Genomic DNA, 121,896 nt, shown 5'->3' with positions numbered 1-121,896 from the left:
TTTTGAAACTCGTTAGCGCCCTCACATGGAACTTCAACCAGTTCAGAACCCAGACGTTTCCCGAGAGTGGCAGTTCTCTCTATATTAGACATTCTCTGCCATTAGGTACTGCAAGTTAGCAAGGGCTACAGAAAACGTAAAATTACAGGTAGAGGGACCATTTTTTAGCTTTGTTATCTAGTTTTTGAAGTTAGTCAGGGTTATCATAATGCTGCGAGTCCAGGAAAACCCTAACCATCTCAATTCATTCTCCGTTCTTGCGTCCTTGCAAGACCATTCTCGCAAGGACGCTTGCAAGAACGTTCTTCAAATGAATGTAGCCTACTTGCGTTCTCAGCGTTCTTCGGATTGATAAACAGCCATTAGGTGTGTTCGACTTCATGCAGCACCGGCGGCGCCTTCAGCCGGCTGCCTTGAAGCTGAGAATGCCATTGGCTGCTTCAGTCAGCCGAGCTGCAGGCGGCTGCAGGTGACACCGGCGCTGCAGTAAGTCGAACGCACCTATTCTCTGATAGAAGTCTATGAAAAAATCATTTCGAGAGGATGTTTACGTAATATCCGTTGGTTCATACCGGGGAAGTTGTTTCCTGAAGTTGACCTGGAGATATAATTTGCCTGAAACTAGTTTGCAAAGATACATTTTAATTCGTCATCAAACTCTTTGGAAACAAATGATTTGTGTTAAATGGATTCGTCAGAGAAAGCAAAATCTCAAAATGAAGACATTGGTAAGTAGCCTACAGTACATCAGCTCGCTAGCGCTAGATAAAAGGTATTACTCTAGTCTTAGCTTGCTCCATGCAACAAGTGTTTGATCTTTCTTTCACGACTGTCATTTAAAAAAAATTATACTGTCAAAATGACAGAGAATATCAAAATGATATTAGTTGGATGTGAAGCAATCAGTGTCAGGTAATATTTATTTTTGACGGGAAACACGTAACACTTGAAGTTAGCTAACTCGCCGTATGCATCCTCACGGAAAACACAGCTTGATTTTAGCCCTAGATTGACGACAAACTGTTTTGTCACGGGGTTCATGCGAGTTATGATTGTCTCTTCTATATAATCCAAAACTGAAAAGTTTGACTAACAACAGGTGGTTGAAGGTGCCACACAATGAGAAGCCTGCCAGTTTATCGTAGACTTACTAGGGCACACTTGTGTTACAGCAATGAGTAATTTGTTGGCAGTTGTTGAGAACAATTTAACGCTTACATGGCACTCCCAGTCTGAAGACTTTCCTAAACCTGGTCTCACTCACAGTGACTTTTGGTTTTACTTTCTAACTGTCTAATGGTCACCTTTCAAATAAAATGTCATCACCTAAATGAAAGGTTATATATATTTATATTGGAAGCAAAATCAGCAAGACTTGTTTTCAGACACAGTGGAGAGCCTGCAGTTCCAATTAGCCGATTGCAGAGCTCAACTGGAGCACTGGCAGGGTGTGGCAACAATTTGTGAGCTGAGCAAACAGGAGGAGCTGGGTGAGCTACAGAGACAGTGTGACCAGGAGATCCAGTCTCTCCAAGAGGCTCTCAGAGGTATTTGTCTGAGAAGAGTTTTACAGTGGTCAACAGGAGATGTCTCCTCAAAAAGTATCAACCATTGAAACTTGCTCCTGTTATAGAGACAGCGTCACAGTATGAGGCCAGAATATCTACACTCCAGTCTGAGCGTGCCCAGTGGAGGAAAAACGGTGGAACCACAGATAAGGTGTGTTTGTTTATGTTTTCAGAAAGTGTGATACTTCCAAGTCATTATATATGTACGCATATACACATGCACATTTTGCTAATAATTTTTCCTTTTATATTTGTTGTTTTGGCCTCCTCTCTTTCTGTTTTACAGAGCAGTGTGAAGAAGGGTAGGGGAAATGCAGGAACCTGCGCATCAGAGAGCCAGACATCAGAATCACCCACCAATAGCTTCCAAGAACCAGAAGCCAGAATTCAGAGTGACAGACCATACAGCCTTTCAGCAGAACTTGAGTCTGAAGGGACAGGGCTTCTAATGGAAGGCTATTTCTCCCATCACTGCGACAGTGCCTCTCTCTCCTCCTTCTCGCTGGACACACCCTCTCTGCCCAGGCGCCCTCCCCCTCAGGACGATACTGCATCTCTGGTCTCCACGGGAACACTCGTGCCCGAGGCTATCTACTTACCACCCCCAGGTCACCGGCTGGTAACACACAGTGACTGGGATGCACTGAACGCGCAGGTAAATAAACCTGAATAGCCTGAAATCCTCATACACTTCCACAGAATTTACAAAGAGGGCTTGAATGCTAGACAAACTCCCCCATAAACAGCTTTAAATTAACCTTTTTACCTGGTAGCACTGGTGCTCCCAATTTAGGAGCACCAGCATAAATTTAGGAGCATCCACCTAAAATATTCATATTGTCTTTTCAGCTCTTCAAATTTTGAGCACTAGTTAGCTCTGTGTCTCATGACAACGGAGTGCGGAGTGACATTAAGTGATTGATGGCTAATTTTAAACCAATCTAAAATCTGCATTAATGTTAAGAACGTAAAGATTAAGTTTAACTAATAGGATAGAATGGTAGATCGGTCAGGGAGCATTTTGTAAATAAATTAAAACAGGTCGCACCCATAATGATTATTTGCATATGCAACCAAAATGGTCGCAATTTCAAGCCCTGATAGGGCTGTGCAATATAACCAAAATCTCATATCCTGATATAGATCCTTTCACATCCCAATTACGATCCATATCCCAATATGGCACATTTTCTGTAAATTCAATGAATAAATACTAGGGCTGTGAAATGATAAAAAAAAAAATCAAATCAATCACAGGTTTCTGTGGATTAATCATGATTAATTACATATTACCAATTTTCCGAATGTTTGTCATTTGTGTGCGTCTTTGATTTTGCGCTTTTGAACTTGCGGTACCTTGATGTTCGAGTCACCCGTTGCCACTCGCAAAACTTTGGTGAACCCCTCGTCCTCAACAATATCAATCGGTCTACAGCTTTTTGCAATACATTTGACAACTGTGCTAGTCACCTTGTCACAGGCAGACTTAGTGAGGGCCCTACGCTGTTCAGTGAGGGTGGTTTGGCGCATTCTACTTGAACTCCCCTCGCCGACCAATGCATGCTTTGCATTGAGGTGGTATAGGTTACTTTTAGGCTGGTATTGCTTCAGTGAAACAATAACATTTAGTCATTTAGCATTCAGTCATTTAGCAGACGCTCTTATCCAGAGCGATAACGTCTTCCCGCAGACTCAGTGTGCATATCACCTTGGTTTTATTGGATGTTCCATCTTAGTTTTTTTGGAACACGAACTTCTCATCCAGAAGTTGCAGATTGGGTGGAATTGTGGTTATATTATGTTAAATGCGTTAAACAAAAATAACGAATTAATCCTGTAATTTAATCATAATGCGTTATTTTTCACAGCCCTAATAAATAGTTTATATAAAATGACCACATAGAGAGGCTAGTTGGGGGCCAAGCAGCGAAGCTGCTAGGGCACCTATTGTTTTTGTTAGTTTTATTAGGATTTGGAACCCCTCTTGAAATTGTTGGTATTATTAATAGGGTTCCTCCGGTAGGAGGGAACCTATTGTTTTTGTTAGTATTCCTATTATGATTATGAAAGCCTCAAGGACCCATGAGGTCCGCCATGATGGATTTTCCTGTACAGTCATAGTTTTGGAAAACCTTTTTGCACCTAATTGACTTGACATTTTGTACAGATATGTATCATTGAGGTATTTTAAAACGTTACTTCAGACAATTGAATCAAGTACAAAATGGCTGAAAGGGCTGTATTTATGTAAATGTCCACATTGCCTCAATATGTTTGTGTCACTAAATCAAATGTATTTTTGAAGGATGGTTCAAACCTAATAAGCTTTAAGGTGACATGCCTCTGAAGTACCATGCAAAGGTTCACCTTGATATGTCAAAATATGACTGAATTACAGCTGTTTGAACTTGGACCAAATCTGACAATGCTTGCCATTGGAGAAACAGCTTTTTTTATTATCCAGTTATTGAACTTTGTGTAAACCATGCCTGGTAATGGCTGAATTGGCTGAGATGTTGAGCTGGTAAGCAAAGGGTTACAGGTTCAAAACCAGTCAGAGGTATAGTAAAAAAAAAAAAATTCTGTCAAAATGGTTTCGAGTCTTCCGATAAATCCTCCGGTTGTAAAACATAGCAATGCGTGTTTATTTGAGCCCATCACAACACTCCAATCATCTGTTTAGCGAGACTGTGTAAACCACTGCAAAACAAGCCAGGTTCACCACAGTAGCTAGCTACTTGTAGTCTACGCATGGTAGAGATAACGCTAATGGTTATCTGTAATGAAGTAAATTCATTGTTCAGGTGGATCCCTTGTCTGTTGCACAAATTCATTTCAGTAACCTAAGCCAGGACACATCCCCACTGATGCTAGGCATGATTTGAAATTCCCTTCCATGACAAGTTATGGCACTCCAAACAACCTTTTAAAAAAACTATAAGTAAGTTATTCTTTACAGCAGCAACCGAGTCATCCCATTGTCCCATTTTCATAGGAAATGTACAAGCAGTTTGAACTTTGGCTGAATCTAACAGCGCTTACCACAGGAGAAATTAATTCAGTTACTGAACATGACACTATTCAACACTGAGAATAGCTCAATGGGCTGGGATGGTGACCTGTAAAGTATAAGGTAGTTGGTTGGAATCCAGCCATTATCTTTTGGCCTGTCATCAATTTTGATTATCTGTTTAGTTAAACAGGATGATATCAATCTGAAATACCATGCACAATTTCATGCAATTTCAACTTGAAATGTCAACCGTTTCTTAACCTTTGTCCCAAAGCTGACCAAAAACGAATACTCATATCACGCAGTCGGAGCACAGATAAATAATCAGCGTCAGCCACTTGGGTACCCAGGATGCAGTGCGGCATGTCCAAAAACACAAAGACTTGTGGAAAATAGTTTTCCACAAGTAGGCTGCTAAACCGGCTGCTAAACCGTCACAGGCTATTCTTGCAAGGAGCTGAATATGAACGCTGCCCTAGCCCAGTTGCCCACATGACTTTAGTTAGTTGTGCATTGACTGAGAGTCTGGAATTGTTTTTGGCCAAACGTAAAGTCGTTTTGCTCTCTTGTCCAAGTTGTCCAAGTCTCGATCTTCTGGAGTGTACATGTTTATAATATTTTGCCATTTTGCGGAGGAACCCGCATCGCTGCTTGCAGCTATATTTAGGGGCCAAGCAGCAGCGAAGTTGCTGTGGCACCTATTGTTTTTGTTAGTATTATTATTATTATTATTATGTATAGCGATTAGTGCGAAGTTTAGAAATTTGGCACACTGATTTGGAACAGTCTCCTGATTATCCTCAGCAAAGTTTCATGTCGATCCCTGAAGCTCTATAGCGCCACCAAGGCGTCAAAGTTGGAGATGCGTTTACGCCCACAACTTTTGAACTGTGAGAACGTTTTTCGTAATTGAGGTATCATTGGATTCCTTGGAGGCAGACGATTCAATTGAACCCTATGACGTAATTGTCGTCATGATGGTTTTTCCGTCATTTGTATTTTAAGAAATGCCAACTTTTTCGAACTCCTCCTAGGCCGTTGCTCTGATTTTCATGAAAATTGCAACAGATCATCTTTAGACCGTGCCGACAAAAAGTTATCAAAATTTTAGCAATGAGTCAAACCGTTCACGAATAACGCGCAAATGATTTTGACAAAGAGGACGCCAAAGCGGACGTGAGGCCTTGACTCTGCGACGGTTTACCGTATGGAGTCGAAACTTTGGAAATGTCATCACGAGCATGCAATCTAATCATCTTCTTACCACAATAACCTTGATATGTCAAAATATGACTGAATTACAGCTGTTTATACTTGGGTCAAATCTGACAAAGCTCGCCACGGGAGAAACAGCTTCCATTTTTTAAATAATGTAACCGAACACAGCATTTTTCAGCAGCGAGAATAGCTCACTGGGATAAGACGGGCTGCTTTGGAACGCAAGGTCGTAGAATCGAATCCAGCCACAGTCGTCAAACATGTCGTGACACTGGATTATTTGTTTAGCGAAACCAGGTATGCCACAGTAGCTGTCGAGCAGTATAATCATAATGCTAACGATAACGTTTCATTGTCAGGGGATTTATAGTCAAGAAGAAGCGGAGTTATTGTGCTTTGTAGATATAACGCTGCTACATGTAGCCAGCGCATTTTGTCTCAAAATGATATTAATGTTTTTTATGAAAAGTTTTGCTTTGCTGCTTTAGCTACTGAATTTCCATATTGAATGATGCTTGGCCCCTTTGATTGCTGCTTGCAGCTATATTTATTATTACACTTCTTCTGCCATTGGAGTCTGGCAGCCCCTAGAACCGTATGGTAAAAAAGTTGTGAAATTTGGCACACTATTTCAGGACGGTCCCCTCTTTATGTCTCCCATTCGAGCACTCTAGCGCCACCATTGGGTCAAAGTTGGACTTGTGAAACACACGTAACTTTGAACTGTATGACCGTTTTTCACAAAAGAGGTACCTTTGGATTCCCTGGATCAAGACGAGTTCAACACACCCTATGACGTCAATTTCTGGTTATGAAGATTTTCCACCATTTTGAATGTTAAGGAAAAGCGTTTTTTCGCTACTCCTCCTACAATTCTTCTAGAATCCTATCCTATTGCCACAGATGATCTTCAGACCAAGCCACACAAAAGTTATCCCATGGCGTTTTAATTTTCGCAACCGTTTGTTACAGCCAAGCAAATTTGATGTGGCCAAATTGACGTGACCGCCATTTTGAATGAATGAATATAAAGTTTTTTGGGGACCCTGTTCTAAAGAGGTCCAAAATATGTCGTGACATTCCACCTCTCCCATTCGAGCACTCTAGCGCCACCATTGGGTCAAAGTTGGACTTGTGAAACACACGTAACTTTGAACTGTATGACCGTTTTTCACAAAAGAGGTACCTTTGGATTCCCTGGATCAAGACGAGTTCAACACACCCTATGACGTCAATTTCTGGTTATGAAGATTTTCCACCATTTTGAATGTTAAGGAAAAGCGTTTTTTCGCTACTCCTCCTACAATTCTTCTAGAATCCTATCCTATTGCCACAGATGATCTTCAGACCAAGCCACACAAAATTATCCCATGGCGTTTTAATTTTCGCAACCGTTTGTTACAGCCAAGCAAATTTGATGTGGCCAAATTGACGTGACCGCCATTTTGAATGAATGAATATAAAGTTTTTTGGGGACCCTGTTCTAAAGAGGTCCAAAATATGTCGTGACATTCCACCTCTAGGTGGCGCTACAATAAGCAAAAATTGTGCACCAATTATCTTCAGATCAAGCCTCACAAACCTTTTCACATGGTTTTTGATTTTGAAAACTGCTTTTCTGGTAAAGCTGATCAAAATTGGAGATGAAGCCGCTAAAACAGGAAGTGACGTCATATCTCAGGAAACATTTGCTAAATTGATATAAAACGTGGTACAGGTGCTGGGGACCCTGTTCCAAAGAGATCCACAAAAGTTGTCATCCAACCACTAGGGGGCAATCCCGTGTCTGACACACGTTAACTTGTGATACCAGCTGAATTGATGCGGCTGCCATTTTGAACGAATTTAAAAATTTTCCCTACTCCTACAAAATGTATCCAATATTCACCAAATTTGGAACAGATTATCTTCAGACCACAATCACATTAATGTCAAAATAGGACTGAATTACAGCTGTTTTAATTTAGGCCAAATCTGACAACTGCGTGCCACACGAAAAACTGCTAATATTTTTTGGTTAATTGAAATTACTTTATTGAGTGTTAATATTAACCAATCACTCCTATTTCACTGTGCTTCATATATACCTAAATATTGCCGTAACGAGTGGGATTTGACGATATTAATGATCAATGTTTTTCTATCCTCAAATAATATATCGCCCAGCCCTACTCCCACACATAACACTAAATGTTTTACCTCATGACCCCAAAGGTCCAAAGTACCTAACCATGTCGAGTAGTTGTCCAAACAATAAATTATATCCACACATAGCCACGATCTTGTTACTTCATTCTGCATTCGCATTTTTTCCAGTCTCTCACGCACTATTATAGACACAAGCTGTGTTTCTTGTGCGCCAATCCTGGGATCAAATAAAGCACTCCAATGTGTTCATGCTTCAGTTTTTGTGTTTCAGCAATACTAATGGGGGATATAGCTATTATATATGATAGTTCTAAGTACCACCTTTCATTAGAGATAACAATTAAGACAAATAATACCTTTTTATCTGAAGTATTTGACCTTGGTCAAAAAGAGTCATTTTTGAGTCTCCAGAAGGCCCTTTTACAAAACGCCTGGATGTACTCTTATAAAAACGTGTCAAATATTAATATATTGTGGTCTTATGTTTGACTTTTGACTTTAATTGGGTAAGGCTTCAAGCTGTGGTCCAATTTTGTCTTCCAGCTAATACCTACCACCTCTTGGCCTCTTCAGGCTTCTGTTTTCAAAACAAAATCTAGGCAGAGATAGAAACTTTCAATTTCCTTGTGTTCAAGCTTCTATTACACAACACCAGTAGGACTTACAGGGGTCCTGACAACAGGGGTAATAACTTCAGAGTGTCACCTTTCAAAAGAGACCATTTATATGCATGTACTCCAAATGGTTCAAGAACAGCTTTCAATTTACTTTGGGTGTGCTGTTTTGGCGTTTTCAGGCAAATTTAACAGGATTCTTAAGAGGTTTAAGATGGTGCAGTGACCCAGGCCGGGGGTGTGGCAGTTGTACGCAAAAACAGTCATTGACCGTGTCGGCGGGTCCCACGTGAGACGGGGCACGTTATGTCTCCCGTGTTAAGACAGAACAAAGAACTATAGATTAGAACGGACTCCTCTGTAAGTTAAATAAGTTTTGTTTGTTTAATTCGTTCCATAAATCCATTCATGAGAAGGAAAATAAATAACTAGTTTCATTATCTTATTAAATACACACGTCAGACCACAGCACCAGTCACTCCAAGGAAGTAAACGGAGAAGGGCAAAGTTGAATGGACTCAGAGAAACGAAAACTTAACCCGTTTCTACACTACACTGACTTTTACACTGACATGACTTTCTTCACACTAGGTCCTGCTGTTCACATTGGGTCTGATGTAGGTTTGTGCTCTCTCCTGGACGACAGGTGGTGGAGCAACAGGGAGAGCTGAGTCGACTGAGAGAGGAGAGGGAGCAGTTGGAGAGAGAACTAGAAACCCAGACAGCTGAGACACAGAAGCAGGTGAAATGAACACACACATAAACACACATTTATTAAAGATATTGGCCCCTGAGAGATGAATGAGGACATTTCTTCAAAACCAAGGTGTGTGTGTTTGCAGGTTTCAGTTCTCCAGTTTCAGGTTCAGACCTCCGAAGGCCTGCTCCTGGAGTTGCAGAAATCTTTTAGCCAATCACAGAATGCCGTACAGAGCCGTCTGGTGAGTAGCAAGGAAGCATTTCATTTACACTCACCGGCCACTTTATTAGGTACGCCTGTTCAATTGCTTATTAGCACAAATAGCTAATCAGCCAATCACATGGGTTAGAATAGGTTATAGGGTTGTAATAGGTTTTGTGTATTTAGGGTTAGTATAGTGTATAATTTATTGTTATCTGTATATTTAGGAAGTTTATTATTGGGGTGTGCTTGCCTTCGGCGGGCACAAACCATTGTTATCTCACATATATTTTTATTATTATTTATTATTTTCGCGCCCCTAAGGCTCAGGCAATATTTGGACTACATAGACAACGTCGATGTCAAAAGGTTCGTCTTGGTCTCGATTGCTTCTATTTGGATTTGCGTTCCATTGCACAGTTTAGGAGGTTACAACGTTTTTGTGGGGACAAAGGGCCTTTTGTCGACGATGGGTAACATGTGCAAGCTACGTCACCACGTCAACAAACGTTAGCAACGACGCATGGATACAACGTGATAGAGACTTTCTAGCTCGCAAATTGGAGCTTGGATTACGAGTGAAAAATACCACCCCAAAAAAATCACAACTATTTGGCTCTGTAGAGAAAGCGATTTCGAGTGGAACTGCATTCTCGCATTTTTTATTTAGGTTGTGACAGTCATTGAAATTTGAGCGAGTGCAGGTCGCCCGTGAGACCGCCTCGTCTTTTAGGCGACAGCCATGCAAGAAAGCATCATAGTAGTATTTTTTGTGCCTAATTTTATAGTTAAATTTTACATGAAAAAACTGACAGAGGGAAATGTTATGACGATATGACTTTTGTGAAAACAGCCAGGTGGTGAGATTTTAATATAGATTGCTGTAAAAACGTTGATTTGTTTGCTACGTGAGAGCCTGTCAGCCTCCATTAACGATAGCGGCAGCGACAACAGTGTTGTCAACAGTGTTGACACTCAGTCAACTGTCAATCTGCGTCTGGTGAGTATTTTCTTAATTTCGTACCAGGGTAAATTCTACAACTAAATGGACAGCAGTGTTAGATATGGCGATTGCGAAGACAGCCAGCGGGTCAGCATAGTTTGTTATTTGTGTAAAACTTGGAATTTGAGTGAGACTGCGTCTTGTTTTGACGTTAGCCACAGTGTCACAGACTCTGCTCGCCGACTGGCAGTGTAGTAGGCTACAGTACTGTCTTCAATGCCACAGCTATGGCTAAACTTTTATGTCTTATTACACAGCTGTTCTTAATGCTGTAGAATGCTCCATTCACTTGAATGGGGCTTCCCAATGTTCTGCGGTGAACAATGTTTTTATATTTGACCGTTGCTATGCATAATTGACCGCTGTTCCGGGGAAGTGGCTTTTTTGCCTCGGATTCACGTCTTTCGTAGCACTCCGCAAGTAGTCCGGTAACTTTTCAACCCCAGCGTACTCTGTTGCTTAGCGACGTCAGCTGATTTGAATCTTAAAGAACATTCAAAGACTATGAAGTTCAACGTCTTTGGCGAACCATTTCTCTGTCTCTGCTGATCAACAATTTGAATGGTAACAAATACATTGTAAAAAGACACACTGTTACGTTATTTTTGTTGGCAAGTAGCCGGGTAATAAGCGGGATAATGTATAGAACGCCGGTAATTATCGGGGAAATAAGCCCCTTCATGGCGAAACAAAACTGGCGAAAACTCTGCTTTGCGTCGTGCCTAACAACTCCCCTTACCTGTTCTAAAATCAGCGCAAACCACGGCCTCTTGGGGCTTATTGCTTAATTATCCCTTACAAAAGAAACGTTCTAATTTCCTGCACTTTCAAACAATCAGTGGAGTGTGGATAGCAACGGCAGCTACCTTTCCTCTAGCAAACTGCTTTTGAATTAACCATGTCCCCCTACATTAATATCAAACTTATTTACGTTTTGGTGGGCTTATTTTCAGTTAGCAGACGGTACTATTTGAATTGCAATTCCATCTGAAATACTGCCAGTGACAACGTTGTTACAGTAGCTTGTTTCAAAGGGGGTTCCTTGTATCAAAGGGTGTTCTTAATGAATTATGCAATATGAGTAGGCTAAATGCTTGAAAATATCACTAGAAGGGAAAACGGACCCACCTGCATCTGAAGCAAGCAAGCAAGCACACCCTACAATTTCCCCAGAAATTGTACCCTCTCTAGTTTAGGGTTAGTATAGTGTATTATTTATTGTTATCTGTATATTTAGGAAGTTGTACTTATTTAAACTCAGCATAGATGTAAATTATGTTCTGTGTATTTATTTGTTATGTTATTTAATGCCAGGTGCTTGCATTGTCTTGTCTTAAGAATTTTAGTGCCCAGTCTGACCTTGTGTTGTTCTGTGTACCTGACAATAAAATACTTAAACATGGCAGCAACTCAATGTATTTAGGCATGTAGACGTGGTCAAGACAACTTGCTGAAGTTCAAACCGAGCATCAGAATTAGGAAGAAAGTGACTGTGAACGTGGCATGGTTGTTGGTGCCAGACTGGCTGGTCTGAGTTTTTCAGAAACTGCTGATCTACAGGGATTTTCACGCACAACAGTCTTTAGGGTTTACAGAGAATGGTCAGAAAAAAAAAATCCAACAGACGAAAATACCTTGCTGATGTCAGAGGAGAATGGACGGACTGGTTCGAGATGATAGAAAGGCAACAGTAACTCAAATGACCACTCGTTTCAACCAAGGTATGCAGAATACCATCTCTGAACACACAACACGTTGAACCTTGAAGCAGATGGGCTACAGCAATAGAAGGGTGCCACTCCTGTCAGCTAAGAACAGGAAACCAGGGCTACAATAGCACAGGATCACCCAAATTGTACAATAGAAGATTGGAAAAACCTGCCTGGTCTGATGAGTCTCGATTTCAGCATTAACATTCAGATGGTAGGGTCAGAATTTGGCGTAAACAACATGAAAGCATGGATCCATCCTGCCTTGTATCATTCAGGCTCCTGGTGGTGGTGGTGTAATGGTGTGGGGGATATTTTTTTGGCACACTTTGGGCCCCTTAGTACTTATTAAGCATTGTTTAAACGCAACAGCCTACCTGAGTATTGTTGCTGACCATGTCCATCCCTTTATGACCACATTGTACACATCTTCTGATGGCTACTTCCAGCAGGATAATGCACCATGTCACAAAGCTCAAATCATCTCACACTGGTTTCTTGAACATTACAATGAGTTCACTGTACTCCAATGGCCTCCACAGTCACCAGATCTCAGTCCAATAGAGCACTTTTGGAATGTGGTGGAACGGGGATTTGCATAATGGATGTGCAGCCGACAAATCTGCAGCAACTGTGTGATGCTATCATGTCAATATGGACCACAATCTCAGAGGAATGTTTCCCACACTTTGTTGAAAGTATGCCACAAAGAATTAAGGCAGTTCTGAAGTCAAAAAGTGGTCCAACCTGGTATCAGCAAGGTGTACCTAATAGTGTCCAGTGAGTGTATATTTCAAGTGTAAATGTGTGTTGAGGAAAACATTTTGCTTTCTGTATTGATGCATGTGTTTGTTCAGATTTGGCTTTTCAATGTTTTTTTGTGTTTTCCCAGTCAGCGTTGTCTCTCTCTCAGAGGCGAATGTGTATGGAGCTGTCCAGACTGAAGGGACAGGAGACAGTGGAGACAGATGAGGGAGGAGACACCAACACATGTTTTAGTCCAGCATTACAGGTATCTACAGTGTGTGTGGCTCCCTTGTTTATCAAACGTCAGTGCTCACTTGTTGTAAGTCCACAAGAATCAAGTCCTTCTGTTTTAAATAAGCGATTGAAATGTACAGTGAGTGAAAAAAATATTTGATCCCCTGCTGATTTTGTACGTTAGCCCACTGACAAAGAAATTATTAGTCTATAGTTTTAATGGTAGGTTTATTTGAACAGTGAGAGACAGAATTATAACAACAACACAATCCAGAAAAACGCATGTCAAAATTGTTAAAAATTGATTTGCATTTGAATGAGTGAAATAAGTATTTGACCCCCTCAATCAGAAAGATTTCTGGCTCCCAGCTGTCTTTTATATAGGTAACAAGTTCTTAAAGGTGACATGACATGCTGTTTTTGGATGCTTTTATATAGGCCTTAGTGGTCCCCTAATACTGTATCTGAAGTCTCTTTCCCGAAATTCAGCCATGGTGCAGTATTATAGCCACTACAAGTAGTCCCACAATCAGCTTTCCTCAGAACGCGCTGTTTCTGTGTCTGTAGCTTTAAATGCTAATGAGGAGGAGAGGGGCGGCAACATGCGCTAATGTTTACAACGGATGTATCGCAATGGCTCGTAGCCCCCGTTGCTGTAAGATGCCTCGAATTTAGCCATTCTCTTCTGATCACCCTGGTTTGCAGAGGTGCACACATTCATTTCAATGTGGAGAAAGGCAGATATTTAATTTAATTTCAGCAAGGCCAGCTTTGTGTTGGCTCAAGTTGAGGAAACAGTAGTGGCTGAAATGTTTGGCGCAGACATGCAAAACTTTGGGAAGTTGTGTCGGCGCATTTCCAGCGAAAATAAAATTGAGATATTGGTTGCGCAGAGGCTCGGATGAAGGAATTAAATAAAGACTTGTGCTTGGATTTGTACATCCAAGCACTGAGCAACTGTTGTGCTTCGTTTGTTTGCTCGCCATGATGTCTCTCCAGGAAAAACCGATATCGCACTTGCCATTGCACGGTGGTAGCTCAGTTTCTCATGGGCGGGCCAGATGATCTGGACGGGCAAAGCAGAGAGAGGGGAGGTAACCTTTCTCGTATCTACGTCACTTGTAGGAGATTTTCAAACAGAGCGTTTAAGCCTTCATTTTGTCAAAGGCGGAGAAGAACACCCAGGGCTTTGTTTAGACCTATCGAAAATTCTAGCCACTGGGGGACCAAAGGCAGGCTAGGGGAACTCATATTAATGTTAAATAACCTCATAAAATGAAGTTTTCGTGTCATGTCACCTTTTAAAGGGAGTGCTCCTCTTCCTAGGCCTTAGTTGTCCCCTAATACTGTATCTGAAGTCTCTTTCATGAAATTCAGCCATGGTGCAGAATTATAGCCACTACAAGTGGTCCCACAATCAACTTTCCTCAGAACGCGCTGTTTCTGTGTCTGTAGCTTTAAATGCTAATGAGGAGGAGAGGGGCGGCAACATGCGCTAATGTTTACAGGATGTATCGCAATGGCTCGTTGCCCCCGTTGCTGTAAGATGCCTCGAATTTAGCCATTCTCTTCTGATCACCCTGATTTGCAGAGGTGCACACATTCATTTCAATGTGGAGAAAGGCGGATATCGCGAGCCATAACACCAACAGCAGAACGGTTATCCAAATAACAAAGAAGTGTACAACACTCGCGTTACAGCGTTTGTATTCACACACACACTTGATGCCATTTATCTTTACGTTAGCAACAGTAACTCAGCTGCAGAGCTAATGTTAAAGCCACATTCTAAGGGTAGCAAGCTAGGTAACCATATACAGTAAAGCAACAAAATTATATAGCGTTAGTTAACTTACTTGTCCAAGGTTTGTAGCTTGACCAAGGAGATTTAGTAATGATCCAGAATTTAATTTCAGCAAGGCCAGCTTGGAGTTGGCTCAAGTTGAGGAAATGTTTGGCGCAGACATACAACACTTTGGGAAGTTGTGTCGGCGCATTTCCAGCGAAAATACAATTAAGATACGGGTTGTGCAGAGGCTCGGATGAAGGAACAAAAAAAAAGATGTGTGCTTGCATTTGTATATCCAAGCACTGAGCAACTGTTATGCTTCGTTTGTTTGCTCGCCATGATGTCTCTCCAGGAAAAAACGACATTGCACTCGCCCTTGCACGGGGGTAGCTCAGTTTCTCATGGGCGGGCCAGATGATCTGGTCGGGCAAAGCAGAGAGAGGGGAGGTAACCTTCCCCCTATATACGTCACTAGGGGGAGATTTTCAAACAGCGCAATTGAGCCTTCATTTTGTCAAAGGCGGAGAAGAACACCCAGGGCTTGGTTTACACTACAATTCTAGCCACTGGGGGACCAAAGGCAGGCTAGGGGAACTCATATTAATGTTAAATAACCTCATAATATGAAGTTTTCATGTCATGTCACCTTTAAGGTCCTGGAGTGGCCTAGCCTATCCCATAGAAAATCTGTGGAGGGAGCTGAAGATTTGAGTTGCCAAACATCAGCCTCAAAACCTTAATGACTTGAAGAAGAGGAATGGGACAAAATCCCTTGTGAGATGTGTGCAAACCTGGTGGCCAACTACAAAAAACGTCTGACCTCTGTGATTGCCAACAAGGGTTTTACCACCAAGTACTAAGTCATGCTTTGCAGAGGGGTCAAATACTTATTTCACTCATTAAAATGCAAATCAATTTATAACAATTGACATGCGTTTTTCTGGATTTCGTTGTTGTTATTCTGTGTCTCACTGTTCAAATAAACCTACCAGTAAACTTATAGACTGATCATTTCTTTGTCAGTGGGCAAACGTACAAAATCAGCAGGGGATCAAAAAAATACATAATCTCACTGTATTTTATCACTGTATATTTTGTTTTGATAAATGCATTATTTATGTGTCTCTCCAGGGGGCACATTGTGAGGAACGTCTGCGCATTGAGATTGTAAACTTAAAAGAGCAGCTGGACACGAGGGCAGAGGAGAGTGGTTGGTTCTCATCCTTCCTTCGCCTACATAAATGGAGAACATTTTGATAGCCTGTACTTGATAATTGTTAGTATTGATTGTCTTCTCTCTGTCTCTCCTCCCTGCTTCAATAGAAGTTTTAGAAGGTGAGTTTTTTTTGTTTTTGGAAGTCTGAGGTTTAATTTACCAAGTCTGCTTTTACTGTTCCACTGACTATCTGTTAAACTAACTGGGGATTTCCACAATGCTTGTTAGGTTAGCTTAATCTTTTTGTTTGATTGTGTAGGGATTTAGGTTTTTTTAATATATGAAAAAGGGTAAAATATTCTTTGAAAAGTTGCCTTAGGATTGGCCCTCTCGTTGTCATGTTTGAACCCTCCAGTGCAGCTGTCCAGCCTGAAGACGGAGACGGAGCACATCCAGTACCAGAAGGAGAGGCTGCAGGTGGAACTCCAGGCCTGCCGCACCGAGCTGCAGGGCCTCCAGGTGGTGCTTTCACACCTGCAGGGAGACAGCAAAGCCCTCAGCAATGACAAGGTAGCACTTGAATAGCTTTTGGGCTAAAATACCTTATGCTTGAGTTGTTTTCGGAGATCCTGCTGGGGTAGTTGGTTGTGTTGTAGAGAAACAAACTGTAGTGGAACTGTTTTTCTTAACTGTGGAATTAGCAGTGACTTGGAGTGATAGAACAATGTTTTCTTTCCTCCCCTTTCTTTCTCTCCAACATCGCTTTCACCACTCTTATTCTCTCTCCACTTCTTTCTCTCTTCCTCTATACCTCTCTTTCTCCCCCTTCACCTCTCATTCCCTCTACCTCTCTCCCCCACCCTCTCTGTTTTCTCTCTTAGGCGGCCATGCACCAGCAGTGTCTGGAGCTGCGTAGTCAGGTCATCAGCCTCCGCACACAGGTGGACACCAGCCAGACGGTGCAGAGGGACTTTGTTCAGCTCTCGCAGTCACTACAGGTGCCCCTTTCTTGCTAAATGTTGAAACGCTGAGACCTGCAGCCTAATTGAGCCTAGATGAAACGGCACCAATGAATATGGTTGGTTATCTTGTCCAGGCACACATGTGCGGGACAAGATAACTGGGAAGGATGGGAGGAAAACCGACCCCCACTGCATCATGTTATTTTATACTAGTTGGCTACTTATCTCTACTTTATGTTCAAGTTACAGTGCACCTGGAAAGTATTCACAGTGCTTCACTTTTTCCACATGTTGTAATGTTACAGCTGTATTCCAAAATGTATTAAATTCAAATGTTTTCTCCACATGATTCTACACACAATACCCCATAATAATAATGCGATGGCTGAGCGGTTAGGGAATAAGGCTATTAATCAGAAGGTTGCTGGTTCGATTCCCAACCGTGAAAAATGACGTTGTGTTCTTGGGCAAAGCACTTCACCCTACTTGCCTCAGTGGAATGTCCCTGTACTTACTGTAAGTCGCTCTGGAAAAGAGTGTCTGCTAAATGACTAAATGTTGAAATAAAACAGTATTTCCTCCCTTGTTGACTTACTTCTAACCTCGCCAACCACTTCAGTGGCAGACACATACACGCTGAGTACATAAAACAGGTTAGCAAATGACCTAGCTGGCTAGCCAGCTGGTAGGATGGTGAAATACGTAGCCAATGTCAGGCCTACCCTACTGTATCATAAATAGCATGATAAGCAAGCATATTATGAAAAATGAGTCCCAAAATGACAAATATATTAAGCTACAGTTATTTGTGGGTCTAATATTGGTGCTTTTTAAAAGTCACTAGCTAACTAGCATAGTAGAACTAAGAGCTAGCTACATGTAAGGTGACTCAGACAGAAAGGACAATTTAAAAAGACACTTGCATCGTAAATTTAGGGAACATAGCGTTGTATAGTTAACATAATGGCAAATGGGTTGGTGGAGAAACGTTTAAGTGTAAATGGCCTGTTGGTAGAATCATTGTCATTTTGGCTGATAATTAAAAAATATGATCAACCCTTGTGGACTGTCTGTTTGTGATCTATTAAGTATCATGTATCGAACAAGTATTGTTTTGGTGTCGAGTATCGTGATGCTAAACTTGGTATTGGTATCAAAGTCAAAATGTTGGTATCGTGACAACACAAACCTGGAGTTTGCCAAAAGGGACCTGAAGGACTCTTAGACCATGAGAATTCTAATTCTCTGGTGTAGTCTTCTTTTCGTTTCGCTTGTGTGATATTATATGGCAGTTTCCCATTGCTTTACACAGTCCTTTGCATTTTTGTTGAACACTGCAAGGTCTTTTGAGCTGCAAGGGTTGGGTAGTAGAGGGCAGACAAGGCAGTGCTCCATAGTCTGGTCTTCTTCTCCCCATTCACAAGTGGTTGGGGCAGTCTTGCTGCCCCATCTGACCAGAGCATCTTTAGATTGTCCTATTCTCATTCTGAGGCGATTGAGCGTTTTCCATTGAGCCCATAATGTTTCTGAGCCAGGGGGTAGGTTTTCAGTTGGGGCTATTCCCATGCCAGTTGAAAGAGGGTCATTCTTAAGCTTATCCATCCAGGGTTGGATTCTGGTTTCATCCCGAGACTTTGTTAGGGGTTGGACATGGCTGAGAAAGCTCTTTATTGACTAGCCGTTGGGCCGAACGGTGACATCCATGGAGGGGATGGCGTTCATTGCTAGTAGCTTTTGTTTTCTCGACTTGGCTGGCAACTTCCCGTACAATATCGGCAGGGGCCATGCCAGTGAGGAGGTGCAGGTTGCTTATGTTGGTGGGTTTCAAGCAGTTTCAAGTGTTCAGTGCTGGGTCAAGTTTATTGGCAAGGGTGAGCCAAGATGGCACTGAGGATGGCTGCCACGGTCGCTAGGTTTTGTATAGTTTTTGTCTGTTAATTCAGTGTTCTGCCAAGATATCCGGGGTTCTCTAACAAGAGAAGTACTTCTAAACATCAGGACTACAACTACTGTGGATTTATTTCCCACTTTTCTGCTTCCAGCGGCAGACTTAGTGGGAATTATAGTCAAAGCCACCGTCGGCTTTGTCCTAACAGCGAAGCGTCGTAGGAGAGGTAAACAGGCCGGTGCTTTGGTGGGACTTCGCTGGCGCGGAGCGCGCACAGCGTTACAGGGTATATTTCTCTCCATATATTCTCTGCTGAGAGCGGATCCTCTGCTCCCTGCTTTCTGGCAAAACGAAAGGCGTGAAGATGTGACAGTGATTCTGCAGCCCTGTTATCCTGATTTGGAATGATTTTGTATTAACTGTAAACCTTTTTACTCGCCACGTGAGTTTGCTTCATTCATACTGGTCAGCCGAGGCCATGGAGAATGAGGCCAGAATGAGGCCATGGCCGAGGCCATGGAGAATGACTTCCGAACGGCTTCAAAAAGGTTCTGGACCACCATCCGGCGACTCATGAGGAGGAAACAGTGCTCTGGATGGTGCGCTGCTGACCTCAACTGGGGACGTTCTGGATCGTTGGAAGGAATAATTTGAAGACCTCCTTAATTCCACCAACACGTTTGCGACGTGGAGTCTGGGGACATCGGGGGGGGCCCTTCTATCTCTGGGGCTGAGGTCGCCGAGGTGGTTGAAAAGCCCCGCGGTGGCAGGGCCCCTGGGGTGGATGAGGTCCGTAGAGTAGAAGTAGGCTCAGAGTAGGCTCAGAGTAGAACCGCTGCTCCTCCCCGTCGAGAGGAGCCAGCTGAGTTGGCTCGGGAATCTGATCAGGATGCCTCCTGGACGCCTCCTTGGTGAGGTGTTCTGGGCACGTCCCACTGGGAAGAGGCCCCGGGGAAGACCCAGGACACGCTGGAGGGACTATGTGTCTCGGCTGGCCTGGGAACGCCTTGGGGTCCCCCAGGAAGAGCTGGTGGAAGTGGCCGGGGAGAGGGAAGTCTGGAAATCCCTGCTTAGGTTGCTGCCCCCACGACCTGACCCCCGGATAAGAGGCAGATGACGATGACTGGTCGGCGTCTACATGCCCCCTCAGGCTAGCGCCAACGAGGCTCAACATGTGTTCGCCGACCAGATACTGTGTGTGGAGCATGAAAATCTGGATTCCTTGGTTATTGTGCCAGGCGACTTTAACAAAGGAAACTCCCGAAATACAGACAATTCATCAAATTCCCTACAAGAGAAGGGAACACTTTGGATCACTGCTACTCTACATTCAGTAAAGCATACCATGCGGTTCCCCGAGCAGCACTGGGTCACTCTGACCACGCCATGGTCCACCAGAATCCTGCATACAGGCAGAAGCTAAAGCGCTGTAAGCCTGCTGTGAGGACATCGAAACAGTGGACCAGTGAGGCTATGGAGGATCTGCGGGCGTGCTTGGACTACTGACTGGGATATGTTCATGACTGCTTTGATGAAGAAAGTGTTTTGTCCGTCTCTTCATAAACGGAGTGACTAAGTTCAGTTGAGTTCTGGATTTACTATTTATCAATCTGCAAATTGGGAGAGAAAACCAGACCTCTGACAATAAATGACAACACAACACCAGGCTTAGGTCTCAATCAAGTCTCTCTCCGCTCTGAAGGCCAGAGGACCATCTTTTATAGGGCACAAGAATGTAAACATAGATAGTGACAGTAAGGCAGTAATGACGTTACAACAGTCTCAGAGAAAGAGATTCACAGCTCCAACACATGACCACTCAAACTACAGAGTTCATAGTTGGAGCTCTCCTTGTAGTCATGACAAGGACCATTTAGCCAGTACTTTCTCCTGATCTCAAACATCTATTAACCCTGACACATAGACACAATCTACTCTTATTAATAGCAAGCTTACATGAGAACATACTAACTAGTATCCAATGACTAGTTCTCTTGATTAATGAATAATGTAACCACACAGGAAATCTAAATTTCTTCCACAGCCTCCAATAGTCTGGATGAGCCCACGGAGGCTGTGACATCATACATCAGCTTCTGGTTTACAGCTAAACTCAAAAGGCTGAGGCTGGACAAAGAGGACGCGTTTAGGAGTGGGTACAAGGACAGATTCAAGGAGTCGAAGAAAAGGTTTAGCAAGGCGGTGAGAGAGGCTAAACGACTGTACTCAGAGAGACTGAAGCGCCAGTTCTCTGCTAACGACTTCAAGCCCAGAGCCCCCCATTCCACAAACGACTCGTTTGGCCAATGACCTGAACTAGTTCTACTGTTGTTTTGAAAGACAATTGGACTGCCCTGAACTATCCCTTCCCTCCCCCCCGCTCCCCACCAACTCAGTGGCACTCTCCGTTCACGAAAATGAAGTTGACAGACTTTTCAAGAGGCAAAACCCACACAAAGCAGCTGGACCGGACGCTGTCTCCCCTTCCACCCTCAAGAACTGTGCTGACTAGCTGTCTCCGGTGTTCACCTACATCTTTAACACCTCCCTGGAGACATGCCATGTGCCAGCCTGTCTCAAGTCCTCCACCATCATCCCTGTGCCCAAAAAGCCTGGCCAACTGGACATAATGACTACAGACCCGTCGCCCTGACCTCTGTGGTAATGAAGTCTTTTGAGCGCATGGTGCTGGCACACCTTAAATCCATCACAGACCCTCTACTGGACCCCTGCAGTTTGCCTACAGAGCCAACAGGTCTGTGGACAACGCAGTTAACATGGCTCTCCACTTCACCCTACAGCACCTGGACTCCCCAGCATCCTACGCCAGGATACTGTTTGTGGACTTCAGCTCTGCCTTCAATACCATCATCCCAGCCCGGCTTCAAGACGAGCTCTCCCAGCTGAACGTGCCTAATTCCACCTGCAGGTGGATCACAGACTTCCTGTCTGACAGGTAGTAGTGCGTTAAGATGGGAAAACAAGTCTCTGACTCCCGGTCCATCAGCACCGGATCACCTCAGGGCTGCGTCCTTTCTCCTCGGCTCTTCTACCTGTACACCAACAGCTGCACCTCCAGTCATTTGTCCGTCAAACTTTTGTTTGCAGACGACACCACCCTTATTGGGCTCATCTCTGGTGGAGACGAGTCTTATTATAGGTGGGAAGCTGACAACCTGGTGACCTGGTGCAGCCAGAACAACCTAGAGCTCAATGCTCTTAAGACAGTGGAGAAGGTTGTGGACTTCAGGAAGAACACAGCCCCACTCACCCCCATCACCCTGTGTGACTCCCCAGTCAACACTGGGGAGTCCTTCCGATTCCTGGGCACTATCCTCTCCCAGGACCTCAAGTGGGAACTGAACATCGGCTCCCTCATCAAGAAAGCACAACAGATGATGTACTTCCTTTGGCAGCTGAAGAAATTCAACTTGCCAAAGACAATGATGTTGCACTTCTACTCTGCCATAATTTAGTCCATCATCACCTCCTCCATCACCATCTGGTACGCTGCTGACACTGTTAAGTGGTCGGTTGGCTTGACGGTTCCTGAGATGGAAGGAGCAGACTTGGCATGTAGGTGGCTGTGCTTGTAATCAGGGGCATGTCAAGAACATTTTGAACAGGGTGGCCAGGCGGGGACACTGTCCCAGAGCTGGGTGGTCATCATCAAATGGGAGTCAGGTGGCAGAGCGGTTAGGGAATCGGGCTAGTTATCTGAAGGTTGCCAGTTCAATTCCCGGGCCATGCCAAATGACGTTGTGTCCTTGGGCAAGGCACTTCACCCTACTTTCCTCGGGGGAATGTCCCTGTACTTACTGCAAGTCGCTCTGGATAAGAGCGTCTGCTAAATGACTAAATGTAAACCACGTATCGAGACTCAAGTTAACATTTTTATCTACCCTTTCTGTTATAGGTAATGAAACACTGTTTTATATCTCGATAAACTAAGCAATTTTCTATTAACATTTTCCTCCTGTCACAGGAGTCCTGTGTGTAGTTATTAGTAAATGGTCACATCCTTCATCTAAATCCAGCATCCTGCATATGGGATTTCCCTATGGCAAATTATTATTTATGGGTTGAAGGTCCATCTTCTAACAGGACAACAACCCTAAGCAACAGCCAAGATGACAAAAGACAAAGGAGTGGCTTCGGGACTTCTCTGTGAATGTCCTTGAGTGAGAGCCCAAACCCGATTGAACATCTCTGGAGAGATCTGAAACTAATGGCTGTGCACCAACGCACCCCATCCAACCTGATGGAGCTTGAGAAGTCCTGCACAGAAGAATTGGAGAAACTGACAGAAAATGTGTGTGCCATGATTGAAGCATCATACTCAAAAAGACTTGAGGCTGTAATTGCTGCCAAAGGTACTTCAACTAAGTATTGAGCAAAGGCTGTGAAAACTGTACATGTTATATTTTCTTTCTTAATTTTTGCTATCTATTAAAACAAAAACAATATATAATATATATATATATATAGAATCCATTTTGGAAAAAGGCTGTAACATAACAAAATGTGGAAAAAGTGAAGTGCTGTGACTACTTTCCGAATGCACTGTAAATTGTTCAAATGTAGCAATAATCCAACTAGCAACCTAGTTGCAAATTTACTGCGTAATCCAAACTGTGGAATGGCTGTGACAAATAATCCACAAGTGATTCTTCCCCATCCCACTCTTTGCGTCCATGTCTCTGTGACCCCCTCACTCAGTCTGCAGTTATTTGCCTCATTGGCATCCATTCTATACATTAGCCTGTAAGATCCTTCAGAGCTGCCATAACAAGCTAGCGCTAGCTACTTCTTGATACAAAAAAGGAAAGCGAAGATCAGAAAATTCTAAAAGTTGTTTACAATTTTCAGTTCACTTTTCTAATATGGTACTGTATCTATCAGTCGCTATCTCACTTTACCACCAGTTCATCACACTAACTGTACAGTACGGTGGTTGAGAATTCGAGATTAAATTATATTTGGACAAACGCAATTGTCAATATTGTATTCTAGTTGTTGATTGATAAGGGAGGACATCCTCCTTTAGAGCAGGACACATGAATTTTGGGAGCTACCTGGTTGGCTTAAGAAGGATATAGACATGGCATGGAAGCTCCTTTTGGGTCATATCAAGTGTCAATCAAAAAGTCAGAGTGCAGTGGCCATTTTGGCGTCAAGATATCGTAAATATTCAGAAGCTAACTGACGTTATGATTAATTGAACGTGAGTGACTGGTCTCTCATGTCGGCAAAGTTAGAATGATGCAACAAGAGTTCATGTCTATTTATGAATGTCGTACATGGTTCTCGACAAAATACTTTACTTGGTTAGATAGTTTGGACCTTTGAGAATGTAACCAGACCATTTTTGGTGGGATATTTTGCATAACTGGACAACTGAGCCTTGTTAGGTGAGTAGTCTCTGTTTACTTTCACGTTGTTGACACGTTCATGGTCGGACAAAGACGTTGATTGTACCTGCTGTTGCAATTTGATCTTGAAATGGTTTACATCAGTAGAATCACAAGAATCGTAGCTTTCCAACAATAAATGGCATGTGTACAGACATGAAAATCCCTCACCTTTCGGCGAAATTCGCCGTTTTGAAACCAAAACAGGTGACCTACGTGAATCGTGTAGATCGTGTAGATTCGATGAGAGGGGGGGGGGGGGTATTCATATTCAGTGAACTGCGAACAGGTGCGGTCAGAAGGGAGCGCGAGTGCATGGAAATATTAACGCGAAGGGCCTTGCATCACCAGTGCAAATCACCATCAGAGGCTGAAAGCACCTGGCCTCGGTGAATGATGGTTTTAAATCATTTTTATATTTTCTGGTATATCTAAGTTAAGTTACCCAGGAGCTCTGTTGACATATATTTATCTAACGTTAGCTACAGCTTGATGAATTGAGTCATTGAACACAGCAGGAGAGAACGCAACGTTAGCCAGCTAGCTAAATTTCGGTTGAAAATTCCAAATGAACGTATGTGCCGCCTACACACAACAGTGACACCAACAGATTGAAAGCTAATTTGAGACAATATAAAGATGGAAAGAAACCTAAACGTAATTACCTTCACTAGACAATGTTTTACAAATTGGAAAAACGGCTGTTTGTTTGTTTCAAGCTCCAAAAACGATTTTTCGCTCAAATCAGCCCAGAAAATTTGCTTGCACGCTACGCGCTCGCATTAACCATGGAAGTCCCTAACTAGCATCACATCAGGCACAGTATTTGCACGCATTAGCAGGGGGTTCTGGTGGGCCGGTCTGGATCAAAGTCCAAGGCCTATTTTTACTCCCAGTCTGTCCCTGCCGTTCTATCAATAAGAAGACCTGCCAACCTGTACGCAATTTGTGTAGCGGATACGCATTTTGACTTCAAAGTACGCTGGTACTTGCATTGGCTGTCAATCATGATGGAAGAGTAGACAAGTTAAGTTGCAGCATGTCCACCATCTCTTGTGGGGGTTATGCATTAAGCCATTTGTGGTGCCCTTACCACATTGTGCCTCATATACTGTAAATGTTAGACCCAGTGACAGGCTGGCATCAAATGGCTTGCATAATACTTAGTATGGAGGCCATAATCATTTTTGACTCATGGATTTTTTCTCCAGCTCCCCCCAGGTTGGCAAAAAAGTATCTCAAAATGCATCAGATTGATGCTTTAAAATATGGAATATTTAAATGTTTCTTATGGGGGAGCATGCACCCGGTCACCCTTAGAGGGGTAATATCCTTCTCACCTTTTTCACCCCTGACCCGTTTTCATGCCTGTGTGTAGTAGTCTAAAAAATTTTTTTGGAGTGGTGGAGGGTGATTTGGTGTGTGAGATTAGTGTGATTCGTGGGGGGGGTTACGGGCCCCCGGCGGGCTGTAGAACGTAGTTAATGTGCATATTCATATTTACATTAATTTTCATATTAAATCATACACCTGAACTGTTTGCAGTAGTGCAGTAGACAGATTAGAAATATAATATTTAGTTTGAAAGTTAAAACCTGGGGAAAAAATGTTTTAAAAAAAACTTTACTCCCCTCTACAACTAAAAAGTTTGACTTTCTTCCAAAATTTACCAAATTGGGCAAACAAGTTAGCTTAAAGGGTATCCAAAATCACACAGGAGAGCTTTTTTCTTCCTGTTTCTGATCAATTGCTGCCAGCTGCGCATTCAGCCAAATTTTACCTCCCTTTCAAGGCTGCAATTCGCTTTTCTATCAGCAGATGTTGCAAGGGCTCCCATGCACATCTCTCTAAAAATGCCATCTTGTGTGTGTGTGTGTGTGTGTACAAATTACAATGGGTTTAGTTTCCCACAATGAGCTCAAGAACCTACATTTAAAAATATTTGCCTCTAGTTTGGCTTGCTCTTTTGGCATCCCTGCCCCTTCACTCTGATTGGTCCTCTGGTCTGCACAGAGTTTCCTACAAATATCTCAAGAACCTGGCACTCTGCAAAGTTAATATTTTGCAAATATACTTTTTAACCTAACAAATGCATTTGCAATGAAATGAAACTACGCAAGGAAAATAGGGAAATTATGTTTTGTTATTTAGTAGTGAATTCCCTTTTACAACCAATAATCAGGTGCTTTCAAAGGGGCTGGCTAGCTAACTAAACAACAATATAAAGTGGATACACTTTCAGTATAGATCAGTGATTTTTGTCATAAATTAAAGTATTTACATATGTCACAACTGCCTGCACATTGCAAATATACAAGCGCTGTATGGTGAATTAAGCCTACAATTATGACAACTGGCTCAACCCATGTGCATGTAATGACTTCTGTAGTGAACTAAATGTTTAGATGTTTGTAGTGGTAAAACAATTTAACAGAGAACCAATATAGTACATTTTGATTAACATAAGTAATTTATAACATAAAAAATGGCAGACAAGGAGGTAAGAAGGCTACATATAACCATTTGCATGAATGTAGGCTACCACAGCATTGGCAATTTGACTAATAGATGTGGAGGTTTAACAAGTACTTCAGAGATGACAGAGAATTTCAATTTTGATTTGAAAAATGTAGGTACCAAAACCACTGAACTGTCATCACCAGCTGCATCACGGGCACTGCATTAACTATCTATAATTCCAGTGATCTGGGTGTTTGTGCCACCAATTGTATCACTGGCACTATGCACTATCTACTATCTATAGTTCAAGGAATATGTATTTGTGTTTCACTGACATCTTAATCACTGACTGCATCACAGGCACTGTGCACTAGTGTATGTAATTCAGATGGTTATAACCTAAATAAGATTTATATCATAGCAAAATATGTATAGCCTATGCAAAATTATAACAAATTGAATTCTATCAAAGCATTTGCTTCACTACATAGCCATGTGTGCGTATGTATGCACCGTCCAAACAGCCTGAAAGATGTATTCTTGGTTTACCAGGTCAAACAAAGAAATGTATCCTGTGCACAATGCAATCCCCCAAATTAGCCTATTCTATTTAGTCTGTGAATGTAGGCTGAAATGAAAGTAGTGCCTATGACAAAAATGTACGCCAAACTACTTGTGAAACATATGTAAGGGTTATTGACTCAAGACCAAATCTGCCGCTTTGATTGCACTTTGAACAGCTATGATTAGGCTGATCGACTTCTACTGTATGGGAACTGCGCTACAAATATAGACTACTGGATAGAGTTGGAAAATAGGGGTAGAGTTTGCTTATGTTATGACATAATGTTCACTGTCTTAACTGTCCTTCCAAGTTGTAGATAGGCCTCCAACTTGATTTATCAAATGGAAATGTAATTTTGCCCACAATGCGCTACTGCTCATATGTAACCCGAGATCCACACTGGGACCTGGAGTCCCAGTGTTACAGTAATGAATAAAAGGATGAATTTCAGAAGAAATTTGAGAATTTCCAAATAAGTTACACTAGCATCTTTATATTTGAAATAGCCGTACTTGGACTGTGCCCCGTCAATAAATGATGAACAATAAATGTTTACCAGGACTACTGGATCTATCAGACCATTAAATGTTTATGATGTTCCTGTGTGTTTATACTTTTGACAAGGGACAACGACATGATCATTGTCAGCCGACTATAGAATTTTCAATAGAATTTTCATAATGGCGGGCTACGCATTTATAGACCAACTGCAGTCTAACCTTCAACGTGTGTGAAATCCTTTATAATAAATTAAATTTTGCTGAATGATTGAAGGGCTAGACAACAATCATTCTAATGAATAGTCACCGACAATCAACACGGAAATGAATGACAGATTGTCAAAGGCCACTTCAGTTTCCGACCTTGCCTTGGCTGCGTACAAGAAGCGCCATCTAGCGATCATTAGTGGACCATTGACCCTATCTGCGCTAAAAGTAGCCGGCTGCACCGGGATGCAAATCATCGCATCTCGCATTACGTGCCCACAACTCAATTGGAAGTTTAGGTAAACAAGAACAAATGAGTATTTAGTGATCCTAAACAAGTTATTTATTAAATTGAGTGACTTCTTCAAAACTAGCTTTTGTAATATGCAAGATAAAGAACTGTAAATAAATTAATACAGAATGCCGACAACGGCCCCTTTTCACCAAAGCATGTCAGATATACTGTGTGTGTGTGTGGATAACCGTAATATAGTATGATGTGATTTGTCCTATACTTGAACAGAAATGTAAAGTTAGAGAAGTGTATTGTCTTGTTGTATTTTGTTCCATTTTACCCATCTTTTGCAGGTGAAGTTGGAGTTAATTCGTCAGGCAGAAACTCTGGACCAAGTTAGGCAGATATTGGGAGAGGGTCTCTCTGAGGATGGCGCTTCACCTACAGATGCTATGTGAGGCTGTTAAAGTGGCACTACAGAACCAAAGCAACAGAAAAAGTATTCCAAGGGTGACCAATTACTAACTTGGCTGCACAGACATTTTTACTATTGGAAATGAGTGACTACTAGTGAATATTTCTACTGCTGCCACTACTTGTTTTGTGACTTTGAGTAGTTATCTTAAAACAATGGGAATTTTTAATTTGTTTTTAAATAGGTTTATGGACCAAACTTAATATTTCTTAAAATATCTCCTTGAAGTCACCTTAACTGTACCTAAACATCAAACCTCTTTTTGTAGGAAAACCTTAATGGTTTCATACTCCCTCATGGCTAAACTCCTGGTCTTTATACCGACAAATCTTTGCAAACGTGTTCATTCTGATTATTTGTTGATAAATTCCAGATCTTTTTGCCCTTAGTAGTTAAAAACTTTTACGTTTGTGACGTTTGTGTGCCTTGTCGAGGTACTCTACCTATCACAGGGAGGGGGGAGTGTCACGTCTCAGGGGAGGGTACTTCAGACAATACTGTGATACGTCGAATTCCTCAGGCTTAGGTTTGAAAGGTCTTTAGTAACCCTTTTAAGAATTTGTATAAAACACTCCACATGTTATACCACCAAAAGCACAAACATTTCATACAGATTCAATATATTGTGTTTCACTTCTCCTTGTAGGTTTACAATGCATACACTTGTCTTCTTGATGACTAATTATCATTATAATACTATACTAATAAAGTTATCTATCTATATAAAGGTCTGCAGACATTTAACTATTATTAAACAACTGAAAGAGAAGTTGTCATTATGTAAGTATGCATTATGGGGTGCTGCTTTACCAGAAAGCCGGTATGAATTATCATCTAACAATGCATCCTTCCATGACACAATGAACCATTGACTTAAGTGATTTAATAGTTACATGTTTTGCTTCAGTTCCGTAACACTACTCATTTCCAATCACTCCAATCTATTGGTCACTAATCCTGGGGCTTGATGTAATTCCTACTTTATATAATTCCTTCTTCTGTACTTATCAAAATGTCTACAAACTATGGATGAGAATTGTGAAAACCATGAATGTACAGTTGTATTTGGTACAAAAACTTGGGCTGTGGATTTTTTTGTGAATGTGTGTACTGAAAGGCTGGAGAATTTAAGACTTCTTATCACATTTAACACATTTTCCATACCATATTAGCACCCAAAAAGGACACTTCGCTGTCATGTTTTCTTTAATACATGTTTTTATTTTTAAAGAATAGTCATCATAGTTTGAATAACTCCATAATGTCAATCTATTAATTACTTTTGAATACATACACAGGAAGATGTTTTTTGTCTTTTTTCTGTTGGCTTTGTTCATGTTTCTATGAGTAACAACTCGTATTGTGTAATGATCCACCACTCCATGTAGTCTCCTCCACTCTTTCTCTCAGTTCCACTTCTTGGACACTAGATTATCATCTCTTTCTGTGAAGGGGAAATGCAACAAAAATGCATTTCAAATGGACTAATAATTGATACCAGTATTTTTCGGTTTTATGTATGTAATTTTCATTTAATCATACCATTTCACGTATATAATATTGTAGTTCAAAATGTATTGTCTCAGAAGACCATTTATACCTGCAATAATCTGACAAATGATATGAAGTCGTGGAGACTGAGTAACATCCACATGCATAAGCCTACAGACATTCTGTTTTGTCACCAGCTGTACAGTGTCTCCAGGGAAAAACTAGTACTTCACAGGAAGTGACAATTCCAGAAACTACATTTCAACAGGAGTAAGTGACAGACAGGGAGCTTGCAGCCTGACAGGAATCCAATAGTAATAGAGACTGAAAAACAGACATCACCAAAACAGTCCAGCAAACAGTCCAGCAAACAATCAACAACAATGCCTACACATGACACGGTCTGAGACGGACACACAACTAGCCTGACGTTGTCATACTCATAATTCTAGTCAGAATTTCTCAGAATTACTCATAATTCTAGTCAGAATATGAGTCTGATAACTCTTTGTTGGGCTGTGACTATGGGGTGTGTTTCAACCGAACTCGTAAAACAAATGCCTCCTCGCTCAATTGGATAGACCTACAACCAATGAGAGCAACGTAATATGTTGTTTGTTGAAAAATAATTCAGCCCAAGCGCTCTTTCGTGACGTTGATTACGTTACTGTTGATCATCTGTCCATCATCGTATAAAGCCCGCCCTGGCAATTTCATTGGTCCGCCCAGATCCTGGTTTTATATAGTTTGTCCCCAATACAGCCCCTCCAGACCCAACTTCCCGACCAAATTTTTCTGTGGGCTTGGCCAAGTTGGGCTGGCAGCCAGGCTAACTCACAACTGTACAACATAAACAAATTGAGACACCTGACTTTGTTGCTAGAAAAGTTAAAATTGTTAGTCAGGAAAGTAGTAAATAGAAAGGGAGCTGGGAACAAGGAGGAATCAGAGAGAGGAAGTTTAGAGTTGGCATCATCAAGGTTTTTACCAATAAGCAGGAAAAGAGATAGAGAGAAACCCAAGACAATGGTCAGTGATTATGTGTTGTTATTAATACATAGAAAAGCGCGTTATTAAGTCATAGAAAACAAATGTAAAGGAAACAACAGAGCAACATTTGTGTTTGTGCTTGCTTGCATGTTTTAGGTTAAAAAAGAATCCTTTCCATTTCCAACATTTGATAGTGTAGATAGTTATATAGATGTGTGTCTGGATTTGGTATTGGCTTGTGTTGTCCTTACCCTCCAGGTATGTGCGAGACACAAACTTCAGAACCTCATCAATTAGGATGACAGGGAAGGAGAGCTTGAGCACCACGATCCATTGGTCCACAGTCAAATGGGTCAGCTTGAATATCATCTGAAGCATAAAACATAGACCTGTTCAGCTCTGTAAACATATTGACTTAATCAATGCATTCATTAGGGAAAATAGAGACATGTTGCAAAGGAAGATAACTAAAATTACCGTGCTAAACCCTTGATTCATAGAAACATCTCATCTACATTCTTGGACATATCCTCCGTGATGCCATTTAACCTAATGCAGAGTGCCACTGACTACTAGTTCTAAATATTCTTACCCTTTTTCACCTGCTTCCACATCTTCCAGGCTTCTTGCAACCTCATCATTGCTAGAAGCACGTCTTTAAAATCTTGAGTGACTATCATTTGAAACTCAATGTACATGAATGATGTTGCATTGCAAAAACTACAAAATTACATTACTTAATAGGTGTTTTAAGGTGAAAGCGGACAGTGGTCGAGGGGTGGACTTACGGGCAGCGGGTCCACGTAGATTATCATGAAGTGCAGGGACATGGACAGAGTCATGGCTCCCACCAGCCACAGGTTGCTCCAGGGGGGCATCCGAACCAGGGATTGATTCTCAGACAAGCTGTGGGGTGGGCCAATGAGGAAGTGAATATGCGATCATGTCTGTGGCAGAGTGAGGCGTTTGTTCGTGTCACACTGAATGGGTGTGTATACAGGACAAGGGGTACGAAATGTGTTCGGATCTGAGACTATAATAGATAAAATTGAATACATTACGTGAAGAGTGATGTATGGATTTGTGATTTTGCATGGCCACTGTTACACTTCAAAGTCTAAGGTTAAACTGACAATGCAACTGTAAGAGTTGGGATTCATCCTGAGATTAACTTCCTCATTAACATTTAACATTCTTAAATAGTTAAGTTCAATGTTTGGTTGTCAATGATTTAAGAAACTAATAGGAATAAATGTACAATGTGGTAAAAATGATTGAGTACTTGTACAAAGAACCATTATCAATTACTAGATTAAACTTTCTTGTCATTGTGCACAGTACACAGTCAATGAAATTGAGTAAATCCAGAGGGTCCCCCCCTGATTTTTTTTTTTTTTTTTACTAATGAGTAACACAAATTTACACTTTTTTTATTTTTTATTATGTAGCTTTTCTTGTTTCATTGTATGTAATGGCAGAGATTATTATAATTATATGAACAGAAATCTATGCATTGTAATATGAAGACAAGTCCAGGGGCCTTATGTATAAATGATTGCACAGCTTTCATACCAGAAGATGGCGTACGGCCAAAACTCGAAAAGTACCTACGCACAGAAATATATACTCTGACTCACTCTCAGTCTCAACCACCTAGGCCATATCAGGAGACATGGAGATGCATTGAGCATTCTTTCATATTGATAATTGAAATAAGTTTAATGTAGATTGTTCATATGAAGATTTCTGAGATGTAAATCATGTTATCAGCATATCAAATTCACAATTGGTATAGGTTTAGAAGCCTAATAATTATGTAGGCTACATAAAAAATTAGCATCTCCCTAAAGCATGACTGGACAGTTCAGAAATGGTCAAATGTGTGTTCAAACCTGTAGTCTTTTCCACAGATCATATCCTTAGGATGTAAGCTTTCAGAAAATAAATGTTTTAGGTGGTTGAATCAGTTTGCCTAATGGCACAGCCCAAAATAGTATCAGCCATATACTCCATTTACCAATACTGAATTTATTATGCATGGACAGCATACTAATATGGAGAGAAGCACGTGTCTCTTGTCTCATTAAATAACATCCTGAGGGTATAAGCTTTCAGATGATATATGGTTTTAATGGTTGAATTAGTTTTGCCTTCATGTTACACAGACTAACATGTAGCAATGAAATTCTGCGAATTGCCAAAATTACAAGTTGAGGAACCTTGTTTAAGGTCAATGCGTGAGGCTTGAAAACCCTGCAAAGAGTTTATTATTTTAGATGTGTTTTGAGAAGACTACAATAAAAAAAATCATATAGCATATAGCCCAACCTGCAGAGACTCCTTTCAGGGAGGCACAGCCCTGCCCCCCCCCCCCACCTATTGCTAAACTTTCTCACTCTTTTATAGGAATATTTACACTCATGCTCTACTTCCTTTCTCTTCGCGCTCTCTCCCCTCTCTTCATGCACTCTACCGCCTCGCTCTTCATGCTTTCTCCCCTCTCTCTTTGCGTACTCTCATCTCATCCTTACCAACCAGTATAAGCTTATATCTCCCGTACAGAACACCGGTATCAGTAATACTAGTAGTTATAAAATAGATTTTTTTACATTTAGTTATGAATATGATTACATTTGTTATGATAATTTCGAACAGCGTGTGTGGTTGCCTGTCGTAGCGTAGCACATTTATATTTTATTTATATTTTTATATCAATCTATTGGGGGGGGACATTTACACCAGAACGCCCCCCAATATATGTTATGATTACAGCCTTCAAGTGCAATACCCATTTTCATTGCTTTCCACTCACCTGTTGAGGGCATTGCACATCTCAATTGTAACAAGCACAGACAGAGCCATGGTCATTGGAGGAGCAGCCTCAAACACCTCACAGTGAACACCTGCAAAATCCTCATTTTCCTCACTGCACTGCATGAAGTGGGACTGAGAAATACAATCAAAGAGATAGCCTTTTAGTTAGACAAAACCAGTCACAGAAAATGAGTTATTTAGTAGAAGGCTAAATAATAGTTAAATGATCTATAGTGGTTGATCCACACTTTTGCACAAGCTGTGTACAATCTTTTAACATCAGCATGAAATAACCATATCATACAAACTACTAAATGTTTCCAACAATCCAAAATTCCCTTAAATTCATGAGCAGAAACAGTTCCGATGTCATAGATTCTCTAGAGTAAAATTTCTTTCAAACTGCAAATTCTTTTATCTACAGAAAATGTCTAAATTAGGTAATACATTTCCATTAATGTGAGATGCAAAGAGAAAGGCATGATGCATGTGCAGAGTATTGGATAGGGATGCTCCGATCTGATCGGCGCCGATCCATATCGGCCGATATTCCCATTATTGGTTTTGATCGGCATTCTCAAAACGGCCCATCAAACATGGCCAATCACATGACATAAGATTTGCGACCTTACTCTGTGAGACCCGTATTCGAACGAAAACAGTCACGGACAGCCACTGCTTTTTGGAAGGCCAATAAAGACCGCTTTCCTAATCTTGCACAAGCAGCACAAGTCTTCCTCTCCGCACCTTGTACAAGTGTAGATAGCGAACAACTTTTCAGCACAGCAGGACATATTTTAGATGAGAAGAGGAACAGGTTGACTCCTAAAAAAGCTGATATGCTTATATTTATCAAGGCAAATCTGCCAGTGATGCTGCTTCATCAGAAGTAAGGTTTGAATACTCTAATACGCCCCCTCTCCGAGTGCGTGCGTGAAGTGAGTGAAGTGAGAGAGTGAGTGAAGTATGTGAGAGTGAGTGAGACACATACAGATAGATATACATGTTTAGTTTTTTTGTTTAATTGCTGATTTCCTGTGCACCTTTAATCTTTATTCTGTCTGTTATCTCCTCCTAAATGCAGACAAATCGACTAGAAACTGACATATTTGGCTATAGCCTGTTTATGTTGCAGTTAAGTTTGTATTATTATTTTTCCACAGGACAGCTACTGTATAAGTGTAACGGGTGTGAACCTGTGAAACTCACTCCTCAGGTATGTAATGGGCTACCCGCGTCAATAAATAGCTAGCTTTTCTTTGGCGTAGCTGATAGTGGTCGCGCTTGGCAAGTCAGAGGTTGTGCGTTCAAGCCCAGCGAGTGGCGAACGACGCCTTGTAGTGACGGAGCGTGCCCACGTCCGTTACACACCGTCACATTTGTGCCGTGACCCGGATTCACGAGGTTAGCACTAGCTAACTGCCGGAGTGAATTTCAGAGGGGTAATTGTAACGGGTGTGAACCTGTGAAACTCAATCCTCAGCAGTGTTAATTTCATCGACAAAAACTATGACGAAAAACGTTCGTTAACGACCTTTTCCCATGACTAAAACGAGACTAAAACGTGACAAAAACGGATCTCTGAAAATAAAAACTATGACTAAATATAATATAACTTTTGTTAACGAAACGAGACGAAAATGTTGGTGGTTGACGAAGTCACAATACTTTTTCCCCCAATGTTTTTATACTTAGATTCCTCCTCTCTGTTTCCTAAGCGCGCTCTCATCTCTACTGCTGTCAGTGGCCGATTCTCGTCAAGTCTCTCGGCCAAGTTTCACACGAGTTAGAGGCGTGTTTGAGCCAGTGTTATCGACCCATGCAATTGGCAAGATATGTCGTGCACGGTGCTGCTATAACGTACACAGGCAGCACGGCTGATTTAGGTAGTCACCTGAAGAGGCGACATTGTATTTGTGTGGAGACGTCTGCCTCCCCCTCGGATTCAGCTATGGCTACAGTTAGTGGCTAGCTCCACCGGTACCCTTAGCAAGAATAGGAAGCTATTCTCCGACAAAACAAATCCCTGTTGTGTACGACAAAGTAACATGAGAGATAGCTGAGTCATTGAGAAAAACCTGAAAGTAGGACATGAGTTCAATTTAGTGTGTGGTGTTAAATGAGTGTTTACAGCAGCTTGTGACTGCCAGTAATAGTTTACCATTTTTTACATTCAGAGAACACATAGCCTACAACAGGAAAGAAGGTCTAGTTTAAGGCAAGGTCCAGGTCTGATGTTATGTATTTTGTCAGAGACTTTTTTTAATATGTGAAGTAAAACTTTAACTTGTTTAGTTAATTGATTATTTGCTGTCTGACAAAGAAATACATAATTATGTAGGCTACCATATTAAATTGCATAGCATCTTATTCATTTGCATCTCATTGAATCACATCTTGTCAAATCGCACTGCATGGCATTAGAGGTGAATCGTATTGTATCGGATTAGTAGTTGCTTTTATGTATCTTTAATGTATCGGATCGTTGGCAGTGCATCGAGATGTCTATTGCATCGTCCTCAGTGATGGAGATGCACATCCTTACTGAAAAGGGAAGAAAAGGAGTCTAATATGGCTATTAAATGTGACTAAAACTAGACTAAAATGTTTTGAGTTTTCATTGACAAAAACTAGACTAAAACTAAGAAGGATTGAAATGACTAAATGTGACTAAAACTAATAAGCATTTTCGTCTAAAGACTAAGACTAAATCAAAAATAGCTGCCAAAATTAACACTGCTCCTCAGGTATGTAATGGGCTACCCGCATCAACGAATAGCTAGCTTTTCTTTGTCAGAGGTTGTGCGTTCGAGCCCAGCGAGTGGCGAACGACGCCTTGTAGTGACGGAGCGTGGCCACGTCCGTTACATACCGTCACATAAGCGCCAAGTTCTCTTGAGAGCCTCTAGAGAGTGGAATTTTGCACATGTGATTCTATTGTAGTTATTTTTATTTAAAGATTTATATTTTTATTATTATTCAAATATTTATTATTATTTACACATTTTATAGTAAGCGAGAGAGCTTCTACTCTGGAATGTTGCACGTTCCCTGCAATAGAACTGATGGTTGTCAATTCATGATACTCTCTCATCTTGTAATTTAAATACTTCAAATACAATACCAATGTTGTTAAGAATAATTAATTTCATAAATAATGCTACACAATAAATAAAATGCTTCAATCAACACCGTGATCAGTATTATCGGCAGATACTGATTTCAGTGATCGGTACCAAAAAACCTGATCGGAGCATCTCTAGTATTGGACTTTGCCAGATCCTCACCAGGTGGTAGAAGGACACCATGGGGCCTTCTTCATAGTACAGGAACCACCAGGCAGCAGCAGCCACGGTTGCAGCACCAACATAGCCTAATTGAGACATGTGCGGAAAGAAAGGTAGTTACAAGCCATTCTTGTATGGTACATTGACTCTCCCATCCACTCTTCGATGAATTTCCTTCACGTTTTTTCTAAGAGGTTCTTAATCTGTTGGAATTTGTTGGAATCACTTTGCTGATGGAAAACGTGTTTGTGTTGGAATGACATCCAGCTCATAGGTTCAACATAGTGTCATTGAGTCAGGCTTGAGGTTGTGGTGTTTAGGTTAGGTTCCACATGTCCCAATTAAAAACTAACACGTACTTCTTTCTGGTGGAAAAGGTACTCAAATAGCAGTCGTTAATCACCATACCTCCAATGGCCAGGTATCTGAAGAAGAGCCAGCCGGAGATTAAGGGCTCCTTGGGTGAACGGGGGGCCTTGCCCATGATGTCCAGATCTGGGGGGTTGAAGCCCAGGGCAGTGGCGGGCAGACCATCAGTGACTAGGTTAACCCACAGCAGCTGGACGGGGATCAGGGCCTCAGGCAGACCCAGGGCAGCCGTCAGGAAGATACTGAGGGAGGGAGGGAGGTTGTATCAAATACTGTAATCAACACTTCTGTCACAGTGAAATAAGGTCATATTGCTCGTGAATCCATGCAACACTCATTCTTTATTTATTCAAGTGAGAAACAAAAATCTGAATCCAAAACAAAAATCTGAATCCAAAACCAACAAACAAAATTGAAAAACGGGCCAGGGGTCTCATTTATAAAACTGCGTAGGATTCTTACTAAAAGTGTACGTACGCCCAAAAGCCTAAAATGGTGTACGCACACAAAAAATTCTGATTTATAAAACCGTGCGTACGCACACCTGTACGCAATGTTCCCTTTATAAATCACAGATTACCCACAAGTGTGCGTACATGAATCAGCATTGTACCCCGCCCTGAACACGCCAATTTTTAACCATATATAGTCAATGCAAAGCACCTCATGAATGCTAATCTAGTATCTCATCATGACCCTGGCATACGATTGTTCTTTACGGTGAATCATAGCGCCTGACAACTTCTCAGACACTGTTAGCCTATTGGTGGAGCCCGAAAACTCTGAAAATGTGGTGGCCGGTAGATCACCAATTAAAAAAAACTGCGAGTGGCGTCAACTGTGCCAGTGATACTGCGAGTCAAGATACAATTTGAAAACAAATAACAGTTGTTATGAACAGTAATCTATTAAAGTCTGGACTGATAACGAGGACGTAGAGTGTAGCGATTGTGGGAGCTTAACGACTGTATTTCCAGTTTTTGACATATGAGGATATTTGCACAGTATTAAATAAATATATTTAGTTATACACTGTGTTCTGCAGTTATCTAAAGGTAGGATATGTGATGTTGTCCTGTAGCCTATTCCATGCAGTCGGGAAATCTCCCCCTCCTGAACTCCCTTAGTGGACAATCTGATGGTGAGGAAGCACTGAATTTTTTTTAACATTTGAGTTGGATTGTACAAGGTGTTTATGGAACACTCAGTACAAGCGCAAATAACACTGCTGGATGTAATCTTCATGATAATCATGAAATTGAATGAAAAAAACGTGTGTGAGGAAAACAAAATATATAAATATTACGAGTAATGTTCTTCCCACATTCAATTTCTGCAGTCTGACTACAGTACGGTCATCTGCGTCGCCAATTCCAACTGTTTTCAAAATGTACGTAGGCCTACGGGAGGGTCAGAGTTTGCGTGGAGGACCGCACATTCTCCCGTCAAGTTTGTTTTTTATAAATCACAACCTTTGCGTGGAAAGTGGCGTACGCACATTTTCAGCCCCGTTTTGTGCGTACGCAAGCTTTATAAATGAGACCCCAGATGTTGAACTTGATTTAGAAATGTCGTTTTTGTGTCCCGGAAGTTATTGACTTCTTTGTGTGTGGCACTTGACAAGCTTGCAGCAAATTCACCAACCATTCAGTGAGTAATTTGGTATCGACACCATGCCTGCACTGGAATCATACTTTGATTTAATTAAAGAGTTATATGAACTGGCAAGACCAAGATCATAACCACAATATACATTGGGGGACAAGCAACCACCATGCACTGCTGGCCGAAATAATTTAATTTAAAAAAAACTCTACAGCTCTATTGAGTACTAACCCTAACCCTGTCAAACACTGTCTTTCTATTGCTTGTTTTACTTTCAAATGTATGAAAACGTGGAAAACTAGAATGTAAATTGTGATTTTATGAAGGTTATCGTCTCACAATGATATGCTTAATTCCTGCCAGAACAATAGCTCTAGCTCTCTAGTCTTTCTAGTCTCTGAGCATATTCCACTCTAATTTAGGATACCAGGACAGTTAATTTGCAACACATTCATCCATAGGACCAGAAGAGAGGAAAGTTTGTTTTCAAGTGCTAAAAGTGCTTTCAAGGAAGACGAGGTGGAAAGCGTGGTCTCTGCATGTGTCTTACCTAAGACCGTAGCCAAGGAGTCAACATTGGAGTCAACATTGGGCGGGACCAAATGTTCCGGTAAATGGTCTGGGAACATTTGGTCCCGCCCAATGTTGACTCCAATGTTGACTCCTTGGCTACGGTCTTAGGTAAGACACATGCAGAGACCACACTTTCCACTTCGTCTTCCTTGAAAGCTACACTTCAAGTTTTTCTGAACAACTCTCCATTATTCTTCATTGAGGCTAGTAAAACTGAATCCAGCTAACGAGAGGTTGGAAGTGCAACACACAAAGAAGTCAACATCAAAAATAAATACAAGTCAATAACTTCTGCGTCACAAAAAAACTAAATGTAAATATTGCTGCATGCAGCATGGCAGATTCCTCCCTCAAAATGGCAAACTGTTGTAAAATTGAAATAATAGATAGTTACACTGGGATTAACCAGAAGACTTCAAACCTTAAATTCTGTCAGAATCACCCAAAAATGATATATAACTCTGACTAGATTAGAACCTACAACCCTTTGCACATCAGCATTGTGTCTCATCCTACTAAGCCATTCACAGACTTAGACATTGGACTGTTCAGTTTTTGTTTCAGAAATTAAGCAGTTTCTCCAATGGCAAGCATAGTCAGATTTGGTTAACCCGTTAATTAGTAGCGTCACGTATATGTGATCGTTCGAAAGCGGGCCCCACAGAGTACCGTCACACATATGTGATTCTGAACATTCCAACCGACTATTTTCCGATAGACAAAAACTATATGACAAACGCTATAGTATGGCTTCAAAATTTACAATTAGGAAGCTAACAAGTAACACTAGCAGGTAGTAGCATTGCTACGAGTATTATGCTAGCTTGCTAGGTAACGGAAGCTAACTAAAGCTAGCTAGCTTTCGTTTTGAAAAAATAACTCACTCTGGTGGCAGCGTCGGTAATATTTAGAACTCACTCCTCTAAAGGTTAACAAACAAACAAGAACATTACACACTTTACTGAAAAAACACAACAACTGAAATCCCTCGCATGGCTGTTTTCCGAACTATTTTCCAAATCTCTCAGTTTTTGGCATGCCGCACTGGATGCTGGGTGCCCAAGGGTGCTGACACTACAATATGATAATCGAGCTGTGCCCCGATTGCGTGATATGACGAGATGCTAGTGATGCGCCAAGGTTTCAGTCTCCTGCATGAACCAGTTCTGCCCAATTAGCAAGGTGGGGGGGACATAGGAAATGGAACGCATCTTTCTGCCTTGTAGCTGCGTGCGCATCCTCATTGTTTGTAAACACAAGAACCCATCTATATGTAAAGATAACATCCAAGCTAGCAATTTTTCAAAATCTGACCTCAGTTTTGTACACCAAATGTACTGTGTTATGGTTGTTCGAGTTGAAGAACTTGCTGAATGAATTAACTGTCTGTTCAATGTCAAAACCAACGATACATGTATAAAAGAGAGAGTTCCAATCAAATCCGAATTCTTTTTAAACCTAGAGGATTAAAAGGCTACCTTTGCCTATACTGACATGCACCAACACAGAGCACTGAGGGCCTCATTTACTAACATTGCGACCGCAGCTTAATCTGCGCCTTTGCCCAACCGCAAATAGCGGACGGTGTATTTCCGCATTTTGCGTGGTATTTATCAAACCAGATCCTCGTCGGGCAATCAGCGCCCATTAGGGTTGATTAGCGCGCCGTTAAAAGACGGGAAAAATCGCCTGCATGTTACTGCCACCATGGGTGATTCGACGAAAAGAAAAAAAAAAGTTCAGCGAACAGGAGCTACACCCACTTTCCCTTATACCCTCCCAGCATCGGTAATCTGCGTTTTTACTCATGTGCGCTGCCTTTGTACGTACGGTGTTATGTCTTTACATTATTTACGTTATGTGCCTCCGTAGTCAAGAGGTTATACAGCGAGGCCTCCTTCTGAACAGAATATAGCACACAGCCCAGACAGTGGGGAGACAGTAAGGAAAATCATGTACAAATAGGCTTATGTGCTTAACAACCACTTCACCTGCTGAACGTTCTAGTGTATCAGTGCACTGACCACTGAAGACCCGTTAAGGAAGCAATTCTTTGCATTCTATATCTGTACTGTCCAACTCATGTATTTAACCATGGCTGAGAGACAGTTTTCACTCATTCCATCAGTATTCGCCTTGAACTGATTGTTTGATCCGGCCTCGACTAATAAACCTAGTGAACTCCTTTCCTTTGTCGTGACTCCTTCCGGCCTACCTTCTCCAGAATAACCATCATTTCAACTAGTTAGAAACAACCCTGGGTTATAGCCCTTCACCATTGCATGGTGCCATTCATTCTTCACAGATCACATCCATTAAGTCAAAGTGAATAGTAACTGGTCCAACTCCATGTCCAAGCCCATGTTATCTGTGGAGGAATACAGTCATCACACTTGTCAAACCCTCTGTTCTGTCCTCCTTAAACTGTGACGGGTATAATTTGACAGGCAGCTAAATTCATCCCACAAGCAATAGCTAAACGATAACAAGTAAAACTAAGGCACTATTGTTTCTGAAAAAAAATTAAGATAAAACATTACGGACGGCATACTGTATACATTTTGTTCGTATGAGTTTAAGTTAGTTTGTACGTTTAAAAACACAAGAAAATATCAGTTTTGTCTAAAGAAAAAATGTTTACTTTCGTAACTATAACAACCGGGTCAAAACGGACACATTTACATTTATTCATTTAGCAGACGCTTTTATCCAAAGGGACTTCCAAGAGGGAGCTTTACAAAGTGCATAGGTCACTGATAGTAACAACAAGATAGCCCCAAAGCATTGCGGGTAGCCAAAACAAGAAGCACACATTGTGAACAACCAAAAAAATAAGTGCCAAAGGGAAGAACCATAAGAGCATGTAGTTAAGCAAGTTACAATTAAACAACATTAATCTTTAAGTGCAAGTGTACCTATAGAAAAACAAGCAACAGTAAAATAAAATTAAAATAAGATTAACTAAAATTGAATATTTCGCAGTGAATACAACAGTTTAAATCAGTTACCACTAACCAACAAGAGCAACAAGTCTCTAAGCAAGAGTCATTGAGATCCTTGAGGAAACTAGCATTGGGTTCAGCAAACCATTCCTAAGTACCGTTGTACTCCCGGAACAAGTGCGTCACAAGGAGCTTCGCTAACATTAGACACAAAGGAACGGGCCATAAGGACAACTTTAAGTTTATAGTTTTAGTCAGGTATTTGTCAGGTATTTGTCTTGCATGACACTTTAACATTTCAAAAGCACACATCTTACCGAAGATGCTATCAAAGAGCTTAAAAACTATTGATGAACAACAAGGCTATGTAGACATGAACACTTCTGACTTTGAAGCTGCGTCAACTGAAACCATGTAACACAACGTGAAACATATGTAGGCAATGACGTCACCACTTCACTTACATTAAAGACTATCAGTAACAAATTAACAGAAATTTAAAACACAACAAGTCCAATGACTTTATAACTTTTGTGTAAGCCCATACTATAGCAGTTTGCAGACATACAACACAGATGAGACACAGGAGAGTGAATTTGAGATAATCGTAGTGGGAAGGTGTTGCACTTTTCTGCTTCTCTTTTTCGCCTATCTGCATTCACTCTTATTTCCATAGCTATTGTGGTCTCAAACTTGCCTAACTACAAATGTGGACTACACATACATACCGAATTGTAAGTCAATCGGAGTCATGGTTCATAAGATATTTGTACGTTTTTCAAAATGTTCACCATACATGGCGGACTGTATGGGTCAGCACTGTATGATTTCCCATGATAAATAAGGCATGTATAGCTAGTTTTAGACATTTTAGACGGATGGGGTGAAAATGCCATCACTTTGAAAATTGATAATTGGGGTGTGGCCTGTAGCGCCACCTATGGGCAATGGTGGGCCATTTGTGGTGTGGTAGTTAGTTACATTACTCATGGCCTATACTTTCCATGTTTCAGAACTTGAACAACTTTATACCATTGCATACAAAATCGGAAATGCGATAACACCAAAATCCACATGGGCCTTCTGTAAAAACCAAGGAGTGGATGTGTGTGCGTCTCACCAAGCTTGCGCGGGAGGAGCAAGGGAGGCATTTCATTGGAAAAAACCCTAGCAATTAGCCAAGCATGCATTTTTTAAGTATTCACAATAAATCTACTCTTCATCTTATATACAACCTTTTCTCAGATTTGTCTACTAAACATTGTCTTTATATGAACTTGTGATTGAATCAGAGTATCAGTTTTTGACTGGCGGATGTGTAAAGCATTATTTCAGCGTCATCGATTAATTAGATTTCCTTTAATTTACGAAGTTTTGGAGATATTACGTTGCCTTTGCAGGTGGTAACATGTTGTAGTGTCCTTATGTGTGGAACAGATCAAGTCCCTAGGGCAATGTGGCACTTATTTATGGTCACATGAAATATGTTCTACAGGTGCAAATTCATTATTGTAATAATTTGGCCATTTTGTTATACTGTATATTACTCATTGCTTATCACCCTATGAAAAGACATATGTCTTACAAGTCATTTTTGTATTTAAAGTCAATCGGAGCTACAGTTTATGAGAAGAATTTTGTCGTTTGGACAAATCTTTATTGTACAGAAAAGTCCAATATCGCGGCCGTCATAGGTTCTTGGGACTTTTTTGTTCCTCATGAGAAATACACTAAATATCAGAATTTTGGGATCTTCGGGCTGCCAATGGCATCACTTTGAAAATGGGCAAATTGGGTCATGGCCTGTAGCGCCACCTATTGTGTGGCCCATGTTTGGTATGGTAGTTACTAATGCTCTGCAGTTTCAACATGCCAAATTTCACAACCTTTTACGCTACTGGTCTAGGGGCTGCCTTTGACTCCCAGAGGAAAAACCTAATAATGAAAAAAGCCAACAATAACAATAGGGTCATCCTACCGGAGGAACCCTAATAACAATAGGTTTCTTATAATACCAACAATTACAATAGGTTTCCTCCTGATGGAGGAATCCTACAAATCATTTTTTTCATTTTGGACTTAAAATCGAAAGTTAAAAAAACTGTTATTAGTTTTTGGTAATTAGCAACCTCATCTTTTTTTCATTTTCAGATTTTGGTTTCTTGACTTAATAATGAAAGAACAAATGATACATGGATTCTCATGCGTTTTCTATAGTTTATATCATGGTATATTGTGTCTTGGTTGCAATGAGTTTCTATGCAGAGTTTCTTGTCTTACAGTCAATGTGTGGTGGTCATGGTTGTGTCTTGGTCGCATAATGGTCTGACTGGTGTTGCAGCGCTAGTTCGGCTTGTTGGTGTGTCTTTATCCATGCTGTGTCAAGTTTACTGTATAGCTACGTCATCATCAGTCACTTGGTCTTGGTCATGAGTATGTCCAGCTCACAAATCTTGTTTTGTGTGTTGTTGTGCGGTCCCACACGGGAGAGGTTAGAGATAAAGCCCTACTGGGGCACAGGCCCCTATTCATATCCCTTTTTTTTCTTCCAAGCTTGCTGCACACAATGCACTACTCGCCATATACACTCCCCTTGCTTAACCCTCTATACAACAGTTCAAGGACGCAAGTTTGATATCAGCTTTTGCAGGGACATCAATAGTTAATGCGAGCACGCATTTTTTTTGCATTCATTTGAGCTCAAATACAGTTTTTTGAGCTTCATGTTATATGGATTTTTATTGTAGTCAAAATAAGATGATCAATAGGCCTATCATGTAGAAACTTTCTTTTGTTTTGTAGTGTTTTCGTAGCCTACCTCAATTCTGATTTGTTTGCCGAGTCCGACACCTGGACTTCTTTGTGTGTGCTGCAGTGGCAATATTGTAAGCTCAGAAGAGCGTGCTGACATCGGGCATCGGTTTGTGTTTTAGGTTAAACTGCTTTGATTTTACAGGCGTCGATTGGGATACTTCGTTAAAAAAAATCCGAGATCATCAATCTAAATGAAAGCACTCACTAAAAGTAAATTGTGAAAACTAAAACTTAAAATTTTACTGTGGCAAAGCAGATTTATACTGGTATACAATAAAAAGGGTCTAACGACGCCCCTGGTCCCACAGTTGTCACAGTCGTGCTTCACTTTCTACATAACCACTCACCAGACGACTTCACCCACATTGGAGGAGATGAGGTAGCGGATAAACTGCTTCATGTTGTTGTAGATGGCCCTGCCCTCCTCAACAGCAGCTACGATGGAGGAGAAGTTGTCGTCAGCCAGGACCATCTCAGAGGCTGACTTGGCAACAGCAGTGCCAGAGCCCATGGCGATGCCAATCTCAGCCTTCTTCAGAGCAGGGGCATCGTTCACACCATCACCCGTCTGGAGGGGGAAGAATGGTGAGTTTAGGTGAAAACTCTGGGCACAGTTTTAAAGTCACTGAAACTTAAAAAACTCACATTGCCACATTGTTTTAAACAAATGTATAAATAAATACAAAAATATTTAAATTACTTGAAGTATTTCCCTTTGTTTATCTAGTTCATATGTAACTGTGCATCTAACCCTAACCCTGTCTCACCATGGCAGTAATCTCGTCAAAGCCTTGGAGGAACTCTACAATCTTAGACTTGTGGGATGGCTCCACACGGGCATAACAGCAGGCTCTGCGGACGGCGTTCTTCTGTTCATATGGGGACAGGTCATCAAACTCGCGTCCAGTGAAGGCACGGCCAGTAACATCTTCCTCCTCTGTGAAGATGCCAATTCGACGACAGATGGCCACAGCTGTGCCCTTGTTGTCACCTGGGAAGTGAGGGAGACTGGATGTTATCACACTATTGCATCAACTGTCTAGTCTCATTAGTGGAACATGAATGGATTGAACCTAAACCAATAAATAATACCCAAATACAGTTTGGTTCATAAATATTTGGACACTGGCACACATTTTGTTATTTTGGCTGTTTGGTAAATGACATAACAAAATATATTCAGGTTACAGTTAAATAATGAATATGGGTTTAAAGTGCAGTATCTCTGCTACAATTTGAGGGTATTCACATCTAAAAGTAATTGGACAATTGACTCAAAAGCTGTTTCTTGACCAGTTGATTACAGATGTGGTATTTGCATTTATAAGCAATTAGAAGTCGAAAGAGCTCTAAATGCAAGTGAAACAGGTCATCATTAGGCTGCAGATAAAATAAAATCCATCAGAGAGATAGCAGGAACCTTACAAGTGGCCAAAGCAACAATTTGGTACATTCTGTGAAAACTTCTTGCACTGGTGAGTTTGGCATGAAAAAGGCTTGGATGTCCAAGAAGACAACAGTGGTGGATGATCGCAGGACACCTTTTCATTGTGAAGAAAAACCCCTTCTCAACATCCAACATCCAAAGTGAATATCACTCTCCAGGGGGTAGGCATATCATTAGCACAAAGAGAAGACTTCACAAGGTGCAAACTATTCATAAGTGGGGTCAGATGGCTGAGCAGTTAGGGAACATACATTTGTTGCTGCTTATTTACTCTTCAAAATACAAAGGGTGAAAGTATAGAATTAAACAGGTTTCTCTAGTAGGCTAATGGTGATGTGGGAGCCTCACAAAGCCAAGTTGAAACAGTTGCATGAGAACTAAGAAAAAAGGGCAATCCTTCCTGTGTAAAATGGTCAGAAACTATATTATGACTTAATATTCCCTTGCTACTGTTATTTTTAAGCATTTACTCATATTGCATTTAATTAATAATTAGACCCCTTTGAAACAAGCTGATTCAAACAACGTCGTCACTCTGGCAGTGTATTAGCTGAGATCGTGATCAGGGGCTGATCTAGAAAAATATTTATGGGGTGGCAAGAGGGTGGCAAGAGGTTTTGAGGGGTGGTATGTACCCTGTGGCAAAAGTGTGTGAAATAAAACTGAATAAACCAAAGGTTGTGTAACATGTATGCACAGTCAGTGAACACTGAAATGAATTTGAGGATTATAAGTCACATGACCAAAAAGCTATTGAAGTTTGAAGATTTATATAAAAAAAAAATGCATAACCTGAGATGAAAATGAACAAAATAAAGGCTGTGAGGCATGAATGCATACATCTTCAACAGTTTAACATTATTTTGACGCTCGTAGTTCATGTTGTTGAAAAGCTATTGACTTTTGAAATTTGTAATTTGTTGATGGTCCCTAAACATAAAAGTTTAGGCAGCCAAAAGCATTGGCTAAGCAGCTGGTCGTAGCAGTGCTAAACACCGGTTAAAATAACATAATAGCCTACTGGGCGTCATGTTGAATATTGAACTTCAAACTAACTTAACCACGGTCATCTTTGTTGTTGCTTTCCCAAAGCATTCACGAGTTAACGTTATTAACCTCAATTCAACAGGAAAAGTAACGTTGCAACTTAGCCCTACACTTTACTAATTATTCTTAGTCATTAATAGATAATTGCTTAACAGCTCATTCCTCTGGTGTGGTCTGCTGTCCGTGCTGACGATTGCTTCCTTGAGTTGGAGCTTTCTATGGTCAAGTTGCGCCTTCCTTGTGTTCAAATCAAAGCAACTTCGGTGGCGGTGTGGGGAGGGTGGATGGAGTTGTCTCGTGCTGCATTTACTTGCAGTCGGATATTAGAAATTCGCTCTTGCAAATGTCCGATGAGCCACAACTTTTCTTTGTTTTCAAAGATGCCAACTGGGGTGGCAGCTGGGGTGGCAAGGCTTTTTTTAGGGTGGCAGTTGCTACCCCATGCCACCCCGGTAGATCCGCCCCTGATCGTGATTAAAACAGTATCATCTGCTAAATGAAGCTTAGCACAAGTTCAGTCAGGCAAGACCGAACTCTGCACGCTCAGGCCATACAGGTTACATCTCACTCTCACATGTCTCAACTCTATGCCGGGGCTGTCATCGGGGTGCTATGTTCGATTAGCCGCGCTGTCATCAATTAGCACATGCCTCCTCCACTACTAGCCTAATGATGCCGTGCCTTATAATATATGTTTCTTTCCCTGTTTATAGTGTCCATGCCACCACTGTGAGCACTGTGAGCAACCCTCCGCCTCCACCTGGCCGCAGTATCTCTTCTGACTGGGTCTTCGGCTGTCGCCACTGCCACCAGTGCTTGGACTCCATGGGAGGATTTCTCTTTGGATGCAGGGCTGATGACTGATGTCCATTGATCATTGATTTCCCCATGGGGTCTAAGCGCCAAACACCTGTTGTTAAATCCACAATCTTTTGTAAATAAATATCACTGTATTCATCCAAGGGGTCCGTTCTTTGTAAGTCACTTATTATTTCCGAGATCTAATGACACATCCAAGATGACATCATCTCACTAATCATAATCTGGCTAATTAGGTTCTTCAAACACCCTTGTTGTTTATGATTAGTATAGCTGGATTGAGTTATGCATTGGTCTAAAAGGGGGTATGTATCGATAGTAGAAACCTTGATCCGCAACGCTGCTATTGGCTGCTCACCATGGCCATAAAGCGCGCCCAGTTTTTTTCCGCAACAGAGCCAACAACAACAATAGCTTGCTCGAAGGTTACTCCGAATTTGAAGATTTAATCAGAACGGCAGGGAACACCATAAAGTCTGAAAGATCCATTAGAGAGGGCTGGCAAAAAGTAGCAGACAAATTAAATGTTTAGTAGGGACCACGTTAGATGTTTTATTGCTTAAGAGAGTAGGCTAGGCCTACTCTATTTGTTTTTGTATGTTTTGTATTTTCTTATTTTCATAATTACTTTGTTTATCATCTTTAATGTCATATCATTTAATGTGGTTCCAACAAATGAATGATGTAAATTACGCTGTCACGCCAAAAACTGTCCGAGTGCCAAAAACAGTCCTATCTGATGTTACAATGCCGTTCCAATGCAAGGACGCGTTCGTCGCTATGCCGACCTTAAAGTCTTGAGATAGCTACGTGTGCTAGCGGGAAACTGTCCTGGTTGCTATATTGGTTGCTAGGTAGGAAGTTTTGTATTTAGGCCTATTTAAACCAATTTAGCCTACTCTATGATTTGAAGTTTTCACTCATTCGATAGATAGTGCTAGCTAGCTAGCTAGCTTCTTTCATCGAAAAAATTACTTATTTAGCATCGATTTTAAAAGACAAGTAAGGAAACATGTATAGTACTTTACATGGGCACGTTGCTGTCTCAGGAATGTCAAACAAGTAAAAACTTGTTTGACAAAAACTTAATTATAGAGAAAGCTAAATTGTAAAGCAGGATTTGCTATGAAGCTGTTGCCGAAAAAAAGGTGCTGTTCTGACCTTATGTTCATCACAACGGCAAGCTGTAGTTTGATGTTGTCGCTAACAGGTATTAGCAATGCTAACGTATCTTGCCTGTATCTAGCATCGGTAGAATGTGTGATGTGAGTTTATTGGCAAATCTACAATTCAAGGTGCATGTTTGTCCAGATCTATATTTCAGCAAGATAGCTAGAGCTAACTGAAGCTGAGTTGAATCACGATAGTTTGTTTGCTGAGCTGTAGTGCTAACGTTGCCCACCTAAGTCGATCCCATTTGCTTCGACAACAGAAGAGGAAACAACTAACGTTCTAATTTCAAATGATATCTAGTCAATCTGTTGAAAACAGTGCTGTGTAGACACGATACATTTATTTGTAAATTTTTATTTCAAGTCTCCACCTTTGATGTTTTAGTGAGTGCTGTTGGCCGTGTTGCATCTTTGCTCCTCAGCTTCGCTTATTGTAAACCAACCAATCAGCACGCAGCTCATCCATATATTCATATTCATGAGGATACCATAAAAGGAGAAAACCTAGCGTTTCATTCTAGGGCTATTTCGCAGGATGCATCAGAGGGCATAGAACAGCACCCGGGCAATTTTCAGCCCAACCAATGTTACATACCCTATTCGGAGACTGTAAGGAACCGTGTGAAATACCCCAAAAACCCAGTCAATGACCCCTTTAAGGTCGGCATAGCGACGGACACGTCCTTGCATCGGAACGGCATTTTGATGTCCGATAGGCCTGTTTTTGGCACTAGGACATGACAACACTCACAAGAAAAAATCTCTCAAAAAGTATAATAACCTGTGCGCCGTGCTAAAGGATGCACGATTAATTTGGTTCATGTTCAATTCTGCTAATTATTTCTTGCACCTTCTGCAACAGGTTGTCGTAAAAACGGACAAGACACGGCTGTGACAGACTTCCCGTATTACCTCTGCTTTTAAAGCCGCAATCAAATCTTGTTTACATAAAATAAGCCTGCTCCCGAGCAGGTTTAAGCTAAAGGACTTGTTGCTACGACAGCAGAAAAGTCACACATCCCAACCTGCAGAGACTCATTCTCCCCCCCCCCTCCCCCCACTATCCCCCGGACGCAGGCAATCCGGACGCATGAAGACGCATGAAGTATCCCCTCAACCAGCACTTCGACGACGCTGTCATGACGCGCGATTTGTACCTATGTCAAGCCCCCACCCCTCGCCCCTCGGCTTGAAGCAACGGCCCCGGTTGGATGTAGCTGGTATTGCATTTTGTGTTTGACTTCCGACTCTTCCGGTTGTTTTTATTCTATTAACTCAACTCAACATTCACAAAACTATCTCACCCAATATTTTTTGTTCGATTCTCGAACCTGGCTCATACTACTAGCTTTTTCGCTCTGCTAAATGACTAAATGTAGCTTTTTCATCGAATTATTTTTCCTGATTTTTGGTAAGTTTGAAACCAATCTGAAATGTGTAAACTAGCACCCCATTTTTTTGCTTGCGTCAATAAAAGTTGCCTGCAAATGTGCTCGCGGATACTAACAGGGCACGAGCACAAAAGTTCACATTGGCCGATAGCCGATTTACAGCTGAATGAGCCATAGACTTATATTGAATGAGCATAGGGAGAAATGGCTTGAGTTGCCTGCCCTGATGTAGCAAGTTTAGCAAATGGTTGTCACACATATATCAAATGTTGTTAATATGGTTTATTCCCGTGATTTTAAAACAGATTCGATTTTTCGTAAAAACGTTCATGACATGATGGCAAATATATTATGTTAAGCGCGAGCATAGATTGTTGACATGTCTATCTGGAGCAAAGATGAAGATTCATACTTTAACTGATAACCACAATAGGAAATTATATATATTTAAATAATATTAGTCTTGCCTTCAGAAGCTTTTGTTAAACACACCCATTATTCTTTTTTTGATCGTTTCATCAAGCCAGACTGCTTTTGTGGGAAAATGAAGGTCCTCAGTGACTATGTTTCACCCCCACTTATATCTGATAGAAATGTCTTGTAGCCTTTATAGTTCTGTTAATATGCCCCTTTCAAAGGCAAATATTCACAAAGTATATTTAAGACACAGTTCTCAAGCTTTTATTGATACTGTTAAGAGAGTTAAGAGATTTTCCTTGATAATCAGCCGCACAACCATACTGATATGATACTGTTGCAAAACTCACTAAGAAAAGTACACTCTGCGTTAGTTCAGATCTCTCTCCCAATGATTTCTTAGATTTCTTTGACCAAAAAATCTATGCAATAAGGGACAAACTACAGACTAGGCCTGGAGGAGTGGCCATCAACACAGAATTTGACTCTATACCCAGCATGCTGCATGTTGAGGCTCTTACCCACTTTAACCCTATTTCTATGGAAGCGTTCATCGAGCTGGTAGATTCCTCGAAACCCATCAGCTGCCTTCTTGATCCCCTCCCTGCCAAACTTTGTAGGGAACTTCTCCCTATTATTGGACCTTCCATGCTTAGTATTATTAATGAATCTATTGTAACTGGACAAATCCCTGACAATTTCAAACAAGCTATTATTAAGCCCCTTCTTAAAAAACCAAACCTGGATCCAGGTTGTATTAGCAACTATAGGCCAATTTCAAATTTGCCATTTCTCTCCAAAATTTTAGAAAAAGCTGTGGCACAACAGCTAACTGAGCACCTCTCCTCAAATCAGCTTTATGAACCTCTCCAGTCTGGATTTCGTCTTCACCACAGCACTGAAACTGCATTAGCTAAGGTAGTCAATGATCTATTATTAGCCTCTGACGCGGGCTCTATCTCTGTTCTGGTTCTTCTAGACCTTAGTGCAGCATTTGACACTGTGGATCATGAGATTCTCCTGGAGCGTATGGAGAACTATGTTGGGATCTCTGGTACTTCACTTCAGTGGTTTAGATCGTATCTATCTGATAGATCACAATATGTCCACTATGATGGTTGCTCATCCAGGAGCACTACTGTAAAATACGGAGTACCACAGGGTTCAGTTCTAGGCCCTCTGTTATTTTCACTCTATATGTTGCCTTTAGGAAACATAATTAGAAGCTCTGGGGTAAATTTTCACTGTTATGCAGATGATACTCAGCTATACATGTCCATAAAGCCTGGAGAATTTCCACATGCTATGGAAAAATGTGTTTCCGGGTTGAGAACTTGGATGACAGCAAATTTCCTTCTTCTTAATTCGGATAAAACCGAGGTTCAAATTTTCGGCCCTAAAAAATACAGAAATAATTTATCCAATCTGACCTTAAACTTAGATGGTGTCAAAGTATCTCAAAGCCAGTTGGTAAAAAATTTAGGAGTCACATTGGACCCAGACCTTTCGTTTGAGTACCATATTAAACAAATCACCAGAACTGCATTTTTCCATCTACGTAATATTGCCAAAATACGAAAATTCCTCTCAAAGGATGATGCTGAAAAACTAATACATGCTTTTGTTACGTCCCGATTGGACTACTGCAATGTGTTGTTCTCTGGCCTCCCAATTACCTACTTGAAAAATTTACAGCGGGTACAAAATGCTGCTGCTAGACTATTGACAAAAACAAGAAAGTTTGATCATATAACATCTACTCTTATCTCTTTACACTGGCTCCCTATCCAAGCCAGAGCTGATTTCAAAGTTTTACTACTAACTTACAAATCTCTACATGGATTGGCACCACTGTACCTCTCCGGTCTCCTTGCACCCTATTGCCCCGCAAGGACTCTAAGATCTCAAGATGCCGGCTATCTGGTAATACCCAAAATTAAGAAAAAAACTGCTGGAGGTAGGGCGTTCTCATATAGAGCACCTCTTCTCTGGAACAAATTACCTGTCTCAATTAGGGAGGCTGATACTGTTTCGACATTTAAAACTAGATTAAAAACGTTCCTGTTTAGTCAATCCTATGATTGTTAAATGTGTGTACTTTCTATGTAAACCTGGGGTGTGCGTTTGCCTATGTGTGTATCACATGTAACTTTTAAATTGTAATTTTAGCTTATGTTCACACTGCCCATTTAAATGTTACAAATAAAGTAAACCTGTTATTGTATATTGTTACTGTAATAGTTCCGTTGCTGTATATTTTAATTGTTATAGTTTACTAGTTGGAGACAACGGGGGGCTGGTTGTTTTCATCCTTATTCGTATAAATATAACCTATTTTAGAGTTGTTTCCCCTGGAACAGATTTCATGTTCCAACCAAGGGGGGCTGTCGCTGTCTTGGTGTGTGGGGCTGCATCACATACCCTCTTAGCTTTGTTAAATTGCTGCACTAGTCCACACTTGACCGGTGGGGATCTCATTCTATTACGACTGAAACTGTTAGCTGCTCCTGGCATTCTCTAATCCCTGTTCTCCTCTCTGTCCCCCCCACACATCCCTTGTGGTGTGGGGGGTCTGAGCTGTCAGGACCTGCCTGGTCGTCGGTCTACCAACGCTGGACCAGGTCGTCAACCGGAAACCAGCCTCCATGACGGTCAACAGCGAGTTTCCAGGTCCCATACAACGTCTATAAAGCCGAACAATGGATTTTTGGTGTTTTAAAACCCATTGACACTGTATGACTATGTTTAGCTTGTGTTCTGCTCCTCTCTCTTGCCAACCGTCTCTGGAGGAGGGGATCCCTCTCTGAATTGCTCCTCCCAAGGTTTCTTCCATTTTTTCTCCCGTTGGGAGTTTTTCTGGGAGTTTTTCCTTGTCTTCCTTGAGGGTTTAGGTTGGTTGAGGGGCAGTTCTATGGGCGTATGTGAAGCCCTCTGTGACATGCTTGCGTGTAAAAAGGGCTATACAAATAAATTTGATTTGATTTGATTTATTTATTACATTACTACAAAGTCTTGTTAGATCACGTTATATCCATTAATAGGCGTTTGGTTTAGTAGGATGAACATATAAAACACAGGCCACATTTCTACACTGTTAAATTGAAGGCAGTGTGAATTTGTGGCAGTTCGTTTGAATACAAAGTTGACAGTAGGCTATGGTAAGTCTGCATTATGGAAGATTTCTGTTACCAAAATAACTATTAAGCTTTCTTTGCCTGGCAAGAACAACGACGGAGCTGTTCATGTTAACAGTTTATTTCATCCGATACAATGCATTGGAATTCATACTCGTATCACAAAGAAAAAAAGCAACATATGTGATGAGGTCCATCTAGAATAGCCCTATATTTAGCCCTCTAGCCTTCTTCTAAAAAACAAGTGAAAGGAATACTAAACATCATGCATCATGTCTCTGATTCTTATCGGACTTGTACCCCATTCTGCCACTGCAATGCCTTAGCCCACACACTGGCGACCATATAAGTCTATGCTCGCGACTGGTTGTCGCAAAGTATGACGTGTACAGCTAGTTGCAAGCTTGCACGAGTAGGAAAAAAGCGAGCCACTGTTTAACGCTAAACCGGAAGAGTCGGGAGTTGAAAGCTGGCGTGGTCCAGTTTTGCGCTCGCGCTAGCCTTACTGCGCCACTGACCACTTTTCATAGAAAGGAATGGGGACGCCATTTTGGAAGACAGAAGTAGCTGTGTCTATTAATATACAAGTCTATGACCTATATCTACCAGAAATGACCATTGGACAGTCTCTCGCTCACTCAAAATACAAAATCCCCGATTTCCGGGAGATTGTATAGCATTTGCAGGCATCAAGTCGCTATTGAAATTCGGGAGACTCCTGTACCTTCCAGGAGACTTGGGATGTCTGGATCAGTCCAGAATGAGCTTCGAAGAACCAAACAATCCAAGATAATGACAAATCGTCAACAACCATATCCAGCTAACATAGCAACGTACGAAGAACGAAATATATTTTTGGCTAGGCCTAGAAAAATATGGATAGGCATCTTTTCAGTTTTTTTTTACTTATTTACTTTGCGATGTGCACCCAGTGGATAATTTTTTCAGAGATATTTTTGTTTTTGGGTAGGCCTTAGAACAAACTGGGTAGACCTGTGCCTACCCAGGCCTATCCGTGGATACGCCCCTGGCCTGTACTACGAATCAAGATTAACATGCCCTGGATTACTTTCAGTTACCCGGGTAAGCGAAGCCTAACAATCGCAATCACGATAAGCGGTACTATGACGGCAATTATCAACTCTCTAACTCAACCCAGATCTTTCCAATCTAGAGACGTGCGCATTCACATAAAGGGGCGGTGTTTGCACCGTATGTCCAATCGCAAAACATGGACAAAACAAGAGCCGCATATTTCACGCAGGAGGAGCAGACAATAATCTTACAAACTTTGTCTACTCCTCCTGCGTTAAATATTGTAATACAAGCATATCAGGACTACAGACATATAATACAGGCAAAAATAAGTCGCTGCTGCCAAGCTGGCAGAAAATAGCAGACGCTGTAAAAGCGAAAGCTACATGACTTATTGATATCTGGGGCACAAGGTGTGACCATAATTACACGTGTGCAATCCATAACGTTAAACTTTTGTTGCTGTATTATTTTAGTTGCAACCCTGGCGGTGGCAAACAATCGTGGGAGCAAATAAAAAATAAATATAAAACCATAATTCGAAACAGTAAGTAGTAGTAGGCAATACCTGCACATATTTTAAGGCCAACAAGTACAAGGCTGAATTGCCTGAATCAGTCCCTTTTGTAGGATATGGTTTAGCTACAAAGGGCCTATAGAACAATGAAATTGCTTGCAGCCAACAGGAAGAAAAATTAGTCAACTGGGGGGGGGGGGGGGCCGGGCCTCCTCCACAGGATTTCTCTCCTTCCGAGAAGCTCGCCCTCGCCAGCTATCGGGGTCACCCGATGATGGAAGGAATGGAAGGGAGTATTTCTTCAGACCCTGGTGGCAGCAGGTTGGAAGCCCAGGCATATGTATGTTTTAAGTAATCTATGTGACCATGTTCATTCAACAATTATTTATGAATATTGTAGGAGTGAAATGTTTACTGTTCTCTGCAGTGACAAGAAATACAGTGGTGTTGCTGCCACCACCCACTGTCGTCCCACTGTGCCATACAGAGGTAACAGTGAAACTAGTAGTCATACGCCAGTATGTACACCATATGTGGTTACTGAATATTGATCAAACATACCATTTACTTTCTCAAGTGGAGGTCCTTGATGATCAGGAAACTGTGTCTGCCTGCTCAGAGAGCATTTGGGGGTACACTTTTGAATTTTATTTACCACTTGCAACACAGATGGTGAGAGTGTGTGAACGTGTGGCTGTGATTGAAGTGTCTGTAATGACTTACTAATGGTGGTGGTCTCAACATAAGACACAAGTCCTTAAAGTGCTCATTTCAAATATTACTCAAGTGATTAAATTGCTATGGTGTTAAACTCAGCAGGAAGAGGAACTTCTTCCTCCCCCTGAGCCTAGGGCCTCCACTTCAAGGCCAAGACAAGGTATAAGCAATGAACCTTGTAAGACAGTAGTCAAATGGACACCTTCAACTTTCTCCAAGTGTGCCTTGCAAAGGGACAATGGGCCTCATTCACCAATATCTTCCTAAGTTATTTCTTGAATTTGTTCTTAAGAAAGTTCCTATGAAAAATCTATGTGTGATTCATGAAGTGTTCTTAAACAGCAGAATTGTTCGCAGGTGTGTTCTTAGAATGATGAATCCCAATATTTTGTAAGTTGAAAGCTCGTGCCCCATTGGTCCTATTTAGCATAGGTAAACGCCCCGTTAATTCCCATAAAAGGGCATGATATGGCAGGGCCGTGTGCACACTCAGAAAAATGTCAAAACAACGTGGTAAAGATGGTGGAGGCCTCAACTAAAGACAGAAAAACATAATAATGATTCTGAAGTGGAGGTACAGCTGCAAGAAGTCAGCGACAAACGACACATCATATTTAATAGTGTCAGCTGTGGATACAAATCAGTAAATAAAACCGATGCAGGGTATGCAATTACTCATGCAGTGAACGCTGTATCTGGAGAAGTGTGCAGAACTGATGAAGTAAAAAAAAATTATGGTTTAACTTTAATCTGAATTCTTAAGCAAAGAAACTGACTGTTTTTTTGACTGTTACAAATATCCATGAGGACTGCTCTTGGTAGCCAAAAGCATTCCAACAGGTAGCCTACTCGTCGCTCTCTGCAAATAAATTGGTATGGTCAAGGAAGATGTAATAAATAAATACGGCATTGTGTGGTGTAGTCCTAGTGTGCAGAATAAGCCTACTTTGGGTCTATAAATACAGAGAGAAGTCACTTATTATTTGATGGCAAAGTTCCCTGTTAACATAATTGATTTGAATTGAAGGCAAAGCAAGGCTAGTTTACAGTTTTTTGAATGACCCGTCTCAGAGTAGCTTTATAGATTGTACGGTTACTGTATTGAAAAAAAGAAGACAAAACATAATTGCTGCAGTAAAGGCTTCATTTGCAACAGGACAACAAATATGCAATATAGCTTCCAGTCCCTTCTCTGAGCGCCACCACACATTCTAACTCCTCTCCCTCTCCCTTGTCCCACTTCTCTCCCTTGTCCTGGTACTTGTCTTCCTCTCCCTTGTCCTGGTACTTGTCTTCCTCTCCCTTGCCCTTGTCCCACTCCTCTTACTTTTCCTGGTACTTGTCTTCCTCTCCCTTGTCCTGATATTTGTCTCCCTCACCCTTGTCCCACTCCTCTCCCTTGTCCTGGTACTTGTCTTCCTCTCCCTTGTGCAGGCATTACTGTATTTTTACTTTCTTGTGTTGCTCTATATTGTTCTTTTTCCACACCAGATCAGCCCAAAGAGGTTCTCTTTACTGTCTATACCATATGGTCATGCAACTGAAAGAACCTTAACACCTGAGTGTTTCCTTGTTGAATCAGCTGTGATGTACAGTATTTGCATAACTTCAGCTGTTTCTCAGTAGCAATGCAATAAAATACAGGGGATATATTTATGTTTCAATTCACAACATAAACAGCTGTTTATGTTAATAATTTAGGTTTTGAACATGATGTTATCTGTTTTGCTGACAGTGTGAAAGCATTGGTAAATTGGGCAGTAAAAATCGATTGTTTTGGTCTTGGTTGAGCTTGTGTGTAAAAGAAGTTCAAGCATTTAAAATTTGTATTTACTCTATGCATTTTTTGTCAAAGCAACAATAAATGTGTTAATTGTACAGCCTACACAGACGGATGTTGTGCTCACTGTGTTAAGAGTTTAGGAAACTAGTTAAAGGTATTGAAAAAACTGTCATAGCGATTGCAAAATACTGTATTTATATAGGCCTAGCACAATTCATACACAATGGAAATTCCAAGTGCTTTACAAATGAGCAGAAGTGCAAGTGTAGTGTGTATTTATTAAAACAAAACAAAATGTGTAAAATTATGAAAATTATTTGTTGGAAAATTATAAAGGAGAGAAATATTCCATTTTAAATTAGAATGGATGAAAAAGGTATAACTATTTATTTTGCGCACACATGTCAGCTCTCAATTGTGCGTAAGAGTGCTCTTGGGTGTGCGTAAATTCAGTTCTTACCTCAGAACAAATCCCAAATAAGAAAACATTGGTGAATGCCAGAATCTTTGTGAAAACTGCGTAAGTGGGGTTTGAGAACAAATTTGTTCGTAAGAACATTTGGTGAATGAGGCCCAATGGGGCCCTAACCCTAACCACAAGGATCAAAGGAATCGCACTTAAGAACACTGTGTTTGAAGTGTTAATGAAGTTATGAGAACTCGTTGGTGATTGAATTCAACTATACAGACCAATGAATTCTTGATATCCAGAATTGCATTTTGGATATCAATTCGAATTTTGGATATCAACAATTCATTGGTTAAATGATAAAATGGCTTGTCAAAGGCGTACTTAGTAAAAAAGCTTAGAATTGTATTTTCTATATCAAGAATTCGAATTTTGTATATCAAGAATGCATTGGTTAAATTATAAAACGAATTGCCATAACAGACATCCTCGGATTTAAATAATTATAATAATTAACCTTGCTTAGAGTGCACACTGTTAGATCCAGTGGAGAACAATTCCATCTGACTGGTATGGTGTTGCACCGTGCACCTGTGCACCGGTTGCTTTTTGCTTGGACATAACTTGCGTTCCTGTTGCTTTCCTAATTGTGTCTATTCTGACTGCACACGTCACTGCTGTTGCGTGCCCTTATAAGGAGCTTTCGGGCATGTATGTATGTAAATTCAGGAGTACGAGGACGCGCTTTCAACTTTAAAAAACTCTTCCCGGGAAGCACAGCTCAGAAAACTTCTCCTGCTTAGGAACACATTCAAGCGTTCATGAATTTGGCAGATGTTTTTTTTTTACGTTGTTTTCCCGAAGCCCGTAAGAAACATTTCGGAAGAAACTTGAAAATGTTTGAGAATGAGGCCCATTGTTCTTTATTTGCTTCAGGTTGGAGCAAACTATGTGAGGGCCCTGTATAAAAAAAATCCTTGGAGCTCGATTATAAGAGGCTTTTAATTAAAAAAAACAAGGCTGGAGATAGAAAAACTGGAATATGAGAAGATATAGTACATGACTGAATGAATGACACTAAACTTAGTTACACGGACATATTTTTCTGTGTTCATAGGGAAAAGAGAACATGAGGATGCATTTTGTTAAACTTTTTTCTACTTTTTGGTCTTTTTATACCTTTTTGTAGGTTTTGTTCTGCATTTGAGTCTTTTGTGGGGTTGTTCACCATTTCTTTCTTTCAATGTCCTATTTATTATTTTTGAAAAATGCTATAAAAGTGAATAAAACATCCAAATTCAATGAAAGTAGTGAAATGATCATTTATTTAACTTGTGAAGAGCATTGTATGGTACCATACACATGGTTCTTTTTGGTTTGAAATATTTTGGTTGAAAGAAACACACATTTCTGATATGGAAATGATTAGAAAATGGCTCAAAGCAACCCAAAGACAACAGAATGGGTTAAGGGGAAACACGCCAGTGAATAGGGATAACATATCAACATGAAACCTCCCTAGTCGATAACTAATATTAGGTCAAATATTGTTCTTGTAGGAGCCATTTATGATTTGTTAGAAATTCTTTGATTTCAAGTCGAGATTATGACCCTGCTGGCAGAACCAAGTAATGGCACCTAGAACAGTTAATTGATCGCCTCACCTGTGTTAATCGTGTTTAATTAGGAGGTGAATCCCTACAAGAAGATGGCATTGTGTGTTGCGTTTGGTAGAGAGCCTGTTGTGGAAAGTTGGAGTTTAGAGACGCTAGCAGGCATATGGTTTTTCAATTTTTTCTGAATCTGTTTTTGCACCTTTTACTTTACCATTGATATTTTGTGACAACACCTAAGTTTAAATAAACAAATTCAATATTGAAAACTCCTACGGCGTCAAGATGGAAGTGACTGATTAGAGGACACTACAGTTCTCATTACTAGTTTCCTGTAAATGTATGTTTTGAGCAAATGATGCATTAAGTTGTAAAATATGATATAATTTGCATACATTTCCAGAACGGAAATCAGAACATTGCATGAAGACAGAATGAAAATCCTTGTTTCATTTTGTCAACATATTAGAGTCTAAAGTTTTCACAAAGGGCACTTTGGATATCTCTTTTTATCACTCCATTAATCAGAATATAGTGGCAACAGCCATTAAAGAAAATCCTTTGCAAATTAACTATTTTCTAAGTATACTTCTTAAAAGTATATCGAAAGTGAACTAAAAGTGTACTATCCATTTCAAGTATACTTATAGTATACTTGAATATACTTCTTTTACTCAAGGGAGTCCCACCACAATACTAGCTCAATAGCGCAAATACAGGGAAAACACACTACTGCTGTGTGGGACAGCTCAAACTAATTAGTACGAAAGATGAAAATACAGGAGGAACGAAGAACGTTTCATACAATTTTCTTTTTCAACCCCTTGAATTAAAGCTGAAAGTCTGCACTTCAGTCGCATCTCGGTTCTTTCATTTCAAATCCATTATGGAGGTGTACAGAACCAAGATTATGAAAATTCTCTCACTGTCCAAATATTTATGGACCTAACTGTAGTACGTTTTTGAAAGAAAAAGTTCAAACCTCTTAACCAACAACCAAGACATTGACTTATCGACTCAGATGTGCTACTCAAAACAATTCATTCAATTTTCACAAGCCTTTTGAAGATGCAAGTCTACTGTCCTAGGTTGTTATCGAGTTATAAAGCAATTAAACAGTTATTTCTAAATATCTATTAGTAGTGTTTTTTTGCTTTGAATTTGACTTGAATGGCTTCACAACCCTAGCAGAGTTAGAGAAAGTGTAACCAGGATGAGAAGAGGAAAAAAAGGGTGTGAGTAAACAGAGATAAAAAAGAGGTGGTTTATGAGTGGGAGAGTTTTGTGGTTATACACTAACCAGTGATCATGATGACGCGGATGCCTGCAGCCCTGCAAAGCTCAATGGAACCCATAACCTCCTTACGAGGAGGGTCCAGCATCCCCACGCACCCCACAAAGGTCAGGTCAGTCTGGGGTAAAGAAACAGAGTGCGAGGGGGTTTCACACAAGTAAGCAGTGAAGAGGTAGCAGTCACAGAATGCACTACCATGGGTAAGACAATGACAGCTTATAGGCCAATAGTCTTCTGCTGCAACTTTTTCCACTGACCAAATGTAACATTCTTATCCCTTCATCTGTCCAAATATTGTTATATCTATACATAGAACATACTGTACTATGCAAGAAATATGCAATCAAATGAAATTGATATCAAAATATCACTGACCTCATACTCAACAAACTTTGTGGAGTCTTCCAGGTTCATCTCCTCTTTCTTCAATGGTGTGTCACGGGTGGCCAGCGCCAGACAGCGGAGGGTGTCGCGACCTGTGCCCCACTCTTTGATCACGGTCATGATGCGGTCTTTGACCGGCCCGGTCAGAGGCAGCCGGGTGGTACCCACGCGGACATAGGCACAGCGTTCAATCACTCCCTCTGGGGCACCCTGAACAAAGTACGGTAAGCGGAATTGAAGGAGGTAGAAAGGGGACTTGTATGGAACATAAGAGTTGATGGAGAATAGGATGGGGTACCTGGAACTAAAATCTGGGTTGCCTGGGGATTTAAGCATTATTTAGGATTTAAGGTCCTGTATCTATAGCCTGGCTCTGCCCTCCTACGTACTTCTGCTCAATTTGGATTTTGCTTCAGTAGTAGGTCTGGGAGCTAGGCTCTGTAGTCGGTATCCAGAAACACATTTTTTGTAGGTCCAATCAGTGAACAGAGGGAGTGGCTGAGAACGATGACATTAATGTTGTGCACTTGTTTGAGTCGTTCAGTAATGGCGGCGGAGAAAGATGCGAGCGAAACTATTCTGCGGTTGTGGTAACGCTGCCGAATATAGGTTAAAGCCGGAGCAAGAACATTCCATGCTGAGTTTTGTTGGTGGCCATGATGTTGTGGCCCTCTTCCCCACGGGGTTCTGGAAAAGTTTGATTTTCCAGCTACGGCAGCTAGCTCCGTTTCAGTAGTGGTGAAGGAGTTGGCTAAGGCGAACGCTTGCGATCGGTTATGGCAAATCAGAGTGGCTCTGAGCAGATCCAATAGTTTTAAACTTCAACAGAGGACCCGCCTTCAAGGAAGTTAACGTTTGTCAATCGAGAGATCCCAGACCCTATGTACAAATGTAATGTACGAGGGTCTGGTTAGGACCAGGCTACTGTATCTAGGCTCTATATCTGGAATACGGACATCATATTTGGACTTCAGTTTGCCTTGGTAGACACTAGCGGGCTCACCTTGACAAACATCTTGTTGCCCACAGGAGCTTTAGAGGCCTTGGCAGGGGAACAGAAGACGGACATGGATTTCCTGTCACGGGAAAACTCCAGTGTGAACTCCTTCTTCATCAGCTGCTTAACCACCTGAGATGGAGAGGAGAGAGGGAAGGAGGGAAAGAGGGAGGGACACAAATCAGAAGGAATAGTGTGATGGAAAAATTGTGAAGGAATATTGTGTAAGAGAAAGATAGGATGACTGGTAAGGTTAGAGAAGAAGATGGAGATAAAGGAATGAGTGAGTTTGGGACAGGTAGGATGTTTGCAGGTATTTAAATGTACTCTTAATCAGGATTTTCTAAAGGGAACTTACATTGCAGCAGGCATTGGCTCTTTCCACCTTTGAAAGGCCACGCACCTCAGTGTTGAACACATTCATCTTCTCCACCAGACAGGATAGAGCCGTCTCGGTGGCCTCACCCACCTTCTCATAGATACCCTTAGCCTAGAGGAGAGAGTAGTCCAGTGAGGGGTGTGAATTTAACGAGTGAACAGTTTGTAGATATCAGGATGATACCATGTGTAAGATTAATCTTTTTTTTGCAGAAATTTTCTATCACCTCGTTGTAGTCCAGGGACGAGTCATTGCACAGTGCGCAGATAGTAGCCAGCTCAACCAGCCCATCAAACTGGCCACACTTCACCAAGCTATTATTCTTAGTACTGACAGAAAGAAAGTAAGACAAGTTGGTGTTGATTAGAATTGTGTGTTTGTACATGTGTGCACATGTGATGTAGTACTCACACTTCTCCTTCTGGAGTGTACTTTGAGCCGGAGATGTCAAACTGACCCAGAGTGACAATGTCTCCATCAACTTTGTCAATGATGAACATCTGCAAGGACATTTAACAGTTACACCATGTAGAATTTTAGTAGAATGTGTTTTACATAGTAAAGTATGTGTGTCTGCTTTGTATCCAGTGTGAAAAACGGGGTGTGCAATGCTTTTAACCAAAGCGACTTCCAGGTGGGTTTGTGAACCTGAGACCTATTGATCTGCAGTCAAACGTTCTATCACTGAGCTTTACCCACCCCCGCTATCTGCCCTGCCCTGTGTCTATTACCCACCTTGGTAACACACATCTGGTTGGTGGTCAGTGTGCCAGTTTTGTCCGAGCAAATGACTGAGGTGCAGCCCAGGGTCTCGACGGAGGGCAAGCTTCTCACAATGGCATTCTTCTTGGCCATACGACGGGTACCCAGTGCCAGGCAAGTGGTGATGACAGCGGGCAGGCCTGAGGGATTGAGACGAGTGGCCAGTCCTTGATTATGGCAACATTATTTGTATGCTTGCTGCTTGCACTGAAGCCACTTGCAGCAGTCTCTCAAAGTGTGCTGTCCTTTGTAACAGATAACCATTTATGTACTCATCACTGTCTACTGTTTGGCCCTCTCTCAATCATAGACTTATATACAGTAGACACAGCGAGCCTGCTCTTTAAAGATGGCGTCCCCAATAATTTCTTTGGAAAGTCCTCAGTGGCATAGTGAGGCAAGAGAGAACAAAACGGACAGCGACATTTTTCCAGTTCAGGCTTGTTCGGTCTTGCGCAGAACAGTGGCTTGCCTTGCTCCTAGCTCCGAGACTCGTGTAGAGTCAGACAGTGGAGTCAGAAAACTTGCAGAATGGGGTACAAGTATTCCTTTGGTTTTTAGTAATATAAGCCTATTCTAGATTAAACCTATGTTCCACATTCGACTCAGACTCACCACATATACATTGTTCTTTTTGCTTCATGTTTTCAGTTTTTAGTAAGACTCCTTAAGTATTTTGTAGGGTTAAAGAAACTGTGCACTTGAATATCTGGCTTCTTCGTTGTTATAGTTCGGCAAAGAAAGCTAAGTTAAATAGGCCTACATATATTTACAGAAGACCATGTCAAGAATCTATAATGACGCCTTAACATGCCACAATAACATTAATTATATTAAAATAACGGAAATAAACTCTATAAACAACCGTCATGTATGTGCGCAATCATTTGGCTACAGCAGGGCAGGCAACTGTAGATTACCAAACCCTTTCTCCTTGTGCTCATTCATCTCAGGTAAATCAGTGTTCGGCAAATTTTCCCTTTTGTGCCTGTGCTCTGTTCGTACCCGCAAACACAGTTCCAGGAAACTTTTCTTAACGTGAGCAACTAAATGGGGTGCTAGTTTACCTATTTTGGTTTGGTTTCAAACGTAGCAACAACAATATTCTATGAAAAAGCTAATAGTATGAGCCAGGTTCGAGAATAGAACAAAAATGATTGGTGGAGAAAGTTTTGGATATGTTGACTGGAGTTAATTGAATAAAATCGACCGGACGAGTCGGGTACCTCATCAGAAATGCAATACCACCAACATCCACCGGGGCCTTTGCCTCAAGCTGAGGGGTGGGGGTCTGCTCTCAGTTGACCCAGAGCCATATTTTTTCTGTGGCTCTGAGTTGACCTATCGCAAAAGCCACGCCCCAAAACGGCTTTGACCAATCCTACCTTAGCTTCTAAGGGCTATTAATCAGACGGTTGCCGGTTTGATTCCCGGCAGTGAAAATTACGTTGTGTCCTTAGGCAAGGCACTTTACCATACTTGCCTCGGGGAATGTCCCTGTACTTACTGTAAGTCGCTCTGGATAAGAGCGTCTGCTACATGTAGATGTATTACTCCAAAAATAATGACTTACACTGACCTGTACAGTATGCTACTTATACAGGAGTTTACAGTAGTACCCGCAATACAAAGAAGCAACGCTTGACAGACTAACAACAGTAACTGAGGGGGGCATGGCTTACGCAAAAGGTCGATTAACATCGATTGATCTATTACTTTGTATTTATTCACAATGCCTTGTATACATTTGAGACCACTGACTTTCTAGGCCAGAAGCCATTAACTATTAACAGAATGTCAGCTACAACTCTGCAGATGTTCAAGAAATGGTTAGGGTCAGTTAATAGTAATTAGTTTAAAGCACAAATTTAGGAAAACCCACTTTAGAGTGGTAATGATTTGGACATCTTGACCAGCAAGGGCTTACCCTCAGGGATGGCAGCCACAGCCAGCGCTACGGCTATCTTGAAGTAATAGACAGCGCCACGTATCCAGGATCCTCCGTGGACGGGGTCGTTGAAGTGGCCAATGTTGATCATCCAGACGGCCACACAGATTAGGGAAATTACCTGGGAGAGGTAGAGGACATTTGTTTGATTTGTGTGAAATAGGTTTTTGATTTAGTCTTTTAGAACGAGTTATCTACATGTATATATCCTTCAGTAAATCAATTAATCCATCCCCCAGTCAGTTAAACAGTGATTTAGCATCTATCCATCCATCGATGCTGCCTGCCTGCCATTCATGAGGTCAATTAGCTAGCCAACCAGCCAATCAGTCAGTCAGCCAGTTGGTCTGATGCGAGGTCTGACCTTGGAGAGCTGCTCTCCAAACTCATCCAGTTTCTGCTGCAGGGGGGTCTTCTCCTGCTCCGTGGCAGCCATCTGGTCACGGATCTTGCCGATCTCTGTGGAGACACCAGTTGCCACGGCCACACCAATAGCCCTTCCGGAAGAAATGTTGGTGCCCTACATGTAGAGAACATGGGTAATTGAGAGGTGAAGAGAATGATTTTGACACATGAATTAGTTTTTGTCATTCATGTGCATTGGATATTTTTGACTTTCTTACTTGTAGGAAATACATTTCTTCACTGAAAATGCCTTGGAGTTTGAACAACCTAAACTGTATAATGTATTCTGATTCTGAACAGAAAATGAACTAGAATTAAAATAACTTTTAGTTATTGGCAAACTTTACATTAAGGTTGTATTAACTACATAGCAATACCTAAAGTAACAACATTGTATTTACTTAGCATTTCCAATGCAGTCACAATTTATTAGTCATGTAGTAGTCAAAGTAATGGTCCGCAACGGCCATAAGTAAATCATTGCGACATTTCTAACATACAATTTAGAACGAAGAGAACACAGTCAGTAGTGGCCTAATCTATTAAAGTAGGCACATGTTCCGCATTCTGACACTGCAGCCTCTGCACGGGTTGTACCATGTGAGGGAGTTCTCCCCTCCCAAATAGAGTTGGTTGGGTCCATAACCCGTCTTTTCCAAAACCTTTTCTCAGATATCCTACCGATAGCTGGGCCGGGCGGCCCTACCGTAACGATACGCGTCAGGGAGGGTGGATGGGAGCAGGGCCGGAGTGATGGCATCACTAGACAAGGTTTTACCAATTTGTAAAAAACGGCTGTTTTTTTTACATAAAGCTCAAAAAACTATTCTGCGCTTAAATAATGGCCAAAAATGTTTGCATTAAGTGTGGAAATCCCTATCTTGCATCACATCAAACCCATACGTCCTTGGTTTGGGCTTGAATGTTCACAACGTCTGGCTCCGTGCCTGATTAACATCGGATCGTTAAGCAGTCTCAAAACTTTAATTTTTTTCTTAGCGGAAACCATAATTAGCTAAATACAATATCCCTTAGAAAATCATGTGTGGCTAACAATTGTATGGCGCCAGGTCTGGGTAGGAGGCCTGTTTTTTCCAGGGATATACTATTTTGTTGGATGGTCCGCAAGTTTTTATTTATTGGCGAGGTGGTCCTTGGTCTGAAAAAGTTTGAGAAACACTGATGTAGTACAAGTTATGTCAGTAAACCTGTACCGCTAACACTTGATACCATTTAATTAAATAACAAGTCCTGCTAACCACCTATGTTGTTAGTATAGTTATGGCTATGTAGCTTAATTTAACCTTAATGTAAAATGTTGCCCAGTTATTAAGTGTTGGATACAGATAAATGCATTCAAGCATATGAAAGATGGGGGAGAATAAAGTATGAATAAATTGATCCAAAAAGTACAGAAAGGAGAGAAAAAGGAAAATAACTTCTTGTGAAGGAGAGGAAGAAAGGGGTCTACAGTAAATGAGAGAGAAAGGGTGGAAAGGAGTGATGGAGGGGTACACTTACAGAGAAGAGCATGTTCTTCTTGTCCTGGTTGACAGCCCTTGGGTCAGGCACAGCATCAGTGTGCTTGATCACACTGACAGACTCACCTGAAAGGCAGAGAGAGACAAAGAAATTGACAGAGAACGAGACAGAGAGAGGGAAGACAGAATAAGTGGAAAATGATAGAGACAGAGAATATGACAATGTAAAATTCTCCATCCAGCAGGAGACCAAAAGAAAGAGAAATATATTTCCAACAGAGGAAGGAAACAGGATTGTTTACATGTGTCTATTTTATTATTATTATTTTGTTTTTATTATATGATGCATTTGAATTGAATGATGAATTTGTCTTCACAGAGTCATATTACACTCACCAGTTAGGATGGACTGGTCAACACGCAGGGTTGTGGATTTGATAGAAATAAGTCTGATATCTGCAGGGACTTTGTCGCCAACTTAGAAAGAACACACATACATTCAATGTATCTTAAACAAGCCTACACCACATGTACAACCCCAATTCCCAAAAAGTTGGGACGCTGTGAAATGTAAACATAAATGCAATTATAAACTCATATGTCATTCACAATAGATCATTGAAAATATATTGAATGTTTAAACTTAGGAAATTCCCTTTTAAGGAAGAAATACATAGATTTTATGGCTGCAACACGTCTCAAAAAACGTGGGATGTGGGCAATAAAAGGCTGGAAAAATTAAGTGTTACTTGCTGGAGGAATATTTGCAACTAACTCGGTTAATTACAAAAGGGTCAGTAACATGATTGGGTATTAAAAGAGTATCTTAGAGAGGCAGAGTCTCTAAGAAGTAAAGATGGTCAGAGGTTCACCAATCTGCGAACACATCCATCTACATATTGAGGAACCATTTCAGAATAATGTTCCTCAACATTAAATTGGGAAAAGTTTTAAAATGTCATCATGTACAGTACACAATATTATAAAATAATTGTGAGAATCTGGAGAAATCTCTATGTGTAAGGGACAAGAGAGAAAATAAATATTGCATGCTTGTGATTCAGGCACTTCAGGCCCTACGTAAAAAAACAGGCATGATTCTGTAAGAAATCATCGCATGGGGTCAGAAACACCTCCAGAACTCATTGTCTGTGAACACAGTTTGCTGTGCCACCCACAAATGCAGGTTAAAGCTGTATCATGCAAAGAAGAAGCCATATGTGAACATGATCCAGACACACTGACATATTCTCTTGGCTAAAGCTCATTTAAAATGGACTGAGGCAAAGTGGGAAAATTGTACTGTTGTCAAACTAATTCAAATTTGAAATAATTTTAGGAAACCATGGACTCTGTGTCCTCTGGACTAAAGAGGAGAGGGACCATCTGTATTGTTATCAGCGCTCAGTTCAAAAGCCTGCATTTCTGATGGTATGCGGGTGCATTAGTGCCTAAAGAATGGGCAGCTTGCACATCTAGAAAGGCACTATCAATGCTGAAAGGTATATACAGGTTTTAGAGCTGCCATCAAATTCAAAATGACCGTATTTTTTCCTTAAATTGTACATTTAATCAGTTTAAACATTTGATATATGTTCTATGTTCTATAGTGAATAACATATGGCTTTATGAAATTTCCAAATAATTGTATTCAGTTTTTTATTTTATTTTACACAACGTCTCAACTCTTTTGGAATTGGGGTTGTAGGTACACACAAAATGTATTTGCATAATAGTAGGTTTGCAATTTAGAAGTGCACACACATATTCAGGGCTAGTTTGATAATGACACTATTGTGTTAAAACATTTGCATTTGAAGGAAAAGGAAAATTCTGTAATGCTATTTGGATGTTTGGGCTATAGTACACCTCTTCACCAGAAAGAGACAGAGAAGATGGAAAAACAGACAAAGGCAGATTGTCACCCTGCCTGACTGGTTTGAGTGGAAATGTGTCATTAAAGCTGAAACCCCAGGCAGAATAAAAGAGGGATGAGGGAAAGGGGAGGGGTCAGAGACATTGGGAAAACATTGACATGAAAATAATAGATGTTTGGTGCAGAGAGAAGTGCAAGAGACATGAAACATTTGTCTTGCCTCAGGAGATTTACTGAACACTTGAAGTGAGTGGTCAAATGATCCCTGCATCTTCAGACAAGGACTCTGTTACAGACACCTAATGGTCGATAGATGGCGCTTCTTGGACGGAGCAAAGGCACGATCAGAAATTGAACATGCCTTCGTCAATCTGTCATTCATTTCTGTGTTGTTGGTCTGTGATTATTTCATTTGAGCATTTGTTGTCTAGTTCTTCAATTATTCAGCAAAATGTTATTTATTGGCTAAAGGATGTCAAACCTGTTGCAGGTTAGACTGCAGTTGGTCTATAGTAGCCCGACATTATTAACATTTTATAGTCGGCTGACAAGATTGCATTGTTGTCCCCAGTCAAAAGTACAAACACACAGGCCCCCCTATTTTGACGATCTGAAACGCAAGTATCAAAACGCAAAGCGCAAGTAACTTTGTGGGCGTGACTTCAGCTTGGTTGTTATTTTGCCGGCAGGATAAATGACTTTGCGCCTGGCGCAAATCTAAAAAGGGTTGGTCTGAAGTAGCTACATTACTAATGGGTGTGGTTTGGGCGTAACGTGCAATAAACCAATTAGAGCATCATCTCACATTCCCTTTAAGAGCAGCGCTTGTTCCATAGCGAATTGCTATTATAACGGCGGATTTGCCAGACGCACGCCAGAGGTTCACAGCCGAGGAGATCGACGTTGTCGTCAGGGCCATAAAAGATAGAGAAGTGACATTGTATGAGAAAGGCAGAGCAGTTTTCTCATTGCACTAAATTGCCCACTCATGCTACTCATTCAAATTATTATTCTTATTTTTACATATATTTAATTTTTTTAAATTGTTATATTTTAAAATTGTTTAGTTCTTAGAATTAGTTTAAGTAATGTACTTAATTTATACCAGCATATGTTTATTGTTTGCACCTTCCTACCACAGCAAATCGCGTATTTGTGTAACATAAGCTTTATGGCGAATAAACCGATTTCTGATTCTGATGGGCATGGGAGAAGAAACCTAACCAAATTAGCTTCGGTTAAACAGTCATGGGAGGAAATTGCTACCATTGTTACAAATGAAGTTCACATACATAGAAATTTCTTATGAAAATATTTTTATAATCATTGAAGAAATGTAACACGCCATAAATCAAAACAAAGTAACTTGACTTCGCAGAAAGAAGACCCTGGCCTCGCCAGCAGTGCACACGGACCAAGCTTGCGGCCTTAAAATAGCATCTGAATATTACGCCATTGACTTTAAACCACGTTTTTCCCGGTCAGTGGCGGAATTGTTTTTCGGAAACTGCAAAATAGCACCAGGGAACGTTTGCGCCGGAACACGCCTCCTTTTTCGCTGAACCACCCACGGGAGCGCAAAGGCATTTCGACGTGCGTCTGTGGAGGGAAAAGTCGGCTTTGCGTCGAGTGCAAACTAAGAATGACACTTGCGTCGTTGACTAAGTCAATTGCGCTGGGTGCAAGATAGGGCCCAGGGACATCAGAAACATTCAATGGTCTAATTAGATCCAGTTATACTGGCAAACATGTAATGTTCTTCATTTATTGTCAGGACATGAGTAGGCGGCTGCATATATGAAAAAACAAACACCTAACCCTAAAATTCTAACAAAAGGTTTCTCAGCTGTTTTTTGTAGTATTAGTTGTCCTAAATAACATACAAAAAGTTTACCAAAGTTTGACCACTAGAAAGGTGTAATTTTCAAGATGGCTCCAAGATGGGCTGGAAGCCCTCAAAATATCTTAACTACTTCATTATTTGACCTAGCCAAGTAATCTTGGTGTCAAACCCCATGTTTTCTGGGTCTATGAATCCATTGGACTGACATGATTACATACTTACAGAATACATGATTTTGTGAGATTACTGTAATGTTTTATCTTTGTTTGGGGTGAACCAGAGATGTAATCGATTTAGCCTATGTCCTGTAACTCCTACTCAGTTCGTGTTATTGGACACTTGCTAAAACATAGACTTGACATTCAATGTAAAAGTTGAATGTCAAGGTTCCTGATCATGTCACTGGAAGATGTAGTGAGCTATGAGCTAATTTCCTGCAGCCCTGTTCGAAGGAAAGGAAATCTTCCATATAGCCGACAAGCCCCAACTAGCGCAGGCAGTCACTGAGTTCTCAAGCAGGCAATCTAACAAAACTGTCCTGGATTCCATCCCACAAACTGAGCGTTATGTCCTTGACGGTGGCTCCCTGGTTCACCGCTTGGCATGGGAAAAGGGTGACAGTTACGGTGCCATTGCACAGTCATATGCAGACTTTACCATAGGCCATTATGGTAAAGTAACAGTTGTTTTTGAAGTTATAGCGAAGGTCCTTCCATCAAAGACAATACGCATCAGAGACGTAGTGACAACACTCACCCAATCGTTAACTTCAATGCAGAGACTGAGCTTGTGGGAAGAAAGGATAATTTCCTTTCCAGATCTTGCAACAAACAAGGACTTATCAATCTTCTGACCGAGGAGCTGGAGAATAAGGGCTGCACTGTTATCAATGCATCAGATGATGTTGACATGGACATTGTCAAAGCTGCAGTCAAGGCCTCAGAACATCAGCCCACAACCTTGGTAGGGGAGGATACAGACTTATTCCTCTCCTCTACTACCTCTACAAAGCTACTAAAGTGTACAACATCAGTGAGATGAAACACGTCCTGGGTAGTGACTTGTGTTCCCAGTTGCTGTTTATTCACACCTGATACAACTTCACACATTTTTTGTGTTGGCAAACAGACAGCATTCAATAAACTTTTGAATGGTGAATCAACTATCCAGTCCTGTGCATGCAAATGTGTTTCTGCTCACACATCAAGCAAGGAATGTCATAGAGGACCATGGGACCAAGGCAATGGCAGTGTTTTTTGGCGGAAAAAGTACCGATTCACTTGCCTCTTTGCGCTACAACCTTTTTAGCAAGAAAATCATTACCACCAAATAATAAGTTACCCCAGAACATCTGCCTCCAACTAAGTCCTCAACCAAATACCACTGCCAAACAGTTTACTTCCAGATCATGGTGTGGATTGGAAAGGTGGCACCCCTGTTTTGACTTATTTTACAGTACCACACAGTTTTTATGAATTTATTCTTTACTTGAATCAAAAGAATGGTTATGAATGACAGAAACCACCAACACAGGGCAAAACAATATGAGAAAGGAGAAATATGCAATAACTTGAGGGAAATTGTACTTACTTTCTCATAAATATGCTTATAACCAATTGCTTTAATATATAAATATATATATATGCTCATTAGAATATTACATGGCCAAAACATGTATCAAGCACCAGTATTCCTGTTTTAGGAGGAATACAAAGGAGAAATTGTCATTTTAAGGACCTGATGGCCGCCATTTTGAAAATTGGGCTTTTCTTGGAGTCAAACTTTGGTAAACTTTTAGGATATTTTTAAGTACATATGATACTACTGTAAACCACTGAGAAACCTTTTGTTAGATTTTTGGGGGGGTTAATCCATATTTGCAGCTGACTAGAGAGCCATGTGTAATTTGTTTGGAAATTCTAGGCTATATTCTTACTTGATGTTAGCCAACATGTTGTTGATGATGATGTTTAGCCTAAGTTTGAATATCGATATCCCATCCCCTCCTTCTGATGATCAATCTCGTAGTGAATCAATGCAATTGGTCTCAACAGTTCCTAAGCAGTTCTTTTAAACAACGTCAACATTCCAATTATTCAATTCTGATAGGCCTACTAACAGCTCAAGAATACATTTAATTTAGCTTATTGTTACGTTAATGCACTCTTTGTACAAAACATGGACATTCATTGCAGCCAGATGTAGGCTAAGAGGTTGTAAAATGCTCATTTACTCATTTATACCTCTCAATATTTCAGACATGCTATTGTAAGATATTTCATTGAGTGGGCTGTTTTTATTTTGTGTATTTTAGGCAGAAATTAGAAAAGGGGGACTTTGATTTTAAAGGAGTAAGATGTGTGCAAAGAGAGTGGAGACAATAAAATGTGGCCGGCTGAATTGAGGAATCACGGAGCCCTGTAGGCAGAAATCCCGGGGGGGGGGGGGGGGGGGGGGGTTGTAGTAGGGGTGTACATAATTGGGGTGTGCTTGCACAAACCATTGTAATCTCACATATATATTTATTTATTATTGTGAGAATGCTGTTAAGCATTCTCGCTATTGTTTTCCTGTTTCTCTTTCTTATTATTATTATTCCATATTCTTAGTTCTTCCGCCGTTTTTTGGCCTTTAACTAGTCCTGCATACTTTCACCGATTCCTACAATTTTGGTATCAAAATGTTCAGCTCCTTCAGGAGATGATGGCTATGACTTTTGGTATTTCTGACTTTTATACTTTTTAGACAATTAAGGTTTTTGTGCAAATTATTCTCCCTTTAAAAGTAATGGTAAATCTTTTCAAATCATTAAAAAGCTTCCTCCTCTTTCAAACTTAATCAGTTCAGCATACTTTCAGATAGAGACACCATTCAACCTTTAAAATGTTCACAAGACATTCAGCTTATAACTTTCTACTATATGTTCACTATTTTCAACTTTTTCAGCACGGTCAGCCATCCCCATTCAGGTTTTCAGCATTCTCACTGCTGTTTCGCAGAAACAGCCTTTTCTAGTTATTTATTTTTGCCCCCCTAAGGCTCAGTCAATATTTGGACGACATACACAACGTTGATGTCAAAAGGTTTGTCTTGCTAGCGATTGAGTTGCTTGTATTTTGATTTACGTTCTGTTGCACAGTTTAGGAGGTTACAACGTTTTTGTGGGGACAAAGTGCCTTTTGTCGACGAAGGGTAACCTGTGCTAGCTACGTCAGCACGTCAACACACGTTAGCAACGACGCATGGATACGTGATACAGACTTTCTAGCTCGCAAATTGGAGCTTGGATTACGAGTGAAAAATACCCCCCCCAAAAAAAATCACAACCATTTGGCTTTGTAGAGAAAGCGATTTCGAGTGGAACTTCAATCTCGCATTTTTGATTTAGGTCGGGACAGTATGTCAAATTTGAGCTAGTGCAGGTCGCCCATGAGACCGCCTCTAGCAACGACGCATGGTTACAACGTGATAGACTTTCTAGCTTGCAAATTGGAGCTTGGATTACGAGTGAAAAATACCACCCCCAAAAAATCACAACCATTTGGCTTTGTAGAGAAAGCGATTTTGAGTGGAACTGCAATCTCGCATTTTTGATTTAGGTCGGGACAGTCTTTCAAATTTGAGCGAGTGCAGGTCGCCCGTGAGACCGCCTCCTCTTTTAGGCAGCAGCCATGCTCGAAAGCGTCATAGTAGTATTTAATAATAGTATTTGTAGCTAATTTTATAGTTCAATTTTACACGATAAAACAGAAAGAGGGAAATGTTATGACGACATGACTATTGTGAAAACAGCCAGGTGGTGAGATTTTAATATAGGTTGCTGTAAAAACGTTGATTTGTTTGCTACGTAAGAGCCTGTCAGCCTCCGTTGACGATTGCAGAAGCAATGTTGTCAACAGTGTTGACCTGTCGATCTGCGTCTGGTGAGTACTTTCTTAATTTCGTACCAGGGTCAATTCTACATCTAAATGGACAGCAGTGTTTTAAAGATATGGCGATTGCGAATACAGCCAGCGGGTCAGCATAGTTTGTTGTGTAAAACTTGGAATTTGAGTGAGACTGCGTCTTGTTTTGACGTTAGCCACATAGTCACAGACTCGGCTAGCCCACTGGCAGTTTAGTAGGCTACAGTCCTGTTTTCAATGCCACAGCTATGGCTAAACTTTATTATGTCTTATTACACGGCTGTTCTTAATACTGTAGAATGCTCCATTCACTTGAATGGGGCTTCCCAACATTCTGCGGTGAACAATTTTCTCATATTGACCGATGCATATTTGACTGCTGTCAAGGGAAGTGGCCTTTTTGCCTCGGATTCACGTCTTTCGTAGCATTCCGCAAGTAGTCCGGTAACTTTTCAACCCCAGCGTACTCTGTTGCTTAGCGACGTCAGCTGATTTGAAGCCTAAAGAATGTTCAAAGTCTATGAAGTTCAACGTCTTTGGCGAACTATTTCTCTGCTGATCAACAATACGAATGGTAACAAATACATTGTAAAAAGACACACTGTGTTAAGTTGATTTTGTTGGCAAGTAGCCGTGTAATAAGCGGGATAATGTATAGAACGCCGGTCATTATCGGGGAAATAAGCCCCTTCATGGCGAAACAACTGGCGAAAACTCCGCTTCGCGTCGTGCTTAACAACTCCCCTTACCTGTTCTAAAATCAGCGCAAACCATGGCCTCTTGGGGCTTATTGCTTTTATATATCCTAGACTGTTGCCCTTGTTGGTTAGTGGTAGCTGATTTAAACTGTTGTATTCTATTTTAGTTAATCCTATTTTTATTGCTTTCCTACAGGTACACTTGCACTTAGAGATTCATGTTGTGTAATTGTAACTTGCTTAACTACATGCTCTTATGGTTTCTTCCCTTTAGCACTTATTTTTTGGTTTTTCACAATGTGTACTTCTTGTTTTTGGCTACCAGCAATGCTTTGGGGCTATCTTGTTGTTATTATCAGTGACCTATGCACTTTTTAAAGCTCTCTCTTGGAAGTCGCTTTGGATAAAAGCGTTTGCTAAATGTAAATGTTATCCCCTACAAAAGAAACGTTCTAATTTCCTGCGCTTTCAAACAATCAGTGGAGTGTGGATAGCAACGGCAGCTAGCTTGCCTCTAGCAAACTGCTTTTGAATTAGCCATGTCATTGCTTGCTTTAAAATAACATTATTATATTTACGTTGATACATTAAGATGCTTTTATGAATCAATATGTCCTACCACTTGAGAAACACTGTCCTACACATAATTAGACAAATGCAATATTAGACATCCCATGCCTACAACCTCATAACCAGGTGCAACAGGTGTCTCAAGAGGATTAAGGAGTTGAAGAAGCAGATGCTGTGTCTTCCTCTTGTTGCACAACCAACAAGTTGTTAATATCTGAATACAATTTACTAAATTACCTACTGAGGGATACCATCTGAGTGATACATGTAATTAAAAAAAAAATAATATCAAGGGAACACAATGGTCAGAACTGCAGTCATACACTTAAATGCTTTTTAAAATATGTAAACACCAGGAGACTATGGGTTTCTGGGGCAGCCGCAAGCACACCCTCACAATTTCCCCAGAAATTGTACCCTCTCTAGTATTAATAAGATACATTTAAGATATTACAACGTAGGATATGTGTTACAGCAGTAATTTTGGTGTCCCCCTCAGGAATTGTTCATGAGAAAATGTCATATAATTATCCCCCCCAAAATTGATAGCAGATTTTCGCCACTGGTCTGTCCATGTCTCTAATTATTATTATGTTTAACCTCTTAACAAAACATATTAGTATTTTTTTATTAAAATTATTGTTCCAGCTATGTCATGACATAATAACTGCACTTACCAGTCAACACACAAATGCCCATGTGAAGCTAATGCACTTCATAGAATTCACTTAAATTTTTTCATAATTTTGCACTTAATTATAGACATATAAACTGTACATATTTTGCTGAACATATTGTATTTAGGCTGTGTAAATTTTGTCTGAATGACAGACTTGTGCATGGGAATGCTTGCAACATTTGCTGATAGAAAGGAGAATTGCAGCCTTGAAAGGCCGGGGAAACAATTGCAGAGACATGAGCAAAATAGCCTTAAATTAGCTTTCCCCGGTGTGATTTTCAAAATGTAAAAATACTGGGTGATAAAACAGACATATCTAGGAAATATACATTTATATAAATAGGCTACAAGTCAATAATTAAACAGCAGCAAACATGTAAACAATACAAGTGTCTTGAATGAAGGCAATGAAGCTATAGGTAATGCTATCTACACACCGGAAACTGTAACGCATCCGGACGAGAAACTTTTTTCGAGATAGTGTCCTTTTTTTTCACAGGTTCCTTCAGGGGCTACGTATTAATCACTTCCTATAAGTCTTTCTATTTTCAACATTGTCACACACACAAAAATGACTACAAACTGATATATCCCTTTCTCCTCCACCCTGTGTGTCTCTCTCTGTCTCTGTCACACACAGACTGCTGTGCTTCCTGTGTCATGGGCTACTGAGTTACAGGAAACTCATTCAACCAACCAAAGGACAGAAAGGGTTGTTATAACAATTCTGTTGGCTCTTAATTAGGGGCTTCCCGTTACACTGAGCCATGATTAAGCATCTAAGCATATCCCACTGCCTTTGGAACAAAAAGGAGGCCCTATGTCACCTACAAATACACAAATGTAAACAAAAAATATATAAATGGATTTGGCAGGAGAGTTGTCATACTCTCCTAAGAGCCAGGTCAATCCCTCTCCATCTGGCTCACAGCAGAACTCGCAGACCAGTAAGTAGTCACAGTGTAGACATGCAAACTGTGAAGAGGATCAACTGGAAGAGTGCAAGTGTTCATTGTGAAGGTACCATTGCCAAGGAATGTTCATGGACCTTATTCTAGGAAACTCACCGGACACTTCAACAACATCACCAGGAACCATCTCTCTGGCCTTGATCCTCTGCACGCTCTTCCGGTCCGCCCGGTAAACCTTCCCCATCTCAGGCTCATACTCCTTCAGAGCCTCAATGGCGCTCTCTGCATTGCGCTCCTGTCAGGGCAACAACCCCACCAAAACCTTAGCTTCTCTTAGGTACCATTTAATCTGTTTCAATTTTCTAAACACAAATCTGTCATTAAAGCAGACAGTTTATGGATCTAACACTAATGTTTCCTCTTGGAACAGTTCCAGACTTGAATTGTCAAAGATAAACAGGGAAACAATAATCTCCAGGGGTTTTGTCCACCCTCAACCTCCCCCAAAGTGTAAAGTGTCACTCCTGCCACTTATAGCTCTCACACAGACACACAGGCACACACAGACACCACCTCACCTTTCCCAAACAGACACACACTAGTGGGCGATGTGTGAATCCTCATGCATAGTTTCCAAATGACCACCACAAGGCCAATATCCCCCCACCCCACCAGCACACTCCTCAAACCTGCCCCCCACTACCACCCCACACATCTCTTTGATTGTCTGTAACCTGATCAGCCCACTGTATTTTTACCATGGACCACAATGTGGGCCTAAAAGATGGGTCTACATTTTTGCCCCTGCCGGCGGGCCTTCATGGAAATGCATGCCTCTCCTCCTCCTCCTGCAGACCCCCACCACTCCTGGGCTTAACATTTCACCTTTCACCTGTCCCTGACATAATACCAATCATTCCGTGCCCTGTGTCCTACAGAACAAAGATTCTGACCCTAAGCAGGCATTGTGCGTGTGTGATTTATGGTGTGTGTGTCCTCTAACTGACCTGCCACACTCCAACCACGGCATTGGCAATGAGGATGAGAAGGATGACCAAGGGTTCCACAAATGCAGTGACAGTCTCTTCACCTTCTTCAAACAAAGCTAGCACCTGAGTGACAAAGAGAAAAAGAACAAAACCAAGAGTCAGGGAGACAGAATGGAGGTTTACTTGGTGATACTGAACACCCTGGATCTAACTCTTGCAATAGCTCTTAGCCACCACAATATCGGACAAGAAGGACAAATGCTTATGACCAAGCCACCCTATGGGCTGCGATTGTATTTGTGTGTACAGATCCATCAGTGCACCTGTGTAAGTGTGTATATGTTCTTGTGTGTCTCAGTCACGTGTTATCAACACTTTAATTTAGGAAAGGGCCGTGTTGTCATGAACACAGATCAGTTCTGATTCATTGAAGCATAGCACAGACAGTCTTACCCACAGACATAAGCTCTCCATGGGTAACTCATACATCTACTCACCTATCAGTTTATACCTCATAATCCCATTTCAAGAAAGGCTCCCAACCTACTATTGTCTTCCTTAACAGTTTCCTATTTTGTCTCAGTAAATCCTTCAACATCTCTTATCTTTTTCCTTTTCTTTGTTTAGTCAGAAGATGCACTCCAAGTCAAGGTTTGTTTTTCGTAATTTACATTGTATGTAGTTCAATCTTACAGTAATTCTATAATAATATCTTGTCTTGCAGTCAAAACAAAATGCCTAAACAAAAGAATACTTTGTGAAGCAGGTTTTATGCAGCCCCTTTCACAACCATATGTCTCTCATTCGAGTCCTCTCATTTGTCTTTGCGACAAACAATGACATTGTGCAACCCTATTCCTCCCCTCCTCTTTTGTTCTTCTCCCTCGTTCCTTCCATCCCTGACCTTTGTCCAAGGATACAATATCTCTTAGCTTGGCTTGAGACTGCGCCCCTCCCATCATGTACACACACAAACACAGGCACAAAGACTCTAACACAAACTAATGCACACATACATACACACACACCAGCCCTTCTAAGGCCATAATGACAGCTGGCCATGGAGGAAAGCTTGTAGAGGAGGGGGATTAAGACCTTGTGTATACCCTCACTACCCCAAAACAGCTTTAAAGAGAAGTAGACAGAGAGAACACAGAGAGAGGTGACAGGAAGAGAGGAGAGACAGAGGACAACAGCTATATAAAATATGGGGTGGAAGGATTCCTTGGATGGGTCAGGGTGAGAGCATTTATTCAGAATGAAACCTGACCCCAATACTCAACACAAGTGTTTGAGTGCCAAACAAATGCAGAACATAGCGGGCCTTTGTGTGTGTTTGTGTGTTGATACTGTATGGGTTAGTGAGAATTTGCGCACGTGTGTTTGTGTGCATGTTTGAGAGAGAATGTGTGTTTGTGTGTGTGTGTGAGAGAGAGATACATACACACTGCTTACACATTTCAGTGTAAAAAACTATCCTCAGTACCTGACTTTTTTATTAGCTAGTCTCAGCCAGGACCAAGACATCAAGAACCAACTGAATGGGTATAGTGATGATTTGATGAACTAAGTTCATGTAGCAACTAGTGCAGATTGTACTCACAAAAGAGATGCAGGCAGCCAGAAGCAGGATCCTAACCAACAGATCTTCAAACTGCTCCACTACCAACTCCCAGATGGTTTTACCTGAGATCAAAACGGCAAGGGGGAAATCACAAATTAAGGAAAATAGTAGTGGAAAGTGTGTGTGTGTTTGTGTGTGCATGAATGTACTGTATGTTTGTATGTATTACAAGTGACACTTCTCTTGTCTATAATTTTTCTAGAATTACACAAAAAGGGATATTGGGTACTCTGTCCATGACTTGTCTATTACATGTGAGTAGGCAAGGTAATATTCAGGCCAAATATGCACAACATCCAATAATTCATAAAAGTTAGTAGGCGGACAAGTGTCACTGGATGACTCGAGACAAGGACATTGTGTGATTGACAGGCTGTAAGTAAGTAAACAGAGTGATAGAAATAGAAGAGTGGACAGATGAACAGATGAACTCACCCTCCTCTGCTGGCAGCTCTGTGAGTGATACAAGATAGAAAAGATTGTTAGCAGTACATTGCAACTAGTAGCTCAACTTAAAGGTTGGCACTGCTCCTATGTTCCAAGGGATTTCGAAATTTAAATTATGCATGAACACTAATATCGGCCATGTTCCAATGTACAGGATTTAGGTTAGAAAGAAACACTGCTGCAGGGTTTCCACAGCTTGATGTTGATAGAAGGTAAATTATAGTAAAATAAAAAATGTAATAGACAGTATTCATACAATTGTTTATGTTGGAATTACCGTGGCATATTAATTATTGTGTAGTTACCCAGGTTTAAAAATGGTGCAGTATGGAAATCATTTTAATAATTCTAAATTAATCAAACAGTCTTTGTATCAGCAACCAATTGTCCTAATTTCAGACTAACCAGCATACTGTAGTCCTAGAAAGCAATAAATCAATTATTCCTTGCTCATGTGTATTTATATATTATATCTGATCCTGCTGCCATCTGACTCAAAGTGAGTTGTGTTCTGTCTACTCTACTGTTACATCCAGTTGTAGTTGAACATGTAGTGACACACTGCATTCAATTCTAGTTCAGTGATAACATTTACATGAAACATTTAATTCAAAGTGTTTCTCAAAAAAAATCTCTGCCATCATGCTTTTATAGTGATGCTTTTATTAAATTCTCAAACTGCAAAAATCATAAGCCTCTCCAGCATCACTGGCACTTATGACCTTGGAATGAAGACCATGGTGACCCCTGCACCAGCAGGATGTCAAGTTCAACAGATTTCAGGCACTAAAGTAGTGTTCAGACAACAGCCAATCATAAGAAAACCATCCAGTCAGATTTATTTTCCACTATGCTTCCTGGTCGTCTCTGTCTCTGTCTGTTTCTCTTCCTCTCTCTGTTGCTCTTTTTTCTTTTTGTCCCACTCATGCCCCTACATATATTCCCCTTCTCATCCTCTGATCCGGATACCCTATCAACATCCCCTCATATATCCCATGGTCTCTTGATTTGTCCATCCACCAATAGTTTTGCCTCACCGTTAGGGCCATATTTGGCAAGGTTCTTCTTAAACTGCTCAGATGTGAGGCCGGTGTTCTCACACACTCCAAAGAATTCTAGAACCTCATCTGGCTCTTTCATGTGTGCATTCTCCATCCTTGGTGAAAAGAAGAGGCTTCAGAGAAGAGGAAACAAAAGACAGAGAACATAAATACCATGTCTTTACCTACAGGGTCGTCAGACTTCAGTAATCTGTAGATCTTTCCAGGTGACCATGTGACTGTAGAAAGCTGCCTGAATAAATTATTACCCACCACTTTGTAGAGGAAGTGTGGGATTGGAATTGAAGATGGCAAGCCCCCTCTTTCTCTCTTTTGCTCGTTCTGTGCCCACTGTGCTAGCTCTCTCCTCTCTGGCAAACTGGAGTGCAGGACTGACAGAAAGTGCAACCTGGCAAAGGCCCTTGAAAAGTTTTATACAGATGGGTAAACTGTCCCATTGGTGCTTACCATGTGCCCTGGACCCTATTGGCTAAGGGGGTCAGGCAAAGATGGGCAGAAGGGGGGAGAGATTAGGAGGGTGGGGGTTGTCGCTTGTGTGGAGGGGGTGGGTGGTGTTGTCGCTCATGTGGAGGCATTGAACAACAACTGTAGAGAGGTGTACTCAGTGAGGCTGAGAATAAGGTCTGCATCTGGAACATACACGCCTGATCAGTAGAATAGGGATTGGGAGTGTGGTCTCTAAACGTCATGTCATGGATATTGCCGACCCTAGAAAATTATATGTGTATTATATTACACAAATCTAAAATAATTTCAATTATTTAGGACATCCATTGATTCAATGAAATTTAAATCCTACTGCCTCAAACTGAATCACTAATAGGAATCAAGGAGTAAGGGAAAGAGATAGAGAGGAAAGAGGAGAGAAGATAGAGAGGAGAGATGGAGAGATGCAGAGGAGAGAGAGAAGAAATAGAGTCAAGTTTTGTAATGGGTCTGAGGAAAGAAGGGATTCATGTGTGCTCTGGTAGGGGGCAGAGCATCATATGGCGAAGTCCTCACTTGACTCAGCTCGACATAAGCACCCCCCTCACACATACAAGTATTATACAGAAAGACGGAAGGGGATCAAAAGTGAAGCTGGAGTGAAAGTGAGAGTCAGAGCCAGACAAAATAGAGAGCAAGAGACGGAGATAAGCTGGGGAAAAGAAGAAGCTTGGACAACATGTAAGCACAGTTCACCCAAACCCTGTTTGGGATTCTGTACTGCTGCCTGAACCAAGAGAAAGATAGGTAGTAGGAGAGACAAAGACAGAAAAAGTGTAAGTGTTAGGAAAGGTGACAGAGAAATAACAGGAGAGAATAACCGAAAGGAATCGGGCAGTGGGTGGGGGGGCTGAACTGAGATATTAAAAAGAGACTCAGAAAGCAACACACTCTACACTCAATACATATTTATAATGTGAGTGTGTGTCTATTCAAGTTTGCATATACAATATACTTACATTATACATATCATACAACATGTATAACATGTTTTAGACTCATATTAAGACAGTCCCTAACAGCAAACAAACAAAACTGAGGTCACATGCTGAAATTTGCACACAGTTTTCCATTGCAATGAGTTCTCTTCTCAACACTTCACTATGCATTTTTCCCTCCTCCATCTGTCCATCTCTTTCTGTAAGTCTTTTTCTCCTCCATCCATCCATCTCTCTTTATGTAAGTATTTTTGTCCTCCACCCATCCCTCTCTCTCTGTAAGTTTTTTTTTTTTTTACATCCAATCCTCTCTCCCTGTGAGTTGGGCGGCTCTAATTCAGCTACTACCATGGGGGGATGACCTTTGACCTGTCGAGGTGCAGCAAAGCAGCCGTGGTCATTCAAAGCTCAAGATGACCCGGTGACGTTTACAGTTTTTTTACAATCACTTTACAATCACACTAATTTCAAAATCTTGATGTCCTTTTTCAAAACTAGATACAAAACTCAAAACAGTTATTACTTGTAACACAGACTGTCACACAGCAAAAACGTCAGTGTTATTTCAACTCCCATAGTGTTAAATTTAACACTTTCCCTGAGTTTATATAATCCTCACCAGTTCAGAGTTAAATTAACACTTTGGATAGTGTTCATATTTTAACACCATAACAGTGTTAAAAATGTAACACTCAGAGTGTTGTTTCTTAACACATTTAAAGAGTAATTTTTTTTTCTCTTAATCGTGTTACTCCCTTACTCTGAAAGTGTTCATTAAAATCGTTCAGTGTTATTTTACGACACTTTAAATAATATTTTAACTCTTAATCGTGTTACTCCCTTACTCTGAGAATGTTAATTTAAATCATTCAGTGTTATTTTATGACACTTTAAAGTGTATTTATGACAGTTGTGTTACATTCAATGTTCTGAAAATGCCTTTTCACTACAGGAAAAAATAAACATACAATGACTTCATCTTTTTTAATAAAGACAAAAATATCCAAGCGCCATACAACAGAAGTCTGGTACAATATAGCAACAATGTGGTGGCCAAGCAGGTCAGATGACCCAGAAGGAACTTTCGACATCTAGTGACTGCGGTGTACCTGGCTTCCTTTGCAGTGGCTTACAGTCTCGCTAAACAGAGAATCAGAGACATGACAAGCTTGTCAGCTTTGGCTGGATTCGAACCTCTGACGTTGACAGTACACCAACTTATCCTAGTGAGCTATTCTCAGTGCTGGAAATCACAGATTTCAGTTACTGGGTAAAAATTGGATTTGTCCAAAGTTTAAACAGCTGTAATTCAGTTCTATTTTGACATGTAAAGGTGATTGTGGTCTGAAGATAATCTGTGCCAAATGAGGTGAATATTTGATATTTACCAAAAACAGTTCATTCATTTAAAATGGCGGCCACATCAATTCAGCTGGTATCACAATTTAACATGTGTCAGACACAGGATCGCCCCCTAGCAGTTAGATGACACAACCTTTTGTGGACCTCTTTGGAACATGGTCCTGAGCACCTGTACCAAGTTTGATGTTGTTTCAGCAAATATTTCCTGAGATATGATCTCATGTCCTGTTTTGTCGGCTTCATCGCCGAATTTTATCAGCTTTACCGAAATGTGAAAGGGTTTGTGAGGCTTAATCTGAAGATAAATGGTGCCAAAGTTTTGCTTATTGCAGCGCCACCTACAGGTGAAATGTCATGACCTATTTTGGACCTCTTAAGAACAGTGTCCCTAGTCCCTATACCAAATTTAGTGTCAATGCATTAAAGAGGTGCTGAGATATGACCTCACTTATTTTATGGTGGCTTGGTTGACGACTTTTATTGGCTGACGACTGATATGACGACTTTTTTTTTTACATTCAAAATGGCGGAGAATCTATGGAACTGGGTATGATGTCATAGAGTGCGTTGAACTCGTCTCGATCCAGGGAATCCAACGAAACCTCATTTTGGACAATGGGGCATATGGTTCAAAAGTAACATGTGTAAACACACCTTCAACTTTGACCCATTGGTGGCGCTAGATGGTTGGAATGGGAGACATGAAACTTGGTGAAATTGATGAGGGGACTGATCCCAAAGAATGTGCCAAATTTCACAACTTCTGACAATACGGTTCTAGGGGCTGCCATAGACTCCCATGGCAGAAGAAGATGCGTAATAATAATAATAATAATAATAAATATAACTGCAAGCAGTAATGGCGGATTCCTCCGAACACTGCGAACCATTGAAAAATGTTTATTTTTGACAAATTGTAACTGTATAGAAAAATTTATGCTGCAGAATTACCAATGGCATACCAAATCTGAAATGCAATACCATCAAGATCCACAAGGGCCTTTATTTCAAGCCAGTAAGTGAAGGAAGGGGGCTTGGTGAGCTTATCCATTCCAGAAAGCCTTGTATCTTTATTCATTAAGGCGTGGCCTGTAGCGCCACCTATGGGTAATGGTGGGCCATTTGTGGTGTGGCAGCTACTCTTGGCCTATACTATTAATGTTTCAGGATTTTAAAAACTTTTTACCATTGCATATAAAATCGGAAATGCAATACCAACAGGATCCACATGGGCTTTGGGTAAAGTGTGGTAGTTACTCTTGGCCTGTACTGTCAATGTGTCAGGATTTGGAGACCTTTTTACTATTGCATACAAAGTAGGAAATGCAATGACACCAAGGTCCTCAAGGGCCTATGCTGATATTCAAGGAATGAGTGGGGGCTTGGTCAGCCCACACAGTCCTGATATGTTGCGTGTGTGTCTTGCCAAGCCCGCGCGTGTCAAGGGAAGAATGAGTGTGTGAGAATTTGGAGCATGCGCGGGGAGGAGCAGGGGACACATTTCATTGTAAATTTCCCTAGAAATTAGCCAAGCATGCATGTTTCAAAGATTCACCAAAAATCGACCTTTCATCTTAGTCAACTTTTTCTCAGATTTGTGTACTAAACATTCTCAAGAGTCTTCATATGAACTTGTTTGACTGGCTTACGTGTAAAGCATTGCGAACCATTGAAAAATGTTTATTCTTGACAAATTGTAACTGTATAGAAAAATCAATGCTGCAGAATTTCCAATGGGATACCAAATCTGAAATGCAATAACATCAAGATCCACAAGGGCCTTTATTTCAAGCCAAGAAGTGAAGTGCTTTAATCTTCACAAGAAGTGAAGTGCTTTGTGCTTTAGGGCATGGCCTGTAGCGACACCTATTGGTAATGGTGGGCCATTTGTGGTGTGGTAGTTACTCTTGGCCTATACTATTAATGTTTCAGGATTTTAAAAACTTTTTACCACTGCATATAAAATCGAAAATGCAATACCAACAGGATCCACATGGGCTTTGGGTAAAGTGTGGTAGTTACTCTTGGCCTGTACTGTCAATGTGTCAGGATTTGGAGACCTTTTTACTATTGCATACAAAGTAGGAAATGCAATGACACCAAGGTCCTCAAGGGCCTATGCTGATATTCAAGGAATGAGTTGGGGCTTGGTCAGCCCACACAGTCCTGATATGTTGCGTGTATGTCTTGCCATGCCCGCGCGTGTCAAGGGAAGAATGAGTGTGTGGGAATTTGGAGCATGCGCGGGGAGGAGCAGGGGACACATTTCATTGTAAATTTCCCTAGAAATTAGCCAAGCATGCATGTTTCAAAGATTCACCAAAAATCGACCTCTCATCTTAGTCAACTTTTTCTCAGATTTGTGTACTAAACATTCTCAAGAGTCTTCATATGAACTTGTTTGACTGGCTTACGTGTAAAGCATTGCGAACCATTGAAAAATGTTTATTCTTGACAAATTGTAACTGTATAGAAAAATCAATGCTGCAGAATTTCCAATGGGATACCAAATCTGAAATGCAATAACATCAAGATCCACAAGGGCCTTTATTTCAAGCCAAGAAGTGAAGTGCTTTAATCTTCACAAGAAGTGAAGTGCTTTGTGCTTTAGGGCATGGCCTGTAGCGACACCTATTGGTAATGGTGGGCCATTTGTGGTGTGGTAGTTACTCTTGGCCTATACTATCAATGTTTCAGGATGTTTTTAACTTTTTACCATTGCATACAAAATCGGAAATGCAATACCAACAAGATCCACATGGGCTTTTGTTAAAGTGCTGTTGTTACTCTTGGCCTTTACTATCAATGTTTCAGGATTTGGAGAACTTTTTACCATGGCAAACAAAATCTGAAATGCAATACCATCAAGATCCACAAGGCCTTTGCAAAAGACCAAGGAATGAGTGGGGGCTTGGTAAGCCCACACTCTCCTGAAATGTTGCGTGTTCGTCTTGCCAAGTCCGTGCGTGTGTCAATGGAAGACCTATGGGTAATAGTGGGCCATTTGTGGTGTGGTAGTTACTCTTGGTCTATACTATCAATGTTTCAGGATTTTGAGACCTTTTTACCATTGCATACAAAATCGGAAATGCAATACCATCAAGATCCACATGGGCCTTTTTTTCAAGCCAATAAGTGAAGGGAGGGGGCTTGGTGAGCCTATCCATTCCAGAAAGCCTTGTATCTTTGTGCTTTTGGGCGTGGCCTGTAGTGCCACCTATGGTTAATGGTGGGCCATTTGTGGTGTGGTAGTTACTCTTGGTCTATACTATATGAATTTGCCTTTGCACATGGTAACATGTTGTAGTGTCTTCCTCCGATCTACCAAGTTTAGTGTTGATATCTCAAAGATTTGCTGAGACATGACTTCACATCCTGTTTGGCGGCTTTTCTGATGAATTTGATCGGCTGTACCGGACAGACGGTTATGAGGATCAAAATTCCTTTGATAACTTTTGTGAGGCTTGGTCTGAAGATCATCTCTGGTGATTTTGAAGAAGATATGACAAAAATTGTAGGAGGAGTAGGCTTTCAAAGGTTTTTGATAAAACCGGAAATGGCGGGAAATCTATATAACCGGAAATTAACGCCATGGGGTGCGTTGAACTCGGCTTGATCCAGGGAATCCAGTGGTACCTCATTTTTGAAAATGAGTCATACGGTTCAAAAGTTGCGTGTGTAAACACAAGTCCAACTTTGACCCATTGGTGGCGCTAGAGTGGTCTAATGGGAGACATGAAACTTGGTGTAGGTATAGAAGAAACTGTCCTTAATGAGTGTGCCAAATTTCACAAAAAGTTGTCGATGGGGTCTAGGGGCTGCCATTGACTCCCATGGTACAAGAATTACAAATAATAAAACCACCAATAACAATAGGTTTCCTCCTTACGGAGGAATCCTAAATATAGCTGCAAGCAGCAATGGAGGGGCCAAGCAGTCCAGAGCAGGACGTGGCCTCCATAGCACTTGCGCAACAATTAAGTCACAAAAACAAAGTTGGACTTGTGTTTACACACGCAACTTTAGGGGCTGCCATTGACTTCCATGGTACTATAATAATAATAATAAATATAACTGCAAGCAGTAATGGCGGATTCCTCCAAACATTGTGAACCATTGAATTTTTTTTATTCTTGACAAATTGGAACTGTATAGAAAAATCAATGCTGCTGACTTACCAAGGGGATACCAAATCTGACCAATTCCAAATATAGCTGCAAGCAGCAATGAGGTGGCCAAGCAGTCAAATAACCCAGAAAACATTTTAGACATCCTCAGAAGAGGGTAACAAGTACACGCAGCAAGTTTGGTGTGAATCCATCAAAGATTTCCTGAGATACAACCCAACTTCCTGTTTGCTGGCTTAACGGCACATTTTGATTTCCTGTACCGGAAAAACGGTTTCGAAAATCAGAAAACCATGTGTTAGCTTTTGTGAGGCTTGGTCTGAAGATAATCTCTGCTAAATTTGGTGAAGATTTGACAACATGTGTAGGAGGAGTACAGAAAAAACTTTTTCATTGAATTCAAAATGGCGGCCGCATAAATTCGGCTATTATCACAAATTATTATGAGTCACACACGGGATGTCCCAAGATATCATGAGACAAAGGAATCACTCAATAAAGGCAAACAAATCAATAGTTATTGGCCAAAACACATTTTTGCTTCCTGCGGCCACGCCCAGTGATCACATGACACCAAATTGTCTAGATATCCTCAGAAGAGGGTTCCGACTCATCATACCAAGTTTGGTGTTGATATCTTGAAGATTTGCTGAGATATGACTTCACTTCCTGTTTGGCTGCTTTTCTGCTGAATTTGATTGGCTGTACCGGACAAACGGTTGTGAGGATCACAATTCTAATCGATAACTTTTGTGAGGCTTGGTCTGAATATCATCTCTGGTCATTTTGAAGAAGTTTTGACAAAAATTGTAGGAGGAGTAGGCTTTCAAAGGTTTTTGATAAAACCGGAAATAGCGGAAAATCTATATAACCGGAAATTGACGTCATAGGGTGCGTTGAACTCGGCTTGATCCAGGGAATCCAATGGTACCTCATTTGTGAAAATCGGTCATACGGTTCAAAAGTTGCATGTGTAAACACAAGTCCAACTTTGACCCATTGGTGGCGCTAGAGTGGTCTAATGGGAGACATGAAACTTGGTGTAAGTATAGAAGTAACTGTCCTTAATGAGTGTGCCAAATTTTACAAAAAGTTGTCGAAGGGGTCTAGGGGCTGCCATTGACTCCCATGGCACTAGAATAAAAAAAAATATAGCTGCAGGCAGCAATGGCGGGTTCCTCCTTAACATTGCAAACCATTACCAAATTGACATGACACAGACATGTATTTCACACATGTACACAATATTCCAAGACAATTGGATCAGTGGCTGATTTTAAGTCATTTTCAAAAATTCTTCACAAATTGTCACTGTAGAGAAATGTCCATGCTGCCGACATTGTGGGTTCTTGATACTCTTTTGTTCCCCATGAGCAATATGAGGCATGCGTACCAACTTTTAGAAATTTTGGACAAACGGGGTTAAAATGCTGTTGTCGTCGTTGTCATCTACCGCTTGTCCGGGGGTCGGGTCGCTGGGGCAGCAACCTAAGCAGGCCCCGACTTCCCTCTCCCCGGCCACTTCCACCAGCTCCCCCTGGGGGACCCCGAGGCGTTCCCAGGCCAGCCAAGAGACAGTCCCTCCAGCGTGTCCTGGGTCTTCCCCGGGGCCCCTTCCCAGTGGGACGTGCCCAAAACACCTCACCAGGGAGGCGTCCAGGAGGCATCCTGATCAGATGCCCGAGCCACCTCAGCTGGCTCCTCTCGACGCAGAGGAGCAGCGGTTCTCCTCTGAGCCCCTCCCGGATGACCGAGCTTCTTACCCTATCTCTAAGGGAAAGCCCGGACACCCTGCGGAGAAAGCTCATTTCGGCCGCTTGTATTCGGTCACCGCCCATAGTTCGTGACCATTGGTGAGGGTAGGAACGTAGATCGACTGGTAAATAGAGAGCTTTGCCTTTCGACTCAGCTCCTTCTTCACCACGACGGACCGATGCAGAGCCCGCATCACTGCGAACGCCGCACCGATCCGCCTGTCGATCTTGCGCTGCATTCTTCCCTCGTGAACAAGACCCAGAGATACTTGAAGTCCTCGGCTTGGGTCAATGTGCCTTTCATCAACCCCAAGTTTGCGTGCTACAGGTCTGTTGCTGCTTGTGAGTGCTTTCTGCACAGCTTTCTGTTTGAAAGCTAAAATATAAGAATGTTTTGGCATGCTAATTCAGATTTCTACAAAAAGGAGAGACACGCGCAGCTTCAATTTTACACTCAGCGTTTGTTTGACCTCCTTGTCTAGTTGTTTGTCTGCAGCGTTTAATCAAAGAAATATGGTATATGACAGCAATATTTTGTATGTAACTGGCTTTTTTAACATCACAAGTGGCCGCAGCTTTGCCCCTTATGGTCTAGGACTTCCCCTAGCTGCATTGCAAATCAAGAATAGAGCTTTTCATTTGGCCCAGTGGCAGACTGTCTGAGGTTGTCAAATGTCACCACTCATGGAATGCTTCTTGTCCAATAAAATAGACTTACTTGAATGGAACTAATTGTTGTGCACACATTTATATTCCAGTTATAAACAAACATCAACCATATTGTACATGGACAAAGTTGCTTCCTAATTGCATTCACTCTTATTTCATAGTTTTTGTGATGTCAAAGTAGAATAACTACATATGTGTCTTACATAAACATACACACTCAATTTTAAATCAATTGTAGTCAGTGTAGTTAAATGTGGTAATATGTCCATATCATTGTTGTGTTGGAAATGTATGTGAATGCTGGGTGGTTGACTATTTCTTATTGTATGATCTGTTTGAGATGTAAGCAAGGTAAATATTCCGTGAGGTCTTAAGATAGATAGCAGTTTTAGAATAAACAAATACTTTATTAGCAATGAACAAAATTTACAAGTTAAAGGCAAATGAATAAGTAACATGAATATAAGTAAAAGAACGTATGTCGAGCACACTCATGCTGTTTGAGGTTGTCAAATATCACCAGACATGGACTTCTGCCTAAATTGACATGCACCAACTCAGAGCAATGAGTTTCAACAACCATCAGCACAGTTATTCAATTTGTTGACTCTACTCTTAATGCAAGACTATGTTAAAGTTATTGTCTGACATTCTTTGTCGGCAACTGTTTATGGAGGAACCATCCCTCAACAAATTGCTTTGGTCATGCTTTCTTAAAAGTCTAGTCCTTAATTTAGATGTGCCAAAGAAGATGATAACATGACCAAGCTGTGTTTGGTTGATTCAACTGTATAGTTCTGAAGAAGAAGAAGACCTTCTGTTTCTTTTAACAGTAGAATTAGCTGTGGCCAAACTAATCACAGAATGCCTACTAGTCTAAAATGTCTACTAGACTAAGGAGTGAAGGTGGGAGCTTGGTACTGTTGGGGCCATGTACTGTTATGGTTTTTGAGTCAAACAACTTGCTAAATGATTAAATGTCAAATCCAACTTTAAATGTATAAAAGAGAGAATTAAACCTAGAGGTTTAAAAGGCTACATTTGTTTAAACAAACTACAGACAGGATTTGGGGTAAAAGCTCTAGAAATTAGCCAAGCATACATATTTTAAATATTCACAATTAATCTACTTTTCATCTTACATTAAACTATTTTTCAGATTTGTGGGGGTGCCGTTATAGGTTCGAGAGGCTTTTTTGCTCCTCATGAGAAATAAGGCATATGTAATGAATTTCAGAATTTTGGGACAAATGGGATGCAAATGGCATCACTTTGAAAATTGACAATTGGGGGGGTGGCCGTACGCCCACCTATGGATAATGGTGGGTCATTGTGGTGTGGTAGTTACTCATGGCCTATACCATCAATGTTTCAGGATTTTGAGAACTTTTTACCTTTGCATACAAAATCGGAAATGCAATACCATCAAGATCCACAAGGCCTTTGCTAGAAACTAAGGAATGAGTGGGGGCTTGGTCAGCCCACACTCTCCTGAAATGTTGCGTGTGCGTCTTAGTCGCGCGTGTGTCAAGGGAAGGCTGAGTATGTGAGGATTTGGATCAGGCAGGAGGAGCAGGAGGAGGTGAGAGAGGATTTTGCAAAAAAGCTCTGAAATTAGCCAAGCATGCATGTTTCAAATATTCACTAAAAATCTACTTTTCATCTTACATTCAACTTTTTTTCAGATTTGTGTGGGTGCCGTTATAGGTTCTAGAGGCTTTTTTGTTCCTCATGAGAAATAAGGCATATGTTATGAATTTCTGAATTTTGGGACAAATGGGATGCAAATGGCAGCACATTGAAAATGGACAATTGGGGGGTGGCCGTAGCGCCACCTATGGATAATGGTGGGTCATTTGTGGTGTAGTAGTTACTCATGGCCTATACTATCACTGTTTCAGGATATGGAGAACTTTTTACCATTGCATACAAAATCGGAAATGCAATACCAACAAGATCCACATGGGCCTTTATTTCAAGCCAAGAAGTGAAGGGAGGGGGCTTGGTGAGCCTAACCATTCCAGAGAGCCTTGTATCTTTGTGCTTCAGGGCGTGGCCTGTAGCGCCACCTATGGGTAATGTTGGGCCATTTGTGGTGTGGTAGTTACTCTTGGTCTATACTATCAATGTTTCAGGATCCACATGGGCCTTTGCTAAAGACCAAGGAATGAGTGGGGGCTTGGTCAGCCCACACTCTCCTGAAATGTTGCGTGTGCGTCTTGGCCGCGCGTGTGTCAAGGGAAGGCTGAGTGTGTGTGAGGATCTGGAGCACGCGCGGGCAGGAGGAGGGGAGAGAGGATTCAGCCAAAATAGCTCTGAAATTAGCCAAGCATGCATGTTTCAAATATTCACCAAAAATCTACTTTTCATCTTACATTAAAAAAAAATCAGATTTGAATACTAAACATTCTCAAGAGTCTTCATATGAACTATTGATAGTATCAGAGTATCCGTTTTAGACCGGTGGATGTGTAAAGCATTATTTTAGCGTTAGCGATAAATTTGATTTGATTTATGTCAGTCATTTTTTAAGATATTAAGTCAATTTTTCACATGGGAACATGTTGTATTGTCTTCCACCGATATACCAAGTTTGGTGTTGATATCTCAAAGATTTGCTGAGATTTGACCCAACTTCCTGTTTGGTTCCTTTGTTGATGATTTTGATTGGCTGTACTGGACAAACGGTTTTGAAAATCAAAAATCCTATTGATAACTTTTGTGAGGCTCAGTCTGGAGATCCTCTCTGGCAACTTTGAAGAACATTTTAACCAAAAATGTAGGAGGAGTAGCGAAAAAACGTGTTTCCTCAATCTTTATTGTACAGAAAAATCCAATATGGCGGCCGTTATAGGTTCTAGAGGCTTTTTTGTTCCTCATGAGAAATAAGGTATCTGTAATGAATTTCAGCATTTTGGGACTTATGGCCTGCAAATGGCATCACTTTAAAAATTGACATTTTGGGGCGTGGCCTGTAGCGCCACCTATTGTCTCACATGGCCCATGTTTGGTATGGTAGTTACTAATGGTCTGCAGTTTCAACATGCCAAATTTCACAACTTTTTACCATTGTGCTCTAGGGGCTGCCATTGACTCCCATGGGTAAAACATAATAATGAAACCACCAATAACAATAGGGTTCCCTCCTACCGGAGGAACCCTAATAAAACCACCAATAACAATAGGGTTCCCTCCTACCGGAGGAACCCTAAATATAACTGCAAGCAGTAATGGCGGATTCCTCCAAACACTGCGAACCATTGAAAAATGTTTATTTTTGACTAATTGTAACTGTATAGAAAAATGTATGCTGCAGAATTACCAATGGCATACCAAATCTGAAATGCAATACCATCAAGATCCACAAGGGCCTTTATTTCAAGCCAGTAAGTGAAGGAAGGGGGCTTGGTGAGCTTATCCATTCCAGAAAGCCTTGTATCTTTATGCATTAAGGCGTGGCCTGTAGCGCCACCTATGGGTAATGGTGGACCATTTGTGGTGTGGTAGTTACTCTTGGCCTATACTATTAATGTTTCAGGATTTTAAAAACTTTTTACCATTGCATATAAAATCGGAAATGCAATACCAACAGGATCCACATGGGCTTTGGGTAAAGTGTGGTAGTTACTCTTGGCCTGTACTGTCAATGTGTCAGGATTTGGAGACCTTTTTACTATTGCATACAAAGTAGGAAATGCAATGACACCAAGGTCCTCAAGGGCCTATGCTGATATTCAAGGAATGAGTGGGGGCTTGGTCAGCCCACACAGTCCTGATATGTTGCGTGTGTGTCTTGCCAAGCCCGCGCGTGTCAAGGGAAGAATGAGTGTCTGAGAATTTGGAGCATGCGCGGGGAGGAGCAGGGGACACATTTCATTGTAAATTTCCCTAGAAATTAGCCAAGCATGCATGTTTCAAAGATTCACCAAAAATCGACCTTTCATCTTAGAGTCAACTTTTTCTCAGATTTGTGTACTAAACATTCTCAAGAGTCTTCATATGAACTTGTTTGACTGGCTTACGTGTAAAGCATTGCGAACCATTGAAAAATGTATATTCTTGACAAATTGTAACTGTATAGAAAAATCAATGCTGCAGAATTTCCAATGGGATACCAAATCTGAAATGCAATAACATCAACATCCACAAGGGCCTTTATTTCAAGCCAAGAAGTGAAGCGCTTTAATCTTCACAAGAAGTGAAGTGCTTTGTGCTTTAGGGCGTGGCCTGTAGCGACACCTATTGGTAATGGTGGGCCATTTGTGGTGTGGTAGTTACTCTTGGCCTATACTATCAATGTTTCAGGATGTTTTTAACTTTTTACCATTGCATACAAAATCGGAAAAGCAATACCAACAAGATCCACATGGGCTTTTTGTTAAAGTGTTTCTTTGCCTATACTATCTATGTTTCAGGATTTTGAGACCTTTTTACCATTGCATACAAAATCGGAAATGCAATACCATCAAGAGCCACATGGGCCTTTTTTTCAAGCCAATAAGTGAAGGGAGGGGGCTTGGTGAGCCTATCCATTCCAGAAAGCCTTGTATATTTGTGCTTTTTGGCGTGGCCTGTAGCGCCACCTATGGGTAATGGTGGGCCATTTGTGGTGTGGTAGTTACTCTTGGTCTATACTATCAATGTTTCAGGATTTTTATAACTTTTTACCATTGCATACAAAATCGGAAATGCAATACCAACAAGATCCACATGGGCTTTTGTTAAAGTGTTTCTCGGCCTACACTATCAATGTTTCAGGATTTGAGACCTTTTTACCATTGCATACAAAATCGGAAATGCAATACCATCAAGAGCCACATGGGCCTTTGCTAAAGACCAAGGAATGAGTGGGGGCTTGGTCAGCCCACACTCTCCTGAAATGTTGCGTGTGCGTCTTGGCCGCGCGTGTGTCAAGGGAAGGCTGAGTGTGTGTGAGATTTTGGAGCACGCGCGGGGAGGAGCAAGGGAGACATTCATTGGAAATTTGCCTAGAAATTAGCCAAGCAAGCATGTTTCAAATATTCACCAAAAATCGACCTTTCATCTTACAGTCAACTTTTTCACTGATTTGTGTTATGAACATTCTCAAGAGTTTTCATATGAACTTGTGATTGAATCAGAGTATCAGTTTTTGAATGGCTGATGTGTAAAGCATAATTTTAGCGTTAGCGATAAGTTCAATTTGCTTTATATCAATCATTTTTTGAGATATGAATTTGCCTTTGCACATGGTAACATGTTGTAGTGTCTTCCTCCGATCTACCAAGTTTAGTGTTGATATCTCAAAGATTTGCTGAGACATGACTTCACATCCTGTTTTGCGGCTTTTCTGATGAATTTGATTGGCTGTACCGGACAGACGGTTATGAGGATCAAAATTCCTTTGATAACTTTTGTGAGGCTTGGTCTGAAGATCATCTCTGGTGATTTTGAAGAAGATATGACAAAAATTGTAGGAGGAGTAGGCTTTCAAAGGTTTTTGATAAAACCGGAAATGGCGGGAAATCTATATAACCGGAAATTAACGCCATGGGGTGCGTTGAACTCGGCTTGATCCAGGGAATCCAGTGGTACCTCATTTTTGAAAATGAGTCATACGGTTCAAAAGTTGCGTGTGTAAACACAAGTCCAACTTTGACCCATTGGTGGCGCTAGAGTGGTCTAATGGGAGACATGAAACTTGGTGTAGGTATAGAAGAAACTGTCCTTAATGAGTGTGCCAAATTTCACAAAAAGTTGTCGATGGGGTCTAGGGGCTGCCATTGACTCCCATGGTACAAGAATTACAAATAATAAAACCACCAATAACAATAGGTTTCCTCCTTACGGAGGAATCCTAAATATAGCTGCAAGCAGCAATGGAGGGGCCAAGCAGTCCAGAGCAGGACGTGGCCTCCATAGCACTTGCGCAACAATTAAGTCACAAAAACAAAGTTGGACTTGTGTTTACACACGCAACTTTAGGGGCTGCCATTGACTTCCATGGTACTAGAATAATAATAATAAATATAACTGCAAGCAGTAATGGCGGATTCCTCCAAACATTGTGAACCATTGAATTTTTTTTATTCTTGACAAATTGGAACTGTATAGAAAAATCAATGCTGCTGACTTACCAAGGGGATACCAAATCTGACCAATTCCAAATATAGCTGCAAGCAGCAATGAGGTGGCCAAGCAGTCAAATAACCCAGAAAACATTTTAGACATCCTCAGAAGAGGGTAACAAGTACACGCAGCAAGTTTGGTGTGAATCCATCAAAGATTTCCTGAGATACAACCCAACTTCCTGTTTGCTGGCTTAACGGCACATTTTGATTTCCTGTACCGGAAAAACGGTTTTGAAAATCAGAAAACCATGTGTTAGCTTTTGTGAGGCTTGGTCTGAAGATAATCTCTGCTAAATTTGGTGAAGATTTGACAACATGTGTAGGAGGAGTACAGAAAAAACTTTTTCATTGAATTCAAAATGGCGGCCGCATAAATTCGGCTATTATCACAAATTATTATGAGTCACACACGGGATGTCCCAAGATATCATGAGACAAAGGAATCACTCAATAAAGGCAAACAAATCAATAGTTATTGGCCAAAACACATTTTTGCTTCCTGCGGCCACGCCCAGTGATCACATGACACCAAATTGTCTAGATATCCTCAGAAGAGGGCTCCGACTCATCATACCAAGTTTGGTGTTGATATCTTGAAGATTTGCTGAGATATGACTTCACTTCCTGTTTGGCTGCTTTTCTGCTGAATTTGATTGGCTGTACCGGACAAACGGTTGTGAGGATCACAATTCTAATCGATAACTTTTGTGAGGCTTGGTCTGAATATCATCTCTGGTCATTTTGAAGAAGTTTTGACAAAAATTGTAGGAGGAGTAGGCTTTCAAAGGTTTTTGATAAAACCGGAAATAGCGGAAAATCTATATAACCGGAAATTGACGTCATAGGGTGCGTTGAACTCGGCTTGATCCAGGGAATCCAATGGTACCTCATTTGTGAAAATCGGTCATACGGTTCAAAAGTTGCATGTGTAAACACAAGTCCAACTTTGACCCATTGGTGGCGCTAGAGTGGTCTAATGGGAGACATGAAACTTGGTGTAAGTATAGAAGTAACTGTCCTTAATGAGTGTGCCAAATTTTACAAAAAGTTGTCGAAGGGGTCTAGGGGCTGCCATTGACTCCCATGGCACTAGAATAAAAAAAAATATAGCTGCAGGCAGCAATGGCGGGTTCCTCCTTAACATTGCAAACCATTACCAAATTGACATGACACAGACATGTATTTCACACATGTACACAATATTCCAAGACAATTGGATCAGTGGCTGATTTTAAGTCATTTTCAAAAATTCTTCACAAATTGTCACTGTAGAGAAATGTCCATGCTGCCGACATTGTGGGTTCTTGATACTCTTTTGTTCCCCATGAGCAATATGAGGCATGCGTACCAACTTTTAGAAATTTTGGACAAACGGGGTTAAAATGCTGTTGTCGTCGTTGTCACCTACCGCTTGTCCGGGGGTCGGGTCGCTGGGGCAGCAACCTAAGCAGGCCCCGTCTTCCCTCTCCCCGGCCACTTCCACCAGCTCCCCCTGGGGGACCCCGAGGCGTTCCCAGGCCAGCCAAGAGACAGTCCCTCCAGCGTGTCCTTGGGACGTGCCCAAAACACCTCACCAGGGAGGCGTCCAGGAGGCATCCTGATCAGATGCCCGAGCCACCTCAGCTGGCTCCTCTCGACGCAGAGGAGCAGCGGTTCTCCTCTGAGCCCCTCCCGGATGACCGAGCTTCTTACCCTATCTCTAAGGGAAAGCCCGGACACCCTGCGGAGAAAGCTCATTTCGGCCGCTTGTATTCGGTCACCGCCCATAGTTCGTGACCATTGGTGAGGGTAGGAACGTAGATCGACTGGTAAATAGCGAGCTTTGCCTTTCGACTCAGCTCCTTCTTCACCACGACGGACCGATGCAGAGCCCGCATCACTGCGAACGCCGCACCGATCCGCCTGTCGATCTTGCGCTGCATTCTTCCCTCGTGAACAAGACCCAGAGATACTTGAAGTCCTCGGCTTGGGTCAATGTGCCTTTCATCAACCCCAAGTTTGCGTGCTACAGGTCTGTTGCTGCTTGTGAGTGCTTTCTGCACAGCTTTCTGTTTGAAAGCTAAAATATAAGAATGTTTTGGCATGCTAATTCAGATTTCTACAAAAAGGAGAGACACGCGCAGCTTCAATTTTACACTCAGCGTTTGTTTGACCTCCTTGTCTAGTTGTTTGTCTGCAGCGTTTAATCAAAGAAATATGGTATATGACAGCAATATTTTGTATGTAACTGGCTTTTTTAACATCACAAGTGGCCGCAGCTTTGCCCCTTATGGTCTAGGACTTCCCCTAGCTGCATTGCAAATCAAGAATAGAGCTTTTCATTTGGCCCAGTGGCAGACTGTCTGAGGTTGTCAAATGTCACCACTCATGGAATGCTTCTTGTCCAATAAAATAGACTTACTTGAATGGAACTAATTGTTGTGCACACATTTATATTCCAGTTATAAACAAACATCAACCATATTGTACATGGACAAAGTTGCTTCCTAATTGCATTCACTCTTATTTCATAGTTTTTGTGATGTCAAAGTAGAATAACTACATATGTGTCTTACATAAACATACACACTCAATTTTAAATCAATTGTAGTCAGTGTAGTTAAATGTGGTAATATGTCCATATCATTGTTGTGTTGGAAATGTATGTGAATGCTGGGTGGTTGACTATTTCTTATTGTATGATCTGTTTGAGATGTAAGCAAGGTAAATATTCCGTGAGGTCTTAAGATAGATAGCAGTTTTAGAATAAACAAATACTTTATTAGCAATGAACAAAATTTACAAGTTAAAGGCAAATGAATAAGTAACATGAATATAAGTAAAAGAACGTATGTCGAGCACACTCATGCTGTTTGAGGTTGTCAAATATCACCAGACATGGACTTCTGCCTAAATTGACATGCACCAACTCAGAGCAATGAGTTTCAACAACCATCAGCACAGTTATTCAATTTGTTGACTCTACTCTTAATGCAAGACTATGTTAAAGTTATTGTCTGACATTCTTTGTCGGCAACTGTTTATGGAGGAACCATCCCTCAACAAATTGCTTTGGTCATACTTTCTTAAAAGTCTAGTCCTTAATTTAGATGTGCCAAAGAAGATGATAACATGACCAAGCTGTGTTTGGTTGATTCAACTGTATAGTTCTGAAGAAGAAGAAGACCTTCTGTTTCTTTTAACAGTAGAATTAGCTGTGGCCAAACTAATCACAGAATGCCTACTAGTCTAAAATGTCTACTAGACTAAGGAGTGAAGGTGGGAGCTTGGTACTGTTGGGGCCATGTACTGTTATGGTTTTTGAGTCAAACAACTTGCTAAATGATTAAATGTCAAATCCAACTTTAAATGTATAAAAGAGAGAATTAAACCTAGAGGTTTAAAAGGCTACATTTGTTTAAACAAACTACAGACAGGATTTGGGGTAAAAGCTCTAGAAATTAGCCAAGCATACATATTTTAAATATTCACAATTAATCTACTTTTCATCTTACATTAAACTATTTTTCAGATTTGTGGGGGTGCCGTTATAGGTTCGAGAGGCTTTTTTGCTCCTCATGAGAAATAAGGCATATGTAATGAATTTCAGAATTTTGGGACAAATGGGATGCAAATGGCATCACTTTGAAAATTGACAATTGGGGGGGTGGCCGTACGCCCACCTATGGATAATGGTGGGTCATTGTGGTGTGGTAGTTACTCATGGCCTATACCATCAATGTTTCAGGATTTTGAGAACTTTTTACCTTTGCATACAAAATCGGAAATGCAATACCATCAAGATCCACAAGGCCTTTGCTAGAAACTAAGGAATGAGTGGGGGCTTGGTCAGCCCACACTCTCCTGAAATGTTGCGTGTGCGTCTTAGTCGCGCGTGTGTCAAGGGAAGGCTGAGTATGTGAGGATTTGGATCAGGCAGGAGGAGCAGGAGGAGGTGAGAGAGGATTTTGCAAAAAAGCTCTGAAATTAGCCAAGCATGCATGTTTCAAATATTCACTAAAAATCTACTTTTCATCTTACATTCAACTTTTTTTCAGATTTGTGTGGGTGCCGTTATAGGTTCTAGAGGCTTTTTTGTTCCTCATGAGAAATAAGGCATATGTTATGAATTTCTGAATTTTGGGACAAATGGGATGCAAATGGCAGCACATTGAAAATGGACAATTGGGGGGTGGCCGTAGCGCCACCTATGGATAATGGTGGGTCATTTGTGGTGTAGTAGTTACTCATGGCCTATACTATCACTGTTTCAGGATATGGAGAACTTTTTACCATTGCATACAAAATCGGAAATGCAATACCAACAAGATCCACATGGGCCTTTATTTCAAGCCAAGAAGTGAAGGGAGGGGGCTTGGTGAGCCTAACCATTCCAGAGAGCCTTGTATCTTTGTGCTTCAGGGCGTGGCCTGTAGCGCCACCTATGGATAATGTTGGGCCATTTGTGGTGTGGTAGTTACTCTTGGTCTATACTATCAATGTTTCAGGATCCACATGGGCCTTTGCTAAAGACCAAGGAATGAGTGGGGGCTTGGTCAGCCCACACTCTCCTGAAATGTTGCGTGTGCGTCTTGGCCGCGCGTGTGTCAAGGGAAGGCTGAGTGTGTGTGAGGATCTGGAGCACGCGCGGGCAGGAGGAGGGGAGAGAGGATTCAGCCAAAATAGCTCTGAAATTAGCCAAGCATGCATGTTTCAAATATTCACCAAAAATCTACTTTTCATCTTACATTAAAAAAAATTCAGATTTGAATACTAAACATTCTCAAGAGTCTTCATATGAACTATTGATAGTATCAGAGTATCCGTTTTAGACCGGTGGATGTGTAAAGCATTATTTTAGCGTTAGCGATAAATTTGATTTGATTTATGTCAGTCATTTTTTAAGATATTAAGTCAATTTTTCACATGGGAACATGTTGTATTGTCTTCCACCGATATACCAAGTTTGGTGTTGATATCTCAAAGATTTGCTGAGATTTGACCCAACTTCCTGTTTGGTTCCTTTGTTGATGATTTTGATTGGCTGTACTGGACAAACGGTTTTGAAAATCAAAAATCCTATTGATAACTTTTGTGAGGCTCAGTCTGGAGATCCTCTCTGGCAACTTTGAAGAACATTTTAACCAAAAATGTAGGAGGAGTAGCGAAAAAACGTGTTTCCTCAATCTTTATTGTACAGAAAAATCCAATATGGCGGCCGTTATAGGTTCTAGAGGCTTTTTTGTTCCTCATGAGAAATAAGGTATCTGTAATGAATTTCAGCATTTTGGGACTTATGGCCTGCAAATGGCATCACTTTAAAAATTGACATTTTGGGGCGTGGCCTGTAGCGCCACCTATTGTCTCACATGGCCCATGTTTGGTATGGTAGTTACTAATGGTCTGCCGTTTCAACATGCCAAATTTCACAACTTTTTACCATTGTGCTCTAGGGGCTGCCATTGACTCCCATGGGTAAAACATAATAATGAAACCACCAATAACAATAGGGTTCCCTCCTACCGGAGGAACCCTAATAAAACCACCAATAACAATAGGGTTCCCTCCTACCGGAGGAACCCTAAATATAACTGCAAGCAGTAATGGCGGATTCCTCCAAACACTGCGAACCATTGAAAAATGTTTATTTTTGACAAATTGTAACTGTATAGAAAAATGTATGCTGCAGAATTACCAATGGCATACCAAATCTGAAATGCAATACCATCAAGATCCACAAGGGCCTTTATTTCAAGCCAGTAAGTGAAGGAAGGGGGCTTGGTGAGCTTATCCATTCCAGAAAGCCTTGTATCTTTATGCATTAAGGCGTGGCCTGTAGCGCCACCTATGGGTAATGGTGGACCATTTGTGGTGTGGTAGTTACTCTTGGCCTATACTATTAATGTTTCAGGATTTTAAAAACTTTTTACCATTGCATATAAAATCGGAAATGCAATACCAACAGGATCCACATGGGCTTTGGGTAAAGTGTGGTAGTTACTCTTGGCCTGTACTGTCAATGTGTCAGGATTTGGAGACCTTTTTACTATTGCATACAAAGTAGGAAATGCAATGACACCAAGGTCCTCAAGGGCCTATGCTGATATTCAAGGAATGAGTGGGGGCTTGGTCAGCCCACACAGTCCTGATATGTTGCGTGTGTGTCTTGCCAAGCCCGCGCGTGTCAAGGGAAGAATGAGTGTCTGAGAATTTGGAGCATGCGCGGGGAGGAGCAGGGGACACATTTCATTGTAAATTTCCCTAGAAATTAGCCAAGCATGCATGTTTCAAAGATTCACCAAAAATCGACCTTTCATCTTAGAGTCAACTTTTTCTCAGATTTGTGTACTAAACATTCTCAAGAGTCTTCATATGAACTTGTTTGACTGGCTTACGTGTAAAGCATTGCGAACCATTGAAAAATGTATATTCTTGACAAATTGTAACTGTATAGAAAAATCAATGCTGCAGAATTTCCAATGGGATACCAAATCTGAAATGCAATAACATCAACATCCACAAGGGCCTTTATTTCAAGCCAAGAAGTGAAGCGCTTTAATCTTCACAAGAAGTGAAGTGCTTTGTGCTTTAGGGCGTGGCCTGTAGCGACACCTATTGGTAATGGTGGGCCATTTGTGGTGTGGTAGTTACTCTTGGCCTATACTATCAATGTTTCAGGATGTTTTTAACTTTTTACCATTGCATACAAAATCGGAAAAGCAATACCAACAAGATCCACATGGGCTTTTTGTTAAAGTGTTTCTTTGCCTATACTATCTATGTTTCAGGATTTTGAGACCTTTTTACCATTGCATACAAAATCGGAAATGCAATACCATCAAGAGCCACATGGGCCTTTTTTTCAAGCCAATAAGTGAAGGGAGGGGGCTTGGTGAGCCTATCCATTCCAGAAAGCCTTGTATATTTGTGCTTTTTGGCGTGGCCTGTAGCGCCACCTATGGGTAATGGTGGGCCATTTGTGGTGTGGTAGTTACTCTTGGTCTATACTATCAATGTTTCAGGATTTTTATAACTTTTTACCATTGCATACAAAATCGGAAATGCAATACCAACAAGATCCACATGGGCTTTTGTTAAAGTGTTTCTCGGCCTACACTATCAATGTTTCAGGATTTGAGACCTTTTTACCATTGCATACAAAATCGGAAATGCAATACCATCAAGAGCCACATGGGCCTTTGCTAAAGACCAAGGAATGAGTGGGGGCTTGGTCAGCCCACACTCTCCTGAAATGTTGCGTGTGCGTCTTGGCCGCGCGTGTGTCAAGGGAAGGCTGAGTGTGTGTGAGATTTTGGAGCACGCGCGGGGAGGAGCAAGGGAGACATTCATTGGAAATTTGCCTAGAAATTAGCCAAGCAAGCATGTTTCAAATATTCACCAAAAATCGACCTTTCATCTTACAGTCAACTTTTTCACTGATTTGTGTTATGAACATTCTCAAGAGTTTTCATATGAACTTGTGATTGAATCAGAGTATCAGTTTTTGAATGGCTGATGTGTAAAGCATAATTTTAGCGTTAGCGATAAGTTCAATTTGCTTTATATCAATCATTTTTTGAGATATGAATTTGCCTTTGCACATGGTAACATGTTGTAGTGTCTTCCTCCGATCTACCAAGTTTAGTGTTGATATCTCAAAGATTTGCTGAGACATGACTTCACATCCTGTTTTGCGGCTTTTCTGATGAATTTGATTGGCTGTACCGGACAGACGGTTATGAGGATCAAAATTCCTTTGATAACTTTTGTGAGGCTTGGTCTGAAGATCATCTCTGGTGATTTTGAAGAAGATATGACAAAAATTGTAGGAGGAGTAGGCTTTCAAAGGTTTTTGATAAAACCGGAAATGGCGGGAAATCTATATAACCGGAAATTAACGCCATGGTGTGCGTTGAACTCGGCTTGATCCAGGGAATCCAATGGTACCTCATTTTTGAAAATGAGTCATACGGTTCAAAAGTTGCGTGTGTAAACACAAGTCCAACTTTGACCCATTGGTGGCGCTAGAGTGGTCTAATGGGAGACATGAAACTTGGTGTAGGTATAGAAGAAACTGTCCTTAATGAGTGTGCCAAATTTCACAAAAAGTTGTCGATGGGGTCTAGGGGCTGCCATTGACTCCCATGGTACAAGAATTACAAAATATAACTGCAAGCAGTAATGGCGGATTCCTCCAAACACTGCAAACCATTGAACAATGTTTATTCTTGACAAATTGTAACTGTATAGAAGAATGTATGCTGCAGAATTACCAATGGCATACCAAATCTGAAATGCAATACCATCAAGATCCACAAGGGCCTTTATTTCAAGCCAGTAAGTGAAGGAAGGGGGCTTGGTGAGCTTATCCATTCCAGAAAGCCTTGTATCTTTATGCATTAAGGCGTGGCCTGTAGCGCCACCTATGGGTAATGGTGGGCCATTTGTGGTGTGGTAGTTACTCTTGGCCTATACTATTAATGTTTCAGGATTTTAAAAACTTTTTACCACTGCATATAAAATCGAAAATGCAATACCAACAGGATCCACATGGGCTTTGGGTAAAGTGTGGTAGTTACTCTTGGCCTGTACTGTCAATGTGTCAGGATTTGGAGACCTTTTTACTATTGCATACAAAGTAGGAAATGCAATGACACCAAGGTCCTCAAGGGCCTATGCTGATATTCAAGGAATGAGTTGGGGCTTGGTCAGCCCACACAGTCCTGATATGTTGCGTGTATGTCTTGCCAAGCCCGCGCGTGTCAAGGGAAGAATGAGTGTGTGAGAATTTGGAGCATGCGCGGGGAGGAGCAGGGGACACATTTCATTGTAAATTTCCCTAGAAATTAGCCAAGCATGCATGTTTCAAAGATTCACCAAAAATCGACCTTTCATCTTAGAGTCAACTTTTTCTCAGATTTGTGTACTAAACATTCTCAAGAGTCTTCATATGAACTTGTTTGACTGGCTTACATGTAAAGCATTGCGAACCATTGAAAAATGTATATTCTTGACAAATTGTAACTGTATAGAAAAATCAATGCTGCAGAATTTCCAATGGGATACCAAATCTGAAATGCAATAACATCAAGATCCACAAGGGCCTTTATTTCAAGCCAAGAAGTGAAGTGCTTTAATCTTCACAAGAAGTGAAGTGCTTTGTGCTTTAAGGCGTGGCCTGTAGCGACACCTATTGGTAATGGTGGGCCATTTGTGGTGTGGTAGTTACTCTTGGCCTATACTATCAATGTTTCAGGATGTTTTTAACTTTTTACCATTGCATACAAAATCGGAAAAATATACCAACAATATCCACATGGGCTTTTGTTAAAGTGTTGTTGTTACTGTTGGCCTTTACTATCAATGTTTCAGGATTTGGAGAACTTTTTACCATGGCAAACAAAATCTGAAATGCAATACCATCAAGATCCACAAGGCCTTTGCAAAAGACCAAGGAATGAGTGGGGGCTTGGTAAGCCCACACTCTCCTGAAATGTTGCGTGTGCGTCTTGCCAAGCCCGCGCGTGTGTCAAGGGAAGACCTATGGGTAATAGTGGGCCATTTGTGGTGTGGTAGTTACTCTTGGTCTATACTATCAATGTTTCAGGATTTTTATAACTTTTTACCATTGTATACAAAATCGGAAAAGCAATACCAACAAGATCCACATGGGCTTTTTGTTAAACTGTTTCTTTGCCTATACTATCTATGTTTCAGGATTTTGAGACCTTTTTACCATTGCATACAAAATCGGAAATGCAATACCATCAAGATCCACATGGGCCTTTTTTCAAGCCAATACGTGAAGGGAGGGGGCTTGGTGAACCTATCCATTCCAGAAAGCCTTGTATCTTTGTGCTTTTGGGCGTGGCCTATAGCGCCACCTATGGGTAATGGTGGGCCATTTGAGGTGTGGTATTTACTCTTGGTCTATACTATCAATGTTTCAGGATTTGAGACCTTTTTACCATTGCATACAAAATCGGAAATGCAATACCATCAAGAGCCACATGGGCCTTTGCTAAAGACCAAGGAATGAGTGGGGGCTTGGTCAGCCCACACTCTCCTGAAATGTTGCGTGTGCGTCTTGGCCGCGCGTGTGTCAAGGGAAGGCTGAGTGTGTGTGAGATTTTGGAGCACGCGCGGGGAGGAGCAGGGGAGACATTCATTGGAAATTTGCCTAGAAATTAGCCAAGCAAGCATGTTTCAAATATTCACCAAAAATCGACCTTTCATCTTACAGTCAACTTTTTCACAGATTTGTGTTATGAACATTCTCAAGAGTCTTCATATGAACTTGTGATTGAATCAGAGTATCAGTTTTTGACTGGCTGATGTGTAAAGCATTATTTTAGCGTTAGCGATAAGTTCAATTTGCTTTATATCAATCATTTTTTGAGATATGAATTTGCTTTTGCACATGGTAACATGTTGTAGTGTCTTCCTCCGATCTACCAAGTTTAGTGTTGATATCTCAAAGATTTGCTGAGACATGACTTCACATCCTGTTTGGCGGCTTTTCTGATGAATTTGATTGGCTGTACCGGACAGACGGTTATGAGGATCAAAATTCCTTCGATAACTTTTGTGAGGCTTGGTCTGAAGATCATCTCTGGTGATTTTGAAGAAGATATGACAAAAATTGTAGGAGGAGTAGGCTTTCAAAGGTTTTTGATAAAACCGGAAATGGCGGGAAATCTATATAACCGGAAATTAACGCCATGGTGTGCGTTGAACTCGGCTTGATCCAGGGAATCCAATGGTACCTCATTTTTGAAAATGAGTCATACGGTTCAAAAGTTGCGTGTGTAAACACAAGTCCAACTTTGACCCATTGGTGGCGCTAGAGTGGTCTAATGGGAGACATGAAACTTGGTGTAGGTATAGAAGAAACTGTCCTTAATGAGTGTGCCAAATTTCACAAAAAGTTGTCGATGGGGTCTAGGGGCTGCCATTGACTCCCATGGTACAAGAATTACAAATAATAAAACCACCAAATATAACTGCAAGCAGTAATGGCGGATTCCTCCAAACACTGCGAACCATTGAAAAATGTTTATTTTTGACAAATTGTAACTGTATAGAAAAATGTATGCTGCAGAATTACCAATGGCATACCAAATCTGAAATGCAATACCATCAAGATCCACAAGGGCCTTTATTTCAAGCCAGTAAGTGAAGGAAGGGGGCTTGGTGAGCTTATCCATTCCAGAAAGCCTTGTATCTTTATGCATTAAGGCGTGGCCTGTAGCGCCACCTATGGGTAATGGTGGACCATTTGTGGTGTGGTAGTTACTCTTGGCCTATACTATTAATGTTTCAGGATTTTAAAAACTTTTTACCATTGCATATAAAATCGGAAATGCAATACCAACAGGATCCACATGGGCTTTGGGTAAAGTGTGGTAGTTACTCTTGGCCTGTACTGTCAATGTGTCAGGATTTGGAGACCTTTTTACTATTGCATACAAAGTAGGAAATGCAATGACACCAAGGTCCTCAAGGGCCTATGCTGATATTCAAGGAATGAGTGGGGGCTTGGTCAGCCCACACAGTCCTGATATGTTGCGTGTGTGTCTTGCCAAGCCCGCGCGTGTCAAGGGAAGAATGAGTGTCTGAGAATTTGGAGCATGCGCGGGGAGGAGCAGGGGACACATTTCATTGTAAATTTCCCTAGAAATTAGCCAAGCATGCATGTTTCAAAGATTCACCAAAAATCGACCTTTCATCTTAGAGTCAACTTTTTCTCAGATTTGTGTACTAAACATTCTCAAGAGTCTTCATATGAACTTGTTTGACTGGCTTACGTGTAAAGCATTGCGAACCATTGAAAAATGTATATTCTTGACAAATTGTAACTGTATAGAAAAATCAATGCTGCAGAATTTCCAATGGGATACCAAATCTGAAATGCAATAACATCAACATCCACAAGGGCCTTTATTTCAAGCCAAGAAGTGAAGCGCTTTAATCTTCACAAGAAGTGAAGTGCTTTGTGCTTTAGGGCGTGGCCTGTAGCGACACCTATTGGTAATGGTGGGCCATTTGTGGTGTGGTAGTTACTCTTGGCCTATACTATCAATGTTTCAGGATGTTTTTAACTTTTTACCATTGCATACAAAATCGGAAAAGCAATACCAACAAGATCCACATGGGCTTTTTGTTAAAGTGTTTCTTTGCCTATACTATCTATGTTTCAGGATTTTGAGACCTTTTTACCATTGCATACAAAATCGGAAATGCAATACCATCAAGAGCCACATGGGCCTTTTTTTCAAGCCAATAAGTGAAGGGAGGGGGCTTGGTGAGCCTATCCATTCCAGAAAGCCTTGTATATTTGTGCTTTTTGGCGTGGCCTGTAGCGCCACCTATGGGTAATGGTGGGCCATTTGTGGTGTGGTAGTTACTCTTGGTCTATACTATCAATGTTTCAGGATTTTTATAACTTTTTACCATTGCATACAAAATCGGAAATGCAATACCAACAAGATCCACATGGGCTTTTGTTAAAGTGTTTCTCGGCCTACACTATCAATGTTTCAGGATTTGAGACCTTTTTACCATTGCATACAAAATCGGAAATGCAATACCATCAAGAGCCACATGGGCCTTTGCTAAAGACCAAGGAATGAGTGGGGGCTTGGTCAGCCCACACTCTCCTGAAATGTTGCGTGTGCGTCTTGGCCGCGCGTGTGTCAAGGGAAGGCTGAGTGTGTGTGAGATTTTGGAGCACGCGCGGGGAGGAGCAAGGGAGACATTCATTGGAAATTTGCCTAGAAATTAGCCAAGCAAGCATGTTTCAAATATTCACCAAAAATCGACCTTTCATCTTACAGTCAACTTTTTCACTGATTTGTGTTATGAACATTCTCAAGAGTTTTCATATGAACTTGTGATTGAATCAGAGTATCAGTTTTTGAATGGCTGATGTGTAAAGCATAATTTTAGCGTTAGCGATAAGTTCAATTTGCTTTATATCAATCATTTTTTGAGATATGAATTTGCCTTTGCACATGGTAACATGTTGTAGTGTCTTCCTCCGATCTACCAAGTTTAGTGTTGATATCTCAAAGATTTGCTGAGACATGACTTCACATCCTGTTTTGCGGCTTTTCTGATGAATTTGATTGGCTGTACCGGACAGACGGTTATGAGGATCAAAATTCCTTTGATAACTTTTGTGAGGCTTGGTCTGAAGATCATCTCTGGTGATTTTGAAGAAGATATGACAAAAATTGTAGGAGGAGTAGGCTTTCAAAGGTTTTTGATAAAACCGGAAATGGCGGGAAATCTATATAACCGGAAATTAACGCCATGGTGTGCGTTGAACTCGGCTTGATCCAGGGAATCCAATGGTACCTCATTTTTGAAAATGAGTCATACGGTTCAAAAGTTGCGTGTGTAAACACAAGTCCAACTTTGACCCATTGGTGGCGCTAGAGTGGTCTAATGGGAGACATGAAACTTGGTGTAGGTATAGAAGAAACTGTCCTTAATGAGTGTGCCAAATTTCACAAAAAGTTGTCGATGGGGTCTAGGGGCTGCCATTGACTCCCATGGTACAAGAATTACAAAATATAACTGCAAGCAGTAATGGCGGATTCCTCCAAACACTGCAAACCATTGAACAATGTTTATTCTTGACAAATTGTAACTGTATAGAAGAATGTATGCTGCAGAATTACCAATGGCATACCAAATCTGAAATGCAATACCATCAAGATCCACAAGGGCCTTTATTTCAAGCCAGTAAGTGAAGGAAGGGGGCTTGGTGAGCTTATCCATTCCAGAAAGCCTTGTATCTTTATGCATTAAGGCGTGGCCTGTAGCGCCACCTATGGGTAATGGTGGGCCATTTGTGGTGTGGTAGTTACTCTTGGCCTATACTATTAATGTTTCAGGATTTTAAAAACTTTTTACCACTGCATATAAAATCGAAAATGCAATACCAACAGGATCCACATGGGCTTTGGGTAAAGTGTGGTAGTTACTCTTGGCCTGTACTGTCAATGTGTCAGGATTTGGAGACCTTTTTACTATTGCATACAAAGTAGGAAATGCAATGACACCAAGGTCCTCAAGGGCCTATGCTGATATTCAAGGAATGAGTTGGGGCTTGGTCAGCCCACACAGTCCTGATATGTTGCGTGTATGTCTTGCCAAGCCCGCGCGTGTCAAGGGAAGAATGAGTGTGTGAGAATTTGGAGCATGCGCGGGGAGGAGCAGGGGACACATTTCATTGTAAATTTCCCTAGAAATTAGCCAAGCATGCATGTTTCAAAGATTCACCAAAAATCGACCTTTCATCTTAGAGTCAACTTTTTCTCAGATTTGTGTACTAAACATTCTCAAGAGTCTTCATATGAACTTGTTTGACTGGCTTACATGTAAAGCATTGCGAACCATTGAAAAATGTATATTCTTGACAAATTGTAACTGTATAGAAAAATCAATGCTGCAGAATTTCCAATGGGATACCAAATCTGAAATGCAATAACATCAAGATCCACAAGGGCCTTTATTTCAAGCCAAGAAGTGAAGTGCTTTAATCTTCACAAGAAGTGAAGTGCTTTGTGCTTTAAGGCGTGGCCTGTAGCGACACCTATTGGTAATGGTGGGCCATTTGTGGTGTGGTAGTTACTCTTGGCCTATACTATCAATGTTTCAGGATGTTTTTAACTTTTTACCATTGCATACAAAATCGGAAAAATATACCAACAAGATCCACATGGGCTTTTGTTAAAGTGTTGTTGTTACTGTTGGCCTTTACTATCAATGTTTCAGGATTTGGAGAACTTTTTACCATGGCAAACAAAATCTGAAATGCAATACCATCAAGATCCACAAGGCCTTTGCAAAAGACCAAGGAATGAGTGGGGGCTTGGTAAGCCCACACTCTCCTGAAATGTTGCGTGTGCGTCTTGCCAAGCCCGCGCGTGTGTCAAGGGAAGACCTATGGGTAATAGTGGGCCATTTGTGGTGTGGTAGTTACTCTTGGTCTATACTATCAATGTTTCAGGATTTTTATAACTTTTTACCATTGTATACAAAATCGGAAAAGCAATACCAACAAGATCCACATGGGCTTTTTGTTAAACTGTTTCTTTGCCTATACTATCTATGTTTCAGGATTTTGAGACCTTTTTACCATTGCATACAAAATCGGAAATGCAATACCATCAAGATCCACATGGGCCTTTTTTCAAGCCAATACGTGAAGGGAGGGGGCTTGGTGAACCTATCCATTCCAGAAAGCCTTGTATCTTTGTGCTTTTGGGCGTGGCCTATAGCGCCACCTATGGGTAATGGTGGGCCATTTGAGGTGTGGTATTTACTCTTGGTCTATACTATCAATGTTTCAGGATTTGAGACCTTTTTACCATTGCATACAAAATCGGAAATGCAATACCATCAAGAGCCACATGGGCCTTTGCTAAAGACCAAGGAATGAGTGGGGGCTTGGTCAGCCCACACTCTCCTGAAATGTTGCGTGTGCGTCTTGGCCGCGCGTGTGTCAAGGGAAGGCTGAGTGTGTGTGAGATTTTGGAGCACGCGCGGGGAGGAGCAGGGGAGACATTCATTGGAAATTTGCCTAGAAATTAGCCAAGCAAGCATGTTTCAAATATTCACCAAAAATCGACCTTTCATCTTACAGTCAACTTTTTCACAGATTTGTGTTATGAACATTCTCAAGAGTCTTCATATGAACTTGTGATTGAATCAGAGTATCAGTTTTTGACTGGCTGATGTGTAAAGCATTATTTTAGCGTTAGCGATAAGTTCAATTTGCTTTATATCAATCATTTTTTGAGATATGAATTTGCTTTTGCACATGGTAACATGTTGTAGTGTCTTCCTCCGATCTACCAAGTTTAGTGTTGATATCTCAAAGATTTGCTGAGACATGACTTCACATCCTGTTTGGCGGCTTTTCTGATGAATTTGATTGGCTGTACCGGACAGACGGTTATGAGGATCAAAATTCCTTCGATAACTTTTGTGAGGCTTGGTCTGAAGATCATCTCTGGTGATTTTGAAGAAGATATGACAAAAATTGTAGGAGGAGTAGGCTTTCAAAGGTTTTTGATAAAACCGGAAATGGCGGGAAATCTATATAACCGGAAATTAACGCCATGGTGTGCGTTGAACTCGGCTTGATCCAGGGAATCCAATGGTACCTCATTTTTGAAAATGAGTCATACGGTTCAAAAGTTGCGTGTGTAAACACAAGTCCAACTTTGACCCATTGGTGGCGCTAGAGTGGTCTAATGGGAGACATGAAACTTGGTGTAGGTATAGAAGAAACTGTCCTTAATGAGTGTGCCAAATTTCACAAAAAGTTGTCGATGGGGTCTAGGGGCTGCCATTGACTCCCATGGTACAAGAATTACAAATAATAAAACCACCAATAACAATAGGTTTCCTCCTTACGGAAGAATCCTAATAAAACTAACAATAACAATAGGTTTCCTCCTTACGGAGGAATCCTAATAAAACCACCAATAACAATAGGTTTCCTCCTTACGGAGGAATCCTAATAAAACTAACAATAACAATAACAACTAGAGAGCATACCATTTCTGGGGAAATTGTGAGGGTGTGCTTACGGCTGCCCCAGCTGCCCATAGTCTTCTGGTGTTTACATATTTAAAAAAGCATTTAAGTGTATGACTGCAGTTCTGACCATTGTGTTCCCTTGATAATAAGTTTGTAAAAATGACATGCATCACTCAGATGGAGGAGAGGTGATACTGGTTGGTTGGAAGAGAAGGAGGCCAAATGTTGCTCATGAAGATGCAGCGCTAGGTAACTTATTAAATTGTAATCAGATAAACAACTTGTTGGTTGCCCAACAAGAGGAAGACACAGCATCTGCTTCTTCAACTCCTTAATCCTCTCAGGGCACCTGTTGCACCGGGTTAGAAAGACATCAGCATAATGTAGCTAATTTTACACAATACATTAAGGATTAAAAAATCAACACCCATCTTTGCTATATTTGAAGGGTCAATTGTAGGCTATGGGACGTCTAATATTACAGTTAGTCTAATTATGTGTAAGACCGTGTTTCTCAAGTGGTGGGTCCCGACTCCCGACCCAAGTGGATCGCAAGCTGGTGTAGGACTTATTGATTCATAAAACCATCTAAACTCCATATATTAATGTTTTCTGTTATTTAAAAGTAAGCTCAGACGTATGAATGGAAAAGGCATCTTTGTAAACCATCCTGGTCTGTTGTTATGTGTAAACCGAACATTTCACTTAGCTACTTGACTTTAAATAATCACTTTGTATTCTACCAAATACAACAAAGCTGACTAGACTAGCTAGATTTTTTTTTAGCTAACTGACTATCACTACGGCACTAGCTGGTGGCTGGACGATTTGTACAGTACCTCCCAGAAGAGGTCTGGAATGGAAGACTAACAAGGTAGCAAGTTAACTGTAGCTAGGTCTAACACTTGGTAACACTGCAGATAGTAGCAGATGTGCTGGGGTAACAGCTAGAGCTAACTCCTCTGTGAAATAGCAGGCCACTGTTTCCGAAAGTAGATCTACTAGCTTAGCTCTAATAATATCAGCGTAGTAGCTATAGAGCTATCATATGTAGCTAGCTAGCTACATTTCACAAACGTGTTTCATATCACAATGTAAAACGAAAACATTTGGCAGACCGGTGTAAAAATTGACCTAATCTCTATGACTTAAATGTCATTGCAAGTTTTTCCCTTCTCGTGATATTTTCAGGCATTTAGCCTACTCATATTGCATTCATTCATTAATAAAGAACCCCCTTTGAAGCTTATTTTAACAACAACGTACCAGCAGTAGCTATCTCAGATGGAATCGCGATTAAAATAGTACCATCTGCTAACTGAAAATATGCCCCCAAAAACGTGAATAAGCTTGACATTTAGTTAGGGGAAAATCACTCATTCATAAAAATGTCAGTGGTAGCGATCATTGTCAGTAACAAGACAAAATGCGATATAGCCCTGCTGTGTGGAGAAGCTGCCCCGGTAAATTGTAGGCTACTACTACTTACTAGCCTGTCTTGGTAGCGATTGCGTTGGTTTCATTCGATTTAACGTTACTTATGTTGTACGGTCTAGGCTGAAATGAATTATTTTCATGAACAGATTGACAAAGTTTAGGCTGTGGCGATGGAGTTCAGGTTAGTAGTCACTAGTCAGATAGGTTCACCTATTGAAAGACTTTTGAAGTAAGGGGTAGTGCCGAACATGAGCCGCCGTTTGACATCCTACGAGCTGTTAACAGCTGCAGTGTGGAGATGTTTTTTTCAGCTTACGCTACTAGCGTTCTTCTAGACTAGGCTACAGTACAGCGTTGCAGTGAGCTACACTGGTTTGAAACCACAGGTAATGATAATTTCACCAACAAATCGTTTAGTTGTAATCTAATGTCATAATAAATCATACAACGAAAATGTATTTGTGAGGAATGTTTATTTTAACGATTGAAAACAGATGCATCATAAACCGCAGTAAGATGTGTTGCCCGGGCAACAGAGGCTAATGTCATGATGCTAATGCTTCAGTGAAATTGTAGACTACCGTTTCCGAAAGTAGATGTACTTCCTTAATAATATTACCTTATATTGTACATTACACATCACAATTGTGTGTCATATCACAAAGTAAAATGAGCAAATAGTTATCACCAAGGCCTCTTAAGCGTAGCCATCTCCCAGAAGTTAACGAGCTCCTAAACTAATGTCTGCTTGAGATAGTCACGCGAGTTTTCGTGACGTTAGTGGCGTCAGTGACTGGGACGTTAGTGACGTTAGTGGCATCAGTGACTGTGGCTAGCAAGTTAGCCACCGTTAGCTTCACTTTTCGTCACAAAAACGTAATTTCTACTAAACCGTGCAACGGAACGTAAATCCCGATACAAGCAACTCAATCGCTACCAAGACGAAACTTTTGACACCTAGGTTGCCTATGTAGTCCAAATATTGACAAAGTTTTAGGGGTGGGAAAAAAATAAAAAATAATATATATGTGAGATAACAATGGTTGTGCCCTTGCTGAAGGCAAAGCACACCCAATAACAATAGCAGCTTCGCTGCTTGGCCCCTAATAATAAATATAGCTGCAAGCAGCAACGGAGGGGCCAAGCAGTCCAGAGCAGGACATGGCCTCCATAGCACTTGCGCAACAATTAAGTCACAATAACCTGTTGCACTCATTGCAACACACCAAGTTTGGTTGAAATATCTGTTTGCGTTCCAAAGTACTGAGTGTTCAAACTGTTTTTTTTTTCTGGTATAACACCACAGGCCTCCTCTGCCCCTCGTGGGAACGATTGAACCCAAGTTTGGTGACAATCGCACAAATGGTTGCTGAGTTATGCTCTCGCGTGTCTTTTACGGCTTCGCTGCCACCTTTGATCGGCTCTAACGAACAAAAAATTTTGAAAATGGAAAATCCATGGAACACCCTTGTGAAGCCTGGTCTGAAGATCATCTGTGCCCAATTTAGTCAACATTGGACAACATTTGGGGCGTGCCAAAGGTTTTTACACTTTTCCATGAAATCCAAAATGGCGGGCGCGTCAATTCGGTTATTATGAAATATTTTCGATGGTCAATCTTGATATAACACAAGACATCAAGAGACAAATAAATTACTTTATTAAGGTAAACACTTCAACAGTTATTAGCCAAAACACGTTTATGCTTCCGGGCACGCCCCCTTTTAGTCACATGACACCATTTTTGGAGGACATCCTTAGAATAAAGATCCGAGTAGGCCTGCCAACTTTGGTGTCACTGCCTCAAAGAACTGCTGAGATATGGCTTCACTTCCTGTTTGGCGGCTTTTCTGCTGAATTTGATTGGCTGTACCGGACAAACGGTTTTGAAAATCAAAAATCCTACGATAGCTTTTGTGAGGCTTGGTCTGAAGATCATATCTGGTCATTTTGAATTGAATGACAAAATACGGAAATTGACGCCATGGTGTGCATTGCACTCGGCTTGATCCAGGGAATCCAATGGTACCTCACTTTTGAAATGGACATACGGTTCAAAAGTTGAGTGTGTAAACACAACTCCAACTTTGACCCGTTGGTGGCGCTAGAGTGCCAAAGTATGGGACATGAAACTTTGTGAATTGGACTAGAGGACTGTCCCCAATGAGTGTGCCAAATTTCACAACTTTCGACCAAGCGCTTCTAGGGCCTGCCATAGGACCCCATGGCGGAAGAATGATAATAATAGAAAAACTAACAATTACAATAGGTGCCTCGCAGCTTCGCTGCTTGGCCCCTAATAATAATAATAATAAAACTAACAATAACAATAGGTGCCTCGCAGCTTTGCTGCTTGGCCCCTAATAAGTAGAAACCCTCAGGTGGCTTCGCCGCTTCGCGGCTTGGCCACCAAATATAAAGACCATCATCCACCATAAGCACTTTGTTAGTCAAAAGGCTTATAAAATTGAAAACAGTTTTCACATCTTTTTCATCACTTTCTTTCACTTTCTTTTTCATCACTTTCAAACACGTTGTAGGCATGAAAGTGCTCACTGCTCATAAGCTTGTTCACTATGAAGTAGATCACACAGTTGACTAAAAGTATTTTTTTTATTCTGCAAAACACAGGCATTTCCTGTTCTGTGCCACTGCAAATGATGGCTCTATACTCTACCCCACTGATCCTTACCCAGTTAGTAGAGAAGATGTATTTTGCTACAGCGGGCAGGGCTTTGGTGAACATTTCACTTACTTAAACCTGGTGCTTGGATAGAAACTGTGTCCGATTCGCAAATGAGTTATTAGGCACTGGCTGGTAGCATGCACAGCTTGACAAACGAAACATTTAAACATATTCATATGGCATTCAAAAGTGTTGCCCGCAACTCACAAACTCTTGGAGACTAATCTGTTGTGGTCAATGTTGTAGACAGTTGTCGGAAGAAAAGTGTAGAAATGGACCAGGGACTCATCATAAGACAAGTTGAAGATGTAGTGGGATTTAAACAGTTCATAAAAAGCACCCAATGAGCTGGTGGCTTGGCAGAGGATGAGCTGTTTGTCAACGACGATGTAGAAGGTATCAATTGTCTTCAGGGTTCGGCCAATGGCAAGAATGTATGGTTGTTTACCCTCTCTTTCCATTATATTCATTGATGCTGCAGCATGCCTACAAGAAAAAGATAATATTGTAAATGTGTACACCTTCAAGTGAATCTGGTACTTGCTGGTCCATGTTAATGTAATAGACTGTGTATACTGCCCATGTGATTTGAAATCATTTGCTTCACTGGATAAACATTCCTCCCAAACTATTGGGACATACTGGCCTGTAATACCCATTTATTTGGAAGGAATGCACTTAAAAGCAACATATGGACAGGAAAAGTTGGCAAGTGCATAAAACAAAAATTGTCTTGTGTAATTTTGGCATATAATGTACCTTATGAGAGTGCACCACTTTGTCCACTCTATCACTTGGACTTATTTTGGTCCTCTTCCATCCAGCTGTGGGTGGCAAGAGATTGAGAAGCACAGCATGGAAGCGATGTCACTGTCCCAGTCTATCAGGAGGAAAAGACAGATTAATGTCTAATAGGAAAAGATAAAACTAGCTAACTAATATGTAATATGAACCATGCATGCTGTGTAGCTTACCCGTTTCATGGTTCTCTGTGAGTTTCTCAGAAGCTTTTAGAAGTCGGCACAGCTCAGTTGTCTGAGTCAGTTGTTTGGCTTCTTTGATGACCTTGGGCTTGGAATGAGGTGTCCCACTTCTCAAGCATCTTGGAGGCTGATTCAGCACCAAACAGCAGCAGGAAGTCTTTATTCACCTGTTGATTATACACACATGCATATGTATGAAGCCAAAGATCAGTGCATTGTTAATGGTGTGCTTAGTGATTTTGATATCAGTGTGTGGTATATTAAACCAGTTTAAATCAGAATAAAGATGTTGAACAAAAAGAATAGTCAAACCAGGAAGATCAATGATTAGGTGTTTTCATAGCTAACATTCAGCAAAACACTGGATATTAAAGAATTAAGTTCATGCACTAGGTCCTGACAAAGTTGAAACGTCATCTTCATCTTCTGTAATACACTTGCTTCATCAGGACAGTGAACAAGAAATGAAATGGCCTCCCTGCAGGCATCTCCATCCAGCTGCTGAGGCAGTGTGGTTGCTGATCTTCAGCGCTTTGGTCCTTGTGTTTGCTGCACTGAGGCTTCCTTGACTGGACGTTTTCCTGTACTCCTGGAAATGGTTTTGAGGCGCCACGCTAAATATCCAGTGCCTTTTTCACCATCATTGAAATGCTCCTGTTACATTTAAATGAATAGACACAAATAATCACAAAAGGATCTTACAGAAAGTGCAGTTAACCCATGTAATTTTTAATCAGGGCACTATCATCGATATTATTGTTGAATTTTGAAATATTTTTACTTTTATAAGCAACTGTAGTTATTTTATAATAAAAACTACGACATCAAAGCCCTTTTCTGTAAATCTGGTACTGAGTTTTCTTAATAAGGTGGTACAACTTACATAACCCTTTGGAGAAAAAGGATCCTTCAGTAAACCGAATATTCCTGACAGAAATGTTTTCTCTCACACACCAACCGTCCCCCAACCGTTTTAAAAAAGCAACGATGACACCCCATCCCCACACATTTTCAGTTAGCGTTAGTTTAAACCCTGACTGGTATCTTAATAGAACCTTAGTAAATACACTGTTAAGAACTTTTATTACATTTAAACACGTATATTTTACCTCTAACGTTAACGTACAGTTGATAAACGTATTAAAAAAATTTAGGCTAACAAACTTTACTTAGCTACATTAGCAACTAGCAGCTAACGCTAGCTAACTATAAGCTAGCAAGTACATTTCATTAATCCACACGTTGGCACATATCGAACTGCATCACACCCCACTTAATGTTAAAACATGCTTTAAATAACGACTAACAAACTTGTGGGCGCGCTACATTCACTGGCACGTTAAATCAGTGACGACAAATGTCCTTC

The 121,896-nt window shown here is 41.0% G+C and overlaps 2 protein-coding genes across 2 annotated transcripts; one reads left to right on the top strand and one right to left on the bottom strand.

The window, feature by feature from the left end:
* The first annotated feature begins 542 nt into the window (after nt 1-542).
* rabep2 (rabaptin, RAB GTPase binding effector protein 2) lies at nt 543-28,925 on the top strand. Its single transcript, XM_084678606.1, has 11 exons — nt 543-728; nt 1,386-1,547; nt 1,634-1,719; nt 1,855-2,223; nt 9,208-9,303; nt 9,404-9,502; nt 13,067-13,186; nt 16,076-16,154; nt 16,516-16,670; nt 16,982-17,098; nt 28,682-28,925. Exons 1-11 carry the CDS (start codon nt 686-688, stop codon nt 28,784-28,786), a joined length of 1,431 nt encoding a protein of 476 aa, XP_084534732.1. The 5' UTR covers nt 543-685; the 3' UTR covers nt 28,787-28,925.
* A 1,078-nt stretch (nt 28,926-30,003) lies between these two features.
* atp2a1 (ATPase sarcoplasmic/endoplasmic reticulum Ca2+ transporting 1) lies at nt 30,004-83,826 on the bottom strand. The gene is made up of 25 exons (XM_084678605.1): nt 83,695-83,826; nt 83,419-83,555; nt 82,370-82,387; nt 81,914-81,996; nt 80,329-80,433; nt 79,478-79,616; nt 69,236-69,316; nt 68,880-68,965; nt 67,318-67,473; nt 66,933-67,074; nt 64,979-65,145; nt 64,655-64,743; nt 64,470-64,572; nt 64,223-64,354; nt 63,871-63,996; nt 62,859-63,077; nt 62,490-62,601; nt 46,456-46,679; nt 46,036-46,256; nt 37,794-37,996; nt 37,386-37,471; nt 34,097-34,230; nt 32,073-32,190; nt 31,536-31,653; nt 30,004-30,247 (listed from the first exon to the last, which is right to left on the bottom strand). The coding sequence occupies exons 2-25, from the start codon at nt 83,534-83,536 to the stop codon at nt 30,210-30,212; spliced, it is 3,018 nt and encodes a 1,005-aa protein (XP_084534731.1). The 5' UTR covers nt 83,537-83,555; nt 83,695-83,826; the 3' UTR covers nt 30,004-30,209.
* Between the last annotated feature and the right edge of the window lie 38,070 nt (nt 83,827-121,896).

This window comes from Hypomesus nipponensis, chromosome 17 (assembly GCF_054491055.1).
Source record: "Hypomesus nipponensis isolate SF chromosome 17, ASM5449105v1, whole genome shotgun sequence".
NCBI lineage: Eukaryota > Metazoa > Chordata > Actinopteri > Osmeriformes > Osmeridae > Hypomesus > Hypomesus nipponensis.
This window is presented reverse-complemented; position numbering and strand designations above follow the sequence as displayed.

What these genes read in the sequence shown, in the direction of transcription:
- rabep2 (XM_084678606.1), top strand. Translation starts at nt 686, where the DNA reads ATGGATTCGTCAGAGAAAGCAAAATCTCAAAATGAAGACATTG. An exon ending in GGGATGCACTGAACGCGCAG is followed by an intron (nt 2,224 to 9,207) that starts GTAAATAAACCT and finishes CCTGGACGACAG; the next exon opens with GTGGTGGAGCAACAGGGAGA. An exon ending in AGCTCTCGCAGTCACTACAG is followed by an intron (nt 17,099 to 28,681) that starts GTGCCCCTTTCT and finishes CATCTTTTGCAG; the next exon opens with GTGAAGTTGGAGTTAATTCG.
- atp2a1 (XM_084678605.1), bottom strand. Translation starts at nt 83,536, where the DNA reads ATGGAGAATGCACACATGAAAGAGCCAGATGAGGTTCTAGAATTCTTT. An exon ending in TGGCTGCCTGCATCTCTTTT is followed by an intron (nt 80,434 to 81,913) that starts GTGAGTACAATC and finishes TTTGTCACTCAG; the next exon opens with GTGCTAGCTTTGTTTGAAGA. An exon ending in CGTCCCTGGACTACAACGAG is followed by an intron (nt 64,355 to 64,469) that starts GTGATAGAAAAT and finishes TCTCTCCTCTAG; the next exon opens with GCTAAGGGTATCTATGAGAA.